Genomic DNA, 121896 nt, shown 5'->3' on the forward strand with positions numbered 1-121896 from the left:
AATGAGCTTGGTACTTCAACTCCCATGAAAAATAATTCCATAAAAGGGGAATCTTGCTTCCTAAAATAGCTTGGCACCAGGCTGTAACAAGAGACCCTTTTGCTGATGCCAGCTGAGGAGAGCAAGCACAACATGACTGCCTGCCCTTACAAGAACTCAGCCCAGACAACGCAAAGGTCTCTCTGCTGCGACTGTTTGCTTAATAGCATTGATTTTAAAAGAAAGCAGTAAACAGCACCTTGCTTCAAAAGTTTCGCAGTCCATAGAAATTAAACCTGGCCAGTCCAAAAGGCTATTATTACTGTGCTTTCTTGTGCAGATATGATCTCAAGAAAAACACACATCTAGGTCTAATAATAACAAATAATAAAGCTATTCATACAGCTCGCTGCTTACACGATGGCAATTTCCCCATAATTGCAGGTAAAAGAAACGGGCACACAAACAGCAGTCTGTAGTAACTCTGGGCTACCCAGGGTTCGGGTTGAAGCTATTTCTCGTAGGTACATATACTTTTGGGAAGAAAACTATTTCAAACTGCCACCGAACCTTGATAAAGCTCTCCTGCATCCCTGCCTGGAGCTGTACTCACACCAGAAAAACACAAGGAAAAAAAAAAAAGCGTGAGCACAAAGGTGTTTCAGAGGGAAAATGGTTTCTGGGCGGTGATGAGACACAGCCCCTTTTGGTGCCAGACGTCCAGGCAGTGAAGCAACCGTTGAACCCCGACAGCTCCTTCCCTGCCTGTCACGCGAATCGCAAGACAAAGCTACGCCCAGGAGTGAATGCCTGGGATTAAGCAAGTGGGGAAATCAAGTGCCTGCCCCCATCCTTTCTCCCTCGCAGGGCTGCGGGGGCGACAAGGCGGGGTGCTGCGCGCAGCAGATACTGGCTCGCCGATAAGGTCGGGGCAGCTCCTGCGGGCTGCCTGGCTGCTGCCTGCGCCGGCAGGGCAGGAGGGCTCTGCGGGCAGCCAGGTGGGATGCTGCAGCCCTGAGACTCCTTTGCTCGTCTAGAGAGAGGCTGAAAAGCCTCAGGAGAGACAACCGTCAAGTCACCTCCAGCATGCGCTTGGGACCTGTAACTCAGCATCCTCCTAACCAGGAACAGGGCACATGCAAATGATGCCTGTAATTGCACAGCCCTCATTAAGTTGTTAAACTCAAGGTCACCTGCAGCATGCAAACAAGGCGGGGAGGGAGCGTCGTGGCCCTCCCATGGCTCCTGCACCCCCAGGCAGCCACCCACAGCCACTTACTCATTTTGGCATCCCGTCTGGCTCCTCGCACCTTTGCGTGCGCTTCCGTGCCGTACATATCGGTGCCTTCGAGCCCCAACTTGGGTGCTGGCTCCCGCCCCCATGTACCAAATCAGGGCTGAGCCATGGGGCCAAGCACAGCTGCCTCTCCCAAGGAGCTTGTTCATGGTCACTGCTTATTTGAGAGATGATAAAAGCAAAGATTTTAATGCCCCAGCTGGGGGTCTAATCCTGCCTGGAGCTGAAGTTGAACGCTCCCTCCCAGGAGGACACAGACGTAGGACAGGGAGAGATGCTGAACACTCCCCCTCCTCATCCCACGCCAGCAGAAAGACACCTTTGGGGTAAAAAGGAGGAAAAAAAATCACCCGGGCAAAAGCCATTTCTTGTGGTGCTTCTGCTTTCTTCCAAAGCCCATTAACGGCCTAGGGACAAGTTGGCTTATTTAGAAAACAAGGTGGATGAAGCAAAGGTAATTCCCTCATTAAGAAATGTTTTCCAGCTCACAGCAGCTGCATTTCCAGTCACCTGCAGCTGTCCCCAGACTGCATACCTTAGGGGACACCAAGGGACAGCACATGAACAGACAGCAATGTATGCAGCGTGCTGCACATCCAAGCACCCATGAGGCTGGCAGCATTCGGGGGAAAAAAGAGGACGTGGGTGAATGCACCCATGCAGGCTTTAATGCACCTTGACTTGTGCACGATGCCTCTGCTCTTCATCCCGTCACATTATTTTCCTGCCCCCGTGGCCCAGCACTCGGCTGAGACTGTGGAGCAGACCTTGGAGCGAGTTGTACCCCAACGGGATGGCAGCAGGAGCTGGAAAAAGTCCACCTCCTTGGCCCTTTTGGTTTTTTCCCCGTCCAGATGGCATCCTCATTTTTGGATCCAGCTGCAATTATCATTTCGGAGCCCAGGACTGCATTCGAGAGCCCAAACTCCCCCCTTGGATGCCATCTAGTGCTCAGTGCTGAGAGTGGAGGAGCCTCGCAGGTGCTGGGAGGGAAATCATCTCCACTCCTCTTCCAGGGGCTGCAGCCACCCTTCTGGCTTTAAGCTGCTTGCTCACACCAGACTTTATTTCCCAAGATCGGGCTGAAAAATCACCTGTGATAAAGCCTCTTCCAACCATTTCCATCTACCTCTTTTTTTTTTTTTTTTGTCTGTGTAATATTGTATCATTTCGGGAATAAGCAAAGATATGGCAGCGCAGACTGAGGAGGTGGGACTCCTACAAAGCATAATGTCTGCTGGAGCCATCTAAAATCTGTTTCCAATCAGTGGAAAGAAAATGTTTCCTTGACATGCCAGTCTATCAGATTTATAAGAGAAGGCTGCCATAGGGTGGGAAGTGCCTACTTCTCTTCATTTGACTGTAAAGTGAACCAAAATGGCTCATATGTTTACAGCCACCTCTTCAGTGGGCAGCATAGATCCCAGGCAGGGCTGTCCTGCTTTTGAGGGAAACCTCGGGTAGGTTTTCGTGAGCCTATGGTGAATTCAAACATAAGAACTTTCTTCATGGATTACACGAGGTGCAGCGGGGCTAGAGGGAAAACAGGTAGAAAATAGCCTGGCACTTAAGAAATACGACTTGCAACCAGAATATAAGGAATGCAGAAGGAAAAATAACCCTAAAATTTCACACGCTTTGCAACTTCTTTCAACCAAACTCTTTGTATTCTTCTCACCAGAAGCTAGTTTTACTTGTTTCTACTATTTTTATTCTTTTCTTGCTATATGTCCTCATGCATACAAAGCTTAGAGCATAAGCTCAACCTGCAGCCATAGGTACTTCAGGTGGCCTCTCACACATGCTGACGCACCACTACCCCACAGCTGGGCACCCAGTGAATGCTGCGCCCCTTGTCTCCTCTCGCACCCTGCAGAGATAGTTTTGGTTTCCAGGAGATGAACCACCCAACTGAACAGTTGGAGCTTGTCCCAGTGCCAGGGTACAGGGCTGAGGATCCTCAGTACAACCCCGAGATTCGTGTAGCCTAATGAGGATGGCAATGTATTTTACCCAAACTCCAGCACTACCACTTTGTCCACTTCCCAGTGCTGCTGGCCGTGATTTTCCTAGGGATTTTTCTCTAGGGAACGGCCATCCCACCAGTGAGCACAGCACATGCCAGCCCATAAGGTCCTTCTATCACCCAGCCTCAGTCCTCAAACGTGTCATGAGACTCACCGAGACTGGAAACTTCCCTCCTCCTCCTCCCAGAGCCCAGGGACACCCACCCCACATGCCCCCAGTGCATCATAGCCCCACGGCTCCCAAGAACTAGCTCAGGTCTGTCTCACCAAGCCGAGGTCTCACCTCTGCACTGCAATGTAGACATAGCCTCAGGGCATGTCTATTCACTGAGCTCAGGCTGCTCCGCTCCTGCTCGGAGCTGGCAGGGTGCAAGTCAGGTCTGGTTTGGAAGCTGCAGAGCTGCGTTACAGCGCAAAGTGAGCCGAATTTGCCTGGGCACCGCGCCACGCTGAAACGGCTCTACAGCACGCATCCAGCTTGGGGCAAAAGTAGTGAAGGCTGCGCAGACCTGCTCCTCCGAAGCCTCCTGCTCTGGCTTCCAGCTCCCCATCGCCACTGGTCTCCCAGAGCCGTGCTGCACTCCCATCCACAGCTAATCCTGCTTTCCTCTGCCTCCGCCGGCATCTCCCCCTCCCAATGGTGGCACGTCCTCGCTCCTGCTGCAACGAGGCCATCAGGAGCGTTGCATCTCAGTACTCTTGGGGTAACGCATGGCTCCTGCTGGAGTCGTGCTCCCACTGGGACTGAGCCTGCTCTGGGAGAAGCTAAAATGATTCACTTGCAGGCTTGCTCGCTGCTTTATTAATTCCTTCATTTCATCTGCAATTTCAAATGGTGCAATTTTGAGATCAAAGCCCTTCCCCTGCTCTAATGGCTCCGTGTAAGTCCTGGCCTTCATGCATACAGGAGCCTCTGCCTCAAGGAAAGAAGTGAGACTCAATCTCAGCCAACACGAACCAATTCACAGAGAAGACAAACTGGGCTAAATTTTGCTCTCACTCATACCCATCCAAAGTTAATTGGCTTTAATGTGGGAAGAACGTACCTACTCAACTGATCTTAGTCAGATCAGGCCCATCCCTGCTGTGTATTTTAGAACATCTATCGGAGGGTGCTGCCTGTGAAATAACTGCAATTACCCCTGGCCTGAGGCGAGAAAGAGTAGCTGTAGAGTGTGCTGCACGGACAAACAGCCAGCAGGACACAAGGCAGGGGGCTGCCGCATCCTTCCACCCGGAGGAGGGCTGTTTGTATTGGGCTTCCTGAGCAGCTCAAAGGTTGATCAAAGATTCTATTATTTACACTTTACCTGGTTTCTTCAACATGTTCCAAATAGTCCTATGCATATCCTTTCCTCCCTTGTTTCAACACTGTTATTCTGCAGGACAGAAAAAAGTTAAAAGAGGCCCAAAATGCACAGCTAGATGTAGGTCTGAGGGAGAACATCTGCTAGAGATGCTGGTAGATGCTGCCCAACATCATTCAACACATCAGGAACAGGAGAGCCTGCACTTGGGATAACTGCCAAAGTTTAACAGAAGGTGAATGTGTACAGAAGGGTAGCGGGACTTTATTTTGGTTTAGACCTGTCATAGTAAAGCTTGGCTTAAATTGATTAGGTGTTGTTTTATGATAAAATGAGGCAAAACCTGTGAGAAAGAAACACCACAGTTTGCTGTCCTTTGTACTCTGAGCAGCGTGTCTGTACAGCCATGCTGGGTAGGAAAATAACAGGGCAAGAACAGAGCCAGTCTCACCAGTTATATCTGAATGTAAATATAGTCTCTATAGGGCATGGATGAAATCCTCAGCCTGAGGGCACAGGAGGAGAGCTTAAGGTTGTTCTAGCTGGACCTACTCTCCAGACGTAGCTCCCCCTTTGAACGTGGTCCCAAGGCAGCCCGCAGAGCCCTTGCTGATGCCCTCTCCTCTCTCGGCGTGGCTGAGGAGACCACGCTGGATCAAGCATTGAATAACCCGCATGCCAACAGCCTCAGTTATTTGCTCCTTTGATTTTTTTCCCCAAGACAAACACTTTGCTGCTGCTGCTACACAGCAATGCAACGGGCTGTCCCCTCCCGGAGCTGCAGTCCAGCTTCCCCTCCTGGTCCTTTCTGCATCACCCTGCCCGGTGGCACTGCTGTTTTAGAAGACCGCTCAGGTCATGCATATTGTCAGAGCCGGGCTGGATCTGTCTCTGATGCATGACAGCTCATGAATCACTGTGAATCAGGAGCAAACCGGCTTCCCTCGCATTTGAAATGAGCTGAATCTTTTTCTTACAGACCTACTCCATCATTCCCCATTTAAAAAAAAAAAACAAAAACCAACCTCTTTTTGTTCTCTCACATCTAGCAGAAGCACCTCACTGAATGGGGTCTCTTTTCCCATTAACTGTAAGTACATTTGTTGTGCACGATGCCATTTGATTTATGCGTTGCTGATAAAACACAGGCTCTGGTTTAACAAATCAATACAACAGTCCTGTTCAAAGCCCCTCTGAGCAAAGAGCTTCTTGATGTTGAATGTTTCCTTATCTAATCTTTCATACTTCAGCATTTCTTCATTGAAAACACTGATAATTAAAAATGCGGAAGGGAATGATCACAAGGAGAGATTAAAGAACTTTAACAGAATATTTGAAATAATAATAGCATTACATTACAGGGAACAATGTCTTCTTATTAACTAACTGCTGTGCAACAGTGCCAAGGGATCCCAAGCAATCACTCAACCCCCCTCTGCATTAGGTGCTATGCAAGGACAAGAGCTGCTATAAAAAGCTTACAAACTCCCTACAGGATGCAAAAGGCAGCCTAGCAGATGTTTACATCTCCAATTTCTCTGAAACAGATCCTTAAGTTTTTCTTATTTGTCACTGAATTCCTAAGGTTGATAAAATGCTGCCTGAACCAAGATTTTAAAAGAGCTCTATTCTTTGAGCTGCTCTGCATTTTACAGACAGAGATGTGCATCAGATGATACATCAGTTAAAAATAACTGGGAAATATCAAACAATCCTAAGTACATGTGCCACAGGTTTGCGTATCTTGAATACTGAAATGCCTTCCCATCAAGCATTAAGTGAAAAGTCTCACTTTTGCCACTGGAAATAGCGTATGCGATGCTTTCTGTTTTGATAGGTTTTTTATTTTGGAAAGCCATCCTAACAGACACTGCTCAGTGTTTATGTTAAAGAAGGCATACAAAAACCTCTGCTTTGCAGCTGGAGTAGAACTGGATTTGAGGTTAGTTCTTGGGGGAGGGGGGGTTCTTAGAAGTCCCACAACAACCCTGTAGCAAACCTACAGTCACCAGTCTCGTCCTTCATAAAAATGGGAAAGCTAGCATTGGACTCCAAATGAAGAAGCAGCAGCAACGACTCAGGACTTTCAGTTATGAGTACCACAAAAAACCCACATGCTTCCATCACCAGGGCTCAAGAAGCACCAGGGCTTCCTTAAGAGTAAAAATTGCCTCTACTTCACATGAAGCTCCAAGAGCATCCCTGCATCATGACACTGCGTAAAGGGGCTGGTTACTACAGACTGAAGAGGGAGGTGGAATTCAAAGCCAACAAGACTCTGCCTTTACATTGAGAGAGAGAGAGAGAGAGAGGAAAAATGTGATAGCCTAACTACCAAGAAATTCAAATTACTTTCTCCTTGTTCCTTTCCATCCTGTCCCCAATACATCTTTGAGAGGCACTTACGGCCACACTTCTCACACTCATCCTCCCCAAGAGATGCCCAGCACCAGAGAGGACTGTCCGAGGTCTTCCTCATATAAGCTTAGGATGTGGGCCAGAGTAGGAGGCCACTCAGCAGAAAATATCCTTGCAAGTGGAAGGAATCCACCTGAGACTTCGTGATCTCAAAAAAGCAGGAATAGGAGCTGAAGGCCAAAATTACTTGTAAGAATAAACAGTTGTAATAATTGATTTTTTCTTGGATTTGAGAGATCAAAGGAAGGGAATACATTGGGAGGAAAAGGAAACAAAGTTAGAGGAATAAAGGCAAGGCACGAGAACAGTCTGGGGCTGTCCTCCAGAGAAACAGAATAGACTAGACTAGACTATTTCAGTTGGAAGGAACCTACAACGATCATCTAGTCCAACTGCCTGGTCACTTCAGGGCTGACCAAAAGTTAAAGCGTGTTGTTAAGGGCATTGTCCAAATGTCTCTTAAACACTGACAGGCTGGGGGCATCGACCGCCTCTCTAGGAAGCCTGTTACAGTGTTTGAGCACCCTCTTGGTAAAGAAATGCTTCCTCATGTCCAGTCTAAACCTCCCCTGGCGCAGCTTTGAACCATTCCCATGTGTCCTGTCACTGGGTATCAGGCAGAAGAGCTCAGCACTTCCCTCCCCACGTCCCCTCCTCAGGAAGGTGTAGAGAGCAATAAGGTTGCCGCTCAGCCTCCTTTTCTCCAAACTAGACAAGTCCAAAGTCCTTACCCACTCCTCACATGACATTCCTTCCAGCCCTGTCACCAGCTTTGTTGCCCTTCTCTGGATGCATCCAAGGACCTTCACATCCTTCCTAAATTGTGGAGCCCAGAACTGCACCCAGTACTCAAGGTGAGGCCACATCAACGCTGAATACAGTGGGATAATCGCCTCTTTTGACTGGCTGGTTATGCTGTATTTAATGCACCCCAGGATGCGGTTTGCCCTCTTGGCTGCCAGGGCACACTGCTGACTCACATTCAGCCTGCTGTTGACCAGCAACCCCAGGTCCCTTTCTGCAGGGCTCTCTCCAGAAGAAGGGAAGGGGAAGATGAAGGGAAAGGAAAGGAGCAATGGGGGAAAAAACGTCCTAAGAAGGGAAAGGGAGGTGAGAGGGGCAGTGGGATCACAGAAGATAAGAGAGAGGTTAAAAAAAAAAAAAAAAGAAAGAAAGAAAGAGTCAGACTGGGCACTCTGTAAAGAAAACTGAGAATAAAGACTCACAAAAAGTATGGTCAAGTGAAGGAACAAAGAGCATGAGGTGGAGGACAGAGAACCAAGATGCAACAAACATTGAGGAATTCCACAAATTAAAAAGCCCTCGATATTAGGATGCATGAATTTGTTGAGCTAATCCCTCTACTTTCATTTGCCCTAACAGAGTTGGTGCCTGAAACGGAATTTGAGACACAGGCAGGGTAAGGGAAAGGCACATCGGAAGAGGTGAAAAGGATCAGAAGCAGCATTTTTTCCTCTATAACCTCTTGTATTTTATATCTCCACCTCATCAGAGTACATGATCATGCACGGTATAACCTTCAGGAGGTGAGTTTGCAGCTTGTCCTACATGACATGTTGTCAATCACTGTATAAATCATTGCGCTCTTGATTTTTCTCATGCTTGTATTCCAAATTAGACTTTCTCAGCAAAGCTGCTGTTCAATCTCAAAGAGGGTTAAATGGTTTTCCAGCTGATCCTTGGCCACAGTTTCTTTTTACTCAGCTCAAAATAAGGGCCAAATCCAAGCTTGGCTCTGCGCCATCTGTTTTCAGTATTACTTGGTAAGTTCCTTTTGTCTGGAAAAACCTTCAGATTTATCTTCCACTTTTCCCCCTACAGAGATAACAGCCAAATCGCAAGCGCCTTCACTGAACATGTGTGACTCAGATGGTCGTGAAACATAGCGGGGCTCCATTTCCACACGCCGACTTACAAGACCCAAAGTCATTTGTTGTTTCCTACTTGTTAGACCCCCCAGCCCAGTCCAGCTATGACAATAATGGACGTAACAAGAACTCATTTTGTTGCTGATTAAGCTTTGCCACCGCAATCGCTAGGTTGCACAGCGATACATGCTGGTGTAGAGCTCTCCAGGGAAGCTCATGAGATTCCACCTACATCCGCGTATTCCAGATTTTTCCTCCCAGCCCAGCAAACTTGGCAAAAACATTTTGATTTCTACTTAAGTGAGTTGCGAAAAACTAACGTTCGCATCTGAGAGCAGGTCTCCAAAGATTTCTGCAGAGGATGCGAGCGCGGCTCCCACGGTCAGGCTAGCCCCAAGGCTCACGTCTGAGAGGGCATCCTCAGACTGGAAGCACTCCACGGCCTTAGCAGAGCAGAGTGGTTGAAACCAGTATGGCTGATTCAAAGAAATGATAAAACCAGATTAGGAGATCTAATCTCTAGGCAGGAGGAAGAACCGATGGGAAGGCCAGCTGTGAAAATCTCTTTCATTTACACAACACACAGGAATGGGCCAAAAATGCTACTGCAGGATGAAGTTCTGTATCACACGAGCCGGTCAGAAAACATCTGCAGGATTATTACAATATATCATTTCTCAAATTCATCAGGAAATTCCTGATACAACATACACTGAAGTCCATGGGAAAAGGCTTACTGCTTTCAGCATGCATTGGAACAAACTGGAAAATTACTCTAATGCTCAAACTTGCAGTAGGACACAAGTAAAATGATAGCCCTGTTTATAAAAACAGTCATATCAAGCAGACTGTAAAATTAAATTGATGCACTAACATGCAGTACAGCCTAAGCAAAAAATTATATCCCTAGCTATCTAGTAATACTGCTGCATGCATCCAGTGGGCGTGATCAGTGTGTTATGAGGCAGTTACTTACGTACACAAAATATAGCCAAAAGATTGTTATTTCTCATTAAAGAGGTTTTGGGTTGTTTGTTTTCAACATGGATGGTCAAATTTAGGTTTATTTTTGCAATACACTGCTGAGTTATTAACGAAAGCATTGTATAGAGGTTAATTCAGAAGCCTGGGAATCAGGGAAAACACCCTTTATTATGTGCGATTTGTGGTATATCTTCTGATCAGTAAAATATGAATAACATCCTTTTGGTGAGGCCCTAATTCATTAAGATTTTTTTACATAGCAGTAAGACTCGCAGACTGGAGAGGAATACGACTTACGAGTGCTGCAAGTCAGAGTTTACACGCATGTTTTAAGGGCTTTGACACACAAGCAGGTTGCTGCACTGTAGTTTTACTCCACTTTAGTTGATGGATAGTTACTGCCCATGTAAGATGTCTTACCCTTGCATGGAAGCAAGATAACTCCAGACAGCTTGCTCCATCGATGGCAGGGTAAGCCTGAGCACATGAAGTTCCTGCAGAGCAGCCAAGGGACAACAACTTCTTTGACAATGGCAACTCGTATTAAAGCCTTTAGCAATTATTTCTCATCAAAGCCTCTCGATAATTAAGTCCTCTCTCCAAATGAGTGCAACAGTTTGTGCACGTTTTCCACTGCTGCCTTGTTAAGCTTGGTGACCTACACAAACAATGCTGCTGCAGCCTCGGACAAGCCTCCATCTCACAGACACTCAAAAATGCCAGTCGTGTAATTACCTCTGAGCATCCATTTTGTGGCAGCCTTGGCACAACCATTACAGACACTGAACTTTTCATCCCGGAAGATGATCCCACCAGGATTGAGGTGCACAATGCGGGGAATACTCGCTTTTTCCTCCCAGCCAGCAAAAATCTGAATTTCTGAGTGTAGATCCAGATGCAAAGGCATTGACTGCCCTTTGGCTAATTTTCCATCTCTAGGAGGCTCTGTTATTTATCTCTGATCTGGTTGGGATTCAGGCTAATCCAACAGAAGTGAAAAATATCTCCTGCTCTTGCAAATAAATTGAGCCATCCTGTTGCCATGTCATACAAATTCATAAGGCAAGATTTGCTCTCAGTTTCACCTCTCCTTGCTGTGCATAGGTCTGGGAAGACATGAGAGATCATTCAATAAATGTCTGCAATTTACATCCACGCCATCTTAATGGCACCACAACCTACATATAACTAGATTTCCCCCACCACCACACCCCGATACATTTTTCTTGATTCACCTTCAAAATCTGAGTGGGTGAGATTTTACATTTGCCTAGATTTTTTCCTCTCCCTGCTGGCTGCCACATCACTTGAATACAGATGCACAAAATGGCTGGGAGGGTCCTGATGTGCCCGTGGCCACGCAGGCACTGTGTGAGTCCCTTCCTCCAGGAAAGCAATCCCTCCATCACTGCTGACTCTGGATATCCAAAATGACTCTGGCTGCTCTCTCAAAAGGATGTTTGCAATGGGAGTGAGGGGGAGAAAGCACGATTTATGCTGTCAGAAATGTATTTTTTAATTTTATTTTTTTTTAAACGCACACGCTACATCTAGCCTGCTTGCTTTACTTACAATCTCTTAATTGACCCAACTTTGGTTCAGGGAGATAGGTGAGGTTTCTTCCAGGATTATAAACACGGCAGTGAAAAGATGCCCCATGCCCCACTGCAGTTACTGCTTAGGTGGTACCATGCTGTGCTCCCTGCTCGGGATAACCCTCCCGAGTGACTCCGAACAAGGCACGAGTCCTGTTTAGCAGGGAAGTATCCAAAAAATCCCTGTACAAATGCACAGCTAGCACAGGGCTGATATTTGCAGAAAATCACTAACACCTGCAAACCATCCAAATTCATCCCCCATGGGAAAAGCACTCCCTTTCCTTCATGTTCCCCCGAGCGTGCAGCCGAGCGAGCACATCTCCCTGTCTTCCTGACAAATCCCCGAGACGTCTCTCTCCCTGCTCACACTCCACAACGTAAACTGCAAACTGCAAACTCACAGTTCAACCATCTTCCTAACGTTACCATGGTTTCCCAGGTCTCTTACCAAAGCTCATCCCCGCAATGTAACTTAAAATGCTTTTCTTAAAACCTGTAAGAGATTCCTATGCATGGATTGCAGTCCCAATCTTTTCTTTCCCCCAGTAGCTGATTTATTAAAAATCCCTAATCCCAACTGTGCCAGTTTCTCAAGAACACACCCCAATGGCTTCTGAATGAAGGGCAAGCCTATATAAAATATCAAAGACAAGATTTCAAAGCCATAACAGCTAGGGAAGCATCAAATCTAGGGACATAATCACATTGAGTTCCTGATGATCCTGATAGTGTGAGAGATTATTTAAAGTCATACATCTTTCGGATTTTTTTTCAATTTCATAATATTTGAAAGAAGCCACTCAAGCCTCTCAAAGCAAGATTTCTGATGCAAGAACTCCACACCACAGACCAAAAATAGAAAAATTATGAGCGCTAAAAGTGTCTAGCAAGGCTTTTTATTTTAATTCATATTTGAGAAAGGTTTCTAGCAGCTGGATAAAGTAAGAGCTGTATTCATAAAACCCTTGGCTATTTGCCACACAAATGGTGCTTTTATTGAGCAGTGGGGCGGGGGGGGGAATGGGGAATGTGCCTATTCCACATCAGGAATGCGTTTCTCTGATTCATAAATCCTCCCCCTCTCCCCCAGCTGACTAAAGGAAACCTTTCTCAGTTTGCCACTGAGATGAGAGAGGGCAAGAGCAATTCTCCAAGAGCGCCAGCCCCAGAAAGAGGCATTTCAGTTGAAACAACACGCTTATTAAAAACATTCACACAAATACGACTATGTGTTGCAGCCTGGCCACAGGACGCTCAGACCCGGCAAAGACAACAGCAGGGACAAATCTCTCAAAGGTGCAGCCAACCCATCATACTAGCAGCCTGCCATGAAGTGTAACGTCCTGCCATAAATACATACATTTTTCAGGACAGGTCTGAGAGTTTCCAGTCTAAAATGCCCACTCAGACACAGGCAGGGAGAAGGAATGACTTATGAGGATGGGGAACTGAAACATAGAAAGATTGAGGGCTCAATAAAAAAAAAAATAAAAATCTAGAGTTACTTCAGAATTGGTGATTGAAGATGATACGCCGACACAACTGGAAATGGGAACTAGAACTCCTGATTTCCCCCAAGCAAAGCTTTGTCCTGAACTGTGGGTACCACAAAGCACTAAAGATGCTCCTCAGATGCAGCCGCTAATGTGCAGGGGAATACCTGTACCTTGGGTTGTGCTGGGCTTAGTGGCTTCGCAGCTCAGCACTGTTAAAAATGGAGTAGTTTGGGTTAATAAGAGAGTTCTAACTTTTGGCAGATTCCCAGGTGGGGAGCTTAAAAGTAAAAATAAAATAAAAGCCACTTAAACATTAGGGCTTGGCAGCAGCCAAGTGGAAGGTTTGGATGGTGATTTTTCGACTTCAGCTCAGCACCATCTCTCCTACTTTGGGCACTTCAACCCTTAACTGCACATAACCCTTGACAGCTTGCCCGGCATCCCACAGTGGGTGAACCCAAATCCTGAGGTCCTGGTCGAGACATGAACCAGACGCTTGATGTACAGGGACTGACCTCGCAGCATCCCTTCACCCCAGGCAGGAACATGTGCACTCCACAGTCCTGTCCAAATAACAGATTCTGATGCTTCAACAAGCCTCACTTTAAGTATTTCTCCATTTCATACCATCTGCGTGTGGTTTAATTTTAGCCCTATTCTTGTCCTGGACATTGTGGACGTGGAGAACATGCTGTTCCACCCTGTTTGCAGTAATGTTCTGATACAGAGCAGCAAGACAGACGGGGCAAGGAAATAGTGGACTGATTCTGCAAGGTCATGGATCTTTAAATAGCATTTCATATCAAGGTCAAAAAAGGCTGGACCTACTGTACAGGCAGCAGACCAAATCCTAAACTCCTCCTCAGTCTGTCCCTGGAATAGATGCTCATGGGTCCAAACCGAAGGGTGAGGATAAACTTCAAACTCCTCACCAGCAAGTGCCTTCCCAGCTAAGCTAATAAGGCAAAGCCAAGAGAAGGTCTGCCAGCTCTCGCAGATTGTGCCCTAAAAGAAAACATACTTGGCAAGCCACTGAAACAAATGCTATAAGCATCTCACACAGTCACTGCTTTTTACTCCACACCATTAGAAGTTATCTTTCAGGATTTGCTGCTGAGCTCCAGGCTACAAAGTTTCTGTAGGAATTGTATTGCCCACAACTTGTAAAGGAGGGTAAGACTGCATGGAAATAAAAAATACCCCCCACTTTCCCATATAGCTCACCTCATAACTGCATTGTGCTTCACATTTCTGGATAAAGCCTAAAAGATTGATTCCATGACTACAGAAAAAGGACTAGTGTACCTATCTGCTTTAAAAATGACCCCCCAAGCCCCCAAATAAACCATCACCCTAATCACAGAGCATATTAAAAAATTGACAGGAATTCATTACTATTAACTTCTAATGGGACGAGGAATCTAGTTACTCATTTGTGCCCTTAAAAAAACCTTATCCAGAAGTCTCACTCTCATGTAGAAGGAGTAAACCACTCAGAAAACGTGTCCTTCTCTAACTGCTGGTTAGAATGTGTATGCACCAATGCTTGCATATGCAAGCAGTCTCTTTTCAGCAGCCTCCTCATTAAATGAATGTTTATCATGTTGCATGTTTAAAGTGTTTTATTTTCAATGTAAGAAACACCACATTCCTTCCCCACTCTGACTCAGGGAGGGTTTTCAGCACACATTCCCACCAGAGCATCATATGTTGCCATACAGTTCAGATTTTCACTCAATACCAAAAAGAGACCATAATAGACTTTGGACCCATATGCACTATATTTTTGGAATAATACTTCCATATTGCATGTTGTTACATCATATTACAATGAGCTAATCACGCGATTGTTTTTGAATAACTAACCCCCAGAAAAGTTAATTTCCAACACTGTAGCACAACAGCTCAACATCTGCTCTTGGCCAGTACATGGGGTTTGATAAATAACATCAGTTACATAATATAAATGGGAATTGCTTGGTTACAAATCTAATGTGCATAAGCCTCCGATGCATGTAGTTTCTCTAACATTCAAAAAAAAAAAAACATTTCACATGTCACAGTTTACCCATTGCTGCATTATCTCATTAACTATCTCCTCTAAAAACAGACTGGGAAAGCAAATCCTACTGAAAATCCACAGATTTAGGGCACTTATAAGGGTTGGATGACATGCCCCAGAACCTGAGCTTTTGTATAAACAGATGCACAGCGTTGCTGGTCTTTTTTGGTCACACTGAGCTGGAAAAATACAGCATCCTAACCTCTTCCCAAATGGGCCAAGAGGTTCAGGATGCTGAACTGAAGTCCTTTGACAGGTCAGATGTGGCTCGAGACATTCAGCTACGAGCCCTTCTGCAGTTTCATGACGGTAACCAAAGCCAGCGCTGCAACAGGCAGCACCCAGGTTTGGCCGGGTGCCCTCCCAACCCTCCAGCATCCTGCTGTTTAGCCCCACATTACCAAAAGCACCCCTTGCATATTGAGTGAAGGGAGTTTGGTACCCGAGAGGAGCATCAGCAAAATGCGAGCACATGGCATGAGCCTCTGTGAGAGCTGCAAGGGGCCCATGTTTCTGCCCAGGACTCCAGCACCCCAAAAAGGGGTGCAAACCCCCCCATGTTTTAGCATTCAAACCTAATTTCTACAGTAAATCCAACCATGGTAGCACATCAGAGAGAGCCGAGTGCCCCAAGTGAAGGGCTGTGCATCCCATGGCAGCTTTCCCCATGCCATCACGTAGTCCCTAGCTGCAGGGAGGGTGGAGGTGCAGCCAGCTCGGGTGGGGGGTCTGGCTCCTGGTTGGCACTGGGGTGCAACAAGGGGCACAAGCAGCAAAACAAAAGAGAACAAGCCCTGGTGGGATGTATTTAATAAGCCCAAACCCAGAAAAACTGACTGCTAACACACAGCGTCTGAAAAAACAGACAACTGGCCACAAAGGAACCAAAGGCATGCGAGGATGCCCTCCCCTAAACAGAGGCAAACATCCTGCTGCTCAAACAAGGGATTTCTCAATGAGTGGGGAAAAAAAAGAAAAAGGAAAAAAAAAAAAAAAGCTTGGAGATTGCAAACCACCCAGCCTCCAGCTGGACTGAACAGCACCCAGTCTACATTTGATTTCCATTTTAAATAAGCTGCAACACTACTAGGCACAGATAGACCATTCAGAGATGAGCGGAAGCAGAGGGAAGAGATTTCTATCCAGCTTCACAGTCAAATACCAGTTTGTGTGATCTACACCAAAAATAAAAATGACACTTTGCCAGACACTGGAGGCTCCATCTCCTAGCAACACCTCCCCACCCAGCATTTTACTCAAGACCCTTCAGCTCCTGCCTATAAGCACAGCTTGTTCCCAGCACGCGCGAATGAGATATGCATGGCACAGCTACGCGTACATATATGTATGCACACATACATGTATGTGTTTAAAAGCCAGAGGAAAATTAAGCAAATATCCTCAAGCCTGAGCCCCAGCACTTCTTTCCAGGAGCACACCAGGCTCTGCAAGAACGACTGCCCTCAGCTCTCACCAGCACTGCTGGGGGTGGAAGCTGCTCACCCACCTGGGGACATACCGGCTGCCGAGCAAAGGGCTTTCTGTAAGTTTCCTGTAAATCTTAAGCCCCCCAAATATATCCTGTAAATTAAAAACCTGATTAATATTAATTCAATATTTCTAGTAAACAGCTTCTGTGTGTATAACAGGCTGTGGAAACACTCATGACACATCAGTTTGCTCTGAGATTTAGTTACCAACTTTTAGGAAACAAGACAGCAAAGTAGTATATCTACATACAGCAGCTCCTGTTAAACATATTAGTTTAACCATTAAAAAAAATACCATTCAAGATCTCACTTATTTGTTGTGGTGCTTCATTCAGGCAGAGTCAGGGCTTGCCAAGACTGGAAGCAGAGATTAAACAAACCCCACGTGCTCTTGCGAGCAAAGACAGAAGAGAGCTGCTGAGAGCTTGCAAGGTAAAGACTTGCACAGACTGACAATTTTGCAGCTGCCTGAAGAAGACAGAGTTTTCTCAGGCTTTCCAGGAGATAGTATTATTACCATCTTATCTAAAGTTTGCCATTTGCAAATACCATTTCTCTTATGCCTTCATGTACATCTGTTGTTCTGATTGAACAGATATGGTTTCATTATACTACATATATATTTTTAGATTTGTTGAATTAAGTTGTCATTTTATTATTTATGATAGTACAGTTGCATAGTCTTGTCATTATTTTATCAGGTATCCTTTGCTTACCTTCCCAAATAGCTCTTTACTACCTCAGAGCGTGGATTGCATATGCGACTGCCTTCTGCTACTTCTTGTGGCTGACTAAGAAACAGAGAGGTCAGAATTAACACTATTAAAACATAGCAGAACTACTTCTCAAATACACTAGACCAATTTCAGTGTTCAGCCATGCTACCTACTCTGGACAAGCATGCATGTTGTTTTTTAATGTGAAATATTGATGTGGTCTAGACAAAGTTTACATCCTACTTAGGAGACGAGGGAGAACATCCTGCTTTGCTTAGGAAACTTTTTGGACTTTCAGCCGAAACTGTCCATCGGGTGATTGCTTTAAGGAGAAATGGTTCTGAGCTTCCACACAAACAACAAACACCATCCCCTAGCACAGCTCTCTGAGCTGAGGAGCCACTCCTGCTTTGCCTGAGCTCTGTTCTGGAGATGCAGAGGTCCCAGGACAGCATTTGCAGGGGTCCCATCACCCAGGCAAGAGGCAAAGCAGGGACTGCAAAGCGGGGAGACCTTCACCTTACAGCAAACACACCCGCGTCAGCTGCTTGCCAGCCTCAGTTACTGCGCAGCATGGCAAGGGCTTGCTGGTTTTTTGGGTTGCAGTTGTCTTCTTCATGAGTAAAAGGGGAAAGCTTCATCACAGAAAAGATTTGGGATTGCTACATGGGTGTTTCTTCAGGATAAGGTTTTCTTCCCCCCAAAGTACATTTCTAATGAGAAGTTCTAGCAAGAAGTAGCCCACTTAGAGCAGCTGTGCTCTTGTTTAATATACATTAAGCAGACTGCAGGCTGTCCCAGGGCTGAAATGCTAAGGAATGGATAATGCTATCATTAGGATGAGTTGCTAGCTCATGAGAAACAGCAGCTGACAGCACTGCCAAGATACAGAGATGGTTTCAGCTGGCTGCACTGACCGCTGATGTTATTGTTTCCTTCCCCATGCATCTGTTTTGCTCCTTTGTATTAACACAGCTACTGACCCGCAAGAAGGCTCCTGGAACTGCTTTGCCAAGTGAGAACTGCTCATCCACCATCACACCCCAACGCACCGCCCGGCAGCTGCTAGCAGCGGGTAGCACCACCATCACCCCAAATTCAGCCCTTCCCAACCACTCGTGACTTTACTTACACACACACCGGGTCTTCCACTTCTCCCAGCCGGCAGCGCAGGGTGAAGGGCAGCAAGGAGACATCCATAAGCACCGTCTCCCCTTCCTCAGCATGTGGGACCCGGGGCATGGCACCAGCCAACTAGGTAGGTCCTGACACCCCCCCTCCACCCCACAACCACCTTTCTTTTCTCCGTGACGCTTCCCTTCTCCCTCTCCAGCCCACTACCCAACCACCCCAACACAAGCCCCCAGCCCTTCTTCCCTCCTCCCCCACCTGCCCATGTTATTTCATTACCATCCATCCCTTCCACCCACCCACCTTGTCCCCCAGCCCGAGGTATAGCTGGGCCTCGCAGGGGGTGTGTGTGTGGGGGCCATGCCTCCCACCCCACAGCATCCCTCCCGGTGGGGATGTGCTCTACGGGCCCAACGCAACTCCCCTGGCTGGTGCCACTCCACGCACAGTGTCGCCAGAAAGAGGGACCAACCTGAGGAAGGTGTACCAAAAGGAGGGCGCACCCCAAGGACGGCGTCACCCTCCGACGGCTGCATCCCCAGCCAGGCGTGACCTCCCTCGCAGACAGGCGCATCCCAAGCAGGGGGCACCCCGAGGAGAGTGTCACCCTCAGGTGGGTGTCACCCCAAGAAGGTTGTCACCCTCAGGCACACGCTCTCCGCGGAGGGTACGACCTCCAAGCGGGTTCACCCCAAAGAAGGTGCACCACAAGGAGGGTTCAACCCAAGCAGGCTGCACCCCAAGGACCCTCACTCTTCGGCAGCTGTACCCCCCCCCTCAAGGCAGGCGTCACTCCAAGGAGGGTGCCACCAGCCATCAGATGTCCCCCCCTGACAGCTGCCATCCCAAACCAGGTACACCATCAGGAGGGTGCACCCCAAGGAGCCTGTCACCCTGAGGAGAGCGTCACCCCAAGGACTCTGTCACCCCCACACAGGCACACCCCAAGGAGCCTGTAACCCTGAGGGAAAAATCACCCCAAGGAGTCCGTCACCCCCACGCAGGTGCACCCCAACGAGGTGTAACCCCCCCCACACACCCCCTCCCCACACAGAAACCCCCCCCCCATCCCTCGGCACCGGCGGCGGGCTCTCCCCTCCCCGCCCCCGCGGCCGCAGCAGCCCGCCCGGCCGACGTTTCCCGCCCCGCCGCTGCCGCCTCAGCCTCTCTCTCTCCCCTCTCCTCTCCTCTCTCTCTCTCTCTCTCCCGCCGAGCCGAGCCGAGCCGAGCCGAGCCGAGCCGAGCCGAGCCGAGCCGGGCCGGCCCTGTGCATTGTGGTCCGTCGGCGGGGGGCGAATATGGCCGAGAAGCAGAAGCACGACGGGCGGGTGAAGATCGGTCACTACGTGCTGGGAGACACGCTGGGGGTCGGCACCTTCGGCAAAGTCAAGAGCTGAGTACCGCGATCGCGGAGAGAGGGGGCCGGGCTCACCGGGCTGCGTCCCCCCCCACACACACACACACCTCCCCGCTCCCCGCCTCGGCTCCCTCCCGTTAACGCGGGCCTCGCTTCCCCTCAGCGGCTCCCCCGCGCAGCATCCCCGGGGAGCTCTGTGGGGAGGGGGGGGGGGGCGGACGGACGGAGCCCGGCGCCTCCCCGGTGGGCAGGGGCTGGGAGGGGGGGTGTCCCCTTCTCGGGGGGGAAAAGGGCCGGGGAGGGTCGCGGGCAGCCGGTGGGAGATGCGGAGCTCGGCCTTCGGGAGCGGGGCGGGGGGGTGGGGGTGCCGTTGCCCGCTGTAGCCCCCACCCAGCGCCGGCAGGACCCGCCAAAACTTTCCTCCCCGGCTCGGAGGAAGGTGAGGGCGGCAGAGCCGGCACTGACAGGCATCCTGCCCCTTCTGCGCCGAGGCTGCGGTCCCTGCTGCCCCTTCCTTTCCCCAGGGGCGAGAAGTGCTTGGCAGCGTGAGGAACCGGGAGCAAAAACGTGGTTTTTTGTTTGTTTTTTTTTTCCTGCTGCCCCTCTGTCCATCACCCTGGGGAGCCGAGCAGCCTCCCTGGGAAGCGGGTGCCGCGGGGCTGAGACCTGGAGCAAGGCAGGGATGGAGGGGTCGGGTCAGCCTTGGGCTAGCCGCTCCCTTGGGATTCATTCCGCTGTCATTCCCGCCAGAACGGTCGACTCGCATTTTCAAGGCACCGGCTTGTGAGATGTGCAAAGATTTGTGTTTCTTTTTCCTGTGAATTCTGCCATTATGGGCAAACTTCACCTTTGAATCAAGGTATAACAAAAAAAAAAAAAAGAACCCAACCGAAATTTATTGTCTAAGCAAAAAGGCTAGCTGTGATTCCTCGTTGGAAATGGGTTTAGCTCCAGCCAGGGGAGCAGCTCTGTCCCCCTGCCCCGCCGGGATGTTACCCACAGTGCTGCGGCTGGTCGAAGGGGTGATGTGCCCGCTCTCAGCGACTGGAGTTTTAAAATAAACCAAAATTGACAGCAGGGGAAAGAAACCACCGCAACCACTGGAGCTAAATCCACCTGTGACCATTAATCAGGCCCCTAAAAATATATTGCTGTGTTTAATCCCAAACCACAAATTTACTGACTAAAGAATTATCGGAATAAATACTTCTAACAGTAAGGACCATTTAAATCACTCATGTATACCAGCAGACCTCAAAAAGTGCTCCAAAGGCACTTTTTTTCTCGCGGACCAAATTAAGCCTGCCAACAATAGCCTTTTTTCCTTAACTACCTTTCAGGAGTAACTAGCACAAATACTCCTCACCCCACATATGACCCAACTTTGGTAAAAACTGCCAGTTTCCAAAGAAACATTTCAAATAACATAAAAGAGATTTCCTAGCTCAAAATCCTTTCTGGGTAAGTAGCACCCTTTATACATTTTTTTTTTCCTTAATATTTTTGATTACAACTGACAGGTGAAATTTGGACTTGAGATTAGAAACTGAGATGAAGAAACTAGATGTCCTATTTATACAGAATTATTGCATTTTAATCAAATGAGCTTTAGAAAAACCTGTATTCACCCTGGTTAGCAAGAAACATGAGAAAAGCAAAGAGATTTTTGTCTGATTGGTTCAAGCTTTGTATATGTTGTCTATAATAATTGCTTTTTCACTAAGAAGGCCGGTGCCATCGGTGACATTTCTTGTTGCTCATGTGTTTTCTTCAAGCTCTGCCTTGCACAAGACTTCTTTATAAGAGGCACTTTTTCCTGCCTCCCTCCTCAAGGTTAAGAAATCATAGATTACAATTGTTACGGTTTACAATTATTGAGGAAGTAAATAAATGGCAATGAGAGGAAGGATTTTGTGATGATGGGGTACTAACCAGAGCTTGAATTTGTGGCTGGAGCTGAATAGTCACTTTGAGCCATCAGAAACCAGAGATAAAGAAGGAAAAGTCCCTGCTGCCCTGTTGGGATGTTCATTCTGGCTCAGCACTGCCTGGGTCATCGGTGAACCAATCCTCCTAAAAATTAGCCAAATGCTGCAAGAGGTGGTTAGTTTTAAGCTCATTCAGTTCCTTGATCTTGTGTATAGAAAGGCCATAAAGGGCATGGAGGGGAGGAAATGGGTTGGCAGATGAGAGCAGGATTTTGGTGATAATACTGAAATTCCAGCTGGAAATGGTGATGAAAATACAGCATCTGTTAGAAGAGAAGAAGGTGGCAGGAGTTAATGTGGTGGGTGTGAATGTGGTGGATGGATAGGAGGTCTCATACCAAGGGTCAACATTACTACATAGAATTATGCCAAATACAGGGAGAGCCGGTAATCGTTATTTGCCCTGTCCTCCAGGCCAAAGATAAGATTAATTTGCAGAAAATACAACTGTGGAAATGATCTTGGATTTTGAGTTTAGTGAAGCAATGAAGGAAGGAGGTGGCATCTCCTCTGCTGGTGGTTGGTAAGAACAGATTAGGCAAATTGCCGCTGTGTTTGTCCTGGGCATATCCCACCCTGTGGGTCCCCGAAGAGCTCTCCTGTGACCACAGCCCTTGTGCAACGAGAGCTTAAATCAAAATCCAGTGGAGTAACACAAATATTTTTCCACGTGGTGCCACGCACAACGTCCCTGGTGGCCACTTGGTGGTTTCTTACCCACACTTGTTAGCCACCAAGGTGATCAATTTGTGGTCCATCAAGGACTGGCAGTGCTTGGGTTATGTTTATATTGGTTATGATGGCACCTCCGTGGGCTCGAGTCGGGGTCGGATCCCATTTCCCAGGTGCTGCTGAAGGACAAACCTTGCGTTGGAGGGAAGATAAACTAAAGGAGACTGAACAGATGAAGGAAAGGAAAAGGAAGGATGATATACCATACCAGCAAGTGGCACTGGGGCAGAATTAATACAGTGTTGCTAAATATATGCTTTGGATGGATTTCATTTTTAACTTTGGGCTAAGATAAGGGCTGGCACAGCTGACAGGAAAGGAGTTTTCTCGCCCCTCCATAAACTTTTACATTCCCCTGAAGCCTTTGCAAAAATGTTAACTGCTTGCGTTACCTGAGCTGCATCAAACACGCACCCAGAGGTAGGCTTCGTTGGTACCTGCTGTAAAAAAAACATGCTGTCGAGGGCTTTTAATGATTGTCGCAGCTTACTGTAGGATAAACAGTATTCCTCCTCATTTTTTCTCTTCTAAAAATAACTAAATTAGAAGGCTCTTCTTTCAGAAACTAATTCTGTTATATCTCTTCCCTTCTTCCCTTAATAGCATCTGATGCTGAAGGGTTCTCATGCCCAGATGGGCAAGCAGATGGGGTAGCAGCTAAGGACACTCACACCGTGTCCCATTTGGTGCCGTTTTTTGGAGTTTAGGGTCAGCGTTACCACCTAACCCTTACGGCTGTTATTTTTTTGTGGCAGAGTCTGCAATGCTGTTCCTCATCTCCGTGTCAAATCCATCTCCCCTGCTTACCCCAGCAGAGCCCTGGTTGCTGGTTTTAAGCTGCGGTGGAGCTTACCTGAGTACTTGTCACTGAAAGACAAGACATATGCTCAAATCCCCTTTCTAATGCTGCTGCCCAGCCCTCCCTCCTCCCCCTGGGCTTTTAATCCAGGGCGGTAGTGAGAGGGAAGGCGAAGGCTTCCTCACCACCAGCCGAGACCACCATTGCCCATCCTTGGGGCGAGGAGAGGACAAACCCGTTCAAGATGAGCCGCACGAGCATCCCCTTCCATGCCTGTGGGAGGCATGGGACCTGGCACTGCTCCTCATCCTGGCGGCCGGATCATCCCACCAACGTGCTCCAGCACGTGGGGTCAGAGACATTGACTCCGTGAGCAGGGGGAAGGTTGTCCTTCCTGCCCCGTGGCAAAATTCCTGCATCTACAGGCTGCAGCCAGAGAGACCTGAAAGGCTTAAAAGTCTCCCAGCACACAGCAAATTATGTTCTCTCTTTGTCTCTATCTCTCAAGGCGTTCAAGTAGGCTTAACAAGCCGCTGGGGACTGAAACAATAATATCTCTGTATCTAATGCTTACTGTAAACAAAAGATGGATTACAAAATAGACTGTTTATTTTTAATTATTAATGTGTTTGAGCTAGCAAACCTTCACAGCGTTACACATTGTTTGTCATGGATGGAAAGGAGATGAACTATTCGGCAGTGGTATTAAAAACAATAATTATTCATTCCGGGCATGGCCTTTTTTTTTTTCCCCAAGCGTATAATAAAAATTTTTCAAAGCATATACTGGGATAAGGCCAGAAAGGGTTGTCTTGAAACAAAGGATGGCAGAAATCAGGGTTTTCTTCCTAGTTCAGCCATAAACCTCTTTACTTTGCTGTTCCTCAGTTTCCCAACTAATGGCTTAGCGTGTTATAATGCTTTAACGGAGCTGAGTGAATCAAGGGCAGCTTTCAAAGTACAGCTTCTTGTGCTCCCGGGAAAGAGAGAGCAGAGAGCTCGCAGTGCTGTAGCTGACCAAATCGAATGCTGCTGGTGAAAGATTTGATCTCAAAGACATCTGCTGAAGTTGTCTTACACCCCTCTGTCGTGCCTTCCCCAGCCTCGGTGTAACGCAGACCATGCATATACCATGACAACCTTGGCAAAGAGAGATCAGTGCCCTTTATAAGACTACTATTGGCACGACCTGGGGAGAATCTCTTGCAGCAAACAAAGAGGCTGTACCCTGGCCCCCTTGCAAGCCCCAGTAAAGCTTGAGCTTGCTTTTGTACCCCTTGCACACATGCTGCTTTGCAGACTCTTGCTCCCTGCCATGGGGCAGGCCCAGCACTGCCCTGCTCTCCTCTCCCCAGGGATGCACCAGGGAAAATGCCTCCTCGGACTATTTGCAGTGCTCTCCTTGCACTGCACAAGAGGAATTATCTGCTTCCTTCAGCCCTCGGCTAATCCCTAAATTGCATCTATACTGCAAAGCTTAGTTTATTTTCTTCTCATCTAGTAGTTTTAAGTATTGCAAGGAATAAAATGGACATGCAAAGTGGTGCTTTAATTTTCAAGGGCAGTAAAAAAGTGTTTTATTTTTAGGATGCTCTTATTGAGGCAAGAATCTCCGGCAGGTCTTATCTGGTGGCTAATAATAGTGACCTGGCGTGCCCCGAGCAGCGCCAGCACTGCCGCCCTGCCCTTCTCACGCTGTCTGCTTATGCCGTTTGCTTCTCATCAGCTCATTAGAGCCTCCAAAATTACAGAGTCTAATAATGTAATAACAAGGTTTGCTCATAATTATTAACTCCTTGCGCTCTGTGTTATTACTGGAAGGGTAACGTTCATAATTAGAGAGCACAAATATTTACTGTAAGCAGGTTTTCTGTGCAGTCTTTAGAAAGCCATCCATACGTCACCATTTTTAATATCACATTAGAAAATACTGAGAAGGGGTAGCTCGAGGCCAGGGAACCCTTTTAGATATAAATATCCAATTGACAGTTTTCAAGCAGTTTCTGCTGTTAACTTCAATGTAAGTCTTGCTTCCTTGGAGCTTTTTATTTTTTGTATAGTCTGTTTTTCGATAACAAATGGTTCAAATGCTGAATTAATTTCATGTTATTGTTAAGTTAGTGCAATTCCCCCATTGACAGTGGTGCTACTCCCAGTTTGTGGTTACTGTTTGTCCCTGTACACAGGAGATAAGCATCAGCACCTCAATGCACCAAGTGCATATTACAGAAGCCCATATTGAAGTTTGTGTCTTTTCTAAAACCAGAATTTGTTCTTGCAATACAGCAGTGTTCCTGCAGCTTGTCATCAAACCAAGAAGCACGCTTGAGAAAGTATAAATAGAAATTCATTTTAGTAATGCAAATCCTGCAGTCCTATTTTGGGCAGGGAAAATCCCTATGTCATTCTTTAAAAGAAGTGTGATGGTCTAGTTTTAAGACTGGGTTTATTAGGGATTTAATCAACCAGTGTGTTATGGTGGAGATTCTCCTCTGCCATTTAAATATATCTGTTCCTGATTGATCTAGCTTTTACATGCTATAAATCCTTGCAAATTAGTTTTGGGTATGACCTTCTCCAGTAACTCACTAAGTTTTATTTACTTGAGTGTTTTTTGCAGGTAAGTCCCCTCTCTTTCCTCTTCCATGACTCCACTGGGAAAACAATAAAGCGAAGAGACAAAAACTAAGTTTAAAATAGTTTACCCCCTCATCTTTTGGTTTTTTCCCTTCAAGAGTTGCTTTTTGCTTATAAATCAGTGTCCTAAATTGCTTGTATGAATCTTGCTACACTGCTTAGTGACTTTGCAATGCTCTCTTTCTAATAGTTGGCGAACACCAGCTGACAGGGCACAAAGTAGCAGTAAAAATACTCAACAGACAGAAAATACGCAGCCTGGATGTGGTTGGGAAGATCAAACGAGAAATTCAAAACCTTAAACTCTTCCGGCACCCTCATATTATCAAACTGTAAGTACCCTTTCTGCCACGTGTTCAGCTTACTCCTCCATCTGCAAAGACTTCACGTACACAGTTGACTTGGTTTCAGGAGATGGCTTAGAGCAGTGGAAAACATCAGCTATGTGGTCAAGTTTTTGCATGTTAGAGCCAAACGTTGCTTTTCGAGAGTCTCCCACTAACTTATGGGGGGACACAGCTGATGCTTTGAGAAATGATGGAAGATGTTTCTTCCATTGGGAGTCTGAGTTACTGTAACAGCCAACAGACCAATGTCCCTGCATCAAGTTTTGCTCAGCCAAACCTGTCCAAGCTGTCCTTTCTTCCATGCAGAGGCCATTATAAGGGGGCAGAGAGAAGGCCTGGTCTTTCCTGCATTGGGGTGCTATTAGGAGTTTTTGTGGTGACCCTTTTTAGGCTTCATAGCTCTAGACTTAAAGCTGCCGAGAATCGTGCCTGAGGAATTGCAGCACAGTCAGGCTCATAGAGCAAAGCCTTGGCCTGAAGTCAATAGGATTTATGTTTTAATGGCCTGATTATCCAGAGCTTAAAGGAACATTTTTTTTAATTTATTTTTCAGACATAAGTTTTCAAAGTTGCCACTCTGATGAACCTGAATTTAAGTTGTAAATCAGCACCTGCGCTTCAGCCTCTGGGATTCCTTCTCAATCCCCAGTTTGTGCAGCCAGTCCACATTAATGAGGCACTCGATAATATCTTTGGCATTTCTATAAAAGAAAGCTGTTGAATGGTAACTGCAAGGATAAGTTGACATTTAGGTCAGCCTTAAAACTGGCATGAGATATAGCAAATACCTGGGACTTAGAGGCAAGGGAAAACAAATTCTCTCTACAGTTAAATAACTAACCATGCAGCAACTGTTGACTTTAGAGTAACTTCACAGTTCCATGGATTTATTGGAGAACAGATTGGTATTATTTCACGAAAAAGCCAGCAAGAGTCCTCAGCTGTGTTTCCAGCATCCTGCAAGTTAAGGCCTGTTCACACATTTGTCAAAGTATTAAAGCCTAAAAATTAAACCCAGTTTTACAGTATCAGTGTCCTATGGTACATACTGCAGTCATGAAATACAATGATAAAAGAGGTGAGGAGGAGACCATGGTACATGAACTTCCCCTTTCAATAGCTTTTTACACGTATATAAAAGAAATAGTGGGACAATTAACAATAACTTAGATGTCTGTGTCCAAAGCAATTCAGAAAAATTAGGTTGATCCTATTGATCTATATGGGACTATCACCTGTTCACTTGCTGATCTCTGAAAATGGTTTGAAGTCTGTTTGTTTCAAATTACAACCCACAGAAATTCAGCTGTAAAAAAAAAAAGCAAACAAACAATGTATCTGAAATAAAACAGAGGGGGGTCTCAGCTGGTGCTGCTATAAATTCTTGTAGCTGCATTAACCTCAGCTTATCACTGGCGATTCATACCAGCTGGGACACTGAAATGCCTTTGCAGTGCTCAGGGATCATTTTGAATGAAAATGGAGAATAAAATTGTGAGTCAAGGGTGATAGTCCCGTCCCCCCCCCCCTTCTAGAATATAGAGGGATTTAATATTTGAAAAATAACTTTTTGGGGTGCTTGTCTTCATTTCTATACCTTTCCAAAAGAAGCTCCCACTAGTGTCTAGTGTTCTTTATCCTTGACATGAGGGAAACCAAATATACCCCCTCCCTGCCCCCAGCTAACGAAGCCTTCATTTCTAAAGCTGTTGTTGCAGAGCTCAGCCAAAATGGAAATTTGAAAGTCAGGACAGTCCTAAATGTGATAGGATTGTCTGGCAGAGATTTCAGAGGATTATTTAAAAGCTTGAAGGAAAACCGTAGGTCTGTGAAAGAGATCCTTTCATAGACAAGTGAAAGATTATACTTGAAATAAGAGATGGCTTTTCAGAAGTGGAAAGCAATTATAAATGTGAGATCCAAACAAATGCTTATTTTAAGGGTTGACGTGAAACTAATAATCTGTTTAAAAGCCTTTCCTTGTTCTTAATTATTTTTTTTCTAAATCCGCTTGTGTTTTTGAAGGTACCAGGTCATCAGCACGCCAACAGACTTCTTCATGGTCATGGAATACGTATCTGGCGGTGAATTATTTGATTACATCTGCAAGCACGGACGTGTAAGTGCCAGTACCGTGTCAGCCCAAACACTTGTGTGGGAAGAGGATGGTGTTTAGAAGCAAAACGACTGCTAAAGGGAATGCGGTTAAGGTTAAGGCCCAAAATAGAAGTTGCTTCACAGCAATCCCATCTGGACTGTCTCGTACCCGACTCGCACAAAAGTTGCGTGCAATTTTTTACACCGTTCTCTGATGTATTTCAATACGCAAACCAAAATATCCAAGGTAACGTGTTGCTTAGTGCAAATATTTGGAAAACTGGCATGTTTTTATAATTATTAGCTATGGATTGCCTGTCAAAACCCCCACGGTTCAGCAGCAGATTTACGGCATTGGAGGGGAAGACCGCTTGGTGTGGTCTCCATCCCAGTCATTCACCTCCCCCAGACTCCCCCTTGGCTCCATGTCAGGTTTTTTGAAGACTTTTTAAGGATGTGGCTTATCTGAACAACATTTTCAAATGCCACTAATCCTGCTGGGTATAAATCACCTGACGCGTAGGTTGAGCCTATGAAATGTGATGTTATGGTTACCAAGAAAATCACTAGTGTCTGCCCTGTGGACATCCTCGTAGGCAGGGAGCAATCACAGGGCAAGGAGATAAAAATGGGCTGAAGTGGACATCCAGAATAAGGCTTCAGGTGAAAGATCAGCCCATCATAGGTTTTCTCTCCATACTGCAAGAATCAATACATTTACAATAAATTGGTTTAGCTTAGTGCACTGATCAATGGAGCTGACTCCATTTACTTTTCTATGTACCGTTCTGATTTCCAGCACATTTTACCCATCTGGATCTTTTCAGTGACTGATTTGGATCCTTTCTGAACTCTTGTATTCAGAAACTAAAATTTTCACGAAGAGAGTCTTTAGGAAGTCATCAGTAAAAATAATCAGTCTCCTCATCAGTTTAAATATCATTTCTCTAATATAACTCATACAACTTTATAGCTAATAGAGCTATATAGGTAATTAAAATCATCACAATATTCCACCTTTAGCGTTTTTTTCCAAAGCCATCTGTCCAGGAGGAATTGCTCCCTGCAGCATCCTCTGCCGTGTTTCATCCAGCCTCGATCTGCATGTGCTGTATAGCACAACTGGTCCCCTTGGAACAGCAGGCCATTGCCTCATAGGTGCCACCAGTAAGTTATTCTTGATAGCTCAGCTAAATTTAGGTTTCTGATTTCATCTCTGGGCTATATCATTTGCAAACACTAGCACATTATAAAATGCAAGGGGGGCAATCTGCTTTATTTACTGCTTCTGGTCACAAGCACGCTGTGATTTTCTCTTTGCACCCTGGAACATTTTGGCTCCTTGCTAAATCAAACCTTCCCTTGCCAGCTCTGCACGCAGACCAACCTTCAGGACTATTTCCCCTTGTGTCCGTCCGTAGGTTGAAGAGGCAGAAGCTCGACGCCTTTTCCAGCAGATTCTCTCCGCGGTGGATTACTGCCACAGACACATGGTTGTCCACCGAGACCTGAAACCAGAGAACGTGCTGCTGGACGCACACATGAATGCAAAGATAGCCGATTTTGGTATGTGACCCCAGCAGCATTCCAGAAATGCAGCCAGCTCCGAGGTGCTTGCTGGAGCGTGTCCGTGTAGCACGCCTTACAAAACCCAGAGCCTGTTTTCCTAACCACTAGCAGTTGCTGTACCTGAAAAGCCCACAGTTATAAACACCGGCCTTTTTGCAAAAGCAGGGATTACTTATTGTACGCTGCTTCTCTACTGGCATTAAGAATGGAGCAGCAAAGTAATTTGCAAATCTTTGCTATGTTTTAATATAATCACCTAATATAAAGATTTAGCTAATATATGTTTAAGACAGACTCGGTGCAGTTAACTCCAGGGTGAGTTGGCTGTGTGTATTTATTTTCATGTGTGTTCTCCGTATGTTTGACCATGTGCTGTTGGCCTCACTTCATTTTACAAATGAGCAGTAACAGGAGTCTTTAAGTGCCATTACCGATGGAAATAGCTGGGCTACCAGCTCAGTCCTGGTAAGGCCTTTCTAGCAACGATAAATCCTTTTGAAGATCTACTAATTTCACATCCCCACACAGTTCCCGTATAAAATAAGTGCTCTGACATGAATTATGTCTCTTTTCCTCTGTGCTCTGGGATTTGCAACTTAGAGAAGCAAAATTAGCCTGGAGTGAATATTCCCCGGATGTGAAAATAACTGTAACAACAACAACAATGATAATAATGATAATAATAACTATTATTATTATTATTACTATTATTATTATTATTATTTGTAAATCAGCTCAAAGGAATCTATCTAAATTATGTCAACAGTTCCCCTCCAAATTTCCCCCTCCACTTGCTATACTTCTCCTCCTCTGTGCGACGTGGAGTCTTCTGTGGCTGGACCTTCACATCAAACATCAATATGTAGTAAACATCTTGTTTTTAGGATTGTCCAACATGATGTCAGATGGCGAATTTCTACGCACCAGCTGTGGTTCCCCAAATTATGCAGCCCCTGAAGTCATCTCAGGAAGGTAGGACATTCCACTTTTAATCAAAGCCTATGTGAGCACATCGTCTTTAAATTTGTTCTTGGGATTGGAAGCAGCTTTGCACATCTAGTAAAAGCAGCTGAATCCTTCCAGCCTGTATTTTATGTTTGGTTGAATCTACTGGCAAAATTCTGAAAGTTTTCTTGGTTATAACATTTCTCAATAGCTGTAATAGCAAACCATGTTGCTAAAGATGTTTACTTTGGAGGAATTATTAACAGCAGATGTTGACTGTTTATATTGCTAATTAAAGAGGGTGAAAATTACTCTTTGGACGCAAATACTGAGGTTTCAGCTGGAAAGGCTTTTCCAGGCCACTCCCTTCTCTCCTGCCCACCTATAATGTAAAACACAGTGTTAATGAGTAAAACTATTCACTGACAGAAGAATCAGGAAGATCTTTAATCGCTTCCCTACACTGTTGAACTCTTATATTGAAAATACTTGTCTTCTGGTTCCTTAAGCTAGGGGTTTTGTTCGTGACAGTAGGTTCAACCATCATAACTTTGTTTTGAATTGATGAACTGACAAACCTCCAGTGTAGTTGCATCTCTCAGCATGCAACATCTGTACAACACATGGCATGTTGAACACACTCTGCAAGGTTGAATTGGACTTTACCATGTTGATACAGAGAGGTGTTACCTCCCATATTTTACTGTCAGGAACCTAAGTTACATAGAATGTACTTATTTCCCTAACTCTTTCTATAATAGCATAGCAAGGCTTGCAATTACAGATTTTCAAGTTTTCAGTCCTCTGTATGGTCCTTCAAACTGCCCATCTCATTATCTGCCCCATGTTTTTGAATCACCCTTTGCATGAGCATTAGTCTTCCTAATCCAGCATATTTTTGCCTACAACATTTTGTTCAAAGTGTGTTTGCTGTGATTATGATTATTTTATCCCTGTTTACACCAGTGCAAGTGTTGGCAGAGTATCCTAGGAATTAGACCAGCATCCAAAAACCCTGTTGTGACTACAGCTCTACATGTGAAAACAAGTAAATCCTCATTGTCAAGAGGGGGACAAAGCCAGAAACTCTACTGTCGTTCCAAACAAGTATTAATATTATTTCCATGTCCTTTTCAGTGAAGGCTGGATGCACATTTTTTTCAGTTTGTATAGGAGACAAAGCACATGGCAGGTTAACAAGAAGGCTTTAGTCCCTGTATGCAGAGCCTGATTGTTCCAAGAGTACAGGCAATACAGCTTATTAACAACAGAAGTAAGAAAGAAAAACAAAATCAAGCCTACATGTTGCACTTTTTCACTGGCTACAGCTGCAGCCCTCCCGCCTCAGTACTGCTTACAGTATCAGCGAGGCTTGAGTTTTTACCCCTGATTAATATGCCAAGCTGGCCTCTTCTCAAAGCTATAGCAGCATATGAGACCTGCATTTGTGGGGGAGAGGCATGATGTGCTGTTCCTGCAGCGGGATGAATACCTTCCCAGTGGGTGTGCGGAGCTGGGGTGAGCCGGTTCCTGGTTGTGGGTAGAACACAAAAGCAGCAGAGCGTGCCAGCTCAAGTTTCAGAGTCATAAAAGTGCATCTCATTTGGGCTTCAAAGTCCAATCAACAGTTCAAGCAATGCCGTTATCAGCAAAAGAATCAGGCTTCCTATCTGTTGGAATTGGGCATGGAGGCAAGACCAAGGGGACATCTAGCTAATTATCTGCATTTCCAAAATGACTTTGCTGCTGTCCCTGGCCTCAGCAGGGAAAGTCTCACCCTTGCACAAGCAGAGCCGGTGTTTTGGTGGTGGTCAGAGAATGGCTGCATGCATGACCGGCGCTTTTTGGACACCGGCATGTCTGCAGTGCTGCTTTTCGGGAGGAGCAAGTGCAGGATGCTGAGGTTTCATGCAGAAACTCCTGTATTTCCATTTCAATCTCTGTATTTTGGTAGGGTTTTACAGTCCAAGGGTAAGCACTGCCTCCCAAAATCTCTGAGGAAGCATCAGTTGTAGCAAAAAGAGATAAACAAATCAAGCAAGCAAGCAGCAGCAGCAAACCCCTTATATTTGGGGTGTCCCGACTCGGTGATGCCAGGGAGCACATTAGCAGCTTGTCGGAAGTGGGAGCGCTTGCATACCAGCACACAAACTTCAACCGAAAATAAACACTTGGAGATAGAGTATCTGCTGCCGTTTAACCTGCCTCGCTGAACGAACAGAAGTTGCTGGCTGAGCCCTTGGGGCGAAGGAGCAAACAGCTTGGCAGACCTCTTGGAAATGTGGGGTTTGGCTTTTTGGAGGGTTTGGCGGAGGCAGGGATGTACATGGCCATCCGGAGGAGAGTGGGCAGCCAGCACCAGCTCTGCCATGTCATCTCCTCTCGCCCCTGAGTGATTTTGGCTTCGGCAGGTTTGCTTGGGGGCACCCGCGTGAGCAGCCCTGGGGTGGGCTGCAGCTCCGGCCCCGGTGGAGCTGGCAGCGCGTCCCCAGCTCACCCAGTGGGTCCTGCACCCCAACTAAGGAGAGGAGGACTCGGGAGTGACACCTTTCTCCTTCCCTTGCCTTCACGCAGGCTGTACGCTGGCCCGGAGGTGGACATCTGGAGCTGCGGCGTTATCCTTTACGCCCTTCTCTGCGGCACTCTGCCTTTCGACGACGAGCATGTCCCCACCCTCTTCAAGAAGATCCGTGGAGGTGTGTTTTACATCCCCGAATACCTCAACCGCTCTGTTGCCACTCTCCTTATGCACATGCTGCAGGTTGACCCCCTCAAGCGAGCAACCATCAAGGACATCAGGTCAGCCCAGGTGGGATGGGGTGGGCTGGCTGGGTTCGGGGGGCTCTGGCATGTCGGTGGTAGAGGGTGGTGGCTGTCCTGGGGGTCACCTGCTGGCAGGTGGGCAGGGTGGTTTACAGGAGTAGTCAGATAATCCAGCTGGGTTTTGTCCCAAGTGATTCAAGGAGCACTCCTGCACCCTTCTGTGCTGATGGAGAGGTGGGTGCTGCTGGCTGGCAGTGGGTGATGATGAACAAGGGTGATGATTTTATATATATTTTATGTATATATATAAAAAATGCTGGTTTATTGCATTATAAAATAGCCTCAAAAATCTCTTAATAGCGCTTAGCAAAACCAGCTATATCATGCAATAATCCTAAGAACTTAATATCCACCAGCCATTTTTCATTACTTTATTTCAAGACCACCTCCCTCCAGGTACCAGTTCAGAATAAGAGGGTAATCATTGTACTTAGTGTCTATCCAATAAAAAAGGAGGAGAAACACAGGAATTACTAACTCAATCCGTAAATATTGGATATAGTTTAAAATGTGAGCAAATGGTTCATCTTTAAATGCAGTGTAGTTCTCTTGTCTAGTCAATGAGTGCAGTGCCCATGAACCTTTTATCTGCATGCATCACTCTGGAAATTCAAGGTAAAGGGAACAATTGGGCTCTTCAGCAGTTATTTGTGCCTGCAGAGATCATTAAAAGTTCATGGCTGGTAGTAGGACTTCAAAATTCTCACAATCTATCATCTGAGCCATTTTAGAAACATTTTGTAAAACTGGAGCCTGATACGTGTTTTATGAAATTTATAATAATCATTACATCTAGCTGGTGTGCTAAGCATATACATAAATGTAACTAGGACTTTCAGTTCTCAAGTTTTTAATGCATTTGCAATGGATGGCCCTTCAAGTAAAACCAAGTAAAATGCCTTTTTTATTTTATAATTCCTTAAGACTAGAGGATTTAATTACATATTAGAGGAGTTGATATGTAGAACCTATAGATGAGGCTCTCTATGGCATTTAGCCACTTAATTATCATTGACTTCATTGTAAATGGGTGGGAATCAGGCACCTGGATAGCTTTGATGCTCTGTATCTCTATCAGACCCATAATAATCAAAAAGCACGAGCATCTCATAAGTGCCGAGGTCTTACTTCAAAGCCAAGTGAGCAAGCAGCCGTGCTTGGAAAGTGTCATCGCTCTTGCAGTACTGGGGGGATCGTGCAGGGCTGGGTTGAGCTCCCCAATCTGCAGCTGAGGCTGAGTCTTAGCTAGAGCAAGCGGAGGACTGGTGGCAGTGGTTGCCCCAGCTTGCCTTGGACAGAGCTCACGGTGGCTCCTCTCCGCCTTTCCCCAGGGAACACGAGTGGTTTAAGGAGGAGCTGCCCAGTTACCTGTTTCCAGAGGACCCTTCATACGATGCCACCGTCATCGATGACGACGCGGTTCGGGAAGTTTGTGAAAAGTTTGAATGCACGGAGTCGGAGGTGATGAACAGCCTGTACAGTGGTGACCCTCAGGACCAGCTGGCAGTGGCTTACCACCTCGTCATCGACAACCGGAGGATCATGAACCAAGCCAGCGAGTTCTACCTCGCCTCCAGCCCCCCCACCGGCTCCTTCATGGACGACAGCGCCATGCACATCCCTCCCGGGGTGAAGCCGCACCCCGAGCGGATGCCACCACTGATAGCGGACAGTCCCAAAGCGCGATGTCCTTTGGATGCCCTCAACACCACGAAGCCAAAACCCCTGACTGTCAAAAAGGCCAAGTGGCACCTGGGAATCCGCAGCCAGAGCAAACCCTATGACATTATGGCCGAGGTGTACCGTGCTATGAAGCAGCTGGACTTCGAGTGGAAGGTAGGGAGTGCTGGTGCTTCGTAGTGGTTTTCAAAGGTCTTTTTCTCATGAGCTGAATTGCTCAGGGAGGTTAATAAGTATGGTTACAGCCTCACCTGTGTCCAAATAAATGCCTGCACCTTGCCATTATCCCTGTTATTTCTCGTTAATACAAACATGCTGAATTAAGATGCTAGCTGTGGTTCAATATCTGTGGTGTTTATTTGTAGCGTGAAATAAGAGTTTTCTTTCTGAATTCTCTAAGCCTCTGTACTGGAAAGATGATTCTGCCTCATTTAGCTGCGGGGATAAGAGGAGCTGGTCACATTCCTAATTTTAGTGGCTAATTCCTTGCGAAGTCATCTCGAGTGCTCCTGAGCAAAGTAACTCTCATTATTTCTGCTTGGGTCCTAGCAGTCATGTGTGCTGAAATGGCACGATATGCTGCTTAAAAGATGCACAGATAAGGGGCGAGGGGGCATTGGGGACCAGAGTTTGGACGTTGACGTGGTGGAATTTTCCTTGATGCAGAGACAGAGTGGTGCTCACGGACCAGATGTGCTTTCAGACACTTGCTGCTTCCCCGGTTTAGGGCTCAGCTTGTCGAAACTTGATTTAAACCCAGATGACGATTTTAGTTGGCAGTACTCACTTCTGATATTTCTTCAGAGCTGTACAGCATTTAGTCACAATCTTTTTCAGAGACCAATTAATAAATCCCTAAGTTAGCCCTTAATATTTTCTGCTGAGCCTTATTCCCTAAATATTGGTGCAGTCACTGACTTGAGCTCTCCTGACTCATGGCCTTTCACAGCAGCCTTGTGCGGTCATTGGGAGCAAGGTAAAGAGAATTTCAGCCCAGATCTTCATCACCAGAGGAGATACCCTCCTTGCTCCAGGTCCCAAGGGCTGTACAGTGTGAAGGTCACTGTGCCGCTTCTTCAAAGCCTCCTATCTCCTCCTTATTTTTGATAATATTGCGTATTTAAAGCCAAGTAGCACCCCAAAACCTGATTTCACTGCACCAGCCAGGAGATGGACCGTCTCCAGATGCATATGCCTACACCAGCCAGACATTTTTTAGCTGCATGGTTTTACAGAGAGCGAACAAACCTGATGTATTTCTGGTACAGCTTCACAAACCAAGTCAGCCCAATGTCTTCATGTAGGCGGTGGAGCTTATTTTGTATGAGGAGGTTTCACAATAGTCTTTCCCACCCTAAGAATAACTTCAGATGTGACTCTTCATCAAAATAACTTTCCCATCCATGTAACTGCTTCGTAAATATAGCACAGGGAAAAGATCTCATTGCAAACGAGATGCAGCAGATTGTGGGGTGGGAAGCGGCAAGAGAAAATACACAGCTCAAGGCTGATTCACGAACACTGAATTTAGCTGTGCTGATGGGAGAGGTTACTCTCCCCAGCTGCCCAGGTTTCACAGGCATGGACCTCGTACATAGGTCCACGAGTGGCCTTTTTGGCTCATATGGCCATTGCTGCTGGTGAGGGAGGAGCAAACATCAGTTTAGTGCCTGGCAGACAGGCTGCAGCAGCTTCGTCTGCCAGCAGCTGGTGAATCAGAGCCCTAAGTATCATCTTTAAAGATAGGAAGAAATAGGATATGAAGCCATTTGCTTAATTTTATAGGCATTGTTCTTTCTAGAAACTGTGTTTTTCTCAGAAGATGTCTTGTTAATATTTAGAAAAAAATAAGGAAAGAACTGTTCTTCTTGCTACCTTGAATCTTATTCCTGAAAACAAGTTTCCTGTTGCAGGTAGTGAACTCCTACCATCTCAGAGTGCGCCGTAAGAACCCAGTGACGGGCAATTACGTGAAGATGAGCCTGCAGCTCTACCAGGTTGACAACCGCAGCTATCTCTTGGACTTCAAAAGCATCGATGGTAAGCAGGAAATGGTGCAACACGAGATGTAAAACACATAAAATGGCAAGTTTGGAGGTTTAAAAAAATTTTAAAATCATTCTTTGCATTTCAAAATGCTTATGGCAGCTGTTTCAAGTCAGCAGAAGACCTTTTGATCCATTTGTCTCCACTACTGTTACTAGTTCCTTACCAAACATGCATTGTGGATGCCAAACTAATGCCACTTTTTCTTTTTTTTTAATATGCAAGACGACGTGATGGAGCAGAGGTCTGGCTCGTCCACACCGCAGCGCTCCTGCTCTGCTGCCGGCTTGCACCGGCCAAGGCTGAGCATCGATGCCGCCGCGGCCACCGAGTGCCAGTCGCTGATGGGCTCTCTCAGCGGCTCCTTCGTCGGCAGCATCCCCTCGGTGGCACCGCGCCTGGGGAGCCACACCATGGACTTCTTCGAGATGTGCGCCAGCCTGATCATGGCCCTGGCTCGCTGACGGGCTTCTCCAAGGCACCAGTCCCTCCACACACGGTATTGCACTGTGAGGATCTGGTCCAACTTGTCCGTTCCTTGTTTATGCTCCTTTGTTCCTCCTCCTCCGCCCCTCACCGCTCCATAGCCTGCGACACAGAGCCGATTCCAGACCCAAAACATACTCCCCTCTAACAAGGCACTAAGGAAATTAAGAATAACTTCATTTCACTCATTATACCATGGTGAAATGTATCCAATACCCCTTTTTCCCTAGTGAACCAAATGGGAAATGTTGGCATGGCTGTAAAGTAGGAAATGTATCGTTGAGTTTTTGGAAAATGCCTTCCCCTTGGTTCATCCCGAGTTAACGGAGCCACGGCCAAGCTTTCTGCGATGTAGGTAGCGTGCAGTGAGGTTGATGTTGCATCCCCTTTGCTGTGCAGAGCAGGGGCGGGATGGGCTGAGCCAGGTCAGAGGGGTCGATCAGGAGCTACGGAAATCAGAGTGGAGGGGTAATGAAGTAGCTCTACAGCATCTGCACCCGGGTGCCAGCAGGGCTGCTGGCCTCTCGGAACACTTCCCTCCTAAAACTAGCAGCTGCTTAGACGCTTCTGCACTAGTGCAATATGCTATCCCTCCCCTCTGTTTTTTTTTTCCCTTGCTAAAGATGGGGAGGGAAGGTGGGATGTGCAAAGGTTCTGTTGCAAACGTGCTGTGGGAAAGCCTCCACATGTCAAGTCTTTGCAGAGGAGCGTCCCATAAGGTGCTTTATTTCCTCCTCCCGAGAGCCCCGGACGGCACTGATCTGCTCACCACATTCAAAGGTGAAGGCTGCTTGCCTTTTTTTCCAGCCCTTAATCGTCGCCCCCTCCTCCAACCCTCTCACCCTCCCCTGCCGCACCGCCAGCTCCAGGGGCCGAATCCCAAGCAGGATTCCGATGAGCCACCGACGGAGGGCAGGATGCCGATGAGGCCCCCGAAAACCTGGCGCTTTGCCCACACTTCACCCAAGGGTGGGAATCATCACTGCCGGGCGAGAGCCAGCAGCATCGCACAGCTCCGAAGCTTTTACCTCTCACCTTTCCCGTAGGAATCCTTCTTCACCTGTTGTAACCACTCTAAAATCGCTGCCAAAATCTGCCTTCCCCACTTGCAGCTTCGCGCTGCCGGAGACTCGCTTTTCATGCCGAAGGGCTCTCCTGTCCCGCTGCTGCTCACCGGACTGTGACCTTCACCACTCCGCTGATAAGGCAGGGATATCTGAATTCAGAGTTTTACTGTTTCTTTACTACTGGCTATCTGAAGGACAGGATTTTATTTTTAAAGACAAACTACGGGGATTTTTAAGGTTAAATTCTCGTTATTCAAGGGTGAACTCTAATGCATGTGTGACTTCTTTGTTTAAAAGAATTATTATTTTTTATTACATAGGTTTAATCTAATGGGCAGCATTGGCATCTGCTTGGCTTTGCTATGGTATTTAATTCCATTTACTTGATTGCAAAGGAACGTAATAGTCTAATTAGTCGAGGAACAAATGCTTTATCTTTATGAAAACCTCACCAAAAAAATTCTGGGTGGGTTTTTTGGCTTGGTTTTTGTTGTTTTGTTTTAAGAAACAAAGCAAAGGAGAGCTTTTGCCGGTCCCAGGTATGCAGTCATTCAACTTTAAAAAAAATTTAATCCATCTTTTTGATAGCTTCTTATGACCCAACAAAGTTTTTTGCAAGGTTTTTTTGTACAGTTGCACTTTAATTTATACTTTCTGCAAGTTTCTATGAGAAACAAGGAAGAGACCGACACATTAAGCCTTTTGTACTAATCATTTTAGGTAATGAAGACAAATACGGGATATTTTTGCCATCTACTGGCAGTTAAATGGACATTTTCAGCTTGAAGTCCCTTTTTTTAAAAAACACAAAATTGCCTTACTTTTGTTACAGATTACGCTTGGATGCTCACTAACATGACTTTACAGTTCCAATTTTTCCAGAAGCCGCACAAAGTAGAAAGCTTCCAAAAAAATTTTTAAAAAGTTTTGCTGTTAAGTTCTCGTATGCTAAATCCAACACAGCAGTGGCTGGATTATAAACCTGGCAGCAGAACAATTTTGTTTTTAAAAGAAATACTGGAAAGATTTGTAGTACTCCTAGGTTTTGTAACGAGCTTTTTATTATATTATCATTATTAAATAAATACTCTGGGGTGGAAGATGGCTTTGGTACTGTGCCTGGTGGCTATCAGATGATGCATGTCTCCAGTGCTGTGGTGTAAGCGGGTCCTACCTGGCGAGGATGGAGAATCCAGACTCCTGCATGCAAAAAAAACCACCCCAGAGCCAAAGCTGAGCAGCACCCAGCTCTTTAGCAGCTTTTGGATCACTGCTGAGACACGAGCAAATGCTGAGCAAACACCCCCAAATGGGTTTGGGTGCTGGAGATAAGCCCCTTTGGAAAGGAGCAGGAGAGGGCGGCTGGACGGCCGTAGGGACAGACATTCATTTCCATCCAGGAAACAGCTGCGAGTGTCTATACCCCCGCCGGGAAATGTATTTGAAATGTAAAAGGCTGTTTAAATCGTCACTCACAACTGAGCATCTTGCCAAGTCGCTTGTCCTGGAAACACCTGTAGCCCAGTCAATAAGGGGCTGGTGCGTTAGATATAATCTGCGGTTCAGAAGCAGGTAGATGTACAGATGTCTTGCCTTAAAATGACACTTGTCCTCTGGGATTTCCTACCCAGCAGAACTAATAGTACTAAGCAGCAGCAAAAGCCCTTGGGAGGAAATATGTGCTTCCTGGAGGCGGGTGGGATTTCTAGGTGGTAGAATAAGCCCTTGTGGCACTTGACATCTTATCGGACCCATGCAGACGTTTACTCATACATGGATCTGCAAAACCAGTCCTGCCTCGAAGGCTGTAAGAGTGGCTCAGTTTTCCATATGGAGAGACACAAAGAGACGAAGCAACTTCCTTGCTCGATGTCAGCAGAGGCAGTGGAGCAAGCAGGACTGATGGAAGTACCTCCGTGATGAACGCATCGGGTTAAACCGTCCATTACAGCCTTACCCAAATCCACGCTGCATTTTGAAATATTCTGAGAAGTTTCACTTCTTTTTTTTTTTTTTAAATTTATTTTACCTTCAGATAGGCTGTTTTCTGGTTCCCAGCTGCAAAGAAGCTGCTGACCTCCGGTTACGTTTTCCAGAGGAAAAGTTTTAACTTTTACACTGTTACACTGTGGCCAGGTTTTTTCAGTTATGCTGGTACATGCACAAGCATCAGGAAAAGCAGGGTAGACGTATTTGAACTACAGAAACTTGAATTACTCCAAGTGCAATTCTTCAGAAGCCACTGGACAGCTGTGCTTTGCAAGCTACAAACTCACCCAAACTTTGCTTCAGCCCAATGGGGAGAGAGAGACAAAATGCAAAGAGTATAGAGTTCGGATAGGCTCCAGCATTAACCTCCAGCTCCTGGATGAGTTAATTCAGAAATAGCTTGTACTGTACTAGTTGGCAAATATATATCTATGTATATATGATATATGTATACATATATATATATATTTTAAAAAAAAAGTAGGTAGCATCCCTGTCATTGGCCTCTCAGTTTTATTTGCCCAGCAGGATAGGTGTGTGCCCTGGACACCTGCCATTGCACACACTAATCCCAGCATGCAAGAGGACCTAGAGAAAGGGGATGATATTTTTACACCCTCTTCTAGGTAAAGCCCATGAGTAGCTTAGCTGACCCCATCGGACCTAGTGCAGCCTTGGCCGGGGAAGGGAGCAAAGGTGGCATCGGGAGCTGCGAGCATCCCTCCCCGGCCAAAGCCCTGGTGCCAACGGGGTTTGGGGCAGTTTTATCTTCAGGAGTCAGAGCTGAGCAGGTGAAGGCAGCGGGATTTTTTTTTTTTTTTTCTCTTAACGCGTCAGAAATGCATCTTCAGCGTGTGCGTCCAATTTAGCATTTCATAAGGTGTGAACAAGCACAGGGGTATATATAGGCAGTGTTGTAAAAAATGAAGCAACTGGTTAGTATCTGTTGTATATACATTTTTTCGGTGTGATTATTATGCCATTTGTATTGGAATAGATGAAGTTCAAACAAAATAACCATTCTGGCTAATCCTTTTCATTTTACTGCTCTTTACCATCAGTCATCTTCTGTGCACTCATACAGAAGGAAGAGAGACCTATACGCAGGACATGAATTTGTGCCTTCAACATAACATTAGGACTGCTGGAAGTCGCAGCTTTATTTCAGGAGGTGCACAAATCCCCCAGCTTATGCAGAATCCCACCGGTGAGACATGGCAGGCCGTGTTTCTAAATACTTGAAGTACCATTTGTTGTGCAATTATTTGGCTTCACCCTTTTATTAGCCGAGAGAAGAGGGAGAAGAAGAATTGCACATCCATCCCTTCAGATGAGCCAAAAAAATCCCTGCTCCAGCTCCTGCAGTATTTTACTGGAAAGTTTTAGGATCTGTTTTGTTTCAGGTGTGTGATGTACCTACTAGAGACACCATTCTTAAGGTCTTACTTTGGTATGGGCTTTCCATTTAGTGCTTTCCTTTGGCTTCCTTAGCCCTTTCCTTATATATTCCTTTTCATCATTCACTTATAGAAAACGCAACAGCTTCCTGTAATTCTGAATTTCCAGTCTGCCTCTTGGACATGGAGTTAATAATTCATTCAGAGGTACCTCATTCCCATGCCTGAGAGATGAACCGGTTTTCAGAATTCCCACACTATACCTATTGACCAAACACTGACTTTTGCAGAGAGCAAACCTGCTATTACATGCATTCGGTGCACGTATCTGCTCGTTTTGATCATCAAAATTAGGCGAGTTGGATGGTAAATCAGAGCTCTATCTGCAAAGCATGAGTACACTTTTGGTGTTACAAAAAGTCCATTTTCAACAAAAGCCTTGAAATTCCTGCTGAAGCTGCCTTAATTTAAAAATCAAAGTTAATTTGTAAGATTCATCTCGCTGGTTTTTTTCAAGTTTTGAAATAGTTTATCCTCATCTCACAAAGCTGTGAAGTAGATACTGTAGACATGGTAATATTTATTCTTGTTGCTGAAAGCATGTTCATGTGTTCTGTATCATGTTATATTCACGTGTTTTGTACCTCAATGCATTTGTTTTTTTTTTCTTTTAGAGCACAAAGCAAAACTGAATCCCAGGATGACTGTAGTGTCCATGGCCCAGCATCTTTGGGCAGACAAACCTCAGCTCTATGAGAGAGATGAACCAGACTAGTCCACTGCAGTTTTTTGTTCGTACTATAAGGAGTATTTATGATTTATGATATTAGGTATTTATGAGGGTTTTTGGTTGAAATACCAAACTTTAAAAAGCTCTGAGTATAAGCATCCCTTCAAACATATAATTAACATGAAGCTCAGGAAAACACCCCGAGCTCTATAAATACTCCATCCTTCTTGGTATTTTCTATTTTGTCAGCTGATGGACTGGAGAAAGTTTTGGTTTCCAATTAATTGCTTTAGTACTTTCTGGGGCTAGCTGTTGTGGAAGGGTACTGAGCCTAGGTTCAGTTTTGTCCTTTGTGCAAGTAACTGTGCATTAGATAATCACAACAAAGCCTTTTACCTTCCATTTATGGTGTGGAAAGTGTTTCTCGGTGTATTGCACTGCATGTGATAGCTGTCTCCATGGTTGACATTTGCACTTTAATAAACTCAGAGATGAAAAGAGACAAAAGCAACAAATCCTTAAAACTTACTTATTGCACAGTCCTTTTTTGCCGGCTGGGGTTGGCTGGTAGAGTTTCCCTCTGGAGATGCTGCCGGCACACCCTGGCTGTGGGGCCACAGATTCCCCCAGGGCTTGGGGAGGGGCAAAGGGGCAGGGAGGGGAATTAGAATATATACATGAATAACATAAACAGCTTCCCCAACCCAAAACACATGCCAGGAGCCAGGCCCAAAGTTTTTCTTCTGTATTAACATGCATCCAGCAGAGCTGGTGGACCTGTGCTGACTCAGATCTCGACTCCTTAAGCAAAAGCATGGAGAGAAGGATTTTAAAGATATTGTGCAAAAATAACCTTCCATTGCAGGAAAGGTCCTTGGGGGGGGCACATGGGACTGGGGACTTTTAGTTCCTATCTGCCTGTGATGCAGAGGGATGTGAATCCAGTTAAAGCACAAAGCTGCAGTGAGTGCTCCAGCTTCGTCCCTATCCACACTCTCCTTTTTACACAATTTATGTGATACAGAATTGGCTTCTAAGAAATTTTGGTTCTTGCTCGGATTCAGCAAATCAGAACAGTTATCCTGATGCTCTCCATTTTGAGAAGGAACATGGAGGAACAGGATTTAAAATTCACATGAGAATTACTTCAAGTTTTGATATGTTTAGGATGTACCAGCAAGGCAATACAAGAAAAAAGGAAGAATTTAATTTCCTGACCAGTATCTTGACCTAAATATAGCCAACCTGTGGTTTAACTGAGGAAATCTAAGTTGCTATATGTAAAGCATTTTTGTATTGTCTTGAGTCATCCCACATCAATCAAGCACTTCCCTTCTGTACATGCATTGGAATCTGTCCATGAAGAAAAACAGTTTTAAGTGCATTGCAAGGTGTCCTCGCATTAAGTCAGCTGCCAACACCAGTGCAGAAGTTTGTGTTTCGCATCCAGTTGGGTCGCAACCCCACAAGGCTTGTGCATAATTGCACCGGGATTGGGGCCCGATCACATACATCACAGCATCTATGGGGAGATGACTTTTTTTTTTAAACTTAATTTAAAAAAAAAACTAAATAACTTCCTTAGGAGACAAAAAAGAACTAGCACATGTGGCTAAAACAAGATTTGCCTATAGTGCTTACAAAGTGTGTGATTAATAGACTTCAGGAACAGTGAGCTAGCGCTGGATGGACAGAAGGATGAGAAAAGAGTGGAGGAAGGGGGTGTTTTCTTCACAGGATCAATCCTAAGCATTGCCATGGAAAAAAGCCCCCCCCCAGGTAAACCGTCTCCACAACTTCCATCGGGGTAATTCCCTGCAAAGGCTGTAGGTGAAGGACATAGCGCAGGTCCCAGCCTGCTCTGAAGCCAAACACGCGCTTCAGCTCCCCGAACTCCCCATCTCCACTAGAGAAGTCTAAATATTTGGGCTGGCAAGCCTGCAAAGCTGCGCATGCTTACAGGGGTTTGTTTTATTTATTTTTTATTGCAAGAATGGATGCAGGCCAACGCACTTAATAGTAACCACATGGTAAAATAAATAAGAATGCCTGTATGGACTTAAAAGTAAATGTTAAATATTTGCTCTGTTTTTCTGATGTCTTCTATGCCAGCCTTGAAATGGCCGTGTGGCAAACAGCGGTTTTATTTTGCTCTGTTTTCATAAGCTTGGAACATTTAATAATTTCTAATTAAACCATCTAGATTTTTAGGATATTTATGAGCAAACTGATACAGGCTCTTAAAAAGTGGCAGGGAGGGGCAGAAGGTGTACACTATAGTCATATTTAAGTTTTTTTCTTTCAAAGCGATGTAAAAACCCTATCCACATTTTTCTGCTTTTGAAAAGGTATCCACTGGATACACTGAGGAGAAGCCATTAGCAATTTATATTTCTCTTCCTACATTTAGGAGCATTTTTCTTAAAATAAGCAATCATCCTCCAGGCCCACAGCGGAGAATAGCCCGAACACAGGGGCAACTGTTGGGTAACTGCCTGCTGCTGTGAGTCGGTGGGAGCCAGAAGTCAGCCTTTACATATCTGGGATGCCTAAGTTAGCTTACAAAAATAAAGTAAACTTTGACTGAATGCTTTATTTACTCTTTTTTTAATGTTTTTTGGAAAGAAATGAGTCAAGTTTTCCACTATTTTATATATTTAACCCAGCAAGAGTGGCGGTACATGCTTCTTGTCTCAATACTTTTGTCAAGCCCCAAACCAGTTCAAGTTTATATGGTTTGCTTTTTAAAGAGCAAGTCTTTTGGGGAGTCTTGCACCTAAACCAGACAGTAACGAGATGGAGCAACTAAACTGCACAATTTTTTTCATGCAAACACAGAAATGTCATGGCTATTTCAGAGCTGACCAACAAGGTACTCCAAAAAGTGAGAAATACTGAAAATAACCAATGTTGAGATAATCGGTGAAGACATGCTCTAAATAGCAGACAAAAAAAGGAAACGTCTCTTGCCCATTAAACAGTGTAAGTGTAAAAAATAAAACTTTATTTACATTTGCATCATCACTCCACGGTTGACCAATGTGGGCTCTCACGGATGCGGGAAGCACACAAGAGACCTTCAGGGATGCTCCGGGGGGAGAGCAGCTCTCGGGGCAGTTAGTACTGTCTGTCTCAAAAAAAGAAAGTTTCACGGCAATGGGCACCTGGGCAATAGGAGGTTCATTTGTATCAATTATGCATGAGCATGCAAGGAAATGATATTGCAGCAGGGAATTCAAGGGTGTGTTTTGGCAAGGCGATGCACACTGAGTGGCCCATGTTTGCAGCAGATGTGAATTAATATGGCATATCTGAAGGCAAGTCAAGAATCTCCAATTTATACAAGTCATGACTGGTCAGGGCTTTTTTTAACTGCAGTTGGACTGAAAACCTGTATAACAGCAGAATAGCAGACTAAAACTGGAAATACTTATTTAATATTTAATACTGGCTGTTTATATTAACCTTCCTCTGCCTTCAGAAGTTTTAAGTACATTTCTCCAGATCTCAAATATCTATACGCAGGAAGGAGGAGAAAATATGCATCATAATAAATAAAATCTCAATTTACCTGAAGTTCAAATGCTCCACTAGAACATACCCAACTGAGAGAAGGGGGGAAAAAGAAGCAAATTAATAAACTCCTGAGCAAATACAGGCACAGCAGCTAAGCACAAAGAACATACTGTTGCTTGCTCCCAAAAACTGGATTGCAAAGTGACCACCCGTGCCAGAGACTTTCTGCAAACTTACATCTGCCCTCCAAATTGCGGCAAATCACTGCGTTGCCCTCTGTGACATCGATAACGTCCAGCTGTTCTCCAGCTGTGACCGGGAGGTCAACTCTCCGCTTACTGGGGACCGAGCACTCGGCAGTGGCTGTGTTGATGACATTGATCTCCTTATCGTACTGCAGAAAAGAAAGAAACCCACAAGTTATTCTACACTCGTGTGCAATGTCTTTAAGGGCAGTGGGGAGGGATAGAGAGAAGAGATTTCAGGATGGGTTGTGAGGCTTTGTTTGGGGCTGAGGAGGGGAAAAAAAAAACCCAGCAACATCCCTGACGAAGATCCCAGATTAGGGGAAAAGGCAGCAGGTCAGTGGGACATCTCTCCCAGCATAGCTAAGGACCAACAACTTTCCACCACTCATCTTTTAAGCGTCACACATAGCTGCTTTCCTCCTCCGACAAAACTAGCTCTCTAAAAAGACACGTACCATAAATGTTTCTCTGAAAAACTTCTCCTCTTTTTCCATCTTCTTGCTTTTTTCCGGATTACTTTTCTTGACTTTGAAGATATTTCTGCATTGAGAAAGGGAGGCACACACACTTCCAAGCTCCATTTAAATAACCCCTGGCACGCTGGGAAATTCAACCCAGAGCCTAACTCCAGCCTTGCCTGCAATGAACTCATGGAAGAGCAAAGCACGCCGTTCACATCGCTATTTTTCATAAAAGGATGAATATACAACTCGAATCTGTTGGTGAGCCATTTTGTATCTCCATTTGGACCAACTGTTTTCTCTGTAAGCAGCGTGGGAACAAACAAACTCTCTAGCATCAAATGTTTCAAATCAGCCATGTTTTTATAGAAGTCAACAATTCACTTTTCCCTCAGCGGTTTGTCTCCTTCTGGTTTTATTTATATTCACACATAAAGGGTCCCCAGATAACTCTCATCCTGAGTCATTTATGGAAGCGGGGCTTGACACAGCTCTGCAGATTTTTGTTGCTTTTTTAGCACATGGAGGAGAAAGTCACCCAAGCAAACATTTATACTGCACTGTAAAGTGAAAAACAAGCTCATAACCAGCTTATGAAGAGCAATGGCTGTTTGTGCTGGGGCACTCCCTGAGTACGGAGATGCTGCTCTTTCTGGTTTGCACATGAAATTCCAGCTATGGCATTCATTTTAAAACTAAGACAGGAAAAAAAAAACAACCAAAGAAACAAAAAAATACCCCCTTGCAATAAGTTATTCACCCTTGGCTAACTTCCATGCACTTAAAATTAAGGGGAGGGGGAAAAGAGCTGAAATGTGGGACTTCTATGCTGTGAAGAGATTCCTCCTTGGCAGTCTCATCCTGAAGGACCTGCGATCTCTAAGGAACAGCTGAAATCGCATCGACTTCCTGATAGTCTGTAAAATTATACACGTGACTTTGCACAAAACAACAAGCGGTGTTTGAGCAACCCCATGCAGGAGCTCTGTGGTGAGAACCTAGAAAATAGATCTCTGATTTGCATTTGTTTGAAGTCCCAGGTATTGGGTCATGAAAAAGCTCACTGCAATGCACACTTTGCTGATCTAAAAGGGAAATGGAAACTCCTACTTCCATGTGAATTTTTGCAGCACCAGTAACAAAAAGTTTTATTTTTGCTTTTATGCACAAACGGTGCAGCCAGAGGCAATGCAATAAACCTAACTGGAAAAAGAAGACCCAAGAAATCAATACTTTAAAATAAGGGCAAGGGGAACGCACAGGCAATTATTACGCTGTGTACAGGGCTTCTAAACACAGTGCTTTTGCCACAATAGCAATAGCTGATCCACGGAAATCAAATATTTAATCAAAACACAATTAAAGAAGGAATGGGGCTGACCAGGGCAGAAAAGCAGCCAAAAATATAGCAAGTAGCACTTTTTTGTGTTGACTAAGTAGGACCACATGATGCAACTTCAGGATGTGACCCTCAGGGTATCCCCCAACTGCATACAGCTCAGATCCAAGAGTTTGTTTTGCCCTTAAGATATTTTCTGCAAAGTTTCCTGAAACCTGGGTTCAAAGGGAAAGGACCCTTGAGCAGCAGCCAAACACAAAATGTTTGCACAATCAGGGGTGTCCCGCTCCTGCAAATGACTCAAGAGGCGCACATATGAAGTTGGACAACATGGGAAAACACAGAATGAAAATCAAGACCTTTCCACATCATTGCTGCTCTTTCTTTTGTCCTTATCCTCTTTTGCCATCAGAAATTTTGGCATCCAGGTTTTGTACTTGTCGTCCTTCTCTCTGAGAGGAGGGGAAAGAGCCACACAGAAATTCAAGTTTTCTCCAGCAGACCGTGTCCCCTCCCCAAACCCGTGTACCTACAAAGTCGTAATTTTTCTCTCTGTCTCCCCCCACAACCACCACTGAAATGCAAACACTTGCTGCGATTTATACCAGCACGCGCTGCTGCCACAATCATCTGGCGGCAAGACATCAAGACATGCTGTTCCTATTAAAAGTAGTTTTTCTGACAAGGAGCTTGCCAGGACGGGGCTGATTATCGGGTCTGGAAGCCTGAGTTTTCCTTCCTTAGGAAAACTATCTGAATTTTCACATTTCAGGGAGCGGTTCTCTCCTTTTCACATCTCTGGCACTAACTAGGTAACATGGAAGAAACATTTTGTGGGATGCTACTTGCCAAATTAAACACACATGGAGAGGGCACCTGGACTGTCTCCAGAGGACTGAGTCCCGACCAGCTCATGACCCTCAGTGCCTTGCGGTACAGCAGGCTCCCCAGGGAAGAGGTTTACACCAAGAGGAACATCTCCTTGGCCCGGGGCCAGCCCCGGGAGAGGGCACCTTCCTCACCTCATCTCTCTCTGCCCCACCTCCACATCATCGTACACCATGTCCTCCTGGGAAACAGATGCTGTCAACCAAAACGCAACAGAGAAAATTATTAGGAGATGTCGTTCTGAGCCTGGTACTCAAAACAACGTAGCACAGAGGCAAATTGGGGCTGCTGCTCGTCGCTCAACCCAAAGGTGCCAAGGCAACGCAAAAGGAAGATTCTCAGGGCTCCAAAAACCAGGCAAAACTCCGGCACGAGGCAGGGTGCTTGGGTTTGTTAGTTGTGTTTATGGGCAGTTCTCTGGACGGGTTTGGCCACCCAGCTCCAGAGCTGGAGCAGGAGCAGCAGCAAAGCCCCAACTTCATGCTGTAGCCAGCCCAGGCAGGGTTTCCACCCCGAGGACATGGGTACATTCACTCCAGCACCTTCTCAAGGCTTGATTAGTGGGGACAGGTTTTGAGTCCATCCCCATTTATGCAAGGCATGAACTTGTCCCTCCAGCAGGCAGCGATAAATAGTTTTACAGAGAGCTGCTGGAGCACAGTTCACTGTTAAACACCACTGCCAGCCTGGAAGCAGTGGCTCAGTGTGGACCGCTTCACACGTTGCCTTCCTAAATGTATTCAGATCTGCAGGAGGAATGCTCCTCTTCAAAGAAAAAACACCCCAAAATAAGCAAAAACCCCACCCTCAAGTGAAGCACAAATCTCTATCAATTCTTCAAAGTTAATGCTGCCACATTACATGATTTTCAGAATGGCATGATGTGTAAAGTTGATTTTCCATTGTGGAATACATTTGCCTCTTCATACATACACACAAATCCCCAAGAGTCAGATACGTGTATGTTGCTTACCTAAATTTGGTACCGAAATGGAAAACAATCTGCGGATAGAAAGAGGCTTTTAGAAACAAGTCTGCACATCAGCATCGCCCAAAAAGCCACGAGCACCAACAAACCAGCAGCGCTGGCTGCTGAAGCGATAGAGGCAGGTCTAGGTGCACGGGCTCTGTGACACCAACCGTGTTTGCCAGAGTTACGTCCCTTGCTAAATAAACATCTCCATCCTCTGGCAGCAACAAGAACCATGTGTTCATCAAGCACGTTATGAAAGGCCTACATTGCATCCAAAGAACAGTCCAAATCGGCAAAAGCACCCTCCTCCTGCCCACCCCTACACCCTTTCCCAATAGCTAGAGGGGCGATGGACAGTTGGTAACTGTAGTCAGTAGTAATTCCCTCCTTGTGGTCTGCCAATATCATGGGTTGCCCAGGAATTTAAATGTGACAATAATGGTAGGTATCTAAGATGTTTGCAGGAACTTTAGGGGTTCTTTGCAACAAAAGAATGGCACGAAACCTGGTGGCTCCTTCCCTATAAAGATATTTAGCAGTAATGCAGGAAGGAGCCCCTGACATGGCAGAGCACCTAGCGTGAAAAGGTTTTTAAGTAAACCGAACCTTCCTCGTATAACAGAGGAAAGGGTTAATCTGGAGTTTCCAAAGAAATAAGTAGCATTTTCCTGGACTTCAGGCACTGTGCCCAGGGTGAGGCACACGCTGGCAGTGGTGGAGGACGGGTTCTGCAGGCAGCTCGTGTGCACTTGAGGAAAAGGCAGTTTCCATGGAACCTTAACCAGGGTATTGAAAGGGTACCCAACAGGGCGCTATAGCAACTTATACAATATCCTCTATCCTGACTTGTTAGACCACAAACTCAGTAGTAAACTTTTTCAGCAGATGCTGTTGCCAGCTTGACTATAAATGGTACTTGCAATAAAAAACCTCAAGCCTTAAGAGCCACATGGGCAAGCCTTTGGCTAATCCTGGCCCACAGAGCTAGGCAGCAGGTTTCACATTTCTACGTTCCCTTGAGTACCTGCGTCATGCTGAGGTATCAGAAAGGTACCAAAGGCAGCAGAAAGCCTATGAAAACTTGGACTGTAGGACAAGCTTCTGTAGATTCCTCATGCCAGAGACTTCAGAGAAGCTGCATAGATGGACCATCGGCCACATCTGCCACAGCAGGTCCTAAAGGGTTGGTAGAAGCACTTTTGGCCTATCTTTCCCAATAAAGCTGTATTCCTTACTCCTAGACGTCCTGCTCTCAAATTATTGCAAATATGAATGCTCAGGTTTGGAGAGGGAAGGGGCTGGATAACCAACATTTTCTTACCTTAAGTTTTCCTTGAACCTGGTATTCTTCAGCTTCAACTTTTCTATCTTAAACAAGTTTCCAAATCTCTTTTGTTTTTCTGTTCTGTCCAGAAGAGAAACAGATTTTAAATTAAAGAGGAACTACGCGCTGAACTATGTGAGAGTTGCAATACTCGTAGCCCCAGAGATCCTGAAGCAGGTAAAGGAAAGTCAGCAGACCTTAGACCTCAGGCTAGCAGCAAGCTTTAAGCCTTAACAGCATCATGCAGATGGATGATGGATTCAATGGGACAGGCACCAGCACAGCAAAAGGTGCTTAATTATGAAGTCCAAGCTCAAACCTTTGCTTAGCTATAAACTTTTTGGTGTTAATTGAAGTTGTCATTCTCTGACCCAGTAACTACAGAATGAGCCAGGTTTATTTGGAGAAAAAGTTCCTCTCATGAAAGGGACAAAAATTGCCCAGAAGCACGCAGTGGACATTAAAGGAGGACATCAGGAGCATCTGTCTGTGCCACCCTTCATCACACATTTCTGTCGTGTATGCTTTTGAGAAGGATTTTCCACGACACACACTCCTCTCTGAAGCGTACAGGGGGTTGCAAAGCTACACAGCGATTTTCCAATAAAGTATCTGCAAACAACCAAGATCCTCACATGGGGGACATTACCCATGCACAAGTACTATTAAAAACACTTTATGTGTACCAGCACACCTAATTCTGCATGTGGGATCAATAGAAAGATTACATAAAGACTGGTTTGGGGATTAAGACACTGACCTCTGAACCCCGTGAATTTGGTCCCACCTCTAGCTTTGTCATGAAATTCCCTTGCAAACCCAGCAAGATGCACTGCTCTTCTGTGAATTAGCAATTGAGTTTAATTTCTGCTGCTGTTCAGCACCCATGTGCAGAGAGGGGCAGAGAGAGGCACGGGGACGCTACCCGCTGGCTGGACAAGCTCATGCACCTCCACCGCACGACTCCCATGGACAATTTGCAGAGAAATGGCACTTTGCCTTTTAATAACTGCCCAGTCACCTCCAGGTTTTCAGGTTTCCCATGCCTTTTTCCCCTCCTTGACCCACCCAGGCTCTACATGCACGCATAAGCTAGACTTGAATCCAGATGCAAGCCAGCATGAGTCTCACATCCGTACGGGAAAATCAGATGTACAGTAACACCTTATTATTCCTCCCACACTGCTCCTTAGAAGAGAACGACCAGATGCACTCGAAGCAATCGTGTGCAGCATCCCCAGCCCATATGCCGTTCCCAAAGGCTGTCTCTGTTTCTTACAAAGGGATGCAGGAAATCTTTTACTGCACGAGGGTAGGGAACCACACAAAGCTAATAAGTAAAAACACGACTAACTTCACGTTTCACCTCTTAATCCATTTGGGAAGCTCAGGCAACCTATAAACCTGAGGCTGCAAAACTCATTGCTTTTATAACACACCCTGTGGAAGCAAATATCTTGAGAAGCTATATATAAAAAAAAAACAAACCAGGTTGCAAGTTAGTTACAGCATGTCAGCCTGGGCTCCTTTCAGCTTTCCAACCCTCTGTGATCTGAAATATGAGTATTTTGTCCCTTTTTATGGGGACAATGTTCCCCTTTGTCCTTTGAGCATTACCTCTTCTGGCACACAAAAAAAAGGTGCCGTTTCTCAGCTACAGCTGAACACCACTTTCGATCAAGAGAAGGCTAGCAAGACTGTCCAGTGTGTTTTATGCAAGAAGAGGTCTGTAAAGGGAGTACTTCCAATGGATGGAGAGTGCTACAAGCTCTAATAGAAAGGCCTCACTGCTCAGGGATTTAATTTTAGTAACTATTTTTCCTCCCTAAGTATCAGCCAAAGTGGAAAGAGGGAGGACGAGGGGGAAGAAACCTACCCATACAACAATTTTTCTGCAGTTGCATTAGGAAAAAAAAGGCTTCCAGCCAGTACCTGGCATGGGAGATCAAGGCAGTATTTCAAAATACAGGCTAAGAAATTGCAACTTACTCCGTTTTTGCTGGATTATCACCCCCAATCTCAACATCTTCATATGTTTCTTCATAGCTGTTTCCTGAAACTTAAAACCAAGGCATACCATTATCACAAACCACATTCAGTAGCGATGAGGTGAGGTTTGCTGGACAAATTGCACCCAGGCCGTTACATTTTACTCTTACAGGTTTTGAGGTCGCTCAAATGAATTCCATGTTAGACACATGTATTGCTCCCCACCGGTTTTAATGGGAATTTAGAGCAACCAGGCCAGAAGGAGACACTATAGATGTTGAAAGTTAAATGAAGCTATTCACATCATCTCCCAGGGACCAGCCCAAATTAAAAGCAGCTCCCATTCGAGCTTCCCCACGTGCTGCACTTACTGCTGGCTGAAGCAGACGGACTTGAGGCATCTGACGCGTGGCTGCCAGAAGACAGAAGCGTTACATGGCGATGTGCTGCAGCGTAGTTTTTAAAAGACATTTCACAGACACAGCCATTGCGAAGAGCCCCGGTCCATACTCACAGTCTGTCTTGCATTTCCTCAACGTCATCATATATCTCCTCTGGTGCCTGCAGAGACTGCCAAGTGTTTTGGTTCAAGGCTGTTCTTTCTGCCCCTGGATTTGGAGTGCCAACATACACATGCTGCGCTGGAAATGAGAAAGGACCTTTGTTTTAGAAGCTTTTCTGAGGAACTTCTCTCAGAGCAAGGGCAACTACTGAGGGTAACAGTTGATGCCACGACAAATAAGAGCCTACAGACATACTTCCCATTCCAGGAGCTCAGGAAAATCTGCTCTGAGCCACTTTGAGAAAGAAAAGCAAAGAATTTTAAAAGATTTTAAGTTTTAAAACATTTAACTTTAAAATATTTTAAAGTTTTAAAATATTTTAGGTTTAAAAATATTAAAACATCCAACAAGATTCTCAGTTGTGGCAGCTCTGATCCAAATGCTGCTCACCAGAAGATATCCCAAGAGACTATTCATGGATGTTCAGAGGATTGATTGAAGGGACGGCTTAGCAAGGTTGATGGAGATGCTGAGATCCAAACAACGGGCCAGTCCATTGTGAATACACCTGTAAACCAACATCTAGGAAAGGAGATGAGGAGGGCGAGTATCCCAGAGATGTATTTCACCAAGGGCTGGAACCAAGCATGAGAGTTGCACCTCATGGGGTTAGAAAAAGAGTCTTACTGGAGGACTCTGTTAAGTGGCAATATTAAATCCTTAAAACCGATTTAAGAGAGTTGGAGTAATGTAGAAAGACAGCCACACAAATAAAAGCAGATAGCGTTTCTAAATGAACATGGGTACATGCAGTAGGTCTCACCAGAAACATGCACCACCACAATATGGTCTAGTTAATGGCCCAGATTTCTGCAAAACATTCAAACTCCCATGAAGAAGAAAAGGAGGTGGGGTGGGAACCAAACAATTCTCCAAATCAGCCTCTCTGATGAAGCAATAGCAGGAGGCTCACCATGAGTACTTTAAAAAAAAAAATCCCCACAGAAATTACCTCCAGCTGTTCAAAGGTCAAGCAAATCAGCAAGATTTCTTACAAAAACAGATGGCGACCAAACCAGAAAATTATTATGAAGTGATTGAAAATTATAAAAAAAAACGAGGACCACACCAATAACAACAACCACAGCCGCAGTCAATTTACACTTTCTCCTTCACACTCCTGGTCTGTCCACAGAGCCCAACAGAGCTACTTTTCTCTCTTTCGTCTTTGAAATGCTGCCACATCATACTAACAGCTTGCAGAGGCAGGAGTCAGCCTTTGCAGAATAGAGCCCAGGCACACTTATACCTGAAGTTGCAAAACAGTGTTTACAGAGGAGACATGACTGGGTTTAATTGTGCAGCTAAGGTGCATATCGTCAGCTCTGGATGCTATCTCAGAGCATCGTGACAGAAGGAGCCCAAAGTCAAAAAAAGGCTCAGTGGAACTACTGAGAAGATGGAGCAAGGAGCCATCATCCATCTTAATAAGGGACATGGGGAGACTTCAGGCTCTCATCCTGCTCACGTGCGTTTCTACCACAAGCCTTAGCCAAACCCTTTTCTGAGACTCAATAAATTATGAGAAGCAGAGGAGATGGATTTCAGCTCTCTCGGATAAGTGCAATCTGCTAGAAAAACAAACACCTCGGTTTGAGTTACGCAGATGGTTAACCAACTTAGGAAGCTATTTGCAAAGCCAAAATAAATTATTCAGACCAGAATACAAATGCGCATGCAACCTTTTGCCCTGGTTTAACTAAATTGGTTCAAGAGTTGCATCCAAATTTAACATTATTTCCCATATGGAAGAGACATTTGGGCAACAGATGGGCCTGAGGATTGAGGAAACACTCAACAGCACAATGAGATACTCACAGAGCTCCGCGCCGTCTTTTGCCAGCCCTTGTGGGGTAGGATGCTTTGCAGTCTGGGTACTGGTCACATCGTGCTTCGCTTGCGGAACCTTCATCCCACCTCTACCATCTTCCTCGGTTTGACTAGTGGGAGACAGGTATTCATTTCCACCTGGCTGAGATCAGACATTTTGTTTGGCCAATACGGTCTTTAGAAACAGCTTTCTAATATAAGTTAATTTAACTTACTTATATACATCTATAAGAATATGTTATCTTTCTGTGGACTTAAACCAGTTTCACGCCCTTTTCCATCAGGGATTTCTGGTAGATGTAGGTGCTGCTTGGCAGCACTACCTGTCTTTTAGACAGTAGCAGCTGAGCAATGGGCAGGCAAAAGAGAAGGCAGCAAACCCCAGGTGATTAAGGACTCAAATCTCAACTGTTTCCTCCTGAGAGGGAGGACAGAAGGAGAAGAGACACCCTACAATAACTATTAAAAGTAGTCTCAAGGATACGATACCTTGAAATTTTTCTTTTCTTCCTGTTTCCCTCCTTCAAGACTTGGGTTTTCCTCTTTTTCATCCTCTATTATAGCTCTTCCAGGACTAAAAATTTCAGAAATGAGAGAGATCCGAGAACAGAGAGACTTCAGCAAAGTCACAGAGAGACAGATTGCTTTATGACTGTGCCCACATAAGCAGCTCATTTTCCTTTTGAATGAGGTAGATGCCCAAAAGACCGCCAGTACTAAAAGTAAGGGCAAATCCAAATCTAAAGGCCACTGGTTACTTGGGGTAATAGCAATCACTCTTGGAGAAGAGACAGACTAAGATGATTGTTTTCTAGTAGCAGGAATGGACAAGCTAGATCCCTTTGCCAGTGGTGGTACCTGTCTCACAAGACTTGCCTCTCACCATACTATATTGCAATTTAGGGAAGAAGATACAGCAACAGGAGGCAGCGCGTGCTACATTTTTCCCAGCATCACAACATTTCCCACTGAAGTGACCCCCTTTTATCACATGAATCTTCAATCCCCATTGAAAAAAGTCTTCAGCCAGGGACAGTAATTAAACACTGCAAGGAGGTTGAAACGTGACATTCATAGGGTGAAATTCAGTGTGGACCTTGCCTTACCACACAGCTTTGGACCTGGAACTGGGTGTCCCTCTTTGAGAGCCTCTTACCTCTCCCTTCTTATACTGAAAGAGTTCAGGTCTCAGTAGGAAAAGAATGTATTTTCTTGTGTGCCAGAGCAGAGAAGAAAATCTCCCCTCCAGATATGCTTTAGAATGAAAACAATCTTAGAAACCATGAGAGCTGACACCGAAGAGCATCATCATCTACATTGTCCTGCTCCTGTCCTCAAATATAGGAAATTTCTTTCTATTTACTGAGTGTTACAATATTCTAACCCTAACCTGAGTTAGCTGTGGGGTTAGAAGAAGCTTGAGAGAAAGGAAAGGAAATTACCTGGATTTGGCAATGAGAAAAGTCTTCTGTTTCTAGAATAAAGAAGAGGAAAGCCTTCAGCCACTGTGCTTTTTTCAACAGTCAAGCTTTTATACAAGGCCTCAACTGTCATCTAGTATTTAAAGAAATATTTCTTTAGAAAGCCCAGAAGCATTTTACGTTTGGAATAATCATCAGACAAGGATATTTCCTCTACTTTGCAGGACAGGGGATACACATATTGACAAACTATGTAGGGATAATAGAACAGTGCAAAGGATCAGGCCAATGAAGCTACTGGTCAGAATGAAAGCAATTACAGGTTGGAGACCTTACAGAAGAGGAGGAAGGTTGTTTTAATTAAAAAAAAGACTTCCTAACCTACCATAAAATAGGACTACAGCCAAGCCAGAGAACCTCTCTGCAAATCATGCACAGATAAGTGCATTTGGAAACCTGTGCTATTTCCTGGACAATTTGATTGCTTTGCAAGTCAGGACTTGAAAGTAGAGTTTGACATTTTCCAAGGAGCAGTTTCCCCTCTTTTAGGAGAGCCAGAACTGATATCCAGTACATGACCATCTCCTGGCACGAGGTGACGTGTTCTCTCAGCCCAGCCACCCACTGTGAGCTCGGCCATGCAGCCAAGCAGGTCTTCTCTAGGGAGAGCTGTAGCAATTCCTGCCCTGTGCAACGCACTATCCTGCCTTCGCTGCAGGATATCTCCACTGCCAAGGTCAACTGCCACCCCCTTTGCAGGCAGGGTAAAATGGAAAGAGTCAAGTTGTAGTCTGCAGTAGAGATATCCCTGCAGCAGGGGATGAAAATCCGTACGGTAGTGCCCACAACAGTTGCCCTTGCTTATGAGCCAAAACTTGAAGCGTGCTGCCGCGACAAGCAACCTGGCTCAGTTTTGCTTTTATGCCTTTACAGAGGGATTACCAGCACCCGCTCGCCTTTGGCAGGAGCTTCCAGAACAATTCAGTGGATTTTTCCTCCAAGAATTCGTGATCTTGATATCGGTGCTTGACACTTACTTGGTCTACCACCAACATCCAGATGGTGTTACCGCTTCCTTACGTGTTTGCAGCAGAGGTCAAGGGGACTGACTCTCTCCCCTAGTGTGATTGGAAACCTCATTAGTCTTCATGTCCTCTCTGCAATTTCTTATTTATTTTTTCAGAGTCTTCACAGACAACATAGATAAAGAAATACTTGGCAGATAAGAAATACAGATATTAAAAGTTTCTAAGATAGGAAAGCATGGTATGCATGCTACAGTCAAGCCTGAAAGATCAAAACTGGCTGTGACGAGACTTACCTTGTGTTCTTGAGGCTTTGCCTTAGGTACTAGAAAAGATATTTGTGAATACATATTACTTTTTAGTCCACGTTAAAGTCACTGCACTTTAAGTTGCAAAACACAAATTCAGCCCAAATGCTCAGCATCCCGGCACACATTCACCATGGTACATTCACCATGTCCTGCTGGCCAGGGTCTTTCAATTTGCTATTCAGCGTGGGCTTACATTCAGAGAACTGCAGCATCAAGCTTGTCTGGCCGCAGTTTTCGTAGCCGTAGGGGCAAACCCAAGAGGGCTGTGGCAGGTCCCCCCGAGGAAGTTGCTTGCCTCCTGTTCCAATGGGAGAGAAAACCAATGCACAAGGCAGAAACTAACCTCCCCAAAAGGAGACAACTTTGAAAAATGTAAAAGCAGAGCAGTGACAACTCTGATTGATAGAGAAAATTATACTGGGAAGAAGTAGTGATGGAGATGGAAAAGCTCTGTACCCTGCACGCTTCTTTTCCCATGAAGATGCTGAGGTTTGCCTCACTATCTTCTTTTCTTTCTCTTCTACATAGATAACGTCTCATGACTTTTTCCCCACTGCAGCGTTACTGTAAGCACCATTTCACCACCAAAATGCTAACTTCTTTTTTGTCTGTGCCCCAAAGTCCTCACACACTGCCAGTGCACAGAGGGAACATACAGACAGTCATCTTTGGTTACCCAGACTAATGTGCGGCTGCTTTTCTCAACTTGAAGAAACTATTATTTCCTTTTTTAAAGGCTCTATCCCAGATAGCATGTAATTCACCTAGCAGTCTTGCCTTGCAAAGTACCTTCAATGACAGACAAGGTTGCAGTGTCCCCAGACTGATTCAGGTACATCGGGGTTTCTTCGTAATTATGCTGCTCTTCAAGTTCAGCACTGAGAAGGTGAAAGAAAAGAGAGAAAAGGGTTTTTTTTCTGGTCCTTTTAGAAGTCTGAAAAAAAATATTCTTCTTAAGGACAAATAACTCAAGCGCTTTGATACTGAGCTTACAAGAAAGTAAAGTGAAATCAGGAATTCCTCGGAGGAGAGGAGACCCGTGCCAGATGCAGGGCTCGGCCGAGCCTCTCCCCGACTCCACACTCTCACTGCTTTCCCTTTGGGAGGACAGGCTGCATTTTTAGGGCTCAAAGCACATCAGGGGGCTTCATACTGGGATTACAGTCTTCTGCCTGCAGCGATCCCCCAAGTAGAAACAGAACAAAAAATCCAAGGATATCAGCGTGCAGCAATTTTCAAACCTACTACAGCTCCTTTAAAATTAATAACAACCCAGTTGCACTGTCTGGCATGCTGTTTGTCACTTAAGGAAAGAGGAAAGGGGAAACAGAGTTATCAGAGTGTATATTTAAAGGTCCTGCTCCCGAGTTTATCAAGGCACACGCTCCATGCCGACGCGGCGAGTGGCATATGCCAGCCGTGGGAGAAGGCAAGGCGTCACAGCCCCCGCACCACACCGCCTCAAATACTGGGCTTCCCAGCCCAGTCCCCATCTCCTCATTCTCTTTTTTTTCCTTTCCTCCTCCGGAAATTCAAACTAGTGTCATTTGGAAATAGGCGCAGAGAGAAATCCAAGCCTTCCCGGATTAGCCAGGCAAAGCCCCAAGGCTTCCCCTCCGCCCACGGCAGCCAGAGGTTTTGGCAGCTCAGGAGTGTACTGGGAAGTGGCAAATGCACAAGGTGCAGCTTGTAACACATGCGGGGGACAGGGTAGGGTGGTGAAAGAGCACCAGGAAGAGTTATAGTGAGAACTTCCATCTTTTAACAGTAAGTCTATTATAAACCTCAGGGAGGGTTTGGTTTCCCGTGAATCACCCTGCTGTCACACCTCAGCTTCAACAGAGTAAAGACTAAGAAGTTGTTGCAAACCAGAACAAGAGGAACAAGGAACTCAAGGTGCATTTTAACAGTAGTGAAATCAGAGTAAGAGACGACACGTGAAGTCGAGCAGAAGCTTGTGCTAATGCCAAAGGCTGCCCTAGCCCCCTGCTCTCCCCTGCAGCCCCCCAGCACTGGGGGCAGTGCCTGCCAGCTCGCTGGTCCCGCAGCATGTTTTGGACACGTAGGTCCCACTGAAGGGGACACACATATACATATTACATTAATACTGCAGGTAGACATTTTGTCCCCAGTGCCATTGCTTGAGGAAGAGAGGACCAGGAGAACCCCTGAGCTTGCACTTCCCCAGCCCAACCCCTGGCTAAAATAGCATCCTGGGAGCTTGGCTGGACACCAGGCAGCTCTTTGTATATACCACAGTGCTACAGCGGACCTGAAACACAGCTGGGCTGACGGATCCCGAACTAGCATCCGTGAAGGCAGAGTGTTTATCCCCAAACAAGGAATCAGAGCTCAAGTTTAGTCAGCCCCAGCAACTACGTCAGGGTCTCTAAGCGACCAGACTTCATTACAGGTGAGGCTTCGAGAAGGGGAATTTCTGCCCCCAAAACCCATGATTTTGCTTTTATGCTGGAGTTCATTTAATTCATTTCCCCAGTTATCGCACAGTTAATATTTAACAAGTGACCTATTGTAAAGTATTAGAGCAAGACAGCTCATCTTGCTGCAATATATTACTAGGACAGCTTCCTTGTGGTGCATGACAGATTTGGAGCTGGTTATTTTTTGACCAGTTCTCTTCTTACAAGTACAGGTTAAAAGTTAAACAAAACACCAGCCAACACTGGCAGGAACATCTCATGATGTGAAAAGCACAACTTGCTGTGTCGATAGCTGCAAGAGTTCATTGTTTGGGGGCAGAAAGCATTTTAAGAATTCATCTCTTTTTGCTTTGGTTCAGCCATTCTGTTTTTCATTTTCCCAGCTGTATATTCATGCAGCTAAGGCAAAACGTGTATATGAATATTCTTCTCCACTTTTGCTGTTCTTGTGGTGCAGAACCAGGACCACTATGCAACCACTCTTGACAAGTCAGAGACATACCAGAAAATGTCAGGCTCCCCTTGTATACAAAAGCAATTGTGTCTGTAAGATTTTTGAGCTGTCTCAGACATTTGAAGCTGAACCCATCAGCTCATGTTCTCCAGTGACTTTGGACCACCACTCAATAAAAAACTCACTTCAGCATCTGGAGACAGCTGAAGTCCTGGGGATGGGGAGGGAAGGCAGTGGCTCCTCTACCCCAGCTGTACCGGCTGCACAAACCCACAGGAGGGCAAGCTCCTCTGCTGCTGGCAAAAAACCCCCAACGCCAGCTGGTTACGCCAGGGCTTTGTTTCAGCAACAGTTTGCAAAAGCATCTCTTTTCTAAAGACACCGAGTTGAGTACATGGAAAACAGGAATGGAGAAACACACGGGTGCTGAGTGATCTTTGCCACCAAAGCCCTGGCAGTGTTTTCCCTCCGACCGGCTAAACCAGACCTCATGACACACGGGTAGCTTGAAAAGCCCAGAGGAGAAAATAGGGATGAAGCTTTCTACTTTAGCAGAAGGTCATCCCAGCCAGCTTCGAGCTTCCCATGTAGGTTTGCACAATCCCTGGAGCAAATTGCTGCCTTTGGGAGCGGGCCGTTCCCTCCAGACCGCACGGGGATGCTTCAGCATCGCGGGATGGGGATGCTCCCGTCACCTACGAGCCACACGTTGCCGAGCCGCACGCTCACCTTTCGGGGGTCAAGTAATCCTCTTCGTCAGCAGCTGCACACAAACACACAGAGGATTAGCGTTTGAAGGCAAGACTGCTCTCCTACAGAACACCGGCAGCAGCGACCGGGAGGTGCGATGGGGACAGCCTTTCCTCGAGGCAGCACGCCAAACACAAAGAAAGGCGTGAATAAGATTGCCAGCAGAAACTGGGGATGTGGCTATGTTAATATGTCATTATTTTATGTTTCCAGGCAACAACCTCAGGCTTTCTAGAGATCAATAATTGAGCAATATTGAGAGGGCATGGAGACGACGACATATAAATGTAACTAATTTCCTCCATCAAATTAATATATTTAGAAAAGGCAAGTAGGTTAGAAAAGACTTTCAGTGAAAACCTCTCTCTTTCCGTCTTATTCTTATCAAGGCCAGGGCAGATCAATAAGCACTGGCACCGTAAAGCCAAAGAGAGTTTAGCTGAGCCCTTCCTAGAAAAGCAGCTCCATTTGAATTGAGCAAAAGTTGTGCCTGAAGATCTGGCTATAATTAAGCCTGTAACTATAAAGACACACTATTTAGCAGCTTAATAAGTGGTCCAGAATATTCTGTTATGCAACATCAATAGGGTTTTACTATGGGAAACTGAACTTTTGCATTTCTTGATGTCGGAACATTTAACGACATTGTCCTCTGTTGTATTTAAAGCAGAAGGGGGGGGGTGATTAGCAGACCAGTTTCTACTGATTTTATTGTGCCTTCCCACAGTTGTGCGCTCCAGAGTGAAGGAACTTCCCATTGAAGAGGAGTGATAAAGATCAGCTCGCCTCATACGCAGCTGCTGCTGCTTTACAGCCAGCTGTAAACCGCTCACAACATGCTGCAGTTGGGAGGAAAGCGGCTTTCTGCATGGGGTATGACATCCAACCTGGAAAACCAGATCCCTTTTCCAGATTAGGAGCAAAAATCAGGCTCACTGAAACTGCTGGGCTCTTTCAATGTTTGAGGAAGATGTTAGAAACAAGTAACAACGTCTTACTTCTGTGCGCTTGGAATCGTGGCGTTATAGATGTCAGTAAACTGCAAATTATTACTCATTTTCTGCAGAACAGCTTTGGGGAGAGAGACTAGAAGTCTCTTACTTGTTTCATTTCCTCTGTGGACCAAAGGCATGGCACTTTGGAAAGCACTGAGATCAAACTTCGGGGGTCTTGCAGGCTTTCCAGGGGCAGGACCCAGGGATTCCACTGAAGGGAGAGGTTTAATTCTTGGCCACTTGCTCCTGGGGCTGTGAGAGCATTTTCCTGCTCCAGGCTGGCAGAAGGGAGGCTCCGATTCTGCTCCAGAGAAGCACAAGGACAGGCAGCAATTAGCCCTCATTTATGCAAAAATCCATCTAGAATCATTAGTTGTTACACGGACATTTCTAACCATCTCTGCTTCCTCCCCATTTCAGCATCCCCATTACACAGCAGGGCTCTTAACATGTTACCAGAATGGAAAAATAAATGGAAATGTCCATTTTTACAGATTTTTACAAAGTTAACCATGTTGGGGCCTCAGCTCTCGACAGCTCCCTTCCTCTAGATTATAAAATACTAGCCTAATTTTCTGTACCGATAACATTTTAATCTGCCAGGATTTAGTGGCATAGCTGTTTTCAATACACAGTCTGAGCAAGGTAGCTTTCCAGGGTAAACAAAGACTTAATCTTTTCACTGCCCTGTCACTCGGCGTGACGTTAGCAAGGGGAACTTCACGGCATTCGAGTTTCCTAGCACCGGTTTCTGTAAGAAATATTGCAAGGAGTGTGTGCTCTCTGAGGTCAAATATGACCTTTTGCAAAGCTGGAAGGGTGCAGAGCGGGGTTTCAAGTTTAAGCCATTTTAATTTGAACTAAACTGTCTTTGCAGAAAAGCCAAGCCTTTATATGTCAGTGCAAAAACCAAATAGCAGGGCGTAGTCACATTTACGTTGTAACTGAGAAAGGCCAAAGCAGACCAAAACTAAAGATATTCCCCTGACTTCACCCTCCATCCTACTTTCAAAATTTGGGCAATTTCTTGAAGTGAATTTTTAAAAATTTGGTGGAGATGGGGACCCCTCCTTTTACCCAAGTTCAGCAGCAGTTTGAAACCCGTTATTTTATCTCCAGGACCTGCAGGGAAGGAAGGGACCACTCCAATGGGCCACTTTGGCCTCTTGTTTAAGGGTCCCAACTCATAACAGCTTTTCTCTCCAACTGCTGTACCCTGCACTTTCAGAGCACGTATACACATTTATGCTCATATGCATATATATATATATGCTTATTGTTAAGAGTATAGCTTACTATACCTTTCTGGCGCTGAGGTTGCTCTCCCGGTGCACGATAACCCGGCTGGCAGAAAACAGTTGCCGCCGCGCTCTCAGCAGCAGCTTCATCAGAGCTCCTGTGTCCTCCGGGAGCCTGGGGAAGAGCCGACCCGCTGCCGCGCAGACCGTCCTTCTTCTGGGCAGGCAAGTCCAGCGCGGGCTCGCTTCCCGGCGGTCGCATCCTGCTGCCGCCCAGTGCAGCAGGAGCACGCATCACCCTCTGCTCCGGGCAGGGCTGCACGTATAAGTTTGCTGCCCGTTGGGTTGGGAGCATTGCACTTGCTTTCTCGCCGCGGGATAAAGCGTTTTCCCACATCCGTAGGGCGTGGTGGAAAGAATTTGGGAGCGGAGGGCCCTCTGGAGATGTTTGGGCTGATCCTTGCCGGTCAGCGCAATAGGATGGCAGAGGCTTCTCTGGACCGTTCTTGGGAGAACTCAGCCCTTTCTCCAAGACGGTGCCTTTGTGCTCTTCGTTGTGCTCCGTCGGCTCCAAGTAACGCAGCTGGGCTCGAGGCCACGCGATGGGGTTGCATTGGGGGTGCGTGGAGCGTTGGGTGGCAGGATGGGCAGGTTCATCCTTGGATTTTAGTATTACCACCTCTTTCTTACTCAGGGGCAGAGGCTTGGACACGGCATTCCCTCCAGAGCCCAGCTTGGGAGGGATTTCAGGGGGAGGCTTCTTGCACGGCTGCACCAGCTTGTTGGCCAAGTTGGAGTCATTTTGAAATTTTGCTCGGAGGGCTCTGAAATCAGTCACACCTTCCTGGGTGGGGGAAAAAGAGGAGAGCACAAAATATCTGCTTTCAGAGGTGGCAACAGGCAATTTACATGATCGTGATTGTTTCAGAGAGAAAGAGGCCACAGACTCCACCCTGGTCACCAAGGATATGCAGAACTTGATGAAAATTTTAAAGCAGGAGAGGAGAATTAGCACGTTCAGAGGATCCTCTGAAGGCTCACAAATCACTGCTGATAAAGGCAACAGAGCTGAGACAGGGGAAAACACAGAAGCAGAGCATGGAAACACAACCAAGCAGAGCCAGCAGGACCAGCGGAGATGGCTCCTGCTCCCCAACATCACCCAGTGTTGGAGAACCTCCCTCGGGACAACCTGGCAAACACTAAAATGAACGTCAGAGCTTCCTGGCAGGGGTGTTGTGATACCGCTTATGCACCTGCTGGGTAGGAAAGCTGCACCTATTTTCAGTACACAAGCACCAGCCGGGGGAGAGGCTGGTGCTGCTCCGGAGATCCCCAGTCCGTCCTCTCAACCGTGGGAAGAGAAGCACCAAACACCCTCCTTGGTGGCTTAAAATGACCCCTGGGACAAAAGCTTACAAACGTACAAACCAAACACACAGCACGCAATGACAGCAAGAGCATCTCCCAGTCCGGGTGATGAATACTGGCTAAGGTACTCAATTCCTCCGCCGCACAGTTACCAGAGCCCGGGTTACATATGATTTTGAACAAAAAGAGAGCTCATCAGTGACAGCGTAGTTTAAAAGGGCACCTAAAGAACATTTTGTTTCAGGCCTTTGTCCCCAAGTGTCTCACCATCCCATGCTGGAGAAAAGGGGACCACAATTTTCGCCTGCAATGTTGTGGCTTAAATTCAGCCCTGAACTGAACTAGGGAGAAAATATGAAGAAAAAATTTACGAGCTACTTAAGTCCTTGAACTGCTCTATAACTTTTTATATGCCATGATTACATTAGGTGCACTACTCTGGCACTACTTAGTTCAGTGCAGAGAACTGTAAGGCTTCACGAGAACCTGTCTAATGAGGAAATTGGAAAAAATTATCTAGGACAGAACTTCGTTATTCTGAAAAAAGCCCCAGCCTTAAGTGTTAAGGCAGAACAGATGAATAGCATACTGAGGTTTTATTGCATTTAATTGCACGATTTATTAAACACTGACAATTTCTCTTGAATAACCCCTTTCACTGACTTTATTACTTTCACAGGGTAGTGCATGATGTAAAGAACCAACCCTTGGGGGAGAGGTTTGAATTGCTCCAATTATATTTCATATTAGTGGTCAGCGGCATGATGCCGTGTAAGCTGCCCAGACAGCCTGATCTAGCGGCGAGCCGATGGGAATGAGAGTTTTCAGAAGCATACGGAGGATGAATCAGATTTTGGAAAAAAAAATAATCCCACATGTACCAGATCCCTGCAGCGATGCCAGACAGGAAATAAAGCAGCGAGGTGCCCTAATGCAATTGCACCGAGTTTTTGCACGTGCCGCAGCAACAGTTGAAGAGTTCAATGCCGTTTACCTCCCCGTACTGATTTGCTTTACCGTAGCGCATAGTTCCTCATCAGTGCCCTCGGAGACAAAGAAAACGGAAAAGAAAAAGTACCTGCATGTCTCAACGTGCCACAGGCGAGGTGGATTCATGCGAAACTGGGTTTTCGGTCAGGCCCCTCCCTGGCACTGGCTGTGACAGAAACGGCTGTGACAGTCACTAGCTTGGCATTACCTTTAATTAGGGAGGGATGGATACAAGCCTCCCTTCTTCCCTCTCAAGTTGTTATTCCTCTTGCCTTGAAATGGCAGCTTCAAATAATTTGCCTAATTGACCGGAATATTATCTGCGCTTAATGCACTCTCGGTGCCCTTCGTTAGAATATCATTTCCCCCGGTTTGCAGCCCGCTGGGATATTCACACCGACGCCACGAGCGGAGCCGGCACGGGAGGGACACGTACGGCCCCCGGCCAAGCACACCGAACCTCCTGGCAGGATGGGGTTAAATTGCAGCCCACGGCCACCTCCTGTACACCAACACCCGGCCAGAAACCCTCTCCTTCCCCAAAAACCTCCTGCAACTGCCACGTCTTTGCACAGAGCTGAGCTTAGCGTGACCCTCTGAGGTGCAACGAGTTCTCCCGGTCTCTGCGGAGACGTTCTTTCCATCAGAGCCGGGACTGTTTCCAACCGCAGACCCACCCGCGCAACTCTCGGGTTTACCCCGCGCGCCTTAAGCTATCTCAGGGAGATGCTCAGCCTAAACACGGTACCGAGCGGGTCGCAGGCAGGACACGCGGGAAATCCCAGCCCCGGTGCCCCACCAGCCCAGGGAGGGTTCAGTGCGGCGGGGAGAGGTGCTCCCCTCTAAATCAGACCAGCTGACAAGTGGGGAGAAGACACTAATAAATTTAAGGGACTGCCAAAAGCTCTCAATGTGTATCACAGCTACATCCGGCCAAATAATTCACTGCGAATAATAACAGATTTGGCAAAAGCCCACGCAAGATGAGAGAGGGAGAGAATAAAAAGGAAACAAACTTCCACTGGCCGGAAAGCTATGAGCATTACGGAGTCAGGGGACAGCTAAACTTTCCATATTTTCTCCCTATAAATAAAATGCTCTTCTAACATTAATATCATTCTAGGAAGCAGACTAAAGCTCAGCTTAAGCCTATGATAAGGATCCCTTTTAGAAAGAGCAGCAACCGGAGGTTTGTGCTGATACCAAGGACTAACCAAAAGGGATCTGAATTCTCATTAGTTTTCTGCAGTTGCTTTTCTAAAACAAATTGACACCGGAAAAGAAACTCTGTTCAAGACATGACAAGCAGGACAACTGAGAGGAAGCACTGCACGTTCCCCTCCTGAAATTTTTCTGGTTTCATGCGTTCTTTATCTTAATTTCCAAGGGAGCTCCCGTGGGTAAATGTTTAATCAGCATTGCCCTCTACCCGGCAGCGGGACAGCTGGACCCGAGCCCAGGCACCCCAGGCAGGCTGACGAGAGCACGCCGCAGATCCTATCTACTCATTAACCCGCCAGCTTCTCCCAGAAAAAGAAAAAAAAAAAAGAAAAAATCCACTCTACTTTTTGTTAATTTAAGAGGCAGCAATTGCAGCTCATTTCGGAGCAAGGAGACGAGAAACCCGGCACCGGGAGCCCCTCAGCCCCAGCTTTGGGGCAGAGAAGCTGTCCCTTTGTGGTGTCCGTGCAGAGCAGAAGCAGCAATGAGAGCGTGCACCTAACCCCGAGGATAAACTGCTCCCAGCGCTTCATGGAGATAACAGCCCCGAGCTACGAATAAGCAGCAGAAAAATCAAGCAGCAAATATTTCACTCGGGCCAAGGACAGAGGAGAGAGCCGCCCATTGCCGCGGTGAGGGTGGGACGGAGCGGTGCCCCGGCAGTTACCACGTCCATCCCTTCGCTGCTCCGTGCCGGCTCCAGCAGTTCAGCCTGGCAGCGTTATTTCCCTGTCCCTGCCTCCGGTCCGGCTTCTCCCCGCTCCGTCGCCCGTCCCTGCCACCTCCAGAGTACCGGGTGAGGCGGAGCGAGCCCAAAAAACACACCTGGGCCAAGGCGCGGGTCTGCCCCCGGGGCGGAGAGAACCTCACCTGGGCAGGGCTGCGCTCCCACGGGCTCAGCCCTGCGCGTCTCCGCTTCCCCGACCTGACCCACGGGTTTCCCGAACCACAAACGTCAACGCCGCGGCAGGCTTTGGATGGGCTGAGGAAGGGAAGAAGCGGGTTCGGTTTGCTTTTTTGAGGGCAAGAACGGCGCTCGCCCTCGGCGCGGGTGCCCCTACGGCACCCGTGTCCTTAGGGTGGCCATATACAGGGCAAGTCTCGGGTCCCTGCTCCTACCTGGGGCAAGCAAAGCTGAGCAGACCAGCCGAGTCCCACCATGCCCAGTGATAATCCTCACCCCACCTCTTGACAGGTCTCCCCATGGGGGGACACTCGCTGCAGCCCAGCCTGCACAAGGCTCTTCTCCAAACCGAAGCCAGAGACCTCCGAGTGATTAAAACAGACATTTCCCCGGAGGAACCAAATGTTTTCTTCATCTCTGGACAGCAGAGCCCAGCAAAAACGGTCGTCCTTGCTGAAGCCCACACATATTCCCTGGTGAAGCAGCTCCTTTTCATGGTGAGCTGTTTCTCAGAGTCCTAAGGACAAACCAGTTAAATTAGGGCAAACAAGACTTTTCCCATCACTGGATACTTCTGCCCTGGAGAACAGCCGGAAAGGATCTGTCCAAACATTGAGCCCATGTTTTTTTACAGAGCATGTCTCCCAGGAAAAGCAAGGCTGGTAAGCTTGGCAAGAAGAGAACTGAGAGCCCCAGGACTCTCTTTTTCCGTCCATAACTGATCAAATATTATTTCATCTTCCTCTGCGGGAGCGCTCGATGTTTTCCTTCGAGCAGAGACGGCTGCTGCACGGAGCCCAGGTGCTCGGCGGTGTTCAGAGGCGGCTCTCGATAGGGTTTGGGTGGGCAGGGAGCCATCGGCAGCCTCGACAATACTCACCCATCACCAGCTGCCCCTAATCCCACGTACCAGGACACGGCACATCGCGTTCCCAAAAAGCTGCTTGGAAAAGAAACCCTGCAGCAATAGCAGGATTGGAGGTTAGGGGAAAAGGGACTGGCAAAGTATGTCTGTGATGGGGAGGATCTGCCAGCAACCTATACACATATGATTGTTTGAAGGTGTCCCAGATTTCTCTCCACTGATTTGAAGGTAACGGGTGCGATACATGACTTGCAGATGGACGTTCCCTCTCTGCATGTGGGTATTGAGAAAAACCTTGCCCCAAGCATCCCTAATGCCCTTTGGAGTGGGACCGATGCTCTCACAGCCTAACCTGACCCTGTTTTCCAGAGCCAAGCTTGAGGAGAGCTGAAAAAAGAAAAAAAAAGGAAAAGAAATTGGGGAAAAAAAAATAATCTCATTCATCAGAGACATGTCTCAAAGCGCGAGTTTCATTCCTCGCCACATGAAAAGCCCTGCTGCTGCGTGGTGGTCTCAGAGAAGAAAGGGGGGGTCCTGCCGAGCCGGGAGTTGGCAGGGAAGTCCCCCAAGCCAGGGCTGGAGTCACGGCGTGATGAAAATGAATGCCGGCTTTGTGTACAGGTAGCTGGGGAGGATTTATGACCCGCCCAGTGGTACGAACACGGGCCGTGAATTAAAGCACTGTTGGAGAATCAGGGGGTTGTGACTTCAGAGCCGTGGTCCTGCGGAAAAGGACAGGGCAGATTCCTCTATACGGGCTCTAAAAATAAAAAGAAAATGCCAGAAGTTTCCTTAAAACATGCATTTTGTGATTGCCAGCCCTGGTGGGATCCCACTTGCCTCACCTCCCTTTGACAGCAGCCCCCGGGCTGCCATAAATTGCACCGGGCTATAATAACTGCACGGGGAGCACGGCGCAGCCACGGTGTCGTATAGATCAAACACTGCAGAAGTGGAAGCCGACTTTTTCCTCTGGCTCCGGTCCTTTCTGGGGAACGCCTGATGATAAAGAGCTGGCGCTGCTCTATGTAAGTCACCTTTTAATGGGCCGCGTGGCACAATTTCCTTAGAGAAACTAGACGGATACGTCAGGACATGACAAAACAGGACTTTACACCCTCCCCAAAACGCTGGAGGGAAGGCAGGTAATCCCTTCGATAGCCTTTCCCCTCCTGTCCCACCTCTCCCCGCAGTGCTGGTGCCTCCCGTCGGTCCCCACCGAGCTGCAAATTGCCGTGAACGGCAACGTCCCAGCAAAACACAATGAGCACCTTGTCCACCGCCGCGATTAAACAGGCAGCAGTTTGGAGCAGGAGCTTGAGGTTTGGTCTGGGTTTGTGTCTCAGAGGCACCGACCCAGAACGGGAGTTCCCAGGTACAGCCCCGACTCGAATAAAACCACTACTGAGGGCACCAGCACCGAACACTTCCTAAGCATGCGTAATCTCCTCAGAACAAACAATTTCAGCCTGTTTAAAAAGTTAACATTTTATGATTTGGATGGGGTTTTTGCAGTGATGCAGTTAGTATCTTCTCTGGACGCATCAGTCCAAGGGCTGCAAGCACAGCATTCAACAGACTTATTTTCCCTTCATTATCCTGTTCAGCTACTTAGTGACCGGTAGGATTTGTCATATCTTATAGGTATATTATACAGATTGGGGATTTGGGGGTTTTTGGGGGGTTTCACTGAGCTGCTATTAGAGACCAGAAACAACAGCAGATCTTGGGAATGTGATCTATTCCTAATCTGTCACACTTTTAGAAGTGTGATTGGTGAAGACCAGGGAAATTTTGGGGCAGGCCGCTCTTCTTCGGAAGACAGCTAGGTTCAGGTATTGCCCATGACATAATTGGTGATAATGTTAGCCCAGCTTAATAATATTAGGGATTGGGGATGGTCTGACAAGTTATTTTCCCTTGTCACAGCTACTGGCCTCGCATGTGGGACAGCACTGGGGGAAGGAGATGGGGCACAGAGCGAGGGAAACGCAATAGGGTCTACAGATCTGAAAAAACACCTCAGAACCCAGAAAAATGGGCAAAAGTGGATAGCAGGGCACAACCTCGTGCTAGGGGGAGGATTTCAGCTCAGTTTTTATGCCTTATTCTGTGCCCAGGAGGGCTAGAGCAGCCAGCCCAGCCCTGTTCCCTGCACATCTCGCCCTTTTTCTGCCAGGAGGTCATATCCTGGTTTTCCAGCAGAGGGGGAGATAGGATCACTTGTTCCACCAGCCAGCCACTCGCTCTGTCTTGCATTACTGGCACTAACGAGGAATTTCAGAAAATGAAGTATTATTAATCCCTGCATTCCAAAAGCTAACACTTGCTTTTACTGGCCAGGACAAAGTGTTGTTTAGGAGGAGCCAGTGTAGGTTCTTGTCTGGCTCCTTCAGAAGTTTTAAGATCAGCCCCATGGAAGCACTGTAGCTGTCGAGAAAATTAATTTAAAAGCCTTGCAGTGTTTCAGGTTTTTTATCTGGCCAAGCTACAAGGTTGCCTCTGCAGTAGGGCCCTGATCCCACAAAGGCTTAAGTGCTTCTGTTTTAGCAGTATAACCCAGATAATTGCTCGTGTTGTTTCAGGCTGTTTGCTCTGGTAGAAGGTACGTTATCAGACCAGTTGGGTATTCATTGACACCAAATGAGGCCTGGCATGTCCAGCACTAGATCTGTGGTTGTCTTCTGGCCCGTAGGTGGACCTTTTCCACAGCTCTCTGCAGCCACTGGGTTCAGTCAGTGGGACGTGTGCCCCACGCACATAAATGACACGTACCTTTGCTGGTCCTTACAACGCACCACCTCACCGTGAGCGCTCAGTGGCCGGAGAATTTAAGTCGGTGATGAAGAACAGCCGAACCTCAGGAAACGAGATGCACAACCGGTGCACAGAGGAAAAAAATGCGTTGGTGTTTGCAGCGACCGGTCAGCCCTGTTTTCAGGACGCAACCGCTACCTGCGGTGTGGGACCGTCACCGTGACAGCGACCCCACTGACACGGAGGATGATGACCAGGGTCAGGTACAGCTTGTGGCATCTTTTCTCCACCCTGTAGCAATGAAGCAGATAAGGGCATGAGGCCTTCAAGAGTGCCGAAACATTATCTAGCGCAGAGCATCTGCTCAGCAGCATCAACTATAGCAAACTCATTACGTCTGTCTTACCCTTTTTAATGCTTCTACCCGTGTCTTCTCTTTGCTATACAATATACAGCCATCTTCTCAACCTAAACCCTTCTCTTGAAGGTATCTGTGCTGGGATTTTAGAGATGAAGACCTTGATAACCCGCTTTGTTTCCCTGGCAAAACAGAAGTTATTTTACCAAGCTCCCGCGCAGAGAAAGCTCTCCAGCGCTTGCAGAGAGGATGAGCTGAGAAAGCCCATGTGTGCTGTGAAAGCATGTGTGAAACGGCGAACTTTCCAAGGGCAGAGCTCCAATTGCTAGGCACAATTTCTTCATCCTGCCATATCTAACATCTCTATAACCTCTGTACATAGCAACAATCTCTATATTTCTTTAAAAAAACCCACCCTACCCCTGAATGAAAGGCTGTCTGCTCTGCACTTTTCCCTGGGGAACCACAAGAGAACAAACAGCACATGGCAGGTGTCAGTCACATCGACAGCAAGAAGCTCGGATACAACTTTGGGGGTATGGTGTATGGAGCGGAATAAAAAAGAACAGGACTGTCATTAGTTGTTCGTGGTCTTCAAGTCAGGAACAAAATTCAGATTTACAGTATTGCATGAATAACGTACTACAAAAAATTATATATAGAATATTGGCATAAGAAAAGGATAATTCTTTTAAGTAACTGTATTCCCTGCAGCAAAAACCATATGAATATACTAAATACAAAAATCTACATATAATGAAAGTACAAATGCAAATTGCTGGACAACAACAACGTTATGTTAGCTCTTGTAATATAACTTCACCCTGGAGCTAGGCTCGTGTAGACAGCCACATTACTGAATGTGCTGTTCAGGTGCTATTTAAAAGATCAATGCATTCTGCAGGCAGAAATTAATTCCCCTCGTTGGGCCAAAAACATTTGAAGTGGAGACTTTCTGAAGTGGAACAAATTCCTGTATTGCTATCAGAGAGGAAAAGTGGGTGCCCAAGTTTGTTCACACTGAGTTAATCTGCCCCTGATTTTAGATACGTAAGAGTTGTAAATGAGGAGTTACGTGTCTCCTAATTAGAGGCTGGCAGTGACGGGTTCTTCAGTGTTGGGGAAAAGAGCTTTGCGATGGGAATAGTCCCAAAGTGAGGATGCAAACTCCCAGCCCGCTCACAGCCCGTATTTCCATGCTCTCGAAGAGCCCCAAGACTTCACTTCACGGCTCATCATCCTGAAGGTGACTGCATCCCAATCGACAGCACGGCTAGCCCTGCAAGCCAGAGGTTCGGGGAGTTAATTCAGGTTTAGAGGCAAGGATCCAACGCACATTTTAGACAAGTTCAATTCATAATGTTATAAATGGAACCATAACTTCTATATATATCACTTTTGGAACGTAACACCTTTGAGAAAGGTTCTTTAATTTCACCTCTAATGCGGTGTGCCTTGCTTGCCGCTTAAATCTCTCTCGCACGCCTCCCCCCCAAACGACCTCACCTATCAGTGCGAAATTGTTGTTGTGCCTGATTGCACAAACCAGCCCAGCCTTTTACCTGGGAGACGTGCCACAAATAACTTTCATTATATATATGGGGGGTTTCTGACGCCGCTATCAGAAAAGAAAAGATATAATGCTTTGACAGTCTTGCTTAGATGCTGAGGAGGCACTTGACTGTGCAAAGCAGCCATTTATATCAAAGGATGGCAGAAGTCTGGAAGATTTGGAAGACGACAGATTTGGCAGATGGCCAGGGAGGCTCCCACCATGGGGACAGTGGAGTCCATCCCCACCAGACCTCTGTAAGCATTGCTAAAACCTTTTTATGTCGTTCTGTCTTAGCAGCAACGTGCGGAGAGGCTGTAATATCTAACGGGGAGGTGACGGTGGGGATCGCCTTAGGCCAGTTTCAATCCCCAGCTTTCTCCCAGGCAAAAGCAATTTAGGCTTAATAGTATATAAAAAAAAAATTAAACCCCTTCTTTGAGTTCTTCTGGTGGAGGCAAAGAAAGGAGAAGGACTTTCTGAACTCATCTGAAGTGTGTTAGTAGGTAAGGGATTACATTAACATACTCTCGAAGGTCACAAAGAGGCAGTTTTCATTTCATTTCACTACAGAGTTTACCCATGTGCTACATTTCTTCATGTTTAGCAAAGACGAGCCCCAGGGTCATTCTGAACTTTAATTACATTAAAATAACATGGTAAGAAGTCCTTTTATTTTGATAATTTACAATACCAGCTATTGAAATGAGCTTTGCAATTAATTTGGGAAATACACAAAGTGACACTTCTATCCCAGTCTTTTGTGGACAGAGGACAATTGACTGTCTGCTTAATAGCCATAATAGCCCAAGACCAGATTTTCCTACAATAATTACACTTTCTCTTGAATTTATTGAGGTTCAAGCTTCCAGTTGTCTGCTGGGAACACTTCATTTATGCATGAAGCATCTCAGCCCACTTACGCAGAAGACAAACCAGGGACATACAGCCCCTTGTTTGAACTCAAAAGTCTCCATAGATCTCTTACTCTTTTTTTAAACTAATATCTAATGAAGTTACAGAGGAGCCCTTGGGGGGAATTTTGCAGGCTATGTGTAAACTCGAGGAAACAGGTATGGGGCAACTCAGGCTATAGCATGACCAAATGTCTTTCCAATGGCTGTTTTTTCTTTCTTCCAATACATGAAAACTAAATAGTCTTGTGACTATTATCTTAATAATAAATAACCCATGGTGTTCTTGCTTTCTCTAGCATTGCCTTCTTATACTTGTGCACATCCACTACTTCTACGTTAAGATCCCAACCAGCTAAAAGCATTAGAGCCACCACTAACAGATGGGTTTGAACAGCATATGGGTAAGACACAATTTCAGATTTAGGGCGCATCTGCCTCACCCCAAATCACTTTAGAACACAAAGATTTAGATTCTCGTGCTGCAGTGACTGTGTAGGGCCATCCAAAAGCCAGGTGATAACTCACATCAGCTTTGGAGACGGGACACTATCTTATGGGGATGGCAGTGGGAAGAAGCTGAACTGACATTGCCTTGATGTGTCTGGAAGGTACGTGTTCCTCATAACACAGCTTTATGATAATCTTCAATTTGCTGTACTGGGAAGCTTTTCCCTGGTCAGCAACCAGACACACCAAAATTACAGTTAAGTCACTGTGGGAAGTAAAATGATTTTCCTCCTCCTTCAAATTAAAAGGAGAGTGCAGGCTGGACAAGAAACACACTGCTGCAATAGGACGTGATTGACTTTAATGTGGAAACAGTTGCACAGTTTAATATATTCCCTTGCCAGAAAACTGGGAATTTGTTTCCAAAAGGGCAAAGGCCTCCTGGATGTGTCCTGATTCTCTGTGATTTGCTCTGTGCTGTTGTCAATGATTTACGACAGCATTTTGGAGTCCGGTGGGCTCTGTGCTCCTTCTAGCAGTGCTTGCCCCACGGCATCCTGAAGCCTGAAGCTTTTGTTTGCAGCAGATCTATAGCAAACATTTACATATGGAGAAACAATGCAGTGGAGCCTGTGTCAGCTTTCTCCTTTGATTCTGTCTATATGCTGGCTGGCTTTAACGGCACGTCAGGCCACGGCTACAGCACGCAGGGAGCTCGAGGCATTGCCTTCCCAGAGGTAAGTCTGTTCCCCCCCCCAGTTTTACATATAGAAATTACGGGCAAGTCAGTCAGCCCATCAATTTTGTCCTGACTTGAGGCATGTGCACACTGCGCCCTCTGTAAACAGCTACCAGGAAAAAAAAATGTTGGCAGTTGTCCAAAGCCCAAGCTAGGCATCGTAATTCCTTCTTATATGAACTGTTTGCACAATGGTTTTTCTTTTACAGATGACTATTAAGCCTTCTTAAACTTCCTTACTAAAATTACCATACTGGGTTTGGGTACTTAAAATGAATTCCCTATACAGGATGATTTACAAGTGAATATTTTTCATATTCTATTTCATTATAATAATTTTTGCATTTGACAATGTAAAGTTAACAAGTGCGTGTGAATAACCCAATTTTCAATCTAAGCCAGATCCTCATACCTCAATTTTTTTCCCTGAACAATATTATTAACCTATACGAGTGTCACTTAGGCTTTGAAGGAAGGGAATAAACAAGTTACTTTCTTTCTAAAGCTATAGTGTCATGATAGGAAAATTGTTGGATTATTTTTTTTTTCTACAGCTATTAATTTCAGGCTTGTTCTAAAGGCAAATATGATTTAGAAGGATCAAAAAAAAGGTATCGGTGATAATTGGAACACGGAGACAAGGAGAAGGTGGAAAGGAAAAAAAATGTGGTAGTGATACAATTAATTATGAAGGCTTATTCCGATAATCCCTTTTGAAAATGAACAAAGACGAGATTTTTGATGTTTGATGAACTTATCAAACAAGGCAGAATAATGAAGAGGTAAATGTAAAATCCAATCGAAGGTGAGCCAATTAAGTACTTTGTGAAGTGCTGAAGGATACAGCCCACAAATCCTCCTGTCAGAGCAAAAAAGCATCAATACATGCGCGTCCTCCCGCTCCGTGTTTGTCTGCAGTCTCCTGTAGTTTTCCGGGAGACACAGTGGGTTTTTATCTCACACACTGATCTGCATCCACGGGCTCCCTTGCTGAGCCGTTGTGGCTTTCATTTAGTAACTCTCTCTTCTATAGCCTCTGATGAATCCCCAATGTGCTCCGTACCTCTGCTAATTATCAATATTTCTCTTTGGACTGCAGTTTAGTAAGTAAAACAGACTGCTCATTAGTTAATCACCAAAATAATAAAAATAATGTCTTGGCTCAGAATAACCCCTCAAAATGCTTCGAAGGCTGTGGCAAACACAGAGTTGCATTAGCACACCACAGATTGCTCCTCAAGACAAAGAAAAGCAGTATACAAATAAAGATTGTTGGAGTAGGGACAGAAATAGAGATCGTAACGACCGGGCTGGGTAGCAAGAGAAGTATTTTCTTACCATTGTATAGTGATATTCAGGGTATGTGCAGAGAGTCTGATCCAGGGACTTTCTCAGCACTCTTGGTGCAGCCATTCCCACCGCTCCACAAAGCCTGGGGGAATCATGATTTCATACTTGTCTGGAAAAATACCGACCGTGAGTTCACAACAGTGTAAAGAAAGTGAAATCAATAGATTTCAGAACAGGCCCAAGGTGATAAACATCACTACTCCTGGAGTTTGTGATGTGCTTCTAAGAAAAAAGCCAAAAAAGAAGCCTTTCCTTAAAATCTGTCTCTTCTCGACATTCCTGCTGTTTACTCAGTGTGTTTGGTCTTATATATATGGCGTACATATATTTTATTGCAATCTACCTATTGGAAAGGGCTAGGATCTCTTGGGAGAAACCCAAGACAAAATCCTCAGGTCCTGTACCTGCTGCCCCTGACCAGTTCTGATGGTGAAATACTTAGATGGGCCACCTCTGCTAAGGGATGCTTCCCATTTCCTCCAAAGTAGGTTCCTGGTGGAAAACCACAAGCACACAGATAATTTTCTCCCTGCTAGCCTCCAGCCTTCCTTAAAACACAACTTCAAAGACCTTAGACCGCTATCTCTTCCCCTTCTTAGAAGAAGCAGCAGAGATGTTAATTTTCCGGCTCCTGTCGACTGTCAGATGAGCCAGTGGTCAGAATGGACTGATTGCTTTCCTTGCCAAGAGAAAAAAGTAAGACTCCACTGTAATGTATTCATTTATCTTCAGATGTGTCTGTGATGAGGATGTACACACATTAATTATATATATTATACATATTCATCATTCTGAAGCATCCAGTAAACTCATCCAAATATGATGGAGATGCTCCTCTAACTAGAGAGGCTCTTACTTGCCCTGGTGTAAACTGGGGAATAAATTCGTTTCAGGCAGCAGAACAGCAAAATGCAAAATCAAGGCAAATGGTGGAAGAATCAGGCCAGAATATTTGCCCAAGACTTTCTTCCTTTTCTATCTCGCATATAATTAACTATCCCCTGATTCTTAATGCAAATATTCCAATGAAAAGAAATTAGAAGCAGCCTTCATTCATCAGCTCCTGGGTTGGTTTTTTTTTCATTTTACATTTTTTATACCATTTTACATATGTCTTCATAATTCAATAATGTATTTTCAAATACCTGACATAATTTTGCTTTCTACTTAGTTTATATCCTTGCATTCTTTGTTCTTCTGCTTATAATCAGTAAATGATTTGGCTCTTCCCTCTTTCCTGTTTTTTTTTCCTTCCTAATTTGAAGAGCAGCAATTCTCATTAATAATCCATCAGAAATGTTGCAGGATCAGTGTTGTAATTAGTGTCTGTGTCCATCTGAGCCTGCTACATTCCAGGACAAAGCATGTGTAACTGGAAAAAAGTCCATATTATTTCTACAGTATAAAATAGGGAAGAGATTTTTAAAAACAGTCATTCCAGCCCCCACCTAAATTTGCTTGTATGAACTTCAAGCAAATCTCCTGAGCTCCCACCCCTCTGCTGACTCCTCTTCTCCATTTATCATGTACCAAGTCTTTGGGCCACACAAAAAAATAACAATATAGATAAAAGCGATAGTTTTAATCGCTTTATAGCCTGTGGAGGTGATGTCTCTGGGGGACACAGGTTAGGTGTTGGTGGCATTTTTTCTCTCTTGTGCCGTTCAGCACCGGTACCGGAGGCTGGCGCAGCCGGCGTGGTTCGCAGGGCAGCGATGTGCAGGGAACCTCTGGGACGAGCAAGCTTGCCGTGCCGAGACGACGTGCGCTGGCCCCCCCGACTGTGGGAAGGACTTTCGGTGCGAGGAAACAGGTGGGTGAACCAGGCACGAATTCCTGCCAAAGAGGTTTGGGTGCTGGGTGGACAGACCCGGGGAGATATCGGTCCCCTGCCGTGGGCAGGGCTTTGCCAACCAGCCAGCAGGATGGTGACACGGTGCAAGAGAAAGCAGGAAATTTCCCCATCTTTGGTTTTTCCCCCACTTTTACAGAAATCTGTCCATGTTACGCTTAGATTCAGTTAGAAAAGAAGGCTGTGTGCCATGGAAAAGGTTAATTTTTCACTGGAACAAAGAGAGTAGAAATAATCTGCTCCAACTGCTGTGCTACACGCTCGCGCTCCCCTCCATGGGTACCACCGCTCCCACAACACACCACTTTCTCCCCCTGCAAGAGACATAGTTCAATCATGAATCCCACTAGCAATCTGTTGGGGTGATTTATTTATTTTTAGCCATCCCCAGCTCTGAGGATTGGGATATAATACGGCTGTTCTCTGAAAGTTTGACGAGCCTTGACAGATTTTTGTTTTTACACAAATGGCTTAAACTCCTGTCTTGAGCATTTAATGAAAATCCTATTGAAATTTAGAAGTACCCACCAGCTCTGTGAGCAGCTCATCAGCTGGAGCAGGTCATCATCATTCCATTGAGGCAAGTGCAGCAGTACCAGTTCCCTCCTGCAATGGGAAGAGACAAAATCGCACTTTAACCAGACAGAGCTGGCTTCCCCAAGCCACGTAGAGAAGTTATTGCTTCCTGTAGCTCCCTTCCAAAAGCATGACGGTAGATAATAAAATCAGGCCGGTGAGGTGACCTCTACTTGCTTCCCATCCCATGGGAGCCCAAGGGAATGGCCAGCTTGGATTCTAAGCTGTGCTTGCTCCAGGTTGCAAAGGAAAACTCCCCCCTCCCCGCTCCCAGAAGCTGGGAAAAACAAGCTCCCAATAGAAGAGCGCTGTGTTTAACACCCAGCGTGACTTCTTGTGGCCCCGAGATATGGGTGGAAAAGAGCACAATCAGCGCAAGCTGACAAAAAGGTTTTCTGAAGGGTGGATAAGCGATGGCCTGTACCTGTGCGCTTTAGGTCGCTGTATTAAACGGCATCTTGTGTGCAACGGAGAGCAAGACTGCAGAGATGGGTCTGATGAGGATAACTGTGATGATGAAGCTATTGAAAGCCCTTGTGAACATCTGTTCCCAATCCCAGGGTCTGAAAAAGCAGCCCAAGGGTGAGTAATTAATCAATAGCCGCTACTCTGACAACCAAAACTGGATTCGCGTTTTCATATTGCTCTTCCTTAGTAATAGCAGTGCTCCAGGAATTGATAGGGCGCTGTACAAACCTCAAAGGAGAGCTACTGTCCCATCCGACCGTGAGTAGCAATAAGGGAGGCAGGAGGGTTCATCCCAGCTTTTATTTCAAATTCTGCCTTTAATTTACTATCTGACCTCGGTCTCTCTCAGTCACTCTGTGCTTTAGTACAAAGACACTTTAAAGTGTCCTTCTTATACTCAAGTAAAACTATATCCCAGTTCTCCGAGTCCCGTTATGTTACAACTTTCTCCGATTGATAAAAGCAATATATTAAAGCAAACAGTAGACTTTGGAGATAGATCGATCTTGGTGACGTTCATCCTTAAGGAGAAGATTTAATTCCAGGATTCAGATTCAAGGCAGAGAGCCTGAGCTCCACATGAATATATGCAGGGCAAATACACCTACCCATGAAAAATCTTACTGTATTCAGTTTCAAATTTTGGTTAGGTAATACATGGAAAAGAGGAATCCAGAACAAGTTTAAAGGCAAACTGCCTGTTGTGACATTCTTATTTTAAATCTTATGTTTTAACCAAGATTCTGCTTAGTTTCACTTGGAGAACATGGGCTACAGTACGAGAACATAGTCAGCCATTAGATAACTTTCCCATCATCTCAATCCAACACTCTCTGGAGTCTGCAAGATAAATGGTTCTCTGGCCCAGGGCCTGGGAGAGTCCATCAAAAGTTTTTCAAGACATATATTAATTTTCACCAAGCACCCCATTTAATACTGCTCTCCGAAGCATTCCTCTCGCAGAACACACAAAAGCAATAGCATTTACTATCTTAGTCTTAAAGATGATTCCCCGTTGTGAGGAGCAATGCTGCTGTGTAGTTTGAATAATGCTTTCACTTTGGGCCATGGAATTACAGGGAATATTAAGTAATAGGTGGGATTTTGGAGGGGAGCAGCTGCTGTGATGGCTGGAGAGCAGGAAGAAAGAAGCGTAAGGAAATAAGAAGTGAGAGACTTGGCAAACCACAAGCAGACTGCAAGACTAGGGAGCGTGCTCACTCCCCTGAGAAATGGGACCATTATTAAAAGGAAGGAGATGAAATGAAGATAGAAAACAATTACAGGGAATGCCAGGAAACACTTTGTGACAGTGAGATGCATTAGGCTCACGGGGGACCTGGAGGAATTCCAGGACTTTGGGACTTTCATATCCGTACTTGCTGGGACGGACTGGACAATTTAACTGATTTCTTCCACTTCTGGCATATAAGTCCAAACCAGTGTCTTGGAAATAAAATGGCTGTTTGTCTACCATTAGCTTTGGGAAGGAGACAGCAAGGAGATAACAAACCCAACCCTCAGATTTTAGGTGCTATCCAAATTCAAAGTCAGATACCTGAGGATAGATAACTTGTAGTGTCAGGAGAACAGAAACAGTGACAGAGACTGTTGGGGAAATAAAATGGGAGCTACGGATAACTTTCTGAACGCTACTTCTTTCCAAGATACAATATCCTAACACAGGAAGAGAGCCAGTACATATATGATCGTAATTTCTTTGGAGGCCACTGTGAGTATGTCTACAACGGAGAGTGGCGGGAGCTAAAGTACGATGCTGCGTGTGAACATCTGTACTACGGAGACGACGAGAAGTATTTCCGCAAACCTTACAACTTTCACATATACCAATTCCTAGTAAGTACTTCGGGTGGTCAAATTTAGCAATGTTTTCCCAGCTAAAAGCCAAACTTCTTACAAAGATATTAGGTACATTTTATCATTCGCTATAGGCTGTCTTTCAAGGTATCTTTCTCCAGCTGTCCCCAAGACAACAGGCAATTGTTGATACAAATGCTGTTTTATGGCACATCAAGGAACTAATGTGCTTTATCACCCAGGCATCGCCACTGCTTACTCTGGCCTAGTCAGAGCCAAGAGAAATGGGTTTTCTCTAAATTCTGCTATTAATGAGCTGTAGAGCTCGCACAAGCCACTTGCCTCTCTAGGGATGAAGTTGGCCATGTGTAAAATGGGAACAATGCTACCGGTTCAATCTTTGAAAGCATTTTAAGTCTATGGTATGGCTACAAGGGACATAAATCCAAATTCTGAGTGAGACAGAGATCCCGAAAGCCATCACCACGTATCACAATGCCTGTACTCTGGGGCGTCACATCTGATGTTGGAGACTGAACTAAGTAGAGCAAGGATTCAGCCTGGGTCTCCCACATCGTAAGTGGGTGCCTTGGCCACACTGTTAAACATTTATCACACTTTTTGACATGAATGAATAAAACTATGTTATTCCAGGGGAATATTACAGCCACAGGCTCAATGCAAATGGCTTTCATGTCCTCCCAGCAGGCAGAGTCTCCTGTGCCCCTGAGTCCCCAGTTTGAACCCAGACAGACCCCCCCGATACGGACCACGTTTTCTTCTCCCCCTTATCTGCTGCAGCAGCAGAAGGACATCTGCACCACGCTCAGGTGCTGAGGGACACTTGAGCATGCTCCATATGCATCTTCGCTTCGGAGCGTCTACCTGCTGGGGTCTAGGAAGTCACTCACAATGATGTGAGATGGTTTTTTTCAATGTTGGTAATTTACCTGAATTTTTATAGAGATGGCAAATGGCACAGCCTGGATTCAGCAAGGCTGCTCAATTCCACGTGCCAGCAAAGTAGAGCTGTCAAGGAAAAGGTCACTTCTCTAAACCACAGGCAAAACAATGTTTGTTTTCTAGCATTGCCATCGCAAGTGGCTGGATCACTGCTGCTGAATTTTTTCCTAAATAAATTCATCCAGAAGCAGACTGGAGAGAAGAAATTCAGCCCAAATCATTAGGATTTGGCAGAGCTGTAAGGAACTGGAAGGCGAGTTTTATAATGGGAAGTGTCAAGCTAGCTTAATAGGTTCCATTACCAGCTCTGGCTGTAATGGTACTGCTTTGAATGGCTAAACACAAACCTTTCCCCTGCCTGGAGATGGATAAAGCAAAACGCATGGCTCTATCCACATTTTTCACATATTTCCAAATGAAACGGCACATGACAATTCTTTATTCCACATTCATTGAAGCCAATGTCGGTGTTGTCAGGAGCATCATGGGCTTCAACAGAGGCACCATCAGCTCCTTAAAGATATAGAGATTAAAAAGGAAGGGAAGTACCTGAAAAATTAATGTCTGCTCCTTTCACTTTAGGCTCATGCTGATTCTGGATTCAGTTTTGAGTTTTACGATGATTCAAAGGATCTGCTTGATGCCCTTAAAAGTGATAAAACCAGAACAACAGGCTTTACCATTGGAATTGCTCCTGAAAAATCAATTGTCCAGTTAAACCTGGGCTTGACTTTATCACGTGGCAAAGGATCCCTGAAGAATTTCACGCAATACACTGCAAAGGTAAAAAAAAAATAAAAAATCAGCGATGCACATGCTCCAGTCGTGTCATCCGTGCATCGCATGGTCTGGCTCTAACTTATGTCATTTTATTCTCTCAATTGCATTTTTTAACACATAGTAATTGTACCTTAATTTGTTCATGTAATTGCAAATGTATGATCGTTAGTAATCCTGTTTGTTGCTCTTATTACGTTTTAGCAAACAGGGAGTGGGAATAAAATTGAATTACGAAGTACCACAACACATGTCATCTCACCCCATCCTGTTTCATGGCTACATTAAGCACATAAATAAAAAAATGCTTAAAGTGACGATGAGGGAGGAGGAAATATCAAGATGTTGATCAGAACAGTTGTCCTCAGGGAATGATCTCTGGTAGCAAATATATCTTGTTCAAATTAATACAAGCTGCCTTATGATGGGGAAATATGCTACTTTTTATGGGAGGTTAAAATACCGCACTGAAAAAAGAGTACCCGGTAATAGGGTGTATTTCTCACAGTGGGTTTTCATCACGGACTAGCTGTGACGACCTCTTTCCAATCTAATAACACAAGTGCTGGTATTTCCCACATTTACCGTGCCCCGTCTCCACTTCTCTCGTGGCTGCTGACAGAAAACAATAAAGAAGAATTACTTTGATGGTGTTCTGACTTAAAATGCCCTTAAAAGCTGTTTCAAATGGGCACCATTATAGTATTTACTGTGCCCTTGTCTAGACTCACACAATGTTTGCAGCTAAACGATGATCAATTATCAGAGGAATCATTTAAAGGGCCGTTCTGGTTGCACTGGCGCCTTGTCCGAGGCAAAGGCTAATCCAGAAGAGGAGTTGTGGATCTGGTGGTGTATCCAGGAAATTCTCCCCCCGGCAGCACCTTCCTGGCCGGGGTATTCTCCCACTGCCGGGCTGGGCTGCGCTTGCCCCGAGCCCTTGTCCTGCATCGCTGGTCAAGGCTGTCAAAAAAGCAAAAGGGAAACAGTATGGAAGCAGTATGGAAAGGAAGCCAGATAAAAAGAAATAGCAGAAATGGAGGGTGGAGGGGAATCACGTGGAGCCCGATTCTGATTGTATTCACACATCAGTAAAAACCCCATAGCATCCAAACCCATGGCACACAGGAAAGAGACACTTAAAAAAAGAATCACCAGCGATTTAATTTAAACACGGGCTCGTTTTCATGCTTTCAACATACACTGATAATCAGAGATTCAGGCTTTCCTCTGCAAACCTAAAGACTAGAAATTACTTTTTGTTTTTTTAAATGAACGTTGAGTGGCAGCTCCTCTTTTCTTTACCTGCAGGAGGTTGCGTTCATTAGAGGTGTGACGAAGGTGCAGACAGCCCGTTTCAAGATGAGAAGGGACAACGTTGTTTTGGATGAAGATGTGCTGCTGTCCCTGCAGGAGCTTCCGGACACCTACAACTATGGCATGTATGCCAAATTCATCAACGACTACGGCACCCATTTCATGACATCTGGCACTATGGGAGGCATCTTTGAGTACATCCTTGTCATTAACAAGGAGGAAATGAGAAGAAAAGGTTAGAAAATATTCTCTGTTCACAACTTGCTGCTCTAAACCAGGCATTTCCCACCTGGTGACCGGGGGGTGGGTCCAGTCCACCAGAATAATTCATCTGGCTCTGTCTGGTCCCCACAGTCACCATCTCCCTGGGCCCTGGGAGGGTGGGTGCTCATCAGCACCTCTTTGCTGTGCTGGCTGGTATGTTCCATTACATGATAAATGCATACTCATCAAGCCCAAAAATGCACAGTGGGGATGATGTAGGGGTATCCACACGCACTACTGGCCGCAGAGCAGGGGATAAGCCCGAGTGTCACAAAATGTGCTTCCTGATCTAATTTCAGAAGAATCTGAGTGAGATTTTGGTAGTTTGGGAAGGAACCTGACCATCTTTTTCTCCCTTTCTTTCAGTGTCACTTGTTAGACTTCTCTAAACTTCTCCTATTTCTTATAGTCTTTGTTCTGGCCATTCTTGTGAATGCTCAAGGACTGCAAACTCATCCAGAGTAAAGAAAGATAGCGTGCTCATGGTTTAGCCTCCTAATAGCGAGGGTTTCAATTTTCTGTAAAAGGAAATAATGCATCGCACTTGGCAATGCCTCTGCCACTTTACTCTGGTTAGTGTCATACCTGAAGACTAACAGACCTCTGTTAGCTCCAGTTCTCAACAAATTAGAGTGTATGAGGCTGGAGAGCCATACCTCTAAATCTAAGTTACATAAAATATCCACTGCAAATGTCTAGAGCACAAGAATAGCCATTACCGGCGAGCCAAAGCATAACATTTTTCCTAATCAAAAACATAAGATGCAGAACAATAATATGGTACTTCAGCACACTAAGTGGATTGTCAACTTTTGCAAAGGTGTTGACAATGCAATAGATCCCACTTCCCCGAAGGACCATCACTCCGCTCTGCTGAGGGTAACACTGCCTTGGTAACTCCAGGCTGGACATTTATGCAAAAGAAAATTGTGATCTTGGACAACAGGTCCATATTGCTGCAGCTGGTGCAAATTGCTGTAATTCCTTTAATTCCATTAATTTCCATGGTTCTGCCCCAAATTCTGCCTCTGTTCTGAAATGGTTTGGTACCATCAGCACTAGGATAACTATGCACTCCATACTGACTGTTAACTAGGTCAATTTTTCCACGAGAAATTATCGATTGAGACAATTTTCATCAAGTTCCTGAACTACTAATGTTTGGAAACATGATGCCTCTTCAAATCATTTCTTCATTTTGAAGAGTGAGTGATATAGAAGCGAACAAGATTTTGGCAAGCAAGTCTTCAGGAAGCAGACTGCCAATTTTAGAGGAAGAATGCATCAAGAGCATGTGGAGGAAAGCTATTATTTTGCTTTATCTTGTGCTTGCTGTGTATATAAGGAAGAGATGTACTGCTACGAGATGCCTTATCTTAGGAAAGAAGGATGTGGAAGTTCAGCAAAAGACAAAAATGTACCCCAGTAGAGATGTAATTTTCATTCTAATGTAGCACGCTTCTGTAATTCTCACCTAACCCAGACTCTGCTAGAAAGTCCACATTTACCAAGCCAGCAGTGCTCTACGTCACACAACGTAGACCCAGAAGGACCCACCTGCAGTGGCTGATACGTCACTGTCTAAAGCATTTACCAAAACCCCCCTGCTTTTTCTAACGGCGATCACAGCCATGCTTGAAGGCTGTGTTTGCAAGAGGATTATCCGCCTTCCCTGAGGAATGATCAGGATCAGGATATAAGCACTCAAGTCTTAAAATTAGAGCTTCAGAAGATGAATTTGAAGCTCTGCAGATGCCTGGTGATGTACCGCTGAGTCCCCACAGGGCTGAGTGGCAGGGCATCTGCTTTGGATCAACCGCTGCATCCTGAGAGGCCACCTAGCCCATGAGGCTGCAGGTTAAATGCTCTGGAAGAGAAAAATACTCCTTTTTTCTAGGCCAGTGACTAAAGCACATGCCCAGGAAAAAGATCCCTAGGCTGAGTCCTCCCTAAATGAGACAGCTTGGGTGGTCACTGAGCTTCTAGCTAGGCATAGGCATGAGCTGGACTTTAAGCATCTAGAAACCCTGAATTTTGATAATGAAGTCACCTTCTGGGTTTAGCCACCCAGGACGAGACCACAACTCGCTGGTGCAGAGCTTAGGACTGCAGTTTTGCTGCCAGACCCATTTCTAGCTTTCAGCCTGCAAAGGCTTGTATGGATGTGGTCATGAGTGAAATAAATACGTGTGTCAGAACAAGGTCCCTTGTTGCTCCGCCATCAATATTTTTCATTACTTGTTTTTAAAATAGATTGTTATGGTTCTATTATTTAGCAGAAAACAGTATAATGTGTTCACACATTACAAGAACATTTATGGGAGAAACATTATGCACAGAGTAAATTAAAAAGAGTCTTCATATATTCTGATTAATTCCAAATGCAGCAGTAAATCTTATCACTGGAGCACATTTAACTATCGCAAATTATATCATATAAAAAACCTATCAGGGCTCCCCCCTCAAGTGCCAATATTTTCTATGACCACCCTCTCGCAATGATAACCACTTTTCATTTATCAAGAACCGATCTTGCTACAACCAATAGCGAATTGTATTGACAGACCCTCGCTGAACATAATTACTCAACAGGAACCATGGCGAATCAATTAATCAGGGTGTTCCTCAAGTTTAATTTTATGGCACTCCAACACCAAGATAAGCAATCACTCATGTTGCTTTGGGTGAATGAACTTTACCCACTGTGTTTACAACTGTTGAACAGTTTAGTAGAAGTAATTGAGTGCTACACATTTAATCTTTCTCAAGGGCCCAGTTTTGCAATGGGATGTAATTCCCCCTGAAGTCTTGAGCGTGCTTCAGCTCTCACCCGTTTGAATCCAGGACTTGCAGCCCCTTTCGCAGGATGCCGAGCACCTCCACCACTCAGCACCCACCAAGCTCCAGCGAGCCTCCCCTGCAGGGTGCGCAGAAGGGAGCAAAACCAGAGCGATGGGTGTTTTACCAGTATTTTAAACACAAGCAAGACAAGCCACTGCTCCCCGGGGCCGGGGTGAGGCAGTTCGGCAGACAACGCTCTGGGCTGGGGTTTGGCTGGAGGTTCAATCCTGAGACCATTAAGCCCCGATGCACAAATCCTGCTGACCCCTGTGCCTCCCTTTCAATACCGTGGTATTGACTGCTGGGCTGCTTTGTAAAACACTTTAAGGTCCTCTGACAAAAAAGAGCAATATAAAAGTTACCTATTACTTACAATACCCGTATTTATTGAAATCGATGGATTTTTTAACTATTAAAGAAGACAGCCTTATATTTGCGGTACACTGAAGTGTGTACATAAAACCAGGCTGTATGAAATATGCGCATTGCTTACCTTGGTGAAACCACCTCATTAGTTCCCTTCTCCCCTCCGCAGTCGCTTCATGGGTCTCCAGTTACATATTTTCATGATGTATGTGGCGGTGCTGGCAGCAGCAGCTCAGCAGCAGGTAGTAAGGCTTTGGCAGCTCTCAGCAGACAGACCTTTTGCAAGTTGCTATGTAAGATGCTACTTAAGCTACTAATACATGGGTCAGATCCTGAGTTTAGGAAAATTGGTGAGGATCTATTGATTCCTGCTGCTGTTCCCAGCTTTACACTAGTTATGAGTTAGTCTGTAAAAACCAAAAAGTCGTCTTTTTAAATAAATAGACCAAACAAGGAAATAAATGACTGAAGCCTTGTGTTAAGATTTTTACTTCCTTCTAATACTTTCTAAGAAACAACTTTTACAGTAAGGACATTTCCCTATTCACCTATTACGTGATAGGCCCAATATACCCCAATAAAATATTGGCTTTCCCTTCTGTTTTGCAGACGTCAGCGCTGGAGAGATAAGTGCCTGTATTGGCTACTCGATTGGCCTCGCAGCCAGCGAGAACATGTTACATTTGGAAGCATCTGTGTCACCCTCTTACTGCGCGAAGAAAGGATTTCTGAAAACTGGTATGTTAGTAGGGCAGATGTCTGTTAAGGCATCTTGCGTCACTTTTTTTGATCACTTGGGCATGAAGATTCAAGTAGGGTCACCAGAGAAGGGAGCCTGGTGCCATCCCCAGCCACAGCTCAGGCCCAGTCGTGGGACCAACGCGACTTTGGGTCCAAGTCTCCAGGAGTACTGACTGCTCTTGAAAGAGCAGGAATTAAGGCAGCAACACCTGGATTAGAAACACGCGTAAATAGAGGCGGCGGTGGGGCTGGAAGGTTGCAGCCTCCATAGCCACGACAGACTGGGCACGGATGGCAAGGGCAACGTGGCAACTATTAAAGTCAAAACTGACTACAAAAAGTACTCAAAGAGGCTAGGAAGCCCCAGATTTGTAAATCACTTAACCGGCTATAGACAGCGTGATCTACTGCCCACGTGCTAACTAGAAACCAAGGCTGGAGGCGTGCAGGCTCTTCAGGTCTTACCAGCTTAGAGCATTTAGGATGCCCAACTTGTCACCGACTGCCTTGTGCTAACATGGCAGGGCTCGCCCTGCGAGCGGGGGACGCTGAGCTGCCATCGATTTCAGAGGCGGCATCAGTGCCGCTCACCGATAGCCCCTTGCACGATTGATCTCACCTCCATTAAGCAGTTTCTAGTGTATGTGTGGAAGTGGTAACTAAGTAATATGGGTGTAATTCAACTTTTCAGATGCTGACAGCAACAGTGCAGTTGTGGAAGATATTATTCCCCGGATTAGAGGTGGAGATACCAGTTACAGCGGAGGGCTCTTAAACAGTTGGGATGGCAATATGTATCGTCACTGGGGAAGGTCATTAAAATATAATCCTGCTGTTATTGATTTTGAGGTAAGGCTTTTCTGCAGTTGAAGAAACTCTGCTGCTATAAGGAATGAAAGTGTAGTCGAGCAGATCATTTCGTATTTTTATTGTGATCCCATCACAGAACAAGATTAAATGTAATGGGCCACTGATCTGGTAACCTCTTATTCATTTCACAATGGGGAGTACATCTCCCACCGACTGCATCCGCAGGGAGATGGACAAGGAGCTTAATGCTGGATTAGTGCCGAGTTAAGTTTTTGATGTGTCCCCAAACAGCTTCCCGATGAATGGCTCTCCACGGTGGCATTCATCCCTATTATTCTCCCCGATGCTGTCCGCCCGCCCGTATAAGCAGGGGACTCACAAGGGGCTGGGGAAGGAGTCTTGCCTCCCCAGCAAAGGCTCTACAAACCCCCCCCCCCCCTTTTCACCTGCCTCAGAGCCGCAGTGGCTATGCCCAACCTCTGCAGACCATGATGGGTAGAGCTGTGAGCGCTTCCCGGAGTTTTTAGAGCAGGGCGATCCTGGCTGCTTTGTCAGGTGGGTCCTGTCTTTCGCCATGCTCTGAAAAGAGGGTCCGTGGTCATAAAAATCAGCCAAGCTCTACTCCCTTCTGTTTTATCGGATGTCCCACAAAATGGAAAGATTACTGAAGCATCCTCCAGGGCTTCAGAGATGGAGAGGAGGTGGCTGGAAGCAGAAGGGATGGAAAGGGAGAGAGAAGAGCAACCCTATGAACAAATAATCCAGAGCCAGCGACCGCAGGGGCGTGAGGAGGTGAGCACACCTCCTCGGCTGCGGTCAGGACTACCACATCTACCCCGAGATGCTACGGTCACACACCTCCTCGGCTGCGGTCAGGAGTACCACATCTACCCCGAGATGCTACGGTCGCTGGTCTGCTCGGGGAGCGCAGCTGTGGGGTGCTGGGGAAGGACCTCAGCCATGGCACGGACACACTGCCACGCCATCCCTCTCGTCTTCACTTGAAAACACACCTGCTCCTGGCTCTGACACAGGGTGGGAGAAGGGAAAACGGAATCAGGAATTAGCTACGTTATTGGTAGGGCAAGAAAGGACCTGCAAATCTTCCTGAGCAGCGCCCTGGCAGCAGAAAGCCCTGATAAGATAGCAGCGTTCCAGCTGCAGGTTATTCCCCTTTCTGCACAAGTTCCCATCAGTCCAGGGCAAAATTGATTGCAATTTTCCAGTAAACCATGCGCTGACCTCTCTGTTGGCTGTTCCGGAGCTCAACAGTCACTGTGCAACCGGAGCTGCTGATAAGTGCTCACGTCCACTTCAGCAGTTCTTATCTGCAGCTCCCTCTCGTTTGTTAAACAGGCTTGGGCAAATTTGCCTAAGAGCTCTTCCCCAAACTTGGCTGATCCTCCCCACGAATCGCTCTCAGTGCACCTTGTGCAATGAGACGATGCCCAGCTCTTCTCTGGGACTGGTTTCCACTGATTCCCAGCCAAGACATGCAGCATTTGCACAGATGCATGGACGGATAACTGTAAATATGTGTCCTCAAACCAGCCCTGAGCTTTTAGCTTTAATATTCAGTTGAATGTTAATATTCAGTTGGGCAAGTTATAATTACAGTTGCCCAAACTGGACTATTTTTGCTGAATGGTATATAGGAACTGGATTTTGCTACTGAAAATATTATGAGCATGTTATAGTCTCAAAACTGTAGATGGCACAATATTATTTCACTGCATCAAAGGGCAAAAAGTAGGTAGGTAAAATTCTCCACGGTCAGCATTTACTGGGTGGTTCACAGTCTGGTCACCATTAAGTGACCAGATTAAGTTTTTGATGATACCCACCATCCAAAGCTCTTACCAAAACATTTTTGTTCAAAAAGGCAAAAAGCACGCAAGAATCTCTGAGATCATGACAGCGCTAAGAAATCAGTCAAAAAATGGGCTTACTGGGGTGTTTTAATTTATCATTTGAATCCACACTGAAACTCCAAAGCATGGCCAGAAAAGCCAATCCCACACAAACCTCTAAGATGAAGAAGGTTTTGGAACGGTGGTTTCTCACTGGGGCCATCAGTTGTGGTAACACATTTGCATGATGTACATGGAGCTGTCAAGAAAGACAAATGAGGTTTTTCTGAGCCCTGAGTTTATCCAGCAATGTCACAGCTGACTGCGGCGTGGTAGCATCTCAGTTGATGCCCAGCTGAAATTGTCTCCATGCTATTCATCTCCATCCTACGTAGCTGCAGCCCATCCATGAAATTCTCCGCAGAAGCAACCTTGGCAACATGGAAACCAAACGGCAAAATCTGAAACGGGCTTTGGACGATTATTTGTTGGAGTTCCACGCCTGCCGCTGCGGACCGTGCCAGAACAACGGTGAACCCATTTTGGTGGGAGACACGTGTTTCTGCCAGTGTCGACCAGGTTACGAAGGTGCCGCCTGTGAGCAGACGAAGCGCCGAGGTAAGACCCCGGCGTGTACCTGCAGCAGGGGAGGGTGAAAAGGCAGCAAAGGGACAGGGTTTTCCTCTCCACGTGGTTAACCAACAGCTTTTTGCATCCACGCGTCAATCAAGCCTTCGCTTCTGTGCCGCTTTTGTTGCGACGCTATCCTAAGCAGCCCTGCAAGAGACTTAAATTAGCAGCTCGGCTGATTACGATAAAGAAATTTGTGGAAATGAGGATGTGTTTAATAGCTGGAGATTTACTGACGTCGTAAAGAGCTGGGGTGCGGTGGCAGCCCCCTTGGCAAAGCCCGGCTGCCCACATTGCCCACCAAGGGGTGGGCTCTGCCTGCCTGTGGTGCTCTACGGACACAGCTCGTTACTGTAAACGAGACCGTCACCTGGTCCTCGCTGACCGGCACGTCCCATTCTTGGGATGGCGATTCTCCGGAGAGCTTGCGGCATCCCGCTAAGGATGCCTGCTACAAGAGTGAGAGCAGAGACCTCGACAGGCAGGGAGGGAAGGCAGGCTGAAAGGGTCAGCTTAACTGACGGGAAAGTGGTGCTCAAGCAGCGTGCCACTAAAAATGCTGCTTTAGTAAAAAATTGCCACGTTGCCAGATTCCCTGCCCTGCCACCCCCGCCATAGGGAAATATTTTAACTAGAGGGAAGTATCTATTTCGGGAGAGAAAAAATGTGTTTTTCCAAAGTGACAGGCTTTTATTTATGTTTTCTTTATCACTTTATCTACTATCCTAAAAAATTAAATGGGTGGCAAAAAAAGCCAACTTTGGAACATAATCCTTCATTTCAAAAAATGTCACAGTTCTTTCTGGATATTTTTGTCCTGATTTGTGATGACAAAAAAAAATCCAAATCTCAACACATGAAGCTGGCAAAAAAATCTGTCTTCAGAGCAGTTCCACCAGGCAACGCTCCAGGCCTTCAACTGTGTGCTCATAACTAGGGTCTCACCGCTGGAAAATCAAAGCTGCGATGAGATAAGGAGTTAGAGCGGAGCTGGGTAGACGGTTTATGAAGCTGAACTCAAAAGCATTGCTTCAGTGACTGAAAAGTGGGTTTCTTTAAAAATCTCAGGTTCTTCAAGTTGTCTCCAAATCCAAGGAATCTGCTTTAAATGAGGAGCTTGGAAAGGTCAGGACCTGGCCCCAAAGCAACCCACCGAACTGGCCAGCCCCTGTGCTCCCTGTCTTCAGCAACAGCGGGGACAGACACACTTCCAACTCATGGGCAATTTTTAGTTTCAAATTTTGAGTTCCAAAACTCATTTAAGACCCTGTTTTTTTAAAGTACCATGTTTCAGCAGACGGGAAACCCAGCTTTCCGCCCAGCACTAAGTAAGAACACACACATCCATTTGTGCTGTCTGGATTAATAAAGTGCCCAAGCCAGGCATGAAGGCCAGTTGAGTAAATAAAAAACGACAGTAAATGACAGCCATCAAGCATTCCCATCATTCAGGAGCGCTGCCATAATCCATAGTATCGAACGCTCCTGACAACTCAGTCTGTACTGTAATGAAAAAGCCTCGAAATGACCCATCTCCAAAGGCATGGGCAGACTTTTCAAAACACCTCCACGATGGTAGGAGACTTTTGTCCCTCTGCCTTGCTCGGCGGGGAGAAAGTTAGCGCAGGGAGAGCTGTCAGCTGCCCTTTGGGAAAGGAAAGCCAAGCCGCAGCCTTTCGAACGAGCAGAGAAGGAAAAAGAAACAGCTCTTGGCGTCCGAAGAATGTGATGCTGCTTCATCTCCCCTGGCTTCAAAGCACCTTGATCTCAACAGCCGTCTGCGTGCTGGTCACGGCTGGGACGGACCGGCTCGTCCCGCTCGCAGCAGAGGTTACAGCCAGAGCCAAAGTCACAAACCACTGGCAGCATTCAGCAAAACCTTCCTCTCCTGCTCCCACCCAAACCCTATGTAGCGCTTCAGACCTGAATAATGTTCTTTTTTTTTCCCCCTCTTTTTTTTTTTTAATACGTTTACAGGCGGCGAGACGAACGGGCGCTGGAGCTGCTGGTCCCCCTGGGCTCCCTGCCAGTCGGGCAGAACGCGGCGCAGCCGGCAGTGCACCAACCCGGCCCCGCAGCGCGGCGGGGAGCCCTGCGCGGGGAAGGACCTGCAGAGCAAAACCTGCTAAAAACCCACCGGACGGCACCGCTCCCCACAGGTACGTGGTCGAGGGCCGTTCGGAGTCTGCGCTGGGCTAAAAATACTCGGGGCGTGATCCCGCAACGGAATTACGCTGGGGAGAAATAATCGTGAAGCATTGCATTTCCATACCTACGGAGACGTGCTGGATTCGCCGTATAAAACCCGATCCCTGTCCAGAGCAATCGCTCCGGCTGATTGAACGCACGCCTGGCTGTCCCCTCGCCCTCGCACCGCGAGACGTGATGGGAGCCCCCCCACTTCACAGCGGCACGGCTGCGATACGGGAGACGGTGGAGAATCCACACGGGTGGCTTTGCTGCTGGGTGACCATGGGGCTATAACGCGTCACGAAATAAATTTACTAAAAGTGTTTACATAAGTAAGCTTGACTCGCAGAAATTTTTATATTTGCCTTTGGAAAACACATTAAAAGCTCATGATCCTTGCATTTTTATGCAGTTGGTATCGACATATGTAGCATGAAACTTTTATAAGTTGGCACTGTCAGATTTTTAAGTCCAGCATATTGGCCAGAGCTGCATTTGCAGCAAAGCCATATGCTGCTCTGCATGGGAGGAAGCTTAAGCCTAAAGACACTGAAGCATCATTGTGAAACGTGAACGCAAACTGATGTAGACTCCTAAATAAATAAATAAAATCACAAACAGATACGCTCGAACACAACCATCCTGCAGAGGATGTTCACACACACGCGAAGGTTACTCCTCTTTGAGATCAGTGACGAATTGACTATTAGCACACAGGCGTTTTATCTCCCAGGCACCCAGAGCTGGAGAAGATGCTAACAGGCTGCTTGATTTAAGGGGCTTTTTTGAATGTAAGACGTAAATCTCGGCACAAGAATACACACAGTATTGAACTGTGTCCAGAGACCACGGCGAGAGCCCGCAGCTCCCTCTTCTTAATGAACTGCCGCAAAAACCTGGGGTGGACGGAAGGCGAATGGCACTTCATTTTACTGTGCTTTTCATTACAAGGGGAGAAGAAGAAGAAAAAAAAAGCCCTGAGAAGGAATCGGTCATTATGAAAAGCAACAACAGCAACAAAACCTCAAAGCACAAAGGAGCACTTCTATATACATTTGAATGGAAAGAGGGAGTAGAAAGGAATCATGGTTTAGTGAAAGAAATTGCTCAGCTATAGCTCTGATTCTTGGAAATGCTTGTTTTTCAACAGCGTGTCAGTGGTGATTTAGAGTCTGACACTTAGCTGATGTAAATCAGTGTCGCTCCTTGCTGCAGCTGATTTATACTGCCTGAAGATATGGCCCCATATTTTCTTTTGTGTGCGTGTTTGCAAAAGGACAATTTTTTTCACTACTCCTCTTTTGCTTGAAAATGAAACTACAGGCTGGTTTTGTATATGAAAACAACAAACCGTGTTGTCTCAAACACTGAGATGTAATTGTTTTGTGAAAAGTCCCTATGATGAGCGGTAAAGCTGTAGCCTTTTTGCCAACTTTGCTTTTCCAGGTAAAGGTGACATTTACCCAGAGACGAATTTGCTCCCAAGGGTTTGAATCTGATGCCTTCTATGTTGGGAAAATGCAGCAGCATGAAGCACCCATATATTGGTAAGATTTAGACATCCCAAAGGAACATGAAATGTAGGATGAAAATAAGTTTTCCCACCAATGGTTTTATCACTACTGTTTGGTGTTGGGCTGGCAGGTTATGCAGAAGCAGGAGACAGTGCTCTTACACTAAGGACTAGTTTGGCTCATAGGTGATTCTTACTTTTACACGACTGCTTAGGACTCAGGAAAATGCCTGAAAGTAAATGAGTATAAAGTCACCTTAGTTAGAAAGGCAAGTATGCTTCTTTTGTGACCAGAGGGAAGAAATAATGAACAGAAAGATCTGATGCCTTGGAGACAGAGGAGGGATGGGGCCGGCAGGAAGGCAACCTGCATCCTCAGCTTTTAGAGCCATTTCTAGAAGGACAGATCACAGACTGGAGAACCGCAAAAAAAAAGAATAAATCCAAGTGATTAAAGAAACGGCCTGTGAAATACCACCATGAAGCACATATAAATAAGAGCAAAAAAGCTGCCATTTGCCTGCAGTTGTTCATTCTCCGCGTTGAACATCGCAGTGTCAGAGTACAGAAATGAAAGCGAGGATACGTGCAGGGCAGAGTTCCATCGTTCACCCTGCAACCCGCTGCAATGAAATACAAACCCAAGGGTTTCCTTCAAATGCCGAAGGCAGCTCGGTAGCGGCCCCTCTCCTCCCATTCCAATCCTGCGCCGCAGCCAGGGCTCAGACATCCGCATGGCTGAAACTCGGAGCAGCGAAGCTGAAGTCGAAAGAAAGGAAGAAGCTGCCTGTAAGGTCTGGAAAAAAAAGATTATGAGCAATTACACATTTACAATGCCAGTCAAAGAAGCTAATATATCTCATGCTGAAGTGGCCAGCATGAGAGTTGTGCTAGATGAGATAAGCAGCAAAAATGTACATTTCTTACTTAAACTAAAAGCTTAGAGGGTACAATAAAACACTGCAGTTCCACCCTGGCTTTAATGAATGGATTTTCCCCTCTTGCACACTGACATACATTTGATATAGTTATTTATCCTATATATTTCTTGCGGCATATTTCCCAGGAGACCTTGTTTATCTCGCTCATAAGTACATGATGGATGTATGGTGCTTTGGATAAATGGTATCACAATCAGATATTTTTATGGATATAGGCAAACTGGGTTATTAACAAAGGAAGGGCAGAGAGGAACCAGTACGCAAAAGAAAATAGCAAATGATTGATGACAATACACCTGAGGTTGCAAGGTGCAGACTCCAGATAACCAGCTAACAGAAGAGTAGATAAGGGCAGCGCTTGAGACAGAGCTGTTTTCTACCTCGGGGTCAATGTCACGCCGACTATCCGCACGCCGGCGTCCCTGCAAGCCTGCCATTTTAGAGCAGGCAAAAATTCCCCAGCAGGAGCAGCTCAAAAATTACTGCCTGCCTTTTTATACAGTGTAATGCAGAGGCACAGAAAGATACAAAACATTTAATCCTAGCCCCCAAAACGTGAAACAAAAGAAATACCAGATCCTGGAGAGTTTGGGGAGGGACTGGCATGTGTTGCGCTGCTCTAGCATGCCCAGCACAGCGGGACTCTTGGTGCTGCACTACAAATAAGAAAAAAAAAAAAGATGTTCATAATGGTAATAATCACTGTCTTCATCTCTAGTTTTGTTGATTTACAGAAGCAGGGCGGTGTTAAAATAGGATATAAAAGGAAGACAAATCTGCAGGCATGATTTGCCCTGAAATCTGGCAGTTGTCTTGGGTGCTCACTGGGCTCTTTAGCCATCGAGGTAGAACTAGGAGCTGGAAACCCAGGGACCATTAACACCTCTGCATGGACTCACCGGGTTGCTTTCAACAACATCTTTCCGGCTGGGAGAGAACCTGGGGAGGAAAAACTATATCCATCTGATAGCAAGAGAAAGAGGAGCATGGTAAAGCAATTTAGCAATACTACAGCAACCACAGGGTTTGCAAGTGCCCAGCCACAGCCTAGACCACGTTCCAGCCTCACACGTAAACATAAAGTGTCTACGTGATATGAAAAGACAGGGAGCAAGTGAAAACCAGTTGGATTTACCCATTCCTGATGGAGATGTTAGAGGCTATAAGAGTCAAGCTGGTTTTGTCCTGGGAAAGCTGGATGTGACAATTACGACTTACCTAAAACACCCTTTTGGGAGATTCCTAAGCCATGTTGACCAGATCCAGCACACATCACAGCAGCAATGTCTTCAAGCAGGGAGGCAGAGAAAATACAGCTTCTCCATGTTTACTGAGTTTCTTTTTTTCACAAGCAAACTGCTGGTGAAAATATAATATGGGATGTAGTAAAGCCCATTGAGACAAGTGTCTTAACCAGAGAAATGGGCTAGACCAGCGCAACCACTGCTGAACACGCATGCAACCTGTCTGCAGCCTTCCCGAGTTTTCATACGTGGGTTATTAATCTAAACTTACACAGAAAGTGGAAGTTAGAAACACCAGTAAAAGATAGTACCAAAATTTAATGCATACCAAAATGAAACAATAAAAGCTTCAGCATAGTATTTTTTATTACCCTCCAGGTCATAATAAATCATTAGTTAGTTGAATCAAAGCACAAAATCACAAGGACAAGATAAAGTTATGTCCTTTATGGGAGGCTTCTAAGCCTATAGGCTCAATATTCAACCACTACTGAAATCATACTTGAGTTAGACTATCCTGCTGATCTTGAAGATTGTCAAATCTCTCCTCAATTCCCCAAAAAAACCCCAAATATCCAAACCCAGGCACTGTCACTTAAAAAAACCTGGTATTTTCTGATTTGGGAACAACAGTCCAAATTCAGGTTGCTACGTTTGGCTCTGCTTGCCGCAGCAGTGGATAGACGCACCGTGGCTACGTGTCAGAGTGCTTACTCCAGCTCGATCGTCAGGAAAGGTGGTCAAATTTACAAAAGCCACTCGACCCACCTGAGAAAGTTCCTTAATGAGATTACATTGATGCTGCTTAAGAAGGGCAGGCAAACACACTGCAGTACATGTCCTCACAGGCACCCACGGACCATGATCAGGGTCCTCTGCTGCAGAGCTTCTACAGTGTCCTTGAAAAAGCTCTGAAGAATATCATACCTCACATAAGCAGTGACCTCTTTGACCATGACCCAAAATGAATCTCTTGGCAAATTTCTATCACACAAAAGATATCACAGTTACACAGTGGATAACGACAATGTTTTGGGTTGGCAGCTCAATTATGAAGCCCGTAATGAGTACAGAGCACTCTTCTTTTACATATGCAATGTGCTCTTCCTTTCTTAAAGCTGTCACAGAAACCTTGTCAATAAGTGTGGAGGCGGCACGAGGGCTACAACTAAATGCACGTTCCATTGTTCAGATGTCAGAGAGCCTGAGTCGTTCTTATGAGAATTACATTTAGACAACGTCAGTCTGAATGGAGAGAAACTGGCGATACCAACCCTTCATCACCAGCATTGCTAAAAACCCTCGGAAGAGTGTTTGACCTTGCAGATGTTAGAAGACTCTCAACACTTATGAACAACTTTGCACTGGTGGAAGCGTTTTTCTGGAGCAAAGCTATTGCTGGTTATTTTACAGCACGCCCCACCACATGTCTTTGCAATAATCATTAACCACCAACAAAGCTGCAGGAGGCAAGTCCCTGGAACGATCCAGGCTCAGGTCAGTCATGAAATGGTGCACAATACTACAAGTTCGTGATTGTGATGCATGGCCCCAGGGACACTAACAAAGGGCAAACCATTCACTTTGCTTTGGCTCTTTTCATAGCAAATTCTCTCCATCTCAGATGTTCTAACCTGAGTGGACTAGCAATGCAGCCGCTGAAACGCAGGCTTTCACGGGATCAAACCGATGAACCAGAACCTGTTTGGAGCAAAGGTGACTACTAAGGGCAGAAGACCTCGGGGGATGCGCAAAGATGTTTGTTCCAAAATGTTCCATTTCTTCTGCCCATGACAGAAAAGCTGCTGCTCATCCTACTCCAGTGGAGGGTCCTGGCATCCTGGAGTGACAGCCCTAGTCAGGGTGCAGGCTCTCCTGCAAGCGTAGCCATCTCTCCTGCCTTCCAATACCCCCGAGCAGCAGAAGGAGCAGAAGCTGCTTTCCAATTCCCCATCCCAGTAGCATCCCCCTGTCCTTCCTCCCCCTTCCCAAGGAACCAGAGCACCCGTGTATCTGAGCGTACCGGGGCGTACCCCAAACTCTCGCTGTATCTGTTCTACTTCAGAAACGCACAGGAGGAAGCCCATTGCTGTGGCAGAAGTACAAGTGCCATATAGTCCAACAATGCTTTGGTGTCACCAGACTGCTCTTCACAATTCGGTTTTCACTCTTTCAAGACAATTTCTAATACAACAGACAATTTAAGTTAAATAGGATAAATTGGGAAACTGGAGTAGCGAGGCACAGCGGCTTTAAATGTCACATTAGATACTATTGTGCTCATTGAGATTTAGACTTTAATATGCTGTATTTTGCTCCACGTGACACAGCTGTCTTCACAGAAGCTGCATATTAGCGCACATTCTGGTGCACGTAAGATCAAACGGTCTTTTCTTATCTCAAAGGAACCTTCAAAAACAAGACAGTAAAACTTAAAATCATGCAGCTACCAAATAAGGCAGGAGATAAGGCTTGTCTCAATTAGCCCATTGCAATAAAGACAGTGAAAAGTCAAAACATTAAGAACAGTAAGCACATTCAATCCCACGGGACAATTGCAAAGCATGTCCGAAGGTGTGCTTCATAACACACACCCAGCTCCCAACGCCTTCTGAAATGCTTCCAACTTCAATTCACTTGGATGAGACCCATAAGCAGAGCGAAGGCAACTTAGCAAGCAGTCGGGTAACATCTTCCCACTCAGTTTGCAAACTGCTCATCGGTTTTGTGGAAGTTCCTAACGATTCCCTCTAGCAATTAACTGTCTCAGCATCTGGCCCTGAGCATGACGAACCACCATTTTGCGGGGCAGGGTTGTTGCACTGTCGTCTCCTTGTTCGTTGACCTCCTGAACATGGAGACCAGCTGGCCCAGCAATCCCAGTTTCCATTAATAGCAGCATCTGGAAAAAAACCCCAAAACCAGAAAGGACTGTCAGAATAAAGCAGCTCTTTCCATGGGAAGAGCTGTCAGCTTCCATGAATCATATTTAAACACAAACAGCTCTGTCCCTGTCCATACCACTAACAATATACTTGAGTCATTAACAATGAGTGATTGTTTTAAAGATATTAATTCTCTGTTCAGCATTTCTGGTGTTTGTTCGAACTACATTTTATGCAGCAAGGACAAGAAAAAGAAAATCAATTAGATTTATATTTGCTTGTAGGATGTTTCTCTCACTGTCTTAGTCCAAGCCTAGGTAAGAAAAACAGCAACTAAACTCATGTCAGCCACATTTTGAGGTGCTAGGGGAAATGTTCATGTTCTTCTTCAATGAACAACAGCTTGAATATTCAGCTTTCTATCCATTGCTTTTCCTATTACACTGTTTCTTCTGGACCCTGAGCATGTGAGTGACATAAATTCAAAATCCTGAGAATCATGGAGCCGAACATGGAAGCAATACATAAAAGGAGGAAAGAAGAGTGAGAAAGGAAGCTGCATGTTGACAAGTGGATGGATGTGAGTCTTTGGGAGGGTCGGATGCGATTACGCGTGCGGTAAGCAGACTGGAACAAGGTGTAAGTGACTCCACAGTTTAAGGCTCCGTGGACTTGCTTAGAAACACCTACAAAATTGACCCTCTGCTTGGTGAAATCTTGGCTTAAAATGTATTTCAGCCTGGCTTAGTTAGGACACAGTCACGCAGAATGAGAACTGGATAAAAGACTGTAAACAAAGCGCTGTGATAAATGCAGTGCATTAAATTGTGGGATGGTGCCAGAGCTCTGGGTGCTTCAGATCTGGTATTATTTAGCATCTAAATTAATGAGCTGGAAGAAGTAAACAAAATGATTAAATTCACAGATCATCCTAAACTAGAAGGAGTTAAGAACATCAGTCAAGAGACAGCAGCGATATAAAGTGACCAAGAAGCATTAGTAAATGCTTCGAAACAACATAATAAGATTTTAAGATTAAAATGCATGGTAGCATATCTGGGGGAAAACAGTTGGCAACACACTGGCTGTATCAAAGGGAAAAACTTAGGAAACAGAGCTGTTGGAGGAGACCTGAGGCTTGTCATGGATTGTAAATTAGGTAGGAGTTCGTATTCTGATACAATTGCAAGGCGCATTTATGCAGCTTTGAACTGCAAAAGTAAAGCCACCTCCTCGTGAGCGCAAAGAAACGTAGAAGAGGGCAGGCAAAGCGTGTCTGTCACCTCTGCAGGACCCCAACCCCTCGTGCATTGGGCTGGGCAGAGTGGGGACAGCCAGCACTGGGCATTACTCCATCAGCCGCCATCCCCGGACGCTCCTAAGTACAGCTGGGACTGTCTCCTCGGATTTGGGGTCCCTCTTACCTTTCCTCTTGCTGATCTCACAGGCAGTGCCACTGTAGCCGAGGGGACATAAGCATTCACACTTGGTTCCTGCAAGTAAGCAGAGATGGTGGGATTAGAGACTTCAAGTCACATTTCCCTGCAGACACCCATTTCTTTTCAGTGCTTTATCTTCTGCGAGGAAGGGACAGCAGGTGAAATGGTATCAGCGTTTTTCTCCAAAGGTGAAAGTATAAAATAGCAATAAAGCAGAGGAGCTGTGACTACCCTGCCGCCCCTCTCGCCTCCCCGGCCATTTGTTCCTGCTGCGGCACTGCGGCTCAATCCCAGCTGCGCCGCCGCAGTAATTCAGCAAGCCGGGGTACCGCGCAGTCCCCCTGCTCCTCTCCAAAGCAGATTTCTTGGTATAGCTGAGAGGGAGCAAACTGCAGCATCAGAAATGAGCACCCGGGCCAGGAGCATCCCAGCTTGGCTTTGGGGCAGAGGAAAAGTCCACGTAAACCCTGCTCTGGCTGCCCAGGACTGCGGTGTGCATCCCACGGCAGGACCCCGGAGGAGAGCTCCCGCTTCGGAAAATAAACGGTCATTTAAAACCTCTTGTTGAGAAGATCCTAAATGAAACGCTAACCTGCCTCAGCTCCTAAAAAGTTATTTAAACAAGGGTAATCATGAGACGAATCCTTTAAGTGCTACAATCAACTAGCTGGTACCTGAAGCCATGGTTTCTGCATTAGATACATTTAGATGATAACGATTCTCATCAGGACTTTTGCAGATGCAGATTGGAATTAGGCACTTGACAAAATGGTCCCTTTGTTAGAAGCTCTCATCACATCATAGATCTCTGTTTAGGCAGTGCGGTTTTCATTCAATTTGATTATTTTTGCCCTTCACTTTTTAAATCACAGCCTGCTTACAAAGGAGGACAGCTTCTATTAGAAATGGGGGGAGGTGACGGTGATAACTGTGCTTGGCACTTATATGGTGCTTTTCATCTTCAAAACACTTTTACAAACACTAATTAATGCTGAGACAGTAGTCACTTCTCTAGGAGGAAGACAGCAATCTTAAAAGCAGAGGAGGAGACCTAAAGATGTCAAGGGTTTTTTTTTCATGCATAATCGAGAAGGAACAAATTTTTCCACAAAACTGATACAGATGGCCACTCCCATTAAGAAGACACATCCCTTGACTTTACCGTCTTTACTTACCGGTGGCGCTCTACAAATAGACCAACTTTAAAAAAAATAAACTACCTGAAGAAGAAATGACAGGAGAAACTAAAGAGCAGATTCCTTGTCATGCTTCCTCGCCCCCCACAAATTCCCAGCTCATTTCTCTTAAGAGCGTAGAGAAGAGGTGCAAAGTCCTACCTTGCAGAAAGGGGATGCCATTGCCGTGGCAGGGAGCACAGTGACAAGAACTGGTCTCCAGCTGAAACTCATCAAGAGCCCGTCGCAGATTTTCTTTTATTGCGATTGCATTAGCGAAATCAGTTGGAGTCACCAGCTGATACAGCGGCTCTGCCTAAAGGGAGGGAAGAAACTGCACTTGTTTCCAGTTCAGGATGGTGTGAGCATCACAGGGCTCAGTGGTGGCACAGCTGGAAGGGAAACGAAGGCCTTGTGGTATGGGCTCCAGGTTTCCCCTTAGTATTTCCTTAAACCTCGTGAACAAGGCAGCGATGTGAGGAATACTTACAGGGATCCTCCCCTTGGTTTACAACACCAAAGCAGCTGCAAATGCATTAACAAAATACAACAGCCATACCGGCAGTTGACAAACGGGCAAAGTTTCACAGAAGTTTCATTAAGTCCCTTCTCATCCATTTTCCTGATATTGACATTTTTAGATCAGATTTTCTTGAACTTATGTTTCCTGACTGCTTTCTTACTCCGATTTAAAAAAGGTCCCCCCAAAACCCACCCACAAAAATCTCCCTCATTCCTCCTACAGCCCCACAGCACGGCCAGAGGCATGCGGTCACACGCATTCAAATTTGCACTTTCACCTTAGCCACTTCTGCATTTCAAGGCTGATTTCTCTCTTTATGAAGCCAAGATAAGAATTTCCACTGCCTTCAGAAGGGAGAGGGTTGTGATCTTCATCTGCAGATGGGGTCAGTGGGGGAAGATAAAGGGGTGCACAACACGGTGAACGTGCAAAAGGGACCAAGGAGACTCGGACCCACTCATTAAGTTTTTCCTGAGAACAAGGGAAAGTTAAAGTGTGGTCTCAATACAGCCAGTCACCCACTAGTGCAGCGGGATGACACTGGCACGTGTCATCAGAGGATCCATCCCAAATTCCCATCTTTGCTATAGAGATGCCTGCCTTACAGGCCATGGCAATACAGTAAGCATGAAAGATCACCCTACTGCTATCACAGGCTCAGGCTACAAGAAATAGAAGAATGTTTCAATAAAAAAATGCTCATTTCCTGCTGCTGCACATCCACTCTTCATCAATTATCTGTGATCCATACTTCGCTTTTTGAATTCAGATCGTACAAATGAGGAAACACACTAAGAGTGACCTGCCAAGTCCCTTCAGCAGATGATTTATGAACTGATTTGCTTTAGTTTTCCCTAACTAAGCATTCTTGTGCTGACATTTAGTCACACTCTGCTGGTACTTTTGATCTTCAAGCCCCACAGGGATATCGGTATGGAAATGAAGGATTATAGATACCAAATCCAAATTACATCCGTCTGGGTTTTTTTCACCGGGCAGCCTGGTCACTGATGCCAGGCAAGACAAAGAACATCGCAATTTCTTGTGGGAGAATTTTCTGTAGGTGGGATCTAGGGCAGAGGGTTGCATTTCTGTTGTCCCCTGCCCAGAGACCTCCCAGCGCGTTTCTGGAAGGGCAATCCACAGCGAACCAGGGGCTTGGGAAAGGCACCTCCACTGCAGCGAGCCCTGGACAGGCACTGGCTATATTTCCAAATTACTGATTATTGCTTTGTTTTCGTATTGTTTGGAATTCCCCTCTTTTTTTAAAATCAAAAGTCAGAATTTTCAATGAGAAACAAATACCTTTTACAAATATAAATATTTTTGCCTAAAAATAAATTTTACGATGAAAACCGATTATATAACAATAAAATCAACTTCCACCACTACCAGTCCAAACTCCTGTTTAAAAGGATGTTCTCTTGCACCTTTGTACTATTCACTCAGAGCGAACTTACCTTGACATTAAAAATGGTGAGGCAGGAATTGCTACGTACTCCTGCTCGTTTTTCACTTCTACAGTGCCTTGCACTTCTAAAACTCTTCAGGATCAAAACCCCTTGGCTCTTCAAAACCTAACTCATATTTTTAAGGTTTAGCTAAGCTGCACAAACATCCAGGCAAGCATGGTGAACTACTTGACCTTCTGAACCAGAGAGAATTGTGCTAAATAGCCACTGGTGCTCACAGATGACAGGAGAGATTTCAAGAAAAAAAAAAATTCCTTATAAAATATATGCTGCCAGATATATTTTTGAGAAGTGATACGTTGGTAAAACAGAAGGCGGATCGTCTGATCTACTTGGTAGGCAGCAAGCGATCACATCTGCACAGCCAAGTTAGAAGGGTTAAAGCTTCCAACCACACCACCCTTTTTAACACATCACACCTCTGATTTTCTGAATAGCCAGTCTTAGCGAATCTATACTGCACAATACAGGTCTATTATTTGCCCTAGAAATTTCCCTGAGGTTTTTTTTTAAGTCCTGTTTATTTAAACACAGTTCTCCAAGGAGCTCAGCTAAGTGAGGCTGAAAGAAGTGACAGATACGGTACCTTTAGCTTTATGATTTCAGGGTTGTACTGTACAGCATCTCCCCACTCCTGCATGAGCGCAGCCGTCGGCAGGTCTTTGTAAGCCAACGTGGTAACGCGTTCGCTTGCTCCGCCACGAACGAGGGCAATAAAATCTTCCACATACTGTTTTTTGGAGGTGCTGTCTGCAAAAACGCATTCAGAAAGTGGCCAACTCTGCTCGGGTATATCTTTGTGGGTTGGAGTTGAGATACAAGCTAACAGCAAAACGCCCCTGTATATCACCCACCCCATGGAGAGGGCAAAGGAAAAAGGCCACACGTGTTTCACACCTGAAGCCCGGGTTCCTACACTGCTGTGCCCCTCCTGCTCCCTTGCAGCAACAGCTCCATCCTCCTCTCCCGCACCCTGGACCTCTCCCCCTAAATTTCATCCCTACGGTTATAAGCTTGGAGGTCCTTCCACAGCCCGATGTTCCTCACCACCATGAATATTGCCTGTTCTCCTCGGCATATCTTCACGTGCGCCCTCCTCCCACTGCAACACCCCCAGCTGCCACAACACCATTACCTCCCTCCTTTCTCCATTTGTGCTTTTTTGGGTGCAAAAAGCAGCGTGCTGGGCTGCCCTGCTGAGAGGTGGGTGGATTGGGAACACAGCACCAGCCAGGGAGGTAATGGTTGATCTGTCCCTGTTTTTCCCTGGGACACTGAGCAGATATTTCTTCTCTACCCAGCAAAGAAAGTCTTGCAAACAACTAAGCTTTGAGACAGTTACACCTCTGTTAAGCTTGGCTAGGGTTAGCCAGCAGACTCAAAAGTGGCTGTGAGGGAGTGGGGAAATATTTCAGGCAGGCAAGATCACAAAATCTTCCTTTCACCATGACAAAGGCTAGAAATTAAATGGCAGAAGTGTTTCATGCTTACCTCCAATCTCTTTTAAAAGGGATTTACAGCCGGCTGCAGTCATTCCAAGCGACACGTAGACACCACAGATATTTGCACCAATGTTAAAGCCATGCTGTGCACATTTCTGGACATCGCTCAGAGAATAACCTTAAATACACACCAAAAAACTGTAGCATTTTAATGCAACTGTTCGATGTTTTATGTCCATATACAGAGAAAATGGGAGTTGATAAATGTTTTTCCTTTGGGAAAAAAGATGAGATGCAGAAGCCTTTTTGGGGGTATTTAACAGATCCATATGAAATGAAATGAAATCTCTACATTTTACAGAACTCTGAAACGAAGTGCAAATGCAAGGTAAATGCTGGAAGAGGAGGCTTTTAATTACCCACTCAGCTGTACTGGGTTATGCAGAGCTGCAATGGGTGGGAACCTGGCCTGTGACTTAAACGCTAAACGTCTTTGACAAAGGACTGCCGAGCTCCCATCCCCATCATCAGGAGCCAGGCTTTTTAAGAGTAACAGATGAAGTAGTTTCTCCTTCCTTTGCTAGCTCACATCTCCAATTCTTTGCTGCCAGAAGAGCCTTAATTGTTTCATGGAAGTTTCTCCATTTTTTTCTTGGCATATAAGAATTTGCCCTACAAATCTGCAAATCCTTCATACGTTTTCCCCCCAAATCCTTCCCCAAACTCCTTGCTGCCCTGACATTCAAGAATATTTAAGCAGTTATCATGGTGAAACACCAGATATGATACTGAAGTCTCTCTTTTCTTTCTCTCCTTTTTTGTTGTAATCCCCCACCGTTTCCCTGAATTCTTTACTTTTTTAGTTAAACTCATGTCTTGATGATACAAATGTTTACATGAGCTCACAACGCCAGTATTACTGTATGGCTGTCCTGTTCTTATGCTCTTCTCATACACATGATGTTGGCCGGTTTCTAGATCAGGAAAGACGATGCACTGAGTTTCGGGTTGATGCAGCATGGCCCCTATTAATGTTATAGTCCATATGCATCTGAAGGCAGAAACCACTATTTTATGACATCCTCGTATGGCACAATCCACACCTCTCTCCTGCCATCCTTCCCACAGAAAATATCCAATCATGAACCACAGACACATCTGGCGTGTTGCATTATACGTGCGAGCAGTGCAAGTACCAACCACGTGACGTGGCGTGTGATACGAGATCTGCAAAAGACGACCTGATTTCCAGCACAGGCAGTCCAAACATAACGATGGATTCGAAGGGAAAAACCTGAATTCTCCGCCTGGACCTACCAAACCCTGGTGAGAACTTACAGCCCAGCTCAGCACTGGGGACAGTGTGAAAATGTTGGTACTACTGCAGGATCCTGATCTAGGTCAGCAGATGCCAACAGGTAGCATTTTGATGCAAACAATAACACACATTAGTTCAAACAAACGTGGTTTGTGATGGGCCCACACCAACGGCTGAGAAATTGGGCAGAGCTAATGTCTTGAATATCTGAAACCTGAATCTAAATTCTGTCCCTCCGGGCTGCATCTGACTACAGGATAAGCACCTTCCTAGACAGCAGAAGAGCAAACAGACTGAGCGTCACACACAGCAGAGTCCACTAAATGCTTTCGCAAATAGACAGCGAAGGCAGTTACTCACTCCTACGCCAATGAATAAATAAGAGAGTGCAGCTATTGATTAATGTCACACGGCTCGCTCTATCCTACACAACAATCATCACTTCTCGCAAAAAAGGAAGCCAGAGTCAAAGAGCAAGAGCAATGCCAGGCACAGGAGTCACCCAGCAAATTATTTACTGTTTCCTACATGCTGGAAAAGCTCTCGAGGCTAAAGGTGTTTCAAAACTGTCATTTGAAAGGCAATGGAAAAAGAACCTAGGTGAAGTTTTTCAAAGCTAACAAAAGCATTAAGCTACACGATTCTCATTCATCTCAACATCTTGTCAGCCTCCAAACCCTGTCGTCTAAAATACTTGCTACAGGGCCCTTTTTTGTGAACTGGCAGCACCCACAGCTTGAGAGCTAGACGAAGCCCATGATGCTGAGCATGCTTCGAAAACCAGGTTCTTTATTCACTGCCACAAAGCCCTTCTACTCCCATTTTTCCTGCAGGCTTTCCTCGAGATGTTGCTGACTCCTTCTTCCACCATCTCCCTTTTCTGACCTCGGACCTGAACCACCACTGGGTGCCTGCAGAGGGGTTTTCCCACCAAAAAGCTGGCCCCAAAGCCTTTTCAAAAGCATCAGATGCACGTACCTGCCTTTTGGAGCTCGTCGCCGTTCATGACTAAAGTATATTCGTAGATGCCGCCGACGGTAGCCTCCGTGATGTAATGGGTCCCGTAGTCTCTGTAGAGCTCCCTGTACTCCCCGTAGCTGTACTCCGACGGGAGCTGATGGAGTCTCTGCAGGAACTCGTAATGCAGCATCAGGGCTCGGGGCTTCAGCTTATAAACGGCAACCGCCAGCTCAGAACGGGCGTGAATGAATTTGCTGGACTACACGAAATGCAGAAACACGTGAGAATCCTGAAGAAGTGAGGGATGTTATCCTCGTGACAACGTGTAGTTATTTGCTATTAAACAATTAACGCTGGTCAGGATTTATCCATTTCACAGTTTGCAACTGGAAATCTTTTAATTTAGCAAACCTGAAAGTTTTAGTAATAACATTTCTGAAAATCAGGATTCTGACTGGTACTAGAGAGGGAACAAGGAAGAGGGACAGACTCCCATTGTAGGTTAGGTGATGGCTCAGGCCACGACTGGGACACGGGGAAAGGCAGGCTCCGGGCTCTGCTCTGCCAGACCCAGGACCCATGCAGCATCCCACGAGACTGCTCTACCCTTAATAATGTTGACCAGCCTTTGTCTCTCACGTGCTCTCCTGAAAAATTCTGACATCTGAAGTCATGATGATTTATATGTGAAACGGTAATTGTCTGGCTGATGCAAATTAATATTTATATTCCACAGAATATGCCATTAACAGAACTCAAAGGAAATAAGAAAACACAAACACTCACACACACACACGTATTTGTAAGTCTCTGTACAGATATGTGTACATGGATAAATATCATATCTCCCCTTTCTGGCATAAAAGTCAGGAACAGAAGTCGTCTTTTGTCATGTTCAAAGTATTTAGTGTCCAGCTGATTGGGCCAGCAGGACAAACACATCGGGGGGGTTCAATATAGAACTCTGTAGCTTAAATAATAAAATCAAGACTTAGTATTGGGTTTCTTTATGGATATCTATTGCAAATGCTTCTCATATACGCCTGATCTTGTCATGGGAAATGCCTCTTTGCAGGAAGCAAATGCAAGTTTAATAGCAACAAGGAATACTCTGCCATTCTTGAGTGCACTTTATACTGAGGGGAGAGGCATAGATCAGTGATACTATTAAACCATTGACAAGAGCTAGGTTTGTTTACAGCAATAACAGCTGAAAAAAAGAAATCAAATGATGGTGCACTCTACCTCAGACTGAATCTCATAAAGCAGTCCTAGGAGTTATAGATTAAAGCATCTCCAACCAGCTTAAAGTGTGCATCAGATCACAGCTGCGACCAAATCTCCGCAGACAAGACTGGAAGCGATTGTGCCATCCGTATTTTGTGTCGTGTGTGTCCTGATCTGGTGAATGATGTACTTGGCAGATAGATCACAGCAGCCGAAGCAAAATGGCATGTGTTAGTCTATAATTAAACCCATGGAAGGCCTGCTAGCAGTATTCGTTCTACGTTATGGTCAAGGCTGCCCTACAGTTGAACAGCTTGGCTTCGCTCTTTGCATTATCGTTTACCGAAGTGACAGCTCCTGCCTTGCTGAACCCACCTAAAAGAGGGATGGCACTTTACATGTGAGATGATATTCTGTAGTGATCGCACAGACCGTCCACACCACAGACCAGTTTCTGGACTGTGTGTACAGGTGCAGAAATTCCTGGAACTGCAGAAAATCCTATTTGCCCTTCTTTCACCCCAGATTTCTCTATTAGTCGCCGTAACTCACATGTAGGGCAGAGGGAACTTTGCCCTCCTGGGTTCATTAGCTAAACCCCAATTCTACCCACGCAGATTCCCTTGGAGGAGTCACTGTTGGTTGCACCCACTCACCTCCCACCTGCCAGACTGCTTTGGCATCGGGGTAAGAACTTTTTAACGGCAGGGCAAGGTGCCCAGCATCCCATGGCTGGGGTGAAGCATGGAGACCCGGTTAGGAGCGTCACTTGTACATCTCCTACTACCGAGTTCACTGCACGGAGGGGAGGCCATTTGAACCGGCTTCGTAGTTTCATTTTTTTTTAAATGTCCTCACTACGAACATCCAAATGTGGATGCCCAGCAGGACACTGGACAGACTGCATGCAATTGTGGCTGATTTTGGAGGTTAGGCAGTGCGGTTCCTGGCTGATGGTGAATGGAAAAGCACCTGGGTGCTGTAAACACAAATGAAGGCATTGTGGCCTTAGTAAACACTTGACCAATGCAAACTGCAAAACCCAATCAGGAGGAAAGACTTCATTGATCCTAGTCATGGCTGCTGACCTGATGATGAGGATCAAACCGATATACACACACATACAGATAATACGTTAGCAGAGAATTAAGTGGAGCAATGCTTACCGTTGAAGAAAATCTTTTCATCCTTTGAATGAACTTCTTGAACCTGTTGTCTTTTGAATTGTAACCAAGTTCAAACACTCCTTGTATTTTTATACCAAAGCTGAAGCTAGACTGCGAAGCTTTTGCCTTCAGGACACTGCTTTCATAATTTGAGTAGGAGTCATATTCAGTCATTGTAAATTCATATTTGCCTTTGGTCTAAACAGAAAGCAAAAACAACACGTCTAATTTCCTGCATAGTGATTGTATACCTGAAGCGTGGGGAAGGAATACAGATACAAATATACTTGTGAATTAATGCTTGCACTTTGAAGATGAAAAGCCTTGTATAATTGCAAAGCACTATTATTATTAACACTGGTACTTGAAGAATACTTGATTTACAGCAGCAGGAAAGCTACTATCTCCTCCATACTGCAAGGACCTCAGGCTTCTACTTAATATGTCAATCTTATGCAAAGAAGGTGAAATCTTGAAAACAGGCATCAATTAAAGTATGAATTCTAAAAGGAAAAGGTTTCCTAGTGAGCAACACTCAAAAATATGCTATGTCTTCAAGAGCATTAAGGTCAGATACATAATATTTGAAAAAAAGCTTTGATGCACCACAGAAATAAGGTTTCACACAAAGCACATGGTGTGCTGCTAAATCCCAGGCTGTTGCACAAGGACAGCTTTCCCAGCCTGGCTCTCATGACACTCTACAATCCTGTCTAAAATTAACCTCCCCGTGCCCACTCGGTGGCTTTTGGGCCCTCTTAGACAGATGGCACCAGGAAAGTTAGGTTCAGTTTTTGCAATGACAAGGTCCAAGGGAACATTGCCATCTATTCCAGTGCACGTGGGGCTTCCAAGGGGACATAGCCAACTTCATAGAATGCGTGGGGTATGATGGTGTTCTAGAAGCAGGGTTAAATTCAGTCTCATCCCATTTGGTCACATAAATTTTGTAATTCTTTATAAAATGATTTAGTAATGAAGCTTTATCAGTACTGTGCACTAAATTTATTGGAATATATGTATGTAAGTTTATTTGCAGACAAATCTGACACGTACCTCTGGTATATAGCTTTCTACATTGTATGGCTTTCTGAATCTTGTGTCCACGATATAATGGGGAGAACATCCCCCAGCATAGTACCTGTGATCAAGAACTAATCCTTCCAAGTTGTTTGTGAAAATATTTAACCTGTACATGAAGCATAACAGCAAAATATTCAGTTTATCATCAATTTAGAGGTAAACATCAAATGCTGTGGCTGAGAAAGGCAAAAGACTGTTTTGTTTGGCTGAAGGCTTTGTTTCATACTTCTTTATTTTGAAATCCCAAAAGAAAGTTTTGCCTCTTTCACTGTCCAACCAACCCAGTTGCTCCAGAAAAACCTGACTCACAAGAAAGCAAAAGACAAAGTCAAATTTTGACACTTCGATGAATATGAAGGGCAATTTTCACCACCCAGCTACAAATGACACCAGAGCATTACTGCCACTAGCACTGGCGACTTTTGTAGCCTTTACTGGAAGTCTCTGGGAAGAGCAGAACAAACTGGACCAGCCAAACCCCCACCCCAGGGCTGCCCGCCCCGAGCATCCCCAAATGCCCGCAGCAGTGCAGCAGCATCCAGCAGCATCTTCAAAAACAGGTTTGCCAACCCATGACATCAGTCCAGGCTAATTTTTAATTCACATTTCTTTGTTCTGGTTTATCAGTCATAATCTTTGCCAGGTTGGTCAAGGATCACCTAGAGATGAGTAGATGACAGTTTTTACTCTGTCAGGGAACAAGAATAAAGGTACTCAAGCAATTGTTCAACTGATCCTTGAAATCACTGGGAACTTTTCCTTTGGTTTTAGTGGATGATGGACAGTAATCTGAACCTGTCTGCTCTAAGAAAGGATGTAGCACTGCAACCTTTTTAGATGAGGTGATTAAACCCCATCATTTGCTTTTGCTATTGCTGCTGGTGGGATCTGTCGCAGTAAAAATCCTTCTGTTGCTCACTGTCCCGACACCCTCCCATCACCCTCGTGGCACACAGCTGAGGGCATGGCACTCACCTCCACAAACTCATATTCAAATAGTAACAAGAGTCATTAGATGAAACTTCACCAAAGAAAAGATAAATTGCTAATAGTCCATGTTGTGTCCCTATTAGCGTTCCAGGTTTCTGTTAGATCTGCTTCTCCTTATTTTGGGGAGAGGGACTTGCATGGTAATGACTCTGAAGCTGTAAAATATTAACTCTAATTTTAGAACAATCTGAAAAGAAGGGAAGTCCACTAAAAGCAAATTACTGAGCAATTGTAGCTTCAAAGAGATGAGAAGCATGTTCCTATAATTGTCCAACATTATTTTTAATTTTGATTAAACTCAGAAGTACAAAGCATTAGCAATGACATGTGCAGCAGCCATATCTCCAGAGAATAAGGAGGAAATTATAATTTTTTCCCTGCAATATGATTTTTTTCTTTTCCTTTTTTTCATATAAAAAGCATTTTTTTCCTGCAGAATGAGAAAAAACTCTTTTCACCCAGTCTGATCTTACTGAAAGTTGCCACAGTCTTAGCGTGTAAAAGCTGGATCAGTTCAGACTTGTATTTCAATCCTTACAAAGTTGGAGTTTCCTAGCATGCAGGTTAATCCTACCCTGCTCATGCAAAGGACACAAATTCCACCATCTCTCACTATCATGGAAGAAATCAAAGAAATTTTGACACCCCCCCCAACCAATACACTGTGCAAAAATACAAATCCATAGGCAGGTTCAGATTTTAGGCAGTCCAGGATGCTGATTTAAGTCACTCTATAAAGAATGATATCACATTTTCCTCAGATTTTAACAAACCTTCCTTTGCTTTTCTCTCAAAAGCACAGTTTGAAGCAGTCTCTCAGTTCCTAAAGGCTAGGACATTCCTGCTCCCCACAGACTGAATCAGGCCAAAGTCTAACTTTATTTACAGCTGTGCAAAATAACTGGATTACCAAAACTCTCCCACTGATTAATTCAAGTGCAAGTACCTGTAACCACTAGAGAAACGTTTGGTATTGACACTTTCCTCTTCACTCACCGAGTTTTGGCAACACAAAGAGCACGCACAGGCTCTTGCAGGACATATTTGCAAGCTGAGCCGATGATCTCCACAGGGTATATACATCTGGGGCTTTTACTCACCTCACCTCTCTCCGAAAGACTCATGGAGTCGATAAGGATTTTCCCACTGGGCTTTGGATCAGGACCCCAAAGGCTGCCAGATCCTAACTAGCTCCTGGATACAGCAATTGCTACAGCTTTTCTCCATTCAGTTTACGTCTGAAGCCACGTAAGATCATTCTTATCCTTAAGTAAGAAAACATCTCATGAACGTCACTGACTTACCCTTTTGCCAGATTTTCTATTCCCCAGTATTGCTCCATCTTCTGGTCACATTTTTTGAACACTTTTCTGCAGTTTTTTTCATCTGACTGGTCCCCACAGTCATCATCCCCATTACAAAGCAGCCTCCGTGCAATGCACCTCCCTAGGATGCAAGGTGTAAATTAGTCGTAAACCAATCTATTATCACACTCCCTGACTCAAGAGTCTAGAAACAGAGTAAGACTCCTGTAATGTATCGTTCAAATATAGATGGAAAATACTTCTTCTCTATCTGCGTGGATCACCAAACTGTCTGCTCGGTTTTGCTCAAAACTTTCATAATCTTAAAATTCCTTGTTCAACCTAGAAAACACCCCCACCTTAATTAAAAGTATAAAAAAGAATAGAATTTTTTTTTGTTGCTAAAATTTTTTTAGTTTTGAGAAAACAAACATGCTGGAGACTCTTCAGCAGACCTTGTGTATGGTATTATTTCCCCCCCCCTTCCCATGTCCATAATTACTGAGTTGTTTTTTCAGTCTCACCAAAACACTAGCCTGGGGGACAGAGATCAGAGTCGCTTTCCTTTGCCCCATCTCCTGTGCCGAGCTCCCCTCTGCCCCGACACCCTGCTCCCTGCACACTTTCCTTTCCGCTACCTGGCTGCAGATGCAAAGCAGAGGCTGCTCAAATTTTGGCTACAGCTAACTGCTGCCTTGCTTCCCCATACCGCTTACAGTGTCCCTGACTAATTAGTCGTTGATAGGGGATGGTGTCAAGGATGCCCAGTGCACGTTCTGCTGTTGCTGTCAGATCCACTTGTGCTACAGCTTTTACTGATATAACTGGGTTTTAATATTTCCTATTTGGAGATTTTAAAGACACGCTTTAGACTGACAGACGTTGGCTAACAGACTCACTCAAAATCACTGATGCAAATACAACACAAGCGTGGACGGACCCAGGTCAACTCCTGACATCCCTGTGGCCCAGTAAACCCTTGTAGAAGCAGACAGTTCAGCGTACTGGTGTCAGAGATGTCGTCTGAGCACCACCTCTTCTCACTCCGAAAGTCCTTACCTGTAACTGCACACACAAACCCTTCACATCTAACTTTATTCCTGCAAGGATCATTCGTAACACAGTCTTCGGTTTCTTTGTCAGAGTAATCACAGGGATCTCCATTGAACTGAGAAGGTTGTTCCAGGCGGGCAAATCTGTACTGTGATGAAATAAAAAATATTGACTCAAGTGTATAGAAATTGTGAATTTTACGCTTCCCTAGTTAAAAAACAAACTTTGCGTTGGGGAGATGTGATCTAAGAGTACTGTCATATAAAAATAAAAGTGTCGGCAAAGAAGTGTGATGCTGGTAACGTGCCTCATTTCAAAGGCTTCTGATCTGCGACAGTTTTAATATCATTAAGGAAGGATTGAGGATTGGAAGGGATGAAGGAAAGTTTGCTTTTCTTTGACAGTTTGTTTAAATGAGCCTGACAGGGTAGTGCGGGCATTTGCAAGAGTAAGGAAGGATTCAGTTACATCTCCTCTCTTTCAATTAGTGCTGGTAACGACATCCCTTGTTATTTTCTGTCAGTGTATTTACTTGGCCCTCTGTATCATTAGGGATTTTTTTCCGCCCACAACACTGCTGTGAAGCAGTCAATTACTCCATCCAATATGTTAGCCCTCCTTTTTTTCCCAGCTTTTAAGATTAACTCTTTGATACGAAGCTTCACTCTTCCCAACTCCCATCACTGGTTATTCCCGCTTAAGCCTGGGAATGGCTTCACCAACTCGTTAGCAGAGGTCCCTCTAGCAAGCAGCGGGGCTTTTGCTTTCCACACTATTGGGATCATTACTTTCATTTGATGGGGCTTCTCGGGTAGAAAATGCTTATTGACAGACAAGAAAAAGCATCTTAATCCTGAGAGGCACCAAGTGTCTCCACCACTAGCAGGGATGGTGCCTCGCACTGCCGCTGGAAGAAGAGGACTGTGTTGGAGAGAAAGTCCCTGCAAAGCCTGGCCTTTCTGCCTGGGTTTTCACCAAGCCTGGGCTTACACCTTCTCAGGACAGCGAGGCAGCAGCCTGGAAAGCACTGGAGTTACTGTGCGTGGCGAGCTGAAGAGCTAAAGGCCACCTGGAAGCAAAAGCCCGCAGTCTCACCTCTACAGGGCTTTCCTCGGCAGCTCCCCGCTGTTTGCCCAACCCCACGGACACAAAAGACAAGGCTTGGAAGACGTCCTGCCTCCCGGTTTCTCACACTTTGTGCCCAGACCACAAACACTCACCCTTTTCTTTTGGCAGGGATCGCACTTGCTCCACGAGGACCAGGCGGAGAGCGTGCAGTCGCGGGGCTGCGGCAGGTTGCTCACAGACCGGGTTCGCCTGCCGTTGGCCACGCTCTCGTTGGTGCCGCTGAGGTTAAGGGACTCCTTTTCACCACTGCGTTCAACAACAGGAGAGCTTCAGGGCGTGAAACCATTGAGCCACGAGGACAGAGCAACTTGGCCTATACCTGTGCAAAACTACCCGCCAAAGAGAACTAACGCTTGTTAGACCTCATCAAATCTTCCGTGCAACCTCCAGATTTCAGTACTTGTTCCATACTGGCGTTCATTCGGTATGAAACCTCACCCACTCTTCAGTGCCCCAGAGTAGATGCAGTCCCCTACACCACTACCGTGAGAGTAAGTCTGCAGAGCACTCACGAGGGGGGACTGCAGGACACACGTTCGGTCTAGCCAGCACGGGAAACTCAACCCACGTCCCACCAACCCGGGCTTCGTCTCAAGCTGCGCAAGCCCTACCAAATAACCTGGCCAAGTGGCCAGCAGTACAATCTGCACCGTCAGTCGCTGCCCTTGTCCCATCGCTCCCTGGTGCTCGCTGTACGGGCAGCACTTCGGTACCTCACTGTTGTAGACGACCAAGAGCTCCAAGGTCGGACACCTCCGCAACAAACACCGGTCACGATGCTAAGAGCTGGCGCGCACTCAGCATTTTTGAAACCCGAGCTTAAGTGCCTCCCTTTGCCAAGCAGCCTATTTTTCCTCAAGCCGGCCAAACCCATTAGTCTGAGACTCTATTCTCGGTTCACAATAGAGAGTCATTAACCCATTGATCCCATTCATCCCAGTAATGAACCTGAACCCCAAGTGTGAGCCTTTACTCTTCTCCCCCAGTCCCTCTCTCACCCCCTCACGTGACAACTGTCTCCAGGGTTTCCACGACGCCACAACTAAAATGCTGCCTACTCTTTTGGCGGATTCAGTATTTCTGATTAAATTCTCGTCCCAGACAAATGCTTCCTTGTAGCACCTAATCTACGTGGGAAGCTTTAGTAAAACATTGACAATTAGTTTCTTTTCGTAACCACTTTGACAAGTAAACTAGCACAGCAGTGCTCCCAATTCTTCCACCAAGACAAGGAATAGAATCAGCTAAAGCTTTAAGTATGATTTAGTGCCTGGCAAGGGGCTCCTACTACTGCATATTAAAAATCACATGGAATAAAGGAATTACAAAAACTCATCAGCTCACTGAGGCATGAAATCAGAGCTCAAAGTTCAGAGAACAGTGGAAAAATATAGTTAGATTGGAAAGATTACAGTCACTGATTGACCACAGTCCTCTGAAAGAGCAAAATCTATTAAGCTAGCAGAGAAAGAAACAACCATCAGCCAGATTCTTGCCATTTACATACTCAAAGAAAACAAAACTCTGTCTTTCCAGCACACTGTCAGGCAGCTAGCATGGGAGGAGGTTGCATGTTGCAAACAGAATTCCACATTACAACGTGACCGTGGCAATTTGTCATCTCAGATTATCAAACAGGATTACTTTTCTAAAGGCAGACGCATTGTACTATGTTAACTTCAAAATGAAGCCTTTCACTATTCATTAGAAATACAGAAATCGCTCAAGACAGCCATTATGTGCCATAAAATGTGAAAGCAGAGAGTCTGGACTGATTTTCACTCTTGATCATACCACCCCACGGACATGGCTTCAGAAACATTCACTTACCCAAAGCAATGAACGGTTAGGATGCCGAGTACGGCATAAAGCAGCAACAGTTTGACGGGGTACGGAGCAAACGCGGTGCGTGCTGTGCTCATCGCTCCAAGGTACCATCGGCAATTTGAAACCACCACCGCTCAAGATAAATTACCGGGTTGTTTTTCCACACTGTAAACACCAGATGACCCACTACCTGGCAGATTCACAAGGTAAACTTTGCAAATGTTAGCACACAGCTTTCTGGAGGCAAGCGGGAAGGAAGCAAAGATCTGTCTAGAAGCAATTTACGCTTTCATTTGTAATGCTCCTTTCAAGGGACGGGAAAAAATGAATATTTCAACAAATGAAACGTACTCGAGTCTTGGCAAGCGGGAAGCAATAAGTAAGCTGAAGTCAGCTTTCTAGGAATAGAGTGCAAAATCATTTATTTATTTCTGCTTTTCAAGTCTTCCAGAGGAAGACCAGGCACAAGGCATAAGCAGTCATTCTCACGGCTCAGGGAAAGCCTTCATCCCTGTGCGTGCCCTTTGCCGTCTCTCACCGGAGCTCAGGCTCGGGCTCATGCTGCAGGGGAAGACAAGAGCCCCAGCCCTGGCTGGGCCCTTCCATAGAGATTCTCTGCTCCACATATGCAAAGTCTTGAGCCCATGGAAGCAAGACCTGTCAGGGTATCAAATTAAATGTCTCGGTGTTTTCTGGCTACTACGTTGGGTCATTCTCTCTCTTGAATGGTCCTAACTGGGGCAGAGAACTTACCAAGGGCTGATTCCCATCAGTTCAGCTGGGCTTTCAAAGGCAGATCAGGATCTTCAAAACTGCAGAATTTTTCTTCGGTTGCCTGTTGAGGGAGCCTTCACGTCCTGCCGCTTCTCACTTCAGGTATGGCTTTTGGATTCCTGAGACACAACAGTCTTTCCCTTCATTATCCTAATTAGTCTTAACCTACAATGAGTGCCTTAGAGGGAGAAAAGTTCACTGAATTTGTGTCTCCCTGCACAAAATTATGAATATCGTTGCATTTTCCCACCCTTCCTCTTGCTGGACAAGCCGAGGTTCTTTCAAGAGGCGCAGTCTCACTCTGTGTACAACTACGGCTTTTAGCAGCACCGTCTCTCACCCTGGGATAAGTCTCTGAGTCCTTTGATGATACAAAGAATAAGTACATTTTAATTTGCTCATTATGGGAATGATGGATGCTATATATGAAATGAATCATATTCACTAATACAAAACAAACCTGACAACCTCAGCCTCATTACCTGGCCAAGTGCTACACCTCTTAATGTGTCATAGTTACCTTACAAATGACATTATTCTGACTGTGGAGCCATGTCTCTGCAAAATAAGCAACTGGCTGCTGCATCTTTCTAGTTTGGCAGCTTGATGATAACTTCACACAGAGAAGCACATTAACTGAATCCTTGTA

The 121896-nt window shown here is 45.6% G+C and overlaps 4 protein-coding genes across 13 annotated transcripts; 2 read left to right on the forward strand and 2 right to left on the reverse strand.

Annotated features, from left to right (window-relative positions):
• Nucleotides 1-18397: 18397 nt before the first annotated feature.
• On the forward strand, nucleotides 18398-43041 carry PRKAA2 (protein kinase AMP-activated catalytic subunit alpha 2). Of its 9 annotated transcripts, XM_075037186.1 has the most exons (12): nucleotides 18403-18521; nucleotides 18844-19007; nucleotides 19249-19761; nucleotides 20502-20610; nucleotides 26098-26239; nucleotides 28280-28373; nucleotides 29773-29917; nucleotides 30805-30892; nucleotides 33440-33664; nucleotides 35020-35524; nucleotides 37282-37408; nucleotides 37640-43041. In XM_075037186.1, the coding sequence occupies exons 3-12, from the start codon at nucleotides 19693-19695 to the stop codon at nucleotides 37876-37878; spliced, it is 1743 nt and encodes a 580-aa protein (XP_074893287.1). In that variant the 5' UTR covers nucleotides 18403-18521; nucleotides 18844-19007; nucleotides 19249-19692; the 3' UTR covers nucleotides 37879-43041. The 9 variants fall into 9 exon arrangements, with proteins under 9 accessions (XP_074893290.1, XP_074893287.1, XP_074893291.1 ...); XM_075037189.1 differs by lacking the exon at nucleotides 18844-19007 and having other exon boundaries at nucleotides 18398-18521; XM_075037190.1 differs by lacking the exon at nucleotides 20502-20610 and having other exon boundaries at nucleotides 19249-19786.
• Nucleotides 43042-46058: 3017 nt separating this feature from the next.
• Nucleotides 46059-69183, reverse strand: FYB2 (FYN binding protein 2). The gene is made up of 20 exons (XM_075037628.1): nucleotides 69099-69183; nucleotides 64913-65693; nucleotides 63718-63912; nucleotides 62596-62629; nucleotides 59761-59849; nucleotides 58957-58985; nucleotides 57657-57688; nucleotides 56704-56788; nucleotides 56203-56356; nucleotides 54336-54462; nucleotides 54193-54233; nucleotides 53822-53891; nucleotides 51830-51913; nucleotides 50509-50537; nucleotides 49670-49730; nucleotides 49007-49099; nucleotides 47303-47387; nucleotides 46837-46993; nucleotides 46655-46688; nucleotides 46059-46210 (listed from the first exon to the last, which is right to left on the reverse strand). Exons 1-20 carry the CDS (start codon nucleotides 69105-69107, stop codon nucleotides 46201-46203), a joined length of 2199 nt encoding a protein of 732 aa, XP_074893729.1. The 5' UTR covers nucleotides 69108-69183; the 3' UTR covers nucleotides 46059-46200.
• A 7542-nt stretch (nucleotides 69184-76725) lies between these two features.
• C8A (complement C8 alpha chain) lies at nucleotides 76726-98238 on the forward strand. 2 transcript variants are annotated; one of them, XM_075037631.1, is made up of 12 exons: nucleotides 76726-76968; nucleotides 78920-79016; nucleotides 79989-80133; nucleotides 81186-81330; nucleotides 82884-83073; nucleotides 84580-84780; nucleotides 86086-86326; nucleotides 90172-90300; nucleotides 90995-91152; nucleotides 93359-93581; nucleotides 95571-95752; nucleotides 97230-98238. In XM_075037631.1, the coding sequence occupies exons 1-11, from the start codon at nucleotides 76850-76852 to the stop codon at nucleotides 95720-95722; spliced, it is 1800 nt and encodes a 599-aa protein (XP_074893732.1). In that variant the 5' UTR covers nucleotides 76726-76849; the 3' UTR covers nucleotides 95723-95752; nucleotides 97230-98238. The 2 variants fall into 2 exon arrangements, with proteins under 2 accessions (XP_074893732.1, XP_074893730.1); XM_075037629.1 differs by lacking the exon at nucleotides 97230-98238 and having other exon boundaries at nucleotides 95571-96116.
• A 3065-nt stretch (nucleotides 98239-101303) lies between these two features.
• On the reverse strand, nucleotides 101304-120587 carry C8B (complement C8 beta chain). Its single transcript, XM_075037632.1, has 12 exons — nucleotides 120477-120587; nucleotides 118739-118892; nucleotides 117525-117666; nucleotides 116466-116607; nucleotides 114145-114277; nucleotides 113089-113286; nucleotides 110714-110954; nucleotides 108467-108595; nucleotides 107562-107725; nucleotides 105143-105296; nucleotides 103791-103859; nucleotides 101304-102383 (listed from the first exon to the last, which is right to left on the reverse strand). Exons 1-12 carry the CDS (start codon nucleotides 120566-120568, stop codon nucleotides 102232-102234), a joined length of 1770 nt encoding a protein of 589 aa, XP_074893733.1. The 5' UTR covers nucleotides 120569-120587; the 3' UTR covers nucleotides 101304-102231.
• Between the last annotated feature and the right edge of the window lie 1309 nt (nucleotides 120588-121896).

This window comes from Buteo buteo, chromosome 10 (assembly GCF_964188355.1).
Source record: "Buteo buteo chromosome 10, bButBut1.hap1.1, whole genome shotgun sequence".
Classification (NCBI taxonomy): Eukaryota; Metazoa; Chordata; class Aves; order Accipitriformes; family Accipitridae; genus Buteo; species Buteo buteo.

Coding starts and splice junctions, on each gene's coding strand:
- PRKAA2 (XM_075037189.1), top strand. CDS start 19,693: ATGGCCGAGAAGCAGAAGCACGACGGGCGGGTGAAGATCGGTCACTAC. Junction 19,762..20,501: donor TGCTGGGAGACACGCTGGGG/GTCGGCACCTTC, acceptor CATTCCCGCCAG/AACGGTCGACTCGCATTTTC. Junction 35,525..37,281: donor AGCTGGACTTCGAGTGGAAG/GTAGGGAGTGCT, acceptor TTCCTGTTGCAG/GTAGTGAACTCCTACCATCT.
- C8B (XM_075037632.1), bottom strand. CDS start 120,568: ATGAGCACAGCACGCACCGCGTTTGCTCCGTACCCCGTCAAACTGTTG. Junction 117,667..118,738: donor ATCCCTGCCAAAAGAAAAGG/GTGAGTGTTTGT, acceptor ATTTCATCACAG/TACAGATTTGCCCGCCTGGA. Junction 107,726..108,466: donor CCTTTTAAAAGAGATTGGAG/GTAAGCATGAAA, acceptor GCGTTTTTGCAG/ACAGCACCTCCAAAAAACAG.
- C8A (XM_075037631.1), top strand. CDS start 76,850: ATGCAGTGGAGCCTGTGTCAGCTTTCTCCTTTGATTCTGTCTATATGC. Junction 79,017..79,988: donor TTCCTTGCCAAGAGAAAAAA/GTAAGACTCCAC, acceptor TGTGCCGTTCAG/CACCGGTACCGGAGGCTGGC. Junction 90,301..90,994: donor GAAAGGATTTCTGAAAACTG/GTATGTTAGTAG, acceptor TCAACTTTTCAG/ATGCTGACAGCAACAGTGCA.
- FYB2 (XM_075037628.1), bottom strand. Junction 59,850..62,595: donor GATTACTTGACCCCCGAAAG/GTGAGCGTGCGG, acceptor TCACCTTCTCAG/TGCTGAACTTGAAGAGCAGC. Junction 54,463..56,202: donor AAAAGACGGCGCGGAGCTCT/GTGAGTATCTCA, acceptor TCTCATTTCCAG/CGCAGCATGTGTATGTTGGC.